Source organism: Tamandua tetradactyla, chromosome 15, assembly GCF_023851605.1.
Source record: "Tamandua tetradactyla isolate mTamTet1 chromosome 15, mTamTet1.pri, whole genome shotgun sequence".
Classification (NCBI taxonomy): domain Eukaryota; kingdom Metazoa; phylum Chordata; class Mammalia; order Pilosa; family Myrmecophagidae; genus Tamandua; species Tamandua tetradactyla.
This window is the reverse complement of record NC_135341.1, coordinates 44,507,807-44,633,042: the sequence shown is the minus strand read 5'-3', so window position 1 is coordinate 44,633,042 and position 125,236 is coordinate 44,507,807. Positions and strand designations below refer to the sequence as shown.

The 125,236-nt window shown below is 45.3% G+C and overlaps 4 protein-coding genes and 1 long non-coding RNA gene across 9 annotated transcripts; 2 read left to right on the top strand and 3 right to left on the bottom strand.

Moving 5' to 3' along the window:
• Positions 1 to 13,908: 13,908 nt before the first annotated feature.
• On the top strand, positions 13,909 to 23,277 carry KLHL40 (kelch like family member 40). The gene is made up of 6 exons (XM_077129652.1): positions 13,909 to 15,140; positions 16,487 to 16,647; positions 17,015 to 17,122; positions 17,315 to 17,500; positions 22,056 to 22,202; positions 22,737 to 23,277. Exons 1-6 carry the CDS (start codon positions 13,971 to 13,973, stop codon positions 22,846 to 22,848), a joined length of 1,884 nt encoding a protein of 627 aa, XP_076985767.1. The 5' UTR covers positions 13,909 to 13,970; the 3' UTR covers positions 22,849 to 23,277.
• Positions 23,278 to 23,504: 227 nt separating this feature from the next.
• Positions 23,505 to 33,039, bottom strand: HHATL (hedgehog acyltransferase like). Of its 2 annotated transcripts, none has more exons than XM_077129653.1 (12): positions 32,808 to 33,039; positions 30,954 to 31,072; positions 30,524 to 30,591; positions 29,851 to 29,964; positions 29,552 to 29,746; positions 28,994 to 29,203; positions 28,353 to 28,524; positions 27,812 to 27,956; positions 27,648 to 27,683; positions 24,540 to 24,741; positions 23,941 to 24,082; positions 23,505 to 23,731 (listed from the first exon to the last, which is right to left on the bottom strand). In XM_077129653.1, exons 2-12 carry the CDS (start codon positions 31,057 to 31,059, stop codon positions 23,610 to 23,612), a joined length of 1,512 nt encoding a protein of 503 aa, XP_076985768.1. In that variant the 5' UTR covers positions 31,060 to 31,072; positions 32,808 to 33,039; the 3' UTR covers positions 23,505 to 23,609. The 2 variants fall into 2 exon arrangements, with proteins under 2 accessions (XP_076985768.1, XP_076985769.1); XM_077129654.1 differs by having other exon boundaries at positions 32,846 to 33,039.
• LOC143657365 (uncharacterized) lies at positions 32,864 to 44,547 on the top strand. The gene is made up of 3 exons (XR_013162826.1): positions 32,864 to 32,959; positions 39,963 to 39,978; positions 41,258 to 44,547. It is a non-coding gene; the product is annotated as an uncharacterized LOC143657365 (long non-coding RNA).
• CCDC13 (coiled-coil domain containing 13) lies at positions 34,695 to 105,013 on the bottom strand. Of its 4 annotated transcripts, none has more exons than XM_077129648.1 (17): positions 104,933 to 105,013; positions 97,478 to 97,704; positions 87,842 to 87,990; positions 73,898 to 74,040; positions 72,043 to 72,132; positions 67,992 to 68,108; positions 66,655 to 66,759; positions 64,671 to 64,832; positions 61,769 to 61,945; positions 60,088 to 60,294; positions 57,749 to 57,888; positions 57,133 to 57,216; positions 54,684 to 54,806; positions 41,768 to 41,922; positions 39,100 to 39,214; positions 38,460 to 38,565; positions 34,695 to 37,788 (listed from the first exon to the last, which is right to left on the bottom strand). In XM_077129648.1, exons 2-17 carry the CDS (start codon positions 97,696 to 97,698, stop codon positions 37,714 to 37,716), a joined length of 2,169 nt encoding a protein of 722 aa, XP_076985763.1. In that variant the 5' UTR covers positions 97,699 to 97,704; positions 104,933 to 105,013; the 3' UTR covers positions 34,695 to 37,713. The 4 variants fall into 4 exon arrangements, with proteins under 4 accessions (XP_076985763.1, XP_076985765.1, XP_076985764.1 ...); XM_077129650.1 differs by lacking the exon at positions 104,933 to 105,013 and adding an exon at positions 96,128 to 96,224 and having other exon boundaries at positions 97,478 to 97,512; XM_077129649.1 differs by having other exon boundaries at positions 34,695 to 38,565.
• Positions 105,014 to 122,704: 17,691 nt separating this feature from the next.
• LOC143657362 (large ribosomal subunit protein bL12m) lies at positions 122,705 to 123,796 on the bottom strand. The gene has a single exon (XM_077129660.1). It carries the CDS (start codon positions 123,678 to 123,680, stop codon positions 123,198 to 123,200), a length of 483 nt encoding a protein of 160 aa, XP_076985775.1. The 5' UTR covers positions 123,681 to 123,796; the 3' UTR covers positions 122,705 to 123,197.
• Positions 123,797 to 125,236: the final 1,440 nt, after the last annotated feature.

Genomic DNA, 125,236 nt, shown 5'->3' with positions numbered 1-125,236 from the left:
GCTATGGAAATGCAGTCCTGCTTGTCTGACAGGAGAAGATAATTGGAAATATTGGTGAGCAGCAATAATCTCTCCTACACCTGGGATTTTAGTTGTCGGAGATCGGGTTGCTAGATAATCCAGCCCATGGAGCTGGTTTCTAAAGTTCCTGGGGGGTCAGTAGTAAGATGGAAGTGCAGTGTCCCCCAAGGTTCTGTCTGGCTAGACAGACAAATCTCCCCCGTCTCCATGGATGCCAGCATTGGGTCTTCTGGGAGGGGGAAAGATGTTGTCATCCATCCTACCTCCCACCATATCTATCCCACTCCAGCCGGAGATAGGGTGTCTGGAAAATCCTGTGGCCAAACCTCTCCCAGTGCAGCTGGGGAGCCCTGGTGTATAAGGCCACGTACTGGGAACACTTCATAGTCTTCTTCACCCCGTAAACTTCTGAGGTGGAAGAGGAGCTGTGGAAACTGAGGCTCACAGAGGTAAAGTACTTTGTGGCCAGAAAGTGATGAAGCCAGGATCAAACCCAGGTCTGTCTGGGTGCCATAGCCATGTTCTTTTCTCCCTGAACAAGGCCGCTTCCCCGTACTTGACTTCTCTGATTCCCCTCAGCAGAGCTGGGCACACTCAGGAACGCACAGGGTGGATGGTGAACCAAGGCCGTTGGTTGCAAACAACAAAGCCTTCTCTAACTAATTTAAGCAGAGACGAATTCATGAGAAGGTGTTAATTAAATCTCCAAGAGAACCAGCAGCTCAGGTCTGGGGTTGCACACCCAAACTACCCCATAGGGCTGCCCCAGGGGAGAGGTGACTGCAATCCCAGCTGGGTACCAATGATACTGAGGGCTGGACACAAGAAGCTCTGTCTCCACTGCCCCCCCAAAGGTAAACACCACCCTAACAAAACACTGGGGGCTCTGTAGTGCCTGCTTCCTGGCTTTTCTCTCATCTGAATCAGAGTCTTGCATGGCTGTGTCTAATTGGCAGATCATGGACACATGCTTGTACCTGGCTGCAAAGGAGGCTGGGAAAGCAAGTTATGTTTTCTACTTGGGGCAGTGGGATTCTACAGCGGGACTCCCAAAGTAGTTTATTCCCCAAACAGGGGAAGGCTGTAAAACATGCTGGTCAGCCCCAAAGTGCAACAAGTACACACCACAATTTGGTTCTTCTCTGCCCAGCAGCAACCATACAGGCTCTTCAAGATTCCAACAAGAACAACAAAATACTCTCCATTAACAACCTTCTTTATTCAAATAAAAATGTATCCATCCTCTACCCAAAAGAGGACAACGTCATTTCTCATCACTGACTGTGTCTAACTCCAAACCCAATACCTGCAGTTGTTGGCTATGCCTCTTCTAGTTTGGCCATGATCCTGATTTGGTATTCTGCAGCTTATAAACTATGTTGTAAATGAAGCCATTACCAACCAGATCCTGGATAAAATAGAAGGGGAAAGGCAGGGGGGAAGAAAATTAGTAAAAACATACACGTGTACCTGGCACAACAAGGAAGAAAACAGGAGTGAAGCTGCCAACTTTCTTCCACCACTGGTCCTGAGGGCAGAGATGGCACTGATGACATCTCCCTTCACTCCCCATGTCACATCCTTAGCCGGCCCCCTAGATGGCCAAGGGAACTTCCCTGGAGGTGTGTTCCAAACCTGCATTCTTTTTTTTTCTTCATAAAAAAAAAAAATTCTTTTTATTGACACATCTTCACACATATACAGTCCATACATAATCAATGTCTCACAAAGTTATGTATTTGTGTTAGTTAGATTCAGTTGTCAACTTGGCCAGGTGAGCATACCTAGTCTTGTTGCTGCGGACACAAGCCAACGGTATGTGAACCTCATCTGTTGCCAATTACATCTGCAGTCGGCTAGGAGGCGTGTCTGCTGCAATGAGTGATGTTTGACTTAATTGGCTGGTGCTTAAATGAGAGATTGCAACGTAGCACTGCTAAGCAGCTCGGCATTCCTCATCTTAGCACTAGCAGCTCAGCCCAGGCCTTTGGAGATGCAGAAAGAAGTCACCCCGGGGAAAGTTGTTGGAACCCAGGGGCCTGGAGAGAAGACCAGCAGAGACCATCTTGTGCCTTCCACGTAAGAAAGAACCTCAGTGGAAAGTTAGCTGCCTTTCCTCTGAAGAACCAACAAAATAAATCCCCTTTTATTAAAAGCCAATCCGTCTCTGGTGTGTTGCATTCCGGCAGCTAGCAAACTAGAACAGTATTCATCACCATGATCATTTTTAGAACATTTACATCACTCCAGAAAAAAAAATAAAAAGAAAAAACTCATACATACCATACCCCTTACTCTTCCTCTCATTGACCACTAGTATTTCCATCTGCCCAATTTATTTTACCCCATATCACCCCTATTTATTTATTTTATCCATATTTTTTTTACTCATCTATCTGCATCATGGATAAAAGAAGCATCAGATACAAGGTTTTCACAATCACACCGTCACACTGTAAAATTTATATCTTTATACAGTCATCTTCAAGAATCAAGGCTACTGGTACACAGCTCAACAGTTTTAGCTACTTCCCTCCAGCCACTCCAATACACCATAAACTAAAAAGGGATAGCTCTATAATGCATAAGAACCTTCAGGATAACCTCTCAACTCTGTTTGAAATCTCTTAGGCATTGAAACTTTATTTTGTCTCATTTCTCTCTTTCTCTTTTGGTCAAGAAGACTTTCTCAACCTTGATGCCAGGTCCTGGCTCATCCTGGGAGTTCTGTCACATGTTACCAGTGATTGGGAATCATGTTCCACGTAGCGAGGAGGACAGTGAGCTCACTTACCGAGTTGGCTGAGAGAGGCCACATCTGAGCAACAAAAGAGGTTCTCTGGGGGTGCCTCTTAGGCATAATTTTAAGTAGGCTTGGCCTATCCTTCGCAGGAATAAGTTTCATAGGGGCAAACCCTAAGATCAAGGGCTCGGCCTATTGATTTGGTTGTCCCACTACTTGTGATAATACCAGAAATTCTCCAAATGGGGAAGTTGAATGTTTCCTCCTTTCTCCCCAGCCCTCTAAGGGCACTTTGCAAATACATTTTTATTCTCTGCCCAGATTACTCTGGTATGTATTGGGACATCACACTAAACTGGACAAACCAACAAAAACTCACGCCCTATTCAAGATTCCATGTACTTATGGTGTTCAATTAAATTGACCAAACAAGTTAAATTAGGTAATGTGCTACCCAAAATATAAATTTTGCAACAAATAAACATCTCTCCCTTTGGTGTCACACAGAAGTTGAAGCTTAACAAAATGGACAATAGCCTCTTCAAACCTGCATTCTTGAAGGACAGGAGCCCCGGGTGGTTTCTAAGAGGGTTTCTTTAGTTGTCTACTCACCTTCTACTTCCAAAATAGGGCAAAAGAATCACCCAAGAGGATCCCGGGCTCTAGTCAAGCTGCTTCCTACCCCCCTGTGCAGCCACAGCCAGCGTTCTCCTTGAAGGCCAGCACCAATCACCCTAACCCATGCATCTTCTTCTTTAGCCTGTTCTTCCTTGGGCACAGAGCCCCCAAACCAAATAAATGGCCCAGTGGCAGTTTCAGCTTCCAAATGAATGGAAACATGATGGAATTCCCTGTGAAAACAGTCATCCTTTCGACAGGAAGATGAAGACTTTGTAATCAGTAGAGTCCAAGACATAAAAGCAAGAAGAAACTTCTATGAATGAGCTATATCGCCCCACACCCCACTCCTGCCTGCCTGGTTCCGGAACCCAGGCACTCTGAGAGAAACCCCACGCATATGGGTCACAGGTTCAGAGGATATACTGTGCCCTATAGGAAGAAATCACAAGGTGGGGTCTCTGAGCTGGTACCATGATTGATTCCTCCATAGACACCCCCCTTTTCACAGCCAGCTGCTTCTGGGTGACAGGTTAGACCATTGCACTCTGTGAACACTCACATGATGTCACACATCATTGTTTTCTATGGAAGCACTTGGAAAAAAAAATTTTTTTTAATTGACGTTTTACTTGGACATAGTTTAAGATGCCAAATATTTCTAGAAGATTTTTTTCTTTCCTTTATTTTATTCATTTTTTTTCTAGAAGATTTTTTTTAAAAAAACAAAAACTTGAAGTCCCTGCCCTCTTCCTCCCATAGGCAGCCAGTTATAACTCAGTTCTTTCTATTGATATTTACCTTGGTGCCTACAGGCAACATGCTCACACTACTGCTTCCAGAGTTTTCCACTTTTAGGCAGTACCTATTCGTCATTCTCCCCATCACTCTTGGTCTCTTCTCCCCTTTTCTCCCAGTATAGTTCTATCATAATTTAGTGTTAGATCAACATTCAATGTATATATTATGACTACGTAAACATTGTTCTCAACCAAATCATATAATAGGATGTGATTTCATTTCCTTTCTTGCACAACCTTTTTACTTTTTTCTCTTTTATTTATTTAGGTTTCTATGGGTTCTCACCGACGCATCCCCACTCTTTGCTTAAATGTAATTCTCCTTCCAATATGTGCAAACACAGCAGACGTTCCATCAGTTTCCTCATGGAGCCATCTCTTGCTCCAACCCCTTCTCACATTTGGTCTGGCTGTATCATCGCAGAGTCTCGCTTCCCCATCCTCCTGAGGATCCCCTTAGCCTGTTACCTAGGTGGCGCGCCTGTTTCCTGCACCCTGCGTCTGCCTTTAACTGGGTTAGCTCCCTCAGTTTGGTGACGCACACCCTCCAGTGACTTCCTGAGGAATGTTTATGGGCCTGTGGAAAGCCATGGCCAGGCCTGACATGATGGATCCCTCCCAGGCTTAGTGACACAGGAGACAACGGGGCTCCCAGGACCACGGGCTGGTGGTTAACGTCACGCAGCTGCAAATGGACTGCACGTGGGTGATGCTTAATCATTATTATATCCTGTGAATGGTGCAGGAGCCCTGTGCACACAGAGTTGAAACTGTCTCCCATGAGGAGATTTGAGAAACTGCTTACCTACATCCCCCAGTCCAGGGCTCCCTGATACACTTTGTGGAGACTGTATCCCTTAGGCTTATTTTAGAAATCTTTAACTTTTAGATGATTTGTGTCCAAATGGACTAATTTTTCCTAAACCTAAAATGTACCTTCTTTTCAGGACCACTTCAAGGAAGAAAATGTCTGGAGTCCTTGATGTTTATTCTACCCTGTGTTAGTTAGGGTTCTCTAGAGAAACAGAATCAACAGGGAACACTCACAAATATAAAAATTTATAAAAGTATCTCACGTGACCATGGGAACGCAGAGTCCAAAATCTGCAGGGCAGACTGTGAGGCCGACAATTCCGATGGAGGGTCTGGACAAACGCCACAGGAGAGGCTTGCCAGCCGAAGCAGGAAGAAAGCCTGTCTCTTCTGAATCCTCCTTAAAAGGCTTCCAGTGATTAGATTGAGCATCACTCATTGCAGAAGACACTCCTCTTCACTGATTACAAATCGAATCAGCTGTGGATGCAGCTGACATGATCATGATTTAATTCTATGCAATGTCCTCATCGCAACAGACAGGCCAGCACTTGCCCAACCAGACAAACAGGTACCACCACTGGCCAAGTTGACACATGAACCTGACCATGACAGTCCACCCCTTGTTAACTTGGCACCTATACATACCACCTTAAACCATACCTAATTTCTAAAGAAAAAACAATAAAACACACGTTTTTTTCTTTCACCTAACAATACTCAACTGTCCTGCACATAACTGGAAACACATTGAATCTCTCCAGAATAGGGTGAAAATCCTTGGGTGATATTCATTCTTAAACTTGATATCTTACAAGTTAAATAGTATAACAGGAACAAAACAGCATTACAGTCCTCGTTTCTGTAACTGATCACATGGCCGTAGTTCATATTTATCACTACCTTCTTCCACTACCCATTCCATGTTCCCTTTACCCTCAGCAAGCACTTCAGCTGGCCGTGGTTCTTTGCTTGGTGGGGTGACCCAAACCTTCATTCCTGAAGTTTCAGAGCCATGGTAGTCCTGCCTGGATTGGGTTGTTGCAGTTTTCCATTGATTTTAATCACAGGGCATGGTAGTACTAAAAGATGCTCTAGGGGATCTCCTATACTCCAAGAAAACTCTTCTTTTACCTCCATTGTGTAGTTGTAGTCCTATTTCCCCCTGATAGTCAGGGTCAATCACCCCAGACAATAATGTAATCCCCTTCTTGGTTTGTTAATCCAGGGGCATGAGCAGCCCAAAGTGACCAGGTGACAGTCTTAGATTCCAGTTCACTGGAATCATTGGTGTTTCTCCTGGTGGAAGCACTCCTCCTTTTGGAACTAAAACCTGTAGACCAGCAGAGCTCAGGGTCACAGGAACAGGAGGCCAAAATTTTCTTCCTATTACTAGAGGTAATAGTGAGTGGTACCACTCCCATTTCTGACTCATGGATCCTGGCTATGGGAGAAAAAGCATCATACAGCGGACGCTGATTCAGAGCATATACAGTTTCCTGGAGAACACTACCCCAGCCCTTCAAGGTATTGCCACCTAGTTAGCACCATAATTGAGTTTTCAAAAGGCCATCCTAGTGGTTAGATTAAGCATCAGTCATTGCAGAAGACACTCTGCTTGGCTGATTACAAATGGAATCAGCTGTGGATGCAGCTGCCATGATCATGATTTAATTCTATGAACTGTCCTCATCGCAACAATCAGACCAGCACTTGCCCAACCAGACAAACAGGTACCACCACTTGGCCAAGTTGACACATGAACCTGACCATGACATACCCTTATCCAGAGATGAGTTTGCCTGAGCAAAGAATTTTGGATTGGAAGTCATTTTCCCTCAAAACTTAAAAGGCATCCCTTTGTCATCAGCTAGCACCATGTTTCTGCCAAGAATCTAATGCCATTTTGATTCCTGATCTTATATGTATGGCCTGTTTCTTCCCTGTTAGGGAAATTTCCAGGGCCTTCACTTGTCTCCAGTATTGTGAACTTTCACAAAGAATATGCTTGTTATGTAGTTTTTGTTGTTGTTTTTCTCATTCCTAGTGCTGGATACTCGGTGAGTCCTTTCAATTGGGGAAAATTTCCTGAATTATGGCTTTGAACATTTCTTTAACCAAGTTTCTCTCAATTCTCTCTTAAGCTCTTCTATTTAGATATTGTACTCTTAGGCTCTAATTTTCTTATCTAGTCTCGCATATTCGTCATCTCTTTCAGCTCTTTCTGTGAGGTTTCCTCAAATTTATCTGCCCACTGTTCTACTGAGTATTAGATTTCCACCATCAGATTTTTTAATTTCCAAAATTTCTTCTTTGTCCTTGGAAAGTTTCTTTTTTACAGTGCTTGCTCTTTATATTCTAATAGCAATATATGTTTAAGGATATTATTAATAGCAATACTTGAAAAGTTTTCTTCCTGCCTTTTTCCCCTTTGTTTCCTCTAATTTCCTTCTTCCTATTTGTCTTTTATGTTAGAGAGTGTCCTTAAATGTTTGGTGAATGTTGATCATTTTTTAGTTGACATTTTTTTGAAATAATTGTAGATTCAGAGTGCATTTGTAAGAAATAAACTAGAGCAACCCGTTATACCCTGGGCTCATTCTCCCAGTGATAACATTTTGCAGAACTATAGTATGCCATCACAGTCAGGATATTTACATTGATACAATCCACCAGCCTTACTTGAATTTCCCAGACTTAAACTTGTATGTGTTTGTGGATTTGGACCATACAATTTTTATCCCATATGTAAGTTTGTGTACCCACCACCACTTTCAGGATGCAGGAATTTCCTTCACCGCAAGGATCCCTCTGTGGTGCTTTGATAACCACACCTTCCTCTCTTCTGGCACCCCCTTCCCTACCCCCACCCCATTTCTTGCCCCTGGTAACCATTCATCTGTCCTCCATTTCAAAATTTTGTCATTTAAAAAATGTTACATGAATGGAATAATACAGTATATACCTTCTTGGGATTGACGTTTTTTACGCAGCATATCCATTGAAGTTGCTGCATATATCAACAGTTCATTCCTTTTCACTGCTGAATAGTATTCCATGGGGTTGCTGTCCCAACAGTTTACCTATTCACCTGTTGAAGGACATCCAGGCTGTTTCCAGTTTAGGACTATTACAAATAAAGCTGCTATGAACAATCATATGCAGGTTCTTGCAGGAACCTAAGTTTTCATGTCTTTGGGATAAAGCCCAAGAACACAATTGCTGAATCATATGGTAAACATATGTTTAGTTTTGGAAGAAACTGCCATAGTGTCTTCCAGAGTGCCTGCAACATTTTACACTCCCTACAGCAATGTATGAGCGTGAGAGTTGAAGTTGTATGGACCTCAGAAAAGATCATGTTCTTAAAGCTAATCCATTCCTGTGGGTGTAAACCTATTATAAGCAGGACCTGCAATTAAATTTGTTTAGGTCATTTCAGTTAAAGCATGCCCCAGGGGGGTCTTAGTCCTCTTACTGGAGTCACTTTAAAAAAAAAAATTAAGATATCTTCACACACCATCCAAAGTATACAATCAATGGCTCACATAGTTGTGTATTCATCACCACGATCATTCTGAGAACATCTGCGTCACTCCAGGAAAAGAAATAAAAAGAAAAAACCCACATATCCCATATCCCCTACCCTTCCTTCTAACTGACCACTAGAATTCCAATCTACCCATTTTTTTAACCCTGATCCTCTCTATTATTTACTTATATTTTGTCCTTACGTATTATATATTTTTTACTCATATGTCAATACCCTGGATAAAGGAAGTGTTAGCCACAAAATTTTTACAATCACACGGTCACATTGTAAAAGCTACAGTTATATAGTCATCTTCAAAAATCAAGGCTACTGGAACACAGTTCAACAGTTTCATATACTTCCCTCCAGCCACTGTAATACACCACAAACTAAAAAAGGATATCTATATAATGCATAAAAATGATGTGGTAGTTAGGTTCAGTTGTCAATTTGGCCAGGTGAGCGTACCTAGTTTTGTTGCTGCGGACATGAGCCAATGGTAATTGAACCTCATCTGTTGCTGATTTACATCTGCAGTAGGCTAGGAGGCGTGCCTGCTGCAATGAAGGACATTTGACTTAATTGGTTGGTGCTTAGATGAGAGACCGCAATGTAGCACAGCCTAAGCAGCTCAGCATTCCTCATCTCAGCACTCGCAGCTCAGCTCAGGCCTTTGGAGATGCAGAAAGAAATCACCCCGGGGAAAGTTGCTGGAACACAGAGGCCTGGAGAGAAGGTCAGCAGAGATCACCCTGTGCCTTCTCACATAAGAAAGAACCTCAGTGGAAAGTTAGCTGCCTTTCCTCTGAAGAACTAACAAAATAAATCCCCTTTTATTAAAAGCCAATCCATTTCTGGTGTGTTGCATTCTGGCAGCTAGCAAACTAGAACAGGATAACCTCTCAACTCTGTTTGAAATCTCTTAGTCACTGAAACTTTATTTTGTCTCATTTCTCTCTTCCCCCTTTTGGACAAGAAGGTTTTCTCAATCCCTTCATGAGAAAACCCTCCCTCATCCCTGGGAGTCATGTCCCACATTGGCAGGGAGATTTACACCCCTGGGAGTCATGTTCCACATGAGGGGGACGACAATGAGTTCACCTGCTGAGTTGACTGAGGAGGGAGTGGCCACATCTGAGCAACAAAGAGGTTCTCTGTGGGTGACTCAGGCATAATTATAAGTAATCTGAGCATCTCCTTTGCAAGAATAAGTTTCTTAGGGGTGAGCCCCAAGATCAAGGGCTCAGCCTATTGAATGGGTTCTCCCCACTGCTTATGAGAATATCAGGAACTCCCCATATGGAGTTGAATATTTCCTCTTTTCTCCCTAGTCCCCCATGGGGACTTTACAAATACTTTTTTATTCTCTGCCCAAATTACTCTGGGATGTATCAGGGCATCACACTAACCTGTACAAACCAACAAGATCTCACACCCCATTCAAGATTCCTTATAATTATGGTGTTTGAATAAATGAACCATACAAGTTAAATTAGATAATGCACCACCAAAAATATAAATTTTGCACCAAATAGACATCTCTTTCTTTGGTCATTGGCCTTTTTAAGAGATGAAATATAGAGAGGCTGAGAAAGAAAACCAAACAAGCTGGGAGAGAAGGGCACACAGAAACCATAGGGAAATCACAGAAACAGAGAGAAAGCCACTGAAGACAGAAGCTGGAAGCAATGAAACCAGGAAGAGAAGGAAAAGACCAGGAGACTGTCACCATGTACCTTGCTATGTGACAGAGGAGTCCTAGATCACCAGTAGCCAGTCTATGGGGAGAAAGTATTGCCTGTTGATGCCTTGATTTGGACATTTTTCATGGCCTCAGAACTGTAAACTTATATTACTAAATCTCCATTGTAAAAGCCAGCACACTTTTGGTATATTGCATTTTGTCAGCTTTCGCAAACTAAAACAATGAGTGATCCAGTTTCTCCACATCCTCACCAGTATATAGTGTTGTCACCTTTTTTAAGTCATTCTGATAGGTCTTTTAGTGATATCACATTGCAGTTTTAATTTGCATTTCCCTGATGGCTCCTGATGTTGAGTTTTGTTTAATGTGTTATTTATCATACATATGTCCTGGTCAGTGAAATACCTATTCTTGCCTTTTGTCCATTTTCTAATTAGATTTTATTTTGAGGTTTGAGTGTTCCTTGTATGTTCTATAGTCCTTTGTCAGATATATGATTTGCAAATATTTTCTCCCAGTCTGTAGCTTGTCTTTTCACCTTCTTCACATGGTCTTTTGCAGAGCAAAAGTTTTTAATTTTGATGAGGTTCGATTGAACAGTTTTTCCTTTTGTGGATTGTGGTAGTTAGACTCAGGTGTCAACTTGGCCAGGTGAAGGTACCTAGTTCTATTGCTGTGGACATGAGCCAATGGCATGTGAACCTCAACTGTGGCTGATTACATCTTCAGTCGGCTAGGAGATGTGCCTGCTGCAATGAATGATGTTTGATTTAATTGGCTGTATGCTTAAATGAGAGCTCAAGGTAGCACAGCCCAAGCAGCTCAGCATACCTCATCTCAGCACTCGCAGCTCAGCTCAGGCCTTTGGAGATGCAGAAAGGAATCACTGCGGGGAAAGTTGTTGGAACCCAGAGGCCTGGAGAGAAGGCCAGCAGAGATCATCCTGTGCCTTCCCGTATAAAAAAGAACCTCAGTTGAAAGTTGGCTGCCTTTCCTCTGAAGAACTATATGTTTTTAATGAAATAAATCCCCTTTTATTAAAAGCCAACCCATCTCTGGTGTGTTGCATTCTGGCAGCTAGCAAAATAGAACATGGATTGTGCTTTAAGTCCAAGAACCCTTGGCCTGGCCCTATACACTGAAGATTGCTTATGTTTTTTCAAAAAGTTTTATAATTATGTTTACAATTTAAATTCATGATCCATTTTGTATAAGTTCTGACATTCAAGTTGAGGTTCTTCTCTTTCTCCTTTTTTGCCTATGGATTTCCAATTTCTCCAGCACCATTTGCTGAAAAAACTACCCTTCCTCTGTTAAATTGCCATTTCTGGGTTTACTATTCTATTCCATTGGATCTATTTATTTATCCCTCTGCCAAAACAATACTGCTTGACTCCTGAAGCTATACAGTGAGGCCTTAACATATTACATAGAAGGATTCCTCCCACTTCATTCTTTTTTGTCATGGCCATATGATCCTCACATCGCAGCCTCACTTCTCTGCCCTCATCTCCTCTGACTCATCTCCTCATGCACTGTTCCACCCTTGCTAGTCTCCTGGCCATTCCTAGAACATGCCAGGAATTCTCCTGCCACACTTTGCTCGAGCTGCCCCTCTGCCTGGAATCCTTCTCCCCCATAGTTTAAACTGCTCAAATGTAACCTTTTCAGGGAGTCCTTCTTGACAATTCCATTTAAAATTGTTACCACCTCCACCTAACACTTTCCATGTCCCCACCCTGCTTTACTTGTTTCCACATCAACACCTGATGTCCTATAAAACTATTTATTTGTGCCCCATCTCTCCCCCTTCTTCAAGGATGTTAGCTTCATGAAGCCAGGAAGTCCTGTCTGATTTGTTCACTGCCGAGTCCCCAGCATTTAGAAGAGTGCATACAATAGGTTCTTGATGAATGAACGAGCAACATATAAATATTCTAGTGGAGTGTCTGGTAGGGAGTGAGCACTATGGAATTCATCATCATATAAAAATACCTCATTGAGTCATTTGATAAAGATAAGTTAATTGTTTAGTCAGTACCTTCTGTCCTGGTCTTTCAAAGTGAGAAAAGATTAATGGACATTTTTGTAAATTCCTGGGACATGGCAAAGTAGGGAGAGAGTCCCACAGTCTTTGGAGGTGCCCAGACCTGTGTCTGATCCTGGCTCAGCCACCTGTCAGCTGTGTGACCTGTACCTGCACTGACAGAGCTTGCTGGCAGTGCCCTGGAGTCTGGGGCCCAGGCAGAGCTGGACTGGAAGCCCAACAACTGCCCTTCCTGAATGAGCCCTTGCCCTTTTGCAAGATGGACAGGACTACCTGCAGGGCCCTCCTAGGTGCTGTGCCCCTCTGGGAGGGTAGATGGTGGCTCCCAGCTCTGCCCAGGTAGGGTGAGTGAGCGATGGTCAGTCCTGCTGCTCCGGAGGGGCAGGAGGTGACACAGGGAGCTGACTCAGTCCTGACCCAGCCCGAGGGCCCCCTTCCCAAACCCACTCCTTTCCCCCTTGGGCTATAAACACATGACTCAGAGGAATGAAGGGAGAGAGCCTACAACAGTCACCTAATGCCCTGGGGGCTAAATTTAACCCACAGCTGCAGCCTCTGGCACTTTGGGTACGAGTTAATCTTGGTGGCCCAGGCTGATAGATGTGTAGGAGGCTGGTGTCAGGAGTCCAGGGCAGGGTGGATAGTGGGACTAGCTATTCTAGGCCCCAACACTGACCCCTCAGATGTAGACAGGACTTGGGGGTCCTGAGGCCAGGCCCAGGACTGACCAAGAGCAACGAGCACGGACAGCTCAAGTCTTGGAATATTAAACTTTAGAGAGTTACTTTTTGAACACGAACATCTAGAATGTTAAAACCAAGGGGGGTTAAAAGTCTAGAATATCAGAATTCTGTGGAAATAATTTTTCTAGTGTGTCTCACACCTTAGAATTTTAAGACCCTGAAACAATGTACTCCCAAGAAAACAACCCCAGAGCTTCTGAACCTTAGCTGAACTAAACAGAGACCCTTAGAGCCTAACTCCTCCAGCTCCTCATTGTGTAGGGGAGGAAACTGAGGCTCAATGGAATGACCTGCCCTGCCCCAGACCCTACAGAAAAGTGGCAACCTTGTTTATCTCAGACACCTTCTTGCTTTCTGGCGCAGTGCAAGGAGGGGCTCAGAGCTGGGGCAGAAAGGGTCAAGTTCTTCCCATTTAAAGATGAGGCCACACCTGCCCCCAAAGGGTGAATAGCATACCCAAGTTGACTCAGCAGGAAAAGAAGGCACACTGTACGTATTCCACTCCACAAGGCCCGAGTGGAAGACACTTGAGAGAGGAAGATGGGCATCCCGGGACGGAAGGCCCAGAGGGCAGGAAGGAAGGGAGATCCCTAAAAAGGGCCCTCTATGCTTCCCTTTCCAAGTGCTGAGGATCCCAGCTTGATCCTATGCCCCATTTAGAAATGAGGCAATGAAGCCCTCATCTTTGAGGGGAGAGCCCAGACACCCCACCCACGTCCCATGAGCCCTGGGGCTTGACTCGAGGCTGTTCCGGGAGGGGGGCCTCTGTCCAGCTGTCTCCTCTGCGTCACCTGTGGGATGTCAGAGGACTCGCCTTACAGGGCTGAGGCCACCTCTATATATAGCCTCAGTAGGACAGCTGCACAGACAAAGCGCGCTGCAGCAGGAGGGCAGGAGAGCACTGACTGGAGTCTCACGGCCTGGTCGCCCCACCGTAGGCCACTCACCATGGCTCTGGGCTTGGAGCAGGCCGAAGAGCAGCGATTGTATCAGCAGACGCTCCTGCAGGAGGGGCTCAAGGACATGCTGGACCACGGCAAGTTCCTCGACTGTGTGGTGCGGACAGGTGAGCGCGAGTTCCCCTGCCACCGCTTGGTGCTGGCTGCCTGCAGCCCCTACTTCCGGGCGCGCTTCCTGGCGGAGCCAGAGAGCGCCGGCGAGCTGCGCCTGGAGGAGGTGTCCCCCGACGTGATGGGCCAGGTGCTGCACTACCTGTACACGTCGGAGATTGCGCTGGATGAGGGGAGCGTGCAGGAGTTGTTCGCCGCGGCGCACCGGTTCCAGATCCCGTCCATCTTCACCATCTGCGTGTCGTTCCTGCAGAAGCGCCTGTGCCTCGCCAACTGCCTGGCGGTCTTCCGCCTGGGACTCATGCTGGACTGCGCGCGCCTCGCGGTGGCCGCCCGCGACTTCATCTGCGCACGCTTCACGCTCGTGGCGCGCGACTCCGACTTCCTCGGACTCTCGGCCGACGAGCTGATCGCCATCATCTCCAGCGACGGCCTCAACGTGGAGAAGGAGGAGGCCGTGTTCGAGGCTGTGATGCGGTGGGCGAGCAGCGGCGACGCCGAGGCGCAGGCGGAGCGCCAGCGCTCGCTCCCCACGGTCTTCGAGAGCGTGCGCTGCCGCCTGCTGCCGCGAGCCTTCCTGGAGAGCCGCGTGGAGCGCCACCCGCTGGTGCGCGCCCAGCCCGAGCTGCTGCGGAAGGTGCAGATGGTGAAGGATGCGCACGAGGGCCGCCTCACCGTGCTGCGTAGGAAGAAGAAAGACAAGGAGAAGGAGAAGGACGCCGCCGGGACCAAGGCGGCGGACAAGGGCAAAACCGAGGCTGAGGCCAAAGAGGAGGCCGAGGAGGAGGCTGAACGCGTCCTACCTGGGATCCTCAATGACACCCTGCGCTTTGGCATGTTCCTGCAGGACCTCATCTTCATGATCAGCGAGGAGGGTGCCGCGGCCTACGACCCTGCTGCCAATGAGTGTTACTGGGCTTCCCTCTCCACCCAGATCCCCAAGAACCATGTCAGCCTTGTGACCAAAGAGAACCAGGTCTTCGTGGCGGGGGGCCTCTTCTACAACGAGGACAACAAGGAGGACCCCATGAGCGCTTACTTCCTGCAGGTGCCTGCGCGAGCCCTGGGACGCGGGGGTGGGCAGCCCGTGCCGGCGTCTGTACGAGGGCAGCTTTGGGGGCCAAGAGGGGCCTATGTCTGCTTTTCAGAGAATAATGCTGGTTTTGGGGTGAGAATGAAGACAAGAGGGCCTGGAAGTTGAGGACAGTTGTATGCAAATGATAACGAGCTACGTAACTTTGTTTTTGTTTTCTGTCTTGGGGGAATGGCAGCCCCAGGATGGTCCAGCATTTGGTAGCCCTGGCCCTGCACATGGGTTGGGGTCAAGCATAATGAAAAGGAGAAGCAGCAGGGCCAGTGCAGGGCTCCTGGGAAGGGTCTCCATGCCCAAGAATGGAGCCTGACACAGAGAATGTGCCAGGCAAAGGGACATCCTGTCTAGTCCTCCCATTATACAAATGGGGAACCTAAGGTCCAGGAAGAACCGGTAAAGTGGGGTGCCCAGTTCAAGTTGAGGTGTGATCATGGTATCCCAGACAGCAGGGATAGTTTCCTGGAGACCTGTCCTGTAGGTTTGAGCCTTGCCATCTGGGCAGAATTTGGATACCTGAAGGGGAGAGTGGTAGTATTTCTCAAGGGAAAATGGTATGAGCAAGAGAGAGAGAGATGGGCAGGAATGGGCCTGGCCTGATTAAGCTCACAGGCCTTACGGTGGGACTGGGGTGGGGGTGGAATCCAATCCCAGCTTCATCCAGTACCAGCCAAGCAGCCTGGGCAGATTATTTTTCTGGGCCTCTGTTTGTAAAATGGGGATAATATTCTTCCTGCCTGATGCAGTTGTTTTGAAGTTTAGATGAAATGTTGTTTGTTTGTAATGCGCTCCGAACAGTGCTCGAGGAGCCACTATTAACTGATTATAAAGCTGTTGAGGTGGACAGGGAGGCAAATTTACCCTGAAGATTTTAAGGGGTGAGTGACAGGGCTGTATTTGGAAGTCTCCTAGTCAGAGGAATAGGGTGGAGGATGTACACAAAAGATAGCCTGTGGCGAGCAGGGGGCAGGGAAGACTCAGTTGTCCTGGAATGGTACTGGGGAAGGGTCCCAGCACTCAGCTCAGTGCCACAGCCCCTCTCCTCGGCTATGCCCCGTGGTGTCCCCATCACAGTGCTATAATGGTGTTCTCCCAGCACCTACCCCATCACATACCCTCCCAGGGTTCTCAGCTGCCCTTAGCCTGGAGGGAGGAGGGGCTCTGCCTCCGGAGCCACCTACAGGCTGTGCTGGCACACCCTGGAGGTCCAGACTTCTCTGTGACCCGGGGTGACTGCCCGGGGACGAGCTGGGGCTGGGGGGCTTGGGGGCAGTGGCTAACTTTCTGGCTGGCCCTGCCGGCAGTTTGACCACCTGGATTCAGAGTGGCTGGGGATGCCGCCGCTGCCCTCGCCGCGCTGCCTCTTCGGCCTGGGAGAGGCTCTCAACTCCATCTACGTGGTCGGTGGCCGAGAGCTCAAGGACGGCGAGCGCAGCCTGGACTCGGTCCTGTGCTACGACCGGCTGTGAGCGCGGGCGGGGCGGGCTGGGGGCGGGGCCAGGGCCGGGCTGGGAAGCGGGTCGAGAGGTTGAGGGCGGAGCTAAGAATCCCGGCTGGGAGCCTGGGGAGCCTGGAGACCCGGGACTGGTTGGGGACCGTAGGGTGGCGGCCTGGGGAGTTAGCAGGCAGAGTCTGGGGGCAGAGGCGTGGTTGGGTAGGGGCGGCGCCATGGCCACGGTTGGGGGGCTGGGCCGAGAACTGAGCAGTCCGAGAAGTTCCTGTAAAGCATCTGGTGCACCTGGAATAGGTGTTGGGTGGGTGGGCGGTTGGAGGGAGAGGGACTGAGCGCGCAGCCTGAGCCGGACGCCCGCCCTCCCTCTCGTCCCCTCCAGGTCGTTCAAATGGGGCGAGTCGGACCCGCTGCCTTATTCTGTGTACGGCCACGCGGTGCTCTCCCATCTGGACCTAGTCTACGTCATTGGCGGCAAAGGCAGCGACAGGTGAGGCTCCGGCCTGGTGTGGGGCCGCAGCAGTGGGGTTTTAGGTAAGAACAGGAGCAGACTCTACCCCCGGCGCCGTCGGGGCTTGGGCTGGATGTTCAGAGAGGCCGGCGGGAGGGACTGGGCCGAGGGAGGGGCGGTTCTGCTCCTACTTCTCTCCACTCCTCCCGGGTCTTCATCCCCACCCGCCAGGAAGTGCCTGAACAAGATGTGCGTCTATGACCCTAAGAAGTTCGAGTGGAAGGAGCTGGCACCGATGCAGACAGCTCGCTCACTCTTTGGGGCCACAGTCCATGACGGACGCATTTTTGTGGCGGCAGGGGTCACCGACACCGGGCTGACCAGTTCAGCGGAGGTATACAGCATCGCGGACAACAAGTGAGGCTCTAATCCCCACCAGGTCCCCTCCTCCACCACCAGAGGCAGAACAGCTAGGGCCCCACTGCAGCCACCCTTGCTGTGTGGCTTTGGGCCTGTGCTGGCCTTTTCCGGGTCTGCCCCGGGGTGGGGGGTGGGGGGCGTCTGGGTTTGGATGTCAGCAAAGCAATAGTCCCTCCCCCCTTTCTGGGAGCAGCAGTGAGGTGGGGTGCGGCTTCCCCCACGAAGTGGGACAAATGTCATGGTGGTCACAGCCTGGTCTGCAGGAGAGAGCTCCCAGGGTGGAGTTGGGGGTACCAGATCTCTCCTTCAGGGACTCATACCTGGGCACTGGACGGGTTCTAGGGATACAGTGACAAGCAAGACAGAAACAAGCAAGACAAGCAAAACAGAGAAAAGGGAGCTAGCTGACGGCCAGTTGGACTCAGCCTGTGAAAAGTTTGAGGATGGATTAAAGAAGTATGGCCCAGGCAAAGAAAAGTCTGTGATAAGGCAATGAGGAGGAAAAAGGCAGGGCCCACTGGAGGAAAGACCACTCTTAAGGTTGGATGGAGTGTGACAGGTAAAAGGAGATGGGTTAGTGGGCACTGGCACTGGAGAGGTTGTGGGCAGGGCAGAGGGTCTTTAGCTTGAGGGCAATGAAATGCCTCCAAAGGGTTAGAAGCTATCATATGGGAGTATTTATTTATTTATTTTATTTGGGGGTGGGGTAATTTTTTTTTGACTTTTAATTTTGAAATACTTTCAAACTTACAGGACAGTTACAAAACTAATACTAACCCCCATCAGAAAAGTCCAACACACTCCAACCCCACCCTGCCCTAGATCCACCAATTTAACATTTTGCCTCATTTGCCATATCATTCTATTGATCCATCTATCTATATCTATCAGTCTATTTTCTGAACCCTTGAGTGTAGGTTGCATACATCATGCTCCTTGAACACAATACTGCATATACATTTCCTAAGAACAAGGATATTCATTTATATAATCACCTTAAGTACAGTTATCAAGTTCAAGCAATTTAACATGGATACAAAGCTATAAACAGAAACCCTATACCCATTAATGCATTAACTTCTCATTCCCCTTGCACCCGCCTCTGGTGACCTGTACTGTAATCTCTATGAGCTTGCATATCCTCCAATATTTTCTTTGTAGTTGCCATGGGGCTTAAATTTAACATCCTAAACCTATAACAATCTCTTTTACTTTGACAACTGATTTAACCCCAATAGTAAACACCCGTCTGTCCCCTCACCTCTATGTAGCTCTTGTCACAATGTAAATGTTTATACATTATGAGTCCAAAAGCACTGATTTGGCATTACATTTTGTATATTTGCCTTTTAGATCATGTAGGAAGTAAAAAGTGGAGTTACAAACCAAAAATACAGCATATTGGCATTTATATTTACCCACATTATTATCCTCATTGGGGAGCTTTTATTTCTTATGTGACTTTGATCTATTGCCTGTTGTCCTCACCTTTCAATCTGGAAATTTCTCCTTAGCGTCTGTTACAGGACCAGTCTAGTGGTGATGAATTCCCTCAGCTTTTGTTTTCTGGGAATGTGTTCATTTATGAAAGATGAATTTGTCAGATGCAGAATTCTTGGTTGGCAGTTTTTTACTTTCGGCACTTTAAATATGTCTTCTGACTACCTTCTTGCCTCCATAGTTTCTGATGAGAAATCAGCACTTTACTCTTAAAGAGGATCCCTTGTATATGAAATGTTGCTTCCCTCTTGAGGCTTTCAGCATTCTCTCTTTATCTTCGACATACAACAGTTTGATTATAATATACCAGAGTATGGGTCTATTTGGGTTTACCCTATTTGGAGTTCATTTAACGTCCTGGATTTGTAACTATGGAGGCAAGAAAGATAGTCAGAAGACATATTTAAAGTGCTGAAAGCAAAAAACTTTCATAAATGAACACATTCCCAGAAAACAAAAGCTGAGGGAATTCATCACCACTATGATGATTCTGGATCTTTCCTTAAATTTGGGAAATTTTCAACTATTATTACACTGATGGTGTCCCACAGACTCCTCAGGGTCTATTCACTTTTCTTCATTCTTTCTTCCTTCTGCTCCTCAGACTGAATGATTTCAATTGTCTTACCTTCTAGTTCACTGGTTTTTTCTTCTGCCAGCTCCAATCTGCTGTTGAATTCCATTAGGGAATTTTATATTTCTCCTCTGTGGTCTTCAGCTCTGTTTAGTTCCTTTTCATAATTTCCTTGTCTGTATTCATATTCTTTTTGTGTTCATGTATAGTTTTCCTGATTCTTTAATTACTTATTCATGTTTTCCTTTAGTTCTTTGAACATACTCAGGACCTTCCCCCCCCCCCCCCCCCCCCCCCCCCCCCAGTTTTTATCTGGTATATATCCCAGGTCTGGTCCTCTTAATTGATTGTTTTTACTGCTTCAATCTTCTTTGCTTGGGCTATTGCTTCCTGTTTCTTTGTATGTTTTGTAGCCTTTTGCTGAAACCTGGACATTTTGGTATTTTAATGTGTTATTGCTGGAATTTAGACTCTGGAGCATCTGTTCTTAAGTATTTATTCAAGCTAGTTTTTATGACAAAGCTTTCCTTGAATGCCAGGATGAGTTTAAAAAGAAAAGTTTTCCCAGTCTTTGCAGATTGATCTGTGCTGCAATCCTTCAGAGAGCCAGCATCTCTTGTCCCAGGCAGCCTGACTTGATGGCTTTCCCAAGCATTCTGAAGAAGAGCTCTATCAGCCACTTTCTAAATGTGACACAAGTTCTGGGACAGGAAATTCCTCAGATCACCACCAGACAGACTGGGTGAGACGTATATTGTCTCTGTATGTGCATGAAGGTTACTCTACTCCTTCTGGATCTGGGACCAGGACTCCTCACTGGGAGTGTGAGCTGGCTCCCATCAAACCATTGAGGGGTGGGGGAAGGGCCAGCCAGGGCACCGCAAGATCCTACTGCTTTTAGGTAACCTTTTCCTTGATTCAGCCCTATTACTGAAGTCTTTAAGCTTTTTTTTAATGGAGCGTTGGGAAGGATGTTTCTGCAAGCTCTTGCTAGTTGGTCAAAGCTAGCAAGGAGGGACAGAGGCCTAAGGCATCTTACCATCGTGATCAGTGTGGGTCTATCCACATAGTGTCTTTCTTTTTTATGAATGGTATGGAATGTACACACAGTGATTTAGATTTACCAGATGGGTTTTACCAAGACCCTGCATGCCAGCTGACATAGAGAAAAGATTAGGGACTTCCCAGGAGGCAGGGAGGCCAGGTGGGTCACTATAGGAAGAGATAATAGTAGCCACTGCAGGGATGGGACAGAGGGAGGGCACTGGAGAAAGTCAGATGAATTTCTCAGACTGTAAAGTGCACCCAGATCTACTGGGGGATCTTGTTAAAATGAAAATTCTGATTCAGCAGGTCTGTGGTGGTCTGTATTTAGCCCCAGGTGTTGTTGCTGCTGCTCAAAGTGAACTGCACTTTGGATAGTGAGAGTTTAGAAGGTAGATGAAATAAGAGTTGTTATTGATTGGGTGTTGGGTAGAGAGAATAAGAGAGAAGAGGATGCTTCTGAGTGGGGGCAGAGAGCCATTTTGGAGCACCTTTGAAGTTAGGTAGGAAAAGGGAGGGTCTAGCCAGGTTTTGGGGTGCTTGAGGGGTGTCCAGGAGTGGCTCACCAAGGCAGCGAGGTCTGCAACCCAGGAGAGAGGGCTGAGCAGGAGGGAGAGCTCTGGGGGTCGACAGCACACTGAGGGGACGAGCTCCCATAGGAGAGAGGTGTAAGTGGGAGAAGCTGAGGTCACCCCGAGGGACAGAGGGACAAGTGTATTATCCAGGAAGGAGTCTGAGAAGGTGTGACTGGGGAGATAGGGGCTGAAGAAGTACTCAGCAGGGGCCTGTACTGTGGACTGGGCCCTGGACTTTGAAGCCCTTTGGCAGCTGAGGACCTCAGTGGGGGCTGATTGCGGGCTGGGGATGAGGCCCGACTGCAGAAGCCAGGATAGGAGCCATGGTTTCAGGTAGTGAAGACAGCTCGAGATTAACTGGGCTTTTCAGGGGAGAAGATAGACGAGGCAGATGTGCACGGGGTGTGTGTGTGTGTGGGGGCTGCGGGAGCTTAATCTGTCAGTGAGGATTGAGAGGTCTGAGTTTGTGGCAACACAGCGGGGGCTACTGGGAACCAGGGTCATGGGTTTGCGAGTGGGAGTTCAGGCAGGACAATGAGAGGATCCATGGTGGACTTCTCTGGGCTGGAAGCATGCAATGACAAGGGGTCAAGAAGGGAGGGAAAGGACAAGAGAATGGGAAAGGAAGTGAAGTCAGGAGGGAAGGGCTTGAGCAACATGACTGGGGTGCTGTGAGGCCCGGGCAGGGGTAGCAGGTCGGCATTCCTGCCAGGAGATGTGCTGGGAGTATGGGAACTTGGGTTGCAGATTTCAGAGGGGTGCAGCTGCTGCTGTGGGTGCTGGGGTGGCAGGGACCATCACTGGACTTGGGGCCCCCAGAGGCCCCCAGGTGATGCCACTCCTCATACCCCCTCCCCAGGTGGGCACCCTTTGAGGCCTTCCCACAGGAGCGTAGCTCACTCAGCCTGGTCAGCCTGGTGGGCACCCTCTATGCCATAGGTGGCTTTGCCACGCTGGAGACCGAGTCTGGTGAGCTGGTCCCTACAGAGCTCAACGACATCTGGAGGTGAGTCCAGACCCCACGAGGTGTGGGAGGACATACGCAAGGCTGATGTCCCACAGCCCAGGCACTGTGCCCGGCACTGAGGTGCTTGGCAGGCTCCCCTGGGAGCAGAGCTTGTCCCTCTTCCTGGGTGCCCTGTGGAGAAGGGCCAGCAAACACACCCTCCCCCACAGCCCCATTTCTCTCCAGTTTATTGGGGAAAGTCTAGGTTTGCACAAATGGAACCACACCCCACTGTGGAGCATCAGCAATTGTGCAGACAGGAGCCAACCCCAGGCTCAGGGCACAGACCCCACGGAAACTTGGAGGAGTGTGGGAATTCTTGAGAGTGTGTGGACTTTCCTGGAGAATGGGGTGGCTGTTCTTTGGATGGGTCTTGGGGGGGGCCCGTTTCCCAAAGCATGGGAACTCTCCAGGGGAAGGCTTTCCTGGGGATGGGCCTGGGGTTAGGGGCACTTCCTGGGAGCTGGGTCCACCTGGATCCAGCTGACCAAGCTGCCCTCCCTCCAAACCCCACTCCTCACCCCCACCTCCCAGGTACAACGAGGATGAGAAGAAGTGGGAGGGAGTCCTGCGGGAGATTGCCTATGCGGCAGGAGCCACCTTCCTACCTGTGCGGCTCAATGTGCTGCGCCTGACCAAGATGTGAGCGGCCCAGGGGCCTCAATGAGGCAGCCCTGCCACCCTGTGGCCCACCCTGGCCTGGTCTTGCAGGGGCTCCAGGGAGGAGGCTGGGAGAGGCCAGAGCTCACCTGGATCCCATCATGATGTCTCAAGGGCCACCTGGGCCAGGGAAGGGAAGTTGCTGCCCACTTGCCGCCTTTGGGGTAAGGAAGAGAAACTCAAGGCCTCTCCAGTGTCTCCATCACTCCCACCGGGTCTTCTTGGTCCATGAGCCAGAACCAGAGGGAGGTGTGACAGGCAGAGCCCTGGCCTGCCCTGCCTGGCTGCGTGTGCTGGGTGAACTTCTCTACAGAACTGCATCTCCTCACCTGGCCCATGGAGAGTGACCCCATCAGGCACACTTGGCCAGGTGGCTGTCTCCTTTAAGAAGAATAAAGTGCCTTCTGAGCAAGCAGCTCAGGGTCTGGAATTAGGTACTTGAAGAGTCGGTGACCACGTGGTTTGAAGATTCAGGGCTACGGTGTTCATCAGTGGGGTAGCCAAGGTTGGTGGTTTCTGCCCTCCACACCCATGTCCTCAAAGAGCTTGACCCCCTCCCTGAGACCTAGAACCTCCAGCTCCTTATCCAGCATGCATGAGGAGCCAGGACACTGCTGAGGAGGGGCCAGGGAACAGCCAAACTGTGGTAGGAAAGTCTTTTATTCCATTGGTCAGGCCCCAGCTGGCCCAGCCTGGGCCTGGGGCCCAGGAACAACCCAGTGAGCTCTTCCCTCTTCCTGCTCCCACCTACTCTGGTTTCTCTTTGTCCTGCTTCTCCTCCTCCAGGGCCAGGGTTCGCTCACGCTCCTTCACCAGCTGGACACCACAGTAGGTGACAAATAGGACGGCCAGTGTGGTCCGGGGGAACCCTGTGGGGGGAGAGGCATCAGTGCCCAGGGGCAGCACCCCTCCTCAGTGACTGTCCTCTTCCGCCCTCCCTTCCCCCTTGACTGACCCTCTCTGCTGAGTCCATAGGGGAAGGGTGGGGTGGAATGAGGTGGGGGTGGGGGACATTTCATAAGCTCATAGTCCTCGAGGGTGATGCAGCCCACATTCTGCATCCACTCCTGTCCCTCACCTGTGAGCAGCAGGCGCCAGGTGACCAGCTCTGTGAACGCAAGGCTGTTCAGACTCACAAGGTTGTACATGATGATGGCCCAGAAGTTCATGGCCCCAAAGAGCGCCCGGACCCTGCGGGACATCTGCTCCGACAGAGAGGCCTGCCCGGTCCACGGAAGCATCAGCAATGAGGCAAGAGGCCCAGAAGAAAGAGGACACGGATGGTCAGTGGCCTTGCCCACATGGCCATTTGAGTCCTGGGATATGCCTGAGGCTCTGGGAATCCCAGGCTAGCTCTCTTTTTGCTAAATATGAGGATACTGAGGTCCAGAGAGAGAGCAGGACCTGACGAACACAGCCAGGCCTCTGTTCCCATGCCCCTCAGTTGTCCTTGTTCAGGCTCTAGTTCATGCTGAGGAAAGTGGCCCAGAGATGGAGAACATGGGCAGAGGGTAGGGAGGGCAACATGCCCACTGGGTGAGCCATTGCCTGGACAACCAGGGTGGTGGTGAAAAAGTTCTGGAGTAGAGGCCAGATGTGGCTGGGTGACTCCGGTGATCAGCAGTGTTGTCCCCTCTGGTGACTCAGCCAACCCAGCCCCAGCCTGTCCCTGCTCACCTCAATGCGTGCTAGGGGCCCCCACTTTGCCATCTTTTGCACCCAGAGCTCAAAGTTGAGGCCAAAGCAGTTAAGGAATGACCACAGGTAGACAATGTCACAAGGCCCCAACCACAGAGTGGTGATGGCAAATGTGGCCACCGTGGCCCCCAGCTCTGGAATGACTGCAGAATGCTCTCCACCAATGTGGTCATAGACGTACCTGAGGGAAGATGGGAAGAGGGGGCATTGGGAGTGTGAGAAAGGGTGACTATGAGATGGGCAGAGGATACACAACAGGGGCAGCCCTCATTAATCCTGTCACCTGAGCACAGTCAAAATTCCTGGCCTCAGGTGATTGCCCCTCCTCCTGTGCCCAGCTTCAAAAAATAGAGGGCTCAGATCTTCAGGTAAGCTCATTCACTCTCCTTTTTGACCTCATCCAGACCTAAGGCTTCAAATAATATCTCTAAGCTGGTAACCTCCAAATCTTCTTCCGCCCAGTCCCTTTCCTGACTTGTATATCTAACTAGGACATCTGCACTTGGATTGCTGTATGACTGGTTCCCTCAAATGCTTCTCCCCCATCTCAGTTAATGGGACCTGCCACCCATCCAGTAGCTCATGTCAGAAGCCTTTGTACCATCTTGGATTCTCAATTTCCCTCAGGACCCACATCCAGTTCCCCCACATCTGTTGGGTCTACTCAGTCCTGACCCTGCTTAGCACTTCCACTATCTCTACCCTAGTCCAAGCAACCATCACCTCTCCATGGACTATTGCAAGAGCCCCTTAAGTGATCTCCTTGCTTCTGCCTTTACCCTTTCCCCACAGTCCATTCTCCAGCCAGAGGCATCTTTTAGTAGTGGATCTCAGATCACACGACTTCCATGTTTAAATCCTACGATAGCTTCCCATTGCAATTAGATTAAACTCAACCTTCTTTCTATGGCCAGAAGATCCCAGGTAGTTTGGCTCCTGCCTCCTTTCCTGACCTCATACCTGCCATTCTCCCTCTCACTCAGTATGCCCTGGCCTTACTGGCCTTACTGGTCTTTCCCTCGACACACAGCTGATTCCTTCCTCAATGGCTTTGCACTTGTTCTTCCTTCTACCTTGAACTCTCTTCCTCAGATCTCCTTGTCACTCAAGTCTGGTAACCCCCAAATCTTCAGAGAAGCCCGCTCAGACCCCACCTAAAGAAGCTTCTACCCTGCAGCTGCCTTCTGTCTCATCACAGTTTTATTTTCTTCATAGCACTTACCATTCTCTAAAATTACCTTATGTGCTTGTTTATCTGTTTATGGTCTGTTCCTCCCCACTAGATTGTAAGTTCCATGAGTTCAGGGTCTTTGTCATGTTCACTGCTGTATCCCCAGTGTCTAGAACAGTGCCTGGCACATAGTAAGTGCTCAATAAATATGTGTTAAATAAATTGAGTTGAAGAACCATTGAGTTACTGGCTTCTGTATTCCTTGATCTTATTTCCAATGGTTTCTTCTCCAGCCCACCTCAGCCACACACTCCCATGGCAACACCCCTGATTTTGTCACCACTTAAAACTTCACTCCTTCCTAATTGCCACTCTTCATCACCCCTTTCTGACCTTCTGGCTCCAGCTCCAGTTCTTCAACTTCATTAATCCACTCCCCCATCTGTGACCCCTCCCATATTCACCACCCTCCGTAACAGGCTTATACCCATGATTTATCATTATAACACTTATCCCTCACTTCTTCTCACCAGCCTAGGAGATCACATCCACCTACTATCTCCTCACCTGCACCCAGGCAGCTAACCACTTTTGGGAAAATTTCACACTGTCCTATAATGGGATCCATAAATTGACTTTCCCCAACCCCACCTGTGCTCTCAATGCCATGGTTTCTCTAGTCAGCTCTTTCTCCCATGCTCTGTAAAGGCTGCTCCACCCCTATCTTCCCTGCAAATGGTGTGGTGAAGCATCCAGACCAGAAAAGGGGGCACATATGTTCTGTCCCTCCAAGCTCCCAATCCTGCATTTCTCAGCTGATGACTTTCCCTCCTACTTCATGTAGAAAGCTGAAGCCTTCTTTCTACAACATGCACCCTCTTTATCCACACAAGCCTTCCTTCCCTCCTCCTCCCTGAAACCAGGCTTCTACATGGCACTGGGTGCCATCACCTCCTCCCTCCTCAGAGACCATAGTCCTCTGTATTGAATACTTCTTCTCAGCATCCCCCATTATTTCCCATACTTAAAACCTCCCACTTCTCCCTTCAGCCGTTCCCCTGACTCTTGCCCTTCAATATCGTCTTTCTCTTGGAGCTGTCCACACACTCCACCTGGCCATACCTCTCCAGCAAAAGGCTGAAAACCTCCATGTCACCAACACTAATACCTAGTCTCCAGCTTCCTTGGCCCTTGACAGCATCTGACCCAGGTGCCCCATTGTTCCTGGTAGATGGTCTTCTCTTGGTTTCCAGGGTGTCTCATGCTCTTGATTCTCCTCCTGCTCCTCTGATCACTCCTTTCAGTCCCTTCTGCTGGTTCTGTCTTCTTCCCCCAACCAGAGTCCATCCAGACTCAATCTTAGCCTTCCCTTCTTTCCTTTTCTCATTCTACTCTCTCCCCTTAGGACTCACCCACTCCCATAGCCTGAAGACCCGCCCCCGCCCCCCCCCCCCCAACACCATGATGCTGAGTTCCAGCAGTCCTCCAGGCTTCTCTGATTCCCAGATGCTCAGACCCTACCACCTTCCTACATTTTCAGATGGATATCTTCCAGATCTCAAATTAGACATTTCTAAAACTGAACCTGTCTCTGGAAACTGCATCTCCCAGACTGCAGATAAAAACCTGAGTCATCTCCCCTCTCCTTCCCAATACCCCCAATCCATGGCCACCCCCTGTCCTTGCTGCCTGCAATGTGTCTCTAAACTCTGATCACTTCTTTCTGCCTCTAGTACTCCGACCCAAGTCCAAACCTCCATGTCTTTCACCTAGACTTCAGCAATGACCTCTGCACTACCTTCCTTGCTTCCTCTGGCCCAAGGGTGATCTTTAGAAATGTGGGTCTATCTTGGCACTGCCCTGCTCAGACACCTAGCAGGAGAGCTGTATGACCTGCCCCACGTCCCCAAACTTACTTGCAGAGCCAGTCATTGATGCCACGATCGAAGTGCCTGTTGAGGGAGTGCAGATGACAGACATGACATGAATTAGCCAGGCCCATGGCTCCCAGGCCTGCGCACGGAGGGAGCCAAGGGAAGGCAGGGATCCCACTGGCATGCTCCCGGGGTCAGGCACTCACGTTTCTGCGAAGACATAGAGTGCTGTGATGCACTTGGGGGGCTGGGGCGGATCCAGGTGGTCCAGGCGTGCCACGGTATTGACGACGCCGAATAGCACGGCGGCCTTCACCCAGTCATACAGCAGGTTAGAGTAGGCTAGGCCCGCTGGGGACAGGACGCCATCACCACTGGGGGCAGCACGCTGGCCCTGTCCTCCCCAGGCCCCCACATCTCTGGGGAGGCACTGAGCCTGGCCTTTCCCCATGGAGACCCCTTCTCTTTTCCTGGGGGAGGTCTTTGGGCCAGGCCCACTTCTACAAAGCATGCCCCACAGAGATAATCTCTCCACCCCTTCCCCCAGGTGTGGAAACCAATCTTGTTACTGCTCCAGCCTCATGGGACAAAACTTCTCCACCCTTGGAGAGGCGCTGTGCCTTCTCTGGGCCTCAGCTTCCCTGGCTGTGATTCTCTGGGGGCACACAGGGACCATCTGCCTGGAGCAGGGTCCCATCTCCCTGCCTGGAGCAGGGTCCCATCTCCCTCCCTGCCCTGAGCACTCACCGAGGGCACTGTCTGGGAGGCGGTTGGTGAACTTTAGGTCACTGGGGATGGTGAGGATATAAAAGAAGTGAAAGAAGATGTCCACGGCCATGATGGCCGCCACGCTGAGTCCCGCTTGGGCCCGGATGTGCCACAGCTCACCCTTGGGCCTCACAGGCTCCACCTGGCTTACCTGGGGGGATGCCAATAGTCTGAGAGAGGAGGCAAGCCCTGCTAGAGGAGCCTGTCTGAGCGAGAGTCCCCACCTACTGAGGATCTGAGGGTGAGGGGAGACATGGCTTCATCCTAGGAGCTTGTCTGAGGGTGGGAACAGACACCTGGGAGTCTTTGGAGGGTTCTCAGCCTGCCAAGGGAGACCAAGTCTAGTCTTGGGAGCTCCACTTGAGCAGGAGTGAAACATCCATACCCTGGAAGTCCTGTCTGAGGGAGGAGTTATGTCCCCTGTCTGAGAGCTCCTTCCTAGGATCTGATGAGGATGGAGGGGAAGGCATGGCTTCATCCTGGAGTTGTGTCTGAGGGAGGGGGCACAGCCTGCCCAGGGAGTCCTGTCTGAGGTAGGAGACCCGACCTTACTGTAGGAGCCCCTTATCTGAGGGCAGAGACCCAGCCCTGCCTTGGGACCCTACTGGGCATCCCTTTACCTGAGTGTGGAAGCGGTCAAAGGTCATGATGGGCCCAAAGAAGAAGAAAGGCAGGTAGAAGTTGTACTTAAGCAGATCAGCTAGGGAATAGCGGCGGTCAGGGTGGGCACAGCTCTCCAGCGCGAAGCTGGTGCAACGCAGCACCGTGAAGCCGCTGCCCCCATGAAACAGCACCTCTTGAAGATCAAAAGTGCCTGTTACAAACCCGCTCTGGATGGAAGAGAATAGGCCGCCAGCTCACCAGGGCGCCCCACCTCTGGCAGCCCACCAACACAGGGGCCTGTCCCTTCCTCTCTTCCAAAGCCAATCAACATTGGCCCTTGAGGGCCAATTTCATTTAAAGTGGTGAGATAGAGCAGGGAATGAGAGGGACACCTCTCTGCTGGGGTGGAGGTGGCCACTTGTGGTCAGGGGGTACTCTGTGGTCAAAGGCTCGGAGGCAAGTGTGAAAGTGAAAGAAATGCTTGGAGACACTTGGGAAGCAAAGGTTCTGGATGGGGTGAGAAGTTTGGGGTCCTATCCCCATACCCTCCACCCTTGCCCTGCCCCAGTGCACACCTGCCAGGATATTAGGGGGTCAAACTTGAAGGAGGCAAGGCTGACCAGGCCAAGGCTGAGACAGAGCCAGGGCTGGCCTAAGAGTGAGGTGATATAGAGGCTCACGCAGTGGCCAAACAGCAGCAGCAGGTACCCAGGGCCCATCGCGCCCGCCACGGCCAGGGCCCCATACACAGCATACATCCAGGAGCGGAGCTGTGGACAGGGATAAGCCTTCAGTTTATGTATCTGTAGAGATGGGGTATAGGACCCCAGGATCTATTTTCCCAACCTTGTGGCTAAGGAGGAGCTTGGCTCACCTGGGGAGCAACCATGGTGCAGAGTTTAGCAAAAAGCACGTGACCGGAGAGGGCGAAGACGATGACGTTGCGGAAGGAGGTGAACCACATCACCCACTCGAAATCAGCCACGTCCTGGGGCAAGCCAGGCAGGTTAAGGTGGAGAATGGTGTAGCTTGGGCTGGCACCTGGGTTGGTCAGGGCCCAGCACCTTCCCAGCTCCCATGTTCTTCTTAATGAATTAGGAGAGAATGGTGGTTGGAGGTCCCTCTGCTCCCCTCTGCAGGTAGTACCCAGGCAGGTAGGTAAAGAGGGACACCATGCAAGCTGCCCTGCCCCTCAAACTCCCCATCTGGTCAGCACATTGCCCAACATTCCACCATTACTGCTTTGTTCCTAGGAAAGGTGTTCCTGGAGGCTCCTGTCAAGCATATCTTGACTTACAGGACCCATTTCCTAAATGAGCAGGGCTGAAGTACTGGGATAGGGAAGAAGAGTCCAGGCTTGAGGTTTCCCCAGGAGGACACAGGAGAGGTCAACAGAGAAACTGAATATGCTGAAGCTCAAGCTAGACATCTCCCCACTGTGGGCCTCAGTTTCACCCTCTGTTACATGAGGACACCTGTACGAGGGATGGGAGGGATGTCCAGGGGTTGGGGAGCCTGTGGCAGGCCTCGGGATTTGGGGGACCTACCATCTTCCGGCCAATGTACTCCCAGCCCGGCCGCACGGACTCCCGGAAGGCCTTCCTGTGGGCCCCATCTGAGAACAGAGGGTGGCCTCAGAGAGAAGGGTCCGTCCGCACACACGCCCCCCTCCAAGGCTGGTTCCCACCCTGGAGTGAACGGGTCAAGTTGGGGTTTGTCCCTGTCTCTCTGCACCTGCTTCCCCTGGATATTGCTGTGTGCCCGAGTGTACCCGAGTGTCTGTCTGGCTCTGTGTGGCTCTGCATGCATGTCTCTGTCAGTGTCTGCATCTTTGTGTCCCTGGGATTGAACCTTGCTTCTGAGGCCTAGAAAGCACTCTGGGTCTGCATCCTGCATGTTTCTGGCCTTGCTGGTTGGAACCCTGAGGCCCCAAGAGAAGAACGGTCCCACCCTCCTGCACCTGGACCCAACTGTTACCTTGTGACGCCTCCAGGAGGCCCCGGCCAGCGTAGGCCAGGGCCCCACTCAGCACCAGGGAGTACAGGCCCAGCTCAGCCACAGGCAATGCTGTCTTGATTCCCATAGTCTGGAAGGGGCTGGGGGAGATAGGTTGGGTGAGGGCCTCTGCCTAACCCCTCCTTATGGTCTCCAACTTATTTAATGGGATCCCATTCTGAGGGAAGACCGCCCCTCCCATCCCTTGGGGACCTCATGCCATCATTCTCCCACTCCTGCATCCCCCAGTCCTCCCAGGCCCTCAACCCCTAGTGCCCTATCCTAGGTGCCATCCTATCTCCTGGCCCTCTCCTTGAAGCCTATTGAAAGCTGTCTTCACTCTTTGCCTGACTTCCTCACCTTCATTTACTCCTTCATATCTTTTGGGTTGGTCCCCACCGTCTACCCAAACCATTCCTGCCAAGGCCTCTGATGGCCTTCATGTGGAGAAACCCCATCTGCATCACCTCAATCACATTCCTGGCCCCTAGGGTCTCCATCCTCTCTGTGACCCTCCCTAGCTCCTCACAAGCCCTTACTCTGACCCCCATTCCCCTCCCGGAGCTGCCTTTCCTCCCCTGAAATCCCATGACCTCCCCATGTCCTGCCCCCAGCACCAAGCCTCCATCCCCCTCATTCAGCCTCTAGCCTCTCACTGACTCTTATACCCAAGATTCTGGGAAGCCCTGGAATCCTAGCCCTTCCATGTCCCTTATCCCTGTGTGTGTCCATGGCCACACCGGCCCACTCTCTCAGTTCTCTGTGCATTTTAGGACTTGGACATGGACCATAGGCTGTGCTATTTGAGGAGGTGCTCTCATGTAGTGTGTGTGGGGCCAGGCAGGACCAGGGGGGCACCAGGGAGGGTGCTGGCCACTGTCCAAGGTGCTGACTGGTATTGTGCCTAGCTGCTCCCTCCTGCCAGGACCTAGCTCATCCCCAGGAATTCCGCCAGGTCAGATTATCCCTGGGCCTCGGCTAGCACCCATGCCCTTCCCACCTGACTCCAGCCTGGCCTGGAGCTTTCCCTAGGGCCCCACGGGTACAAACTATCAGGATTCAGGGCGCAAATTAAAGAGGGGAGCATATTTAGTGCTCCTCTCTGGCTTGGCCCAGAGACAGCTGATGTGGCTGTTTCCCACCCCAAAGTTTCTCCCAGATCTCCCTCACAAGCCTTGCACCCAGCTCTCCCCAGCTCCCCATAGTCAGCATTCTCCCCATCATACAGATGAAGGGTCATGAACCAAAGAGGGACAGAGACCTGTCAAGGTCACAAAGCAAGCTGGAACCGGCTTCTCTTTGCTTCCCTCTTGAGACCGGGTGTTCTCAGTGAGCCCCTCTGAAATTTTGGGTAATACAAGACTGTCCACTGCCACAACCCATACCAGGGGGCTGCTAGGTCTGACTTCTGCAATGCCAGCCTGAGGGCTGAGGCGGCTCCTTATCAGCCAGGTGGGGGTAGGGTGGCTCCGGAGATCGGGTTAATGGAGCAGGAGTTTGAAACCGGAGCATAGTGAAGAGTCCGCGAAATAGCTTTGTCAGCTGCCTCCTACTCTCCACTTTCCAATTTTAGCTCTCCATGGCCGGTGCGGGGTGTCCCCAGCGAGGCCTCTGTGGGCAGGGCCAGAGCTGGCCCCAGCCTGGGCCCTCTTCCCGAGACCCCTGAGAGGAGACCATCCTGTGGACACAGGGATGCCCTGCTCCTATTCCTCCCTGGCTCAGGTGTACCTGGCATAAAGCCCACTTTTGGAGCCTGTGATCTGGAATGAGGGGCCTGGGGTGGGCCCCACAGGTCTCAGGGGCCCCGGAGCCGCTGCATCCCCGGCTGGCACTGACCTTGGAGAGGCTGTGAGGGACCCTGGCACACTGCCCACCTCAGGGCTCCGAGGTCCTGCGTCCGACCGTGCGTCTGTCCGACCAGCTGGGCTCTGGGGCCACAGTGGGGTGTGTCCAGCCCTGGGGTCCCCACCCCCTCAAGGCCACGAGCGGTGAGTGGTGACAGCAGGAGGAGGGGGGTGGAGGAGGAGGGCAGGGAGGAGGTGGCCTTCCAGGAGGAGAGCTGAGTGGAGCGGAGCAGAGCCGAGCGCTGCAGAGCTACTGGCCGCAGGAAGCCGCAAGGAGGACCGGGACTGGGGGTGGGGTGGGGTGGGAGGAAGGGGGGCAGCCAGCAGTGTAGGTTCAGGCAGGGACACCTGAGCCTTACTTCAACCTGCCTCCCCTGGACCCCAGATAGCCTTTACCTCCCTGCCACTGCTAGTAAGGACTCCCCTCTTCCAGGAAGCCTTCCTGGTGGCCCCACTGATCTCTACAGGGCTCATGAGTCCTGTCCCTGCCACAGAGGCACACACACTCACCCACATGCACACATCTTTTTGTCTTGGCTTCATGGGCTCCAGCCCCCACAGTTACATGTAAGTCTCTAAGGGCTCTCTCTAGCAGGCCCATCTACTGCCTGCCCTGATCCTGCTCATCATGCCAGGTGTCCTGGCTGCCCAGGCATCTGTGGCTTGGGGAACACTGGCTTGTCTAGAGGAATTGGAACTTGGATGAGACATGGCTGAGAGGGACACCCATACCCCAACCCTACCCCAAAGGGAGTTGTTGGGGAGAGAGGGGAGAGATACTAGTATCATTTGGCAAGGCTTGAGTGGGTACTTGGAGTGACTGGCATTCTCTCAGTGGCAGGGTGGAGGCAGACAGGAGTGTCTCCCACCAACTGGAACTCCTCTGGAAGGGGACGCTTACTCTGGGAAGGGACAGCTAAAACCTCATTCTTGGCCACCTAATAGGAAGGGATATCCTGAAGAAGTCGGGAGCCTCTATATGTTCCCCTTCGGGGTGAGGTTCCCAGAATCTGGGCATGCTGTATGTATGGTTTTGTGACATACCTGGGGTAGGGGACAGGGGTCTGAAGGGTAGAAGGAGTTATGTGACCACGATCAGTCAAAGCACAGGTCCTGGAGCCCTGGTGGTCACCTGAGGCTCAGGTGAGGATGGGGGGTGAAGAAGCTGCTCCCCCCAACCCATACCTTTCTAGGTAAGGATCTGGGAAGGGGAGAAAGATTCCTCATGCCCTCCTCAATGCATGTAGGCAATGAGCTTCCTCCCAGGCATGCAGGTATATGCTGGTCCAGAGGAAGAAGCAGAGACCCCAGTTCACATTCCACCCAGACTGTCATGGAGACACATCCACACAGGCACACACAAGACAAGCAGCACCTCAAAGAGAGATCTCTGATTCACCCCAGACTCCATCTTATTATTTTAAGTATGATGCATTATTCTAAGTACCGTGGACTAGGGATTGCTTGTTGTTCACTGCTGGGTCCCCAGTGCTTACAGCAGAACTTGGCATGTACTTGTGGGATGCATGAGTATTGTGGAGAGGGCCCCGCACACCCATTTCTCAGAGACAGGCCTGGAGTCTAGAGGCACCATCTCTGGGGGTGGTGTCAGCTGAGAACACATGCAGGGTTGGTTACTAGTCCCCGACCCTGAGAAGCAGTAAACAGTGATCACTGCAAAGTGTGGTGGACAAGTGAGGGCTGCAGTTGGAGATCATAGACACTGGAGGAGGCCAGTGTCAGGGAGAGGTGCTGGAGCTAGGTTGCAAGGCTTCAGGACGGCTTCCTGGAGGCGGTGACACCTGAGCAAAGTCCCAACAGCACAGTCAATGGTTGTCAGAGTAGGGGTAAGTAGTAGTAGCCAGGCATGGTTCTAAGGTTGTGTATGAATCAATTCATTTAATGTCATGACAACCCATAAAGGAGGTATATCCCCAGTTAGAAGAGGGAACATGACAAACAAGGCCAAGCAGTTATGGGTCAACTCCACAAACTTCTGAACCTGAATGCTCTGCAGGTTGAGTCTCCAGCTCACCAACACCCGGCGCTGGCTGAGACCAGCCTGGGCAGGCTTGCCATCCAGTGGGTGCCTTACTCAGGTTCAAAGAAAGCAGCTCCAGGTAGCAGATGGGGTTATTGGGCCCAGAGCTTAAAGCATGGATTCAGTCAACAGCCTTGAGATTCAGCTCTGCCCTTCTGGCAAGATTTGGGCAAACTGCCCCCACTTCTCTGTATCTCAGAACCTCATCTGTAAAATGGGCAACTCCATGGGTTCTTGGGGGATGTAATGAGTAACTCCATGACAAGCACCTGGTTTTGCTGAACTGCTCACAGGGGATTTAGGGTGCCAACAAATCCCCTCACCCCAGAGGCCCAGAGAACCCCCTCACAGCAGTGAGGGAATATATATTTGGGTGACCTCAAGCAGTGGTATCCGCAGGGAGCTTGGCATGTGGGGTTGGAGGGAAAGGTGGAGGGCTGAAGAGGCCCTTTGTACCTGGAGCTGGACAGCCAGAGGCCAGCTCCCTCCTTTATGGAGGGTGGTGGGAGAGGAGAAGGTTGGTATGGCCTGTCTACAAAACAAGGGATAGGAAGCTGTGACTGGGATAAGACCAGCACAAGGGTTTGGGGTCAGTGTCCCACATGCTGCAAGGCCCACTGGGAAGGATGTATCGGAGAGGGGGGCCAATTCTCTCAAGCCTTAAAAACCAAATCCCCTTCATCTTACAATGTTTTTTTTTGCTTGTTCGCTCAAAAAATTCAGGACAAGTACTCTATGTATGTGTTTGTGTGTACAATTGTATTTTGTGTGTTTCTGCATGGAGGCTGTGTATTTTGTGTCATATATCATTTGTGGCCTGTATATATGTGTGTGCTGCATATGTGGTGTATTTATGTGCTGTGCAGTGTTGGAATGTGTGATGTGTAGTATGTGTTTGTGTGTATATGTGTACTGCTGGTGTGTTGTGTTTTGTATATGTGGGGCTCAGAGATCATAGAAGAGATGGTGTGTGGATGCAGCACCTGTGGGAAGGGGGGGTGGGCAGGCAGAGATTTCCTTGTACTAAGGGCTGGCTGTGGGCTCACTGGAGGAGAAGGGGAGGAGAGTCTGGTTCTGGCTGCTGGATGTGGGGGGACCCAGAGCAGCACCCCTGCTGCAAGACACCCTGACCTGGGCTCCTGGGAGCAGGGAAGGGGCCCAGCAGTGATGGGATGTGTTCAGGGCCCGAATTAGCCTGAGCCAGTTCATGACCTTGCCCAGCTCAGCTGTGATGCCGCATGGGGAGGGACAGCAGCCAAGCTACGCCCACGGCTCAACTAGGTCTCACCTGTCAGTGCCGGAACCTGAGTATCCAGGCCTGCTTGGGGTGTGGCCAGGCAGAGTCCTCACCTGAGGCCTCTGGGCCACTCACACTCTTTCCTTGTCCTTACCTTTCCACACCCCAGGGTGCCTCCTTCAACTAACCTTGCCTTCAGGGCAGGAATCTCAAGTGTTCTCATCTGTAAAAGGCAAGCCCAGCTCATCTGCTACCCAACTTATCTGAGTGGTGGGGAGGTCATCCTTAGGGCCCCAGGGCAGATGGTATTGTCCAGAAGGGGCCATGGGCACGACCCCCTACCTGGCCCATCCAGGTGATATCCTTCAGAGCCTCAGCCCTGGGCCCCTTTGTCACATCTCCTTCCCTTCACTTCCTTCTCCCAGGCTTTCCTGGGCCTTGCCCTTGCCCCTGCCTCTACCTTAGGGTGAATAACAGATGGCTCCACTGCCCCTTACCCCTCTCAGATCTGGACAACCATTCCAGGAGCCAGTGAGGAAGGTGGGAGGCTCTGTGGCACCAGGGCCAGTTGCTGCACCCACCACCACCCGCACCATCGTGGTCCTGTTTCCTGGGCTGTTCAGACTGGACCAGGCTTCAGGAGAGCAGGAAGCAAGTCAGATTCACCTCCCGGCCTTGCCCTATTTGGAGTTCCTGGAGATCAGGGGCTGTGTCTATTCACCTCTGCAGCCCTGTGCCTTGGCAGAGTTGCTGCTCAAGTATTTGTTGAAATAACAGCGGTAATGCTAACAGTCAACAATTATTTTGCACTCACTCTGTGCCAGGCACTGCTCTAAGCACTTGCCCCCTTTTAACTCACTGAACCCTGCAGAGGGATTCTGATGAGGGCTGGAGGCAGGCTGGGGAAGCAGAGGGCAGGTGCTAGCAGATGAGATGAAGACGCTTGCCTTGAGCTCCACGTGTGTGCATGTGTACAAGTCCCTATGTGCATCTACATATGTGTGTGGCACAGCACAAGTGACTGCCTTCACTTGGGGGGATGAATCTGCTTCAAGAACATGCATGCTCCCCTGTGCCTGTGGGCATGTCCACATGTATGAACACTCCTCTGGGTGGGAGAGTCTGTGAGCCTGGATGTTGGCCTATATAAGCTTGTGCACCGGTGAACTGAATCTACTACACGTGTGCTTCTGCATCTCTGCGTGGGCCTCTGTGTGGCCAGAATGTCTGTGGTTGAGGTGTGTGGCTCTGGGTGACTGTTCCTGTGGTCACAACTGTAGTTGAGATGGAGTAACACTGCAACACCACAGATGGAGCTGGGGACTTGTGAGGGCCCTTGCACAGCCGTTCCAGCTTATCCCTGTGCTGCGGTGTACTGCACCTTAGCCTGGACCCACTGCCTAAAAATCTTCCTGCCCATAGATCTGGCTCTCTGCCACTGGCACACACCAGCTACAGCATTTTGGGGGCACAGATAAGTGCCTCTTGGAGTCACTGGCTGGGAGTAGAGCTGAACAGCTGTGGAGTGGGCAGTCTGCTCTTCTGGAGAACCCTTGATTTGAAGGCAGGTTGGCCAGGGTTAAATATTAGTATTTCTTCTTTCAGTGAGTCTGGGTTTCTTCATCTGTCAAACAGGGTGAGAATCCCCTGGAATATTGGGTTAGGTTTCCACAGTAGATGCTCACTCACTGGGAGCTGCAGTGATTATGAAAATAATAGTTATTACAAGTTCAAGGACCTCCATCTGAGGGAGAGACCTGAATATTGGGCTAAAAAGGTGGTTAAGAGTTTGGAGAGGTGGTATCTCATGTCTGTGGCGGGTGGGGTGGCCACAGATGGAGCCATAGAGGGTTGAGGGGTGGGGGATGCCCCAAAGAGGGGGGAGGGTGGGGCTGGGTGACCTGGGGAATGCACACAGCCTACAACATTGAGAGCTCTCCAGCGTGTTTAGAGCTGTGTGGGCATGCAGAATCCCCAGCTGGGCCCTAGAGCAAGGTTGATGAGCACATGCTGGGGGCTGCATCTGACTGTTCACGTTGGCTGGGAGTCACAGAGCTTGCTGATGCCAAGTGGGCTGCTGGCCCTCCTCTGTGATAGCCAAGCCCACCCAGGGTCTCCTTTCGAGGCTCTACCAGGGCTTTTCTTTTGCCCTCCTGGCCTGTGACCTTGGCTCTGTTCACCCTTGGGGAGCCTCTTTTTGGAGGAGGAGTTGAGCTGGCTGCTCTGGGCTGGTTCCTGGGGCAGATAGAGCAAGCCCCCAGTCAGAACCTCATTCGTCCTCTTAAAAAGCCTCAGACTGACATGGCCACCACCTAGTGCTTGTCTGCCTTCTGTTGCCGCAGAGCCTGCAGGAAGACTCCTTTCACCTGGCCCAGGGCCTCGTGGTACATGCGGAAGTCCTCCTCCTTTCCCCGCAGGGCACTGTCCAGGGCAGCCTTCAGCATCTCGTTCTCCTCCACCTGGATGGTCAGCCTGGACCACATGGAGACAGGGCTCAGTACTACCCCAAGTTGGCACTGTTTGTGCACAGGCATGGACGTGTACAAGGGCCTCTGGAAATGTGGCTTCCAGCATGCTACTCCACAGGGCCTCACTAGCCAATCCCCTCCTCCCATGGACCCTCGGAGTTCTTTGCTGGGGTTAGCCCACAGCCCTGGGTCTGGCGCCCAGTAGCTTTCATCAAATGTCAGCTGCCCTAAGGCTTAGTATTAAATTGTAGAGGTCTCCCCACCTCCTTTCCCATCACTGCGTATGATTTTAAAAGGTTTAACAAAGTGAGATGAGTGGACTTAGCAACCCATGCTTAATACACATATTCTTGGGGATCACAGGGATACCTGGGGCCTGGCTGGATCCCCTGCCCCCGAAGATGGGTCCCTGGAATGCAGGGCTTGAAGGCCAGCAGGGCACCTTCTGGGCAACCAGAATTTGAAGGTACAAGGGGGAGGGGCCCAGCACCTCCACCCCAACACTTCCACCCTTTCAGGAAGATGAGGTAGGGAGCACCTGGTGGTCAGCTCCTCCAACTGGGATTCCACGGGCACATCGGAAGGCTGGGTGAAGGGCATGTCCTTCCTCTCACTCACATTCGGGTTGTACCTGGTGTTAGAGGTGGGCAGACCTGTGGGGCAGTGGCAACCACTTTCTGTGATGAGGCCATAGACCATTGCTAACACCTTCCATTTCCTGCCCCCCTTGCCCACTTCCCACCCGCCATGCATTTGCTCTTGGTGTTCCCACCGCCTGCATTTCTTTCCCTGCTTTTCTATTTATTGAAACATTATACTCCCTTCAAGGTGCAGGGCAAGGGCTTCCTCCCTCCAGAAGCCCTCTATGATGTCTGCTCTACACTGCCCTGCTCCTGACACTGCCTGCTTTATACAAGGAAGTTCCTTACTTCACTGACTCCATCTTTATACTTTCCAAGTTTCTGGTAATTTGTTTCCAACAAGAACAGCTAGCCAGGACTGAGGTCTGGCTTGCTGTTTGAGCTGGCTGTCACTTCATCTGAGCTCTCGCACCCCTGGATCTCCCTTCCTAACCGGCCTGTGTCTCAGAAACAGGGGGATCTAGAACGACTGGAGCCAGGCCACAGAACACTCAGAGAAGGAGACAAAGCACAATTCGTGGAACTCATATCAGAGAATCAGAAACCCATTGCACAGAAAGAAACCCATTGCACGTGGCTCATAGGGGTGGAATGGTCCAGGGGAACTACAGGAATCAGCCACCCTGGCTTTAAAGTCCTTCTGTGTGGCCTCAGCATCAAGTCCTCTGAGCCTGTTTTGTTTCCTTACCTGTAAGATGAAAATGACAGTTCTTTCTTTTTTTTTTTTTTACATGGGCGGTCACTGGCAAAACAAACCTAGGTCTACGGCATGGCAGGTGAGTACTCTGCCTGCTGAGCCACTGTGACCCTGAAAATGACAGTTCTTGCCTCCAGAGCTTTGTGAGGCCTGAGTTCACATTTGGCCTTGGAGGCCTGTGCGATTAGAGTGCCTTGTCAGCATTCAGTGACTTTCTAACCTGTATCTTCTTCTCCTCCCCCTCATTCTACTCCAGCCTCCCTGCCTTGTTGCTATCTGTTCCCAACCTTGAGCCAAGCTCCAACCACAGTGCCTTTGCACTTGCTTTTCCCTCAGTCTGGTATGCTCTTCCCCCAGTATCTGCATGGAATACCCCCTCCTTCTTCCTCTGTCTCTGCTCAGATGTCAACCTCAAAGTGAGGTCTTTACTGGCTACCCCACGAAAAAGTTTTTTCAGCACCTCCGCCCCTTCCTCTGCTTCAAGCCATAGCATTCTTTCACCACCTGAAATATCATGCCTTTTTCTGGTTTATTTGTTTATTGTCTGTCTCTCCAACTGGAATGGAACTGCCACAAGGGAGTGAATTCCAGAATCTGGTCTCCTCATTTTACCAGGGTGAGCCCTTCCACGTCTCAGCACAGCAGGTGGCAAAAGCCACATGCCTCTCAGGCAACTACCCATCACTGTCCAGGCAAGACTAAAATGGTTTCTTGCCAGAGTTCTGGGAAAATTGCCATAGCTTAGCCCTCCCTGTTAGGAGCCTGGCCACCCTGCAGGAGGTGGGCCTGAGGCTTGAGGACACCATACTCCTGGAGGGCCTATCACTGAGGACCCAGGAATGTCAACAGGGCTGAGTCCCAGGGACCTTTCCCAACCTGGTGACTCAGCAATCCCTGGAAATCCCCCTCAAGTCCCTGGGCCCTGCTGGTGGGAGAGAGCAAGTCCCATCTCTGGCCTGTCCTGAAATATTCTGACTTTGATGGGGCTGAGTGTTGGGAACAAGGGTCTGAGTGATCTCAGTTGAGGAGAGAAGCGGGGAGCACTGGGCAGCAGCACCTACACCCCATAGCCTAGAGAGTAGTGGAGAAATGGCTTCTGGCTCTAGGATTCCATATCTCCAGCTCACTGTAGCCCTGTTGTTCTAGTGACTACACCTTGAGAACCACTGCCATAGAGCAATAGACCTTTTAGTTAAAGATAATATTTCCCAGTTTCCCTCAGCTGCTGGGTATGACTACATGACTAGGGTCTGGCCAACAGGATGAGAATGGAAATGATGAATGCAGAGTTAGGGTCATTCCCTTAAAAGGAAAGGAGGATAAGTTTGTTTCCCTCTCTCCTCTCATTTCTGCTGCAGGTGGGGGAAACTAAAGCAAGCATCTTAGACCAGGAGATGGAAGCTGTGTGTTGAGGAGCCTGAGTCCCCAAAGCCTGTGGAGAGGCCATGTCAGCCGTGTTTATACTCCTGTTTCAGCCACTGCTGCTTCGGTTTCCCCAGCAGACCAACTTTGCCTATGATTAACTTTGAACAAAATCAGCTCAGGACAGGGTTGAGGGCTGGGGGCTGAGGGGAGTGGCAATGGAGTTTGTGGCTAAGGGCAGTCAACAGAGGAACCTCAGGCTAAGGGCTCACAGGTGGGCTGGGCTGGCCACATGGCCCCCTGGAGCTCTCAAGCTCCTGGTTCTGCAGAAGAGGGCATGGGAATTGAATACCCAGCCGTGGGGGCAGGCAGGGCTCCATCCAATGAAGGCTTCTGCTTCCCATATTCCTACTGATGGACTGAACAGTGCTGCTGATTGGATCTCCCATCAGCAGCAAGGCTGCCCCCCCCCCGCCCCCCACTGGGGTCCCTGCCATCGCTCCTACCTGTTTTGCTCCTGGGAGCTGCTCTCTGAGAGGCTGGAGCCCGTCCAGGCTCCAAGCACATCTTTTCCAAATGTTGCTCCAACACCACTGTGCGTTGCCGCTCCTCCTGCAGCTTCCTCTCTGACTCTAGAAGCTTGCCATTGCTCTCATCCACCCTGGCAATTAGAAAGGAGGGACTGACACACTCCCTGGCAGGCAGTGGGCAGTCCCACCCCACCTGCTCAGGGTACTCAGCAGAGTGGGCAAACCTTACATTGGTGATAGTAGGACTTACTTACTCTTCTATTTATATTGCAGTAACTGTGTTACTGGGACTAAGCATTAAAAATCTGATCATTTTCTCCAAGGCTTATACTGACAAAATCAGCAGCCCCTCTTCATCCTTCCTCATTCCCAGTTCCTGCTGTTCAAAAGCAACCACTTAAAACACTTTTAGCTGTTTCTTCAAATATTTATGGCCATATTTCTACAGATGCTTATGCTGCTATTTCTTTTAAGGTCTAAATCTAATTTTCTGACTTCCTGTCATGCAACATGAGAATTTAGTTTTCTTATAGTACTCTACCCCCCACCCACAAGCAGAATCACCTCCCTACTTCCCGTATGTATATTACCATTTTGGGGGGCTGTGTTAATTTTGGGTAGGGTATTAGTTTTCTATTGCTGCTATAACGGATTACCACAAACTAAGCAGTTTAAAACAATTTATTTATTATTTCACATTTCTGTAGGTCAGAAATCTGGCAAGCTTAGCTGGTTTCTCTGCTCTAAGTTCCACAAGGTCAAAGTTAAGATGTTGGCTGACCTGGGCTTTTGCCTGGGGGGGGGGGGGGAGTGGAGGAGAATCTACTTCCTTCCTGGCTCATTCAGATTGATGGCAGAATTTAGTTGCATAAGACTAAGGGTCCTGATTCTTTGCTGGCTGTCAGCTGGGAATCATTTTCAGCTTCTAGAGACCACCTGACCTCCCATGTCTTCACAGCCAACAGCAGCAGGTCCTTCTCACACTTTAATCTCTCTAGTATCTACTGTACTAAGCCCAATTGCAGAAATTTCTCTGCTTTTAAGGGCACAAGTGATTAGATTGGGCCCACCTGGATAATCCAGGATAGTCTCCCTATTTTAAAGCCATAGCCATAATTATACCTATAAAGTCCCTTCTGGCATGCAATGTAAAATATTCATAGGCATAACAGCAGGGAGTAAAGGGCCAAAACCCTGCCTACCACAGGGGGTTGCACTGTTAAAGCAAATATTCAGAGCAAGACTCAGATCAATAGTATACTAATGCTAATAATAGTACTGATAATAATAAAGGAAATTTATTGTTATTATTTTTTTGTTTCCCTGGAGTTAGTGATTGCCTTAAGTTATTTTACACCAAGGTTTTGTTTACTCCCACTAGGACTGGGGCTAACGTCCTTTCTGTGGCTGGGTATGGCATTTCAGACTTTGGTACTATAGGCTCAGCTAGAAGGCCAGGACTCTCTGAGATCTAACACAAACTAAGGGCACACACATGCAAATCATGATGGCAGTCTGGAAATTAATAGTGTTCAAGAAAGTGGTCTTTTCACCGTGGTGAAGGGTCAAAAAAGCTGCTAACAAAATCTTGGCAAGGAAAGTTCAGGGTCTGAGAAAAACACACATGGCCAAGGAATTCAAGCATGTTCTCTGAAACTTTATTTGCAAAAGCAAAATCCCAAAACAACCTAATGACCAATCAATAGCGGAAAGGCAAAACAAATGGTGGCATCTTTGTACCATGGAATATGATAGAGTTTTGCTGTCCTTCCATCCATAACTCTTCCACTTAAAACACTCCCAGCTTCTGTGGTTCTCATCTAGAATGACCCTCACTGTGTCTTGGCTGTGATCTCCTCAGGAAGCCCCAATTCTGAGAGAAGGCCACGCCACTCCATCATTCACTTACTCACTCATCACTCATGAAACATACTGACCATCACACGTGCCAGGCACTGTTCCATGTGCCTGCCCCCATAGAACTTTCTGCCTTGTGGGAGAACGGGGAACATGTATCTAATGTAAGGATGTGGTAGGCACGAAGAAGGAAATGAAGCATGTTAGGAAGGAGATATAGAGTCAGGGGCAATGCTATTTTAAGTGAGGTATTCTGGGAAGGTCTCCCAGGTGACAATGAATAGAGACCTGAATGTCAGAGATACCTTCATGATAGTCATGAAGGTCTAGGGAAGACCATTCCAGGCAGAGAGAATAACAAGTGCAAAGACCTAGAGATGGGAATAAGTGTGGCTTGCTGAGAAGGGGAAGGGGTCTGGAACATAGAGAATGGAGGGCAAGATGTCTAAGAAGAGGTTGGAGAGGAAGGCAGGAGAAAAATCAAGCCTGACTTTGCAGACCTTGGCAAGAGGCCTGTATTTTATTCTAAGGTCCATAGGAACCCACTAGGAGTAACAGGATCTGCTTTGCATTTCAAAGATCTTTCTGGTAGCCACCTGGAGAATAGGGTAAGGGCAAGAATAGAAGTGGGAAGAACAGACAGGCAACTGTTGCTGGCATCAGGTGGGTGAGGAGGGTGTCCTGAGTGGGGCCAGTGGCTATGGAGATGACAAGAAGGGGTCAGGCACAGTGTGGGCTTTGAGGGTGCTGAGAGTTACTGGCTCACCCCCCTTAACCCTGCCTTGCCCTGAATGATATGCAAGGGATAACTCCAGCTCTTAGTATTTGTCCCCCCACCCCAAAACACAGAAAAATGCAACACCAGGCTGCTTGTCCCCAAGCTCCTCTAATCCCTTCTCTACTTCCATGCCTTACCCTACCCCTGCACCACTTTATCCTCCAACCTCAGCTGGGGTGTCACCTTTTCCAAGCCCTTCTACCTCCTGCTCCCCTCCTTATCTGATCCTCACCCCAAAGACCCTCAATCTTCATCCTCAACACACAGCACAAATGATGTTTCCTTGGGCCATGCCCTCCACCCACGGTGTGGCCAAGGCTGAATGTAGCAGGGCATACAAAAGGGTGCCACATATTGAGCCACCCTCTTTTTCATCTTGGGTTAAGGCCTGACCACCATACTTTGGGAAAGGTGACCTTGGCTGTCACAGTATTGCCTCTAAGGCTTTGATTCCAGTCAAATCTACATGTTATCTTGACAACTGTTGAAAGGAAGTGTCTTGGGAAAATATGCTTTAGGGCAATGACCACTGCCTTCCCTGACTCTGCTACCATCTCCTGGATAGCCCCAAGGTGAGGCCCAGCTCCTGGAGCTTCCACTCAGAGCTTCCATTCTGAGGAACACTGCCCCTCTGTCAAAAACCAGGCCAGGACCCATGAGGAATAACCATTGTGTGCATACCTGGTACCTGACACTGTTCTGAAAGCTTTATGGCTATTAGTTCATTTAATTTTCACAACAACCCAAAAGACAGGCACCATCACTAAATCTACTTTACTGCAAGAAGCTGAGGCCCAGAGAGGGGAGATGACTTGCCTGACCTCACACAGCTATAGTGTGGTAGAGCCAGGATTTGAATCAGGCAGTTGATGTCTTGGCCCTACTGGGTCACACACTTTGGGACAGGCTGCAGGCCCAAGGCTGAGCTGAGTAGTGACCCTCCAGGATTGTGTCTATCTTGGTGCAATGTGTTGGCCAACTGCCACCAGTCTGCTAGGAAAAAAAGCGGCCCCTTACTGTCCACTGCCTGCCACATACAACCTGCTGCTACAAAGAACCATAGAGGGTCTGGGGCTGGGAGAACTGGGAATGTAGTGAAAGACAAGCAGGTAACCACAAACGACTGGCCATTTAAGGAGAAAGAGGCTGGAAAATCAGAGCAGGTGGCACTCCTGTTGATGTAGACTTGGCAGAGACAGGAGAAAGAATCTTAAAAATGCTTCAGTATTTTTTCTATAAGATTTGAAAATCATTGTAAAAAAGCTGAGAGTGAGAAAGAGCTCTTAAAAGTAAAAAAAGGAAAAAGAAAAAGTATTTCTGAACATAAAACTATCATCAGAAACACTGAAAAATAAAATGGCCATGGTGATGATAAAATTAGAGATCTTGAAGATAAATTGGAGGAATTATCCCAGAACACAGAGTAAAAATAACTCAAATAAATGGCAACTATTAGTTGCTTCTTGAAAAGACAAGATAAATGGAGGATAGAATTAGAGGCTCTTCTATCAAAATAACAGGAATTTCAGAGAGAGAGAAAAGAAAAGTAGAGAAGCCATATTGAGAAAATAATAAAAGAAATGCTCCCTGAGTTAAAGACAGACCTATTTTTTCGGACCAAAAAAGATCACTGAGTGTCAGGTACTGTGGTAAGACACTGTATAGGCATTATTTTATTTAATCAAGAGGGCACACTGACAGTATTTAAGAAGAGACAGAAAACCTAAATGTTAAAAAAAGATCATCAAAGATCTATCTCTGAGAAAGGCATCAGGTCAAAAAAAACCTTCTCAAGAAAGTTCTACATAACCTCCAAGGAAATTATTATTCTTGTAATCTGAACAGTCCACCACATTGTAAAAAATGGGCAGCTTTCTCTTCCTAAAAATCTATTTTAAAATCTGACTTCACAGTTAATGACAGGGTATATGTGTTAGTTTCCTATTCCTGCGTAACAAATTGGTACAGATTTAGTGATTAAAACAACACAAATTTATTATCTCATAGTTTCTTAGGTCAGAAGTCTGGGCTTGGCTTAACTAGATTCTCTGCTCAGGGTTCCACATGGCTGAAATCAAGGTGATCAGGGTTTCACATGAAAAAAGGAGTTGCTATGTCATCTGAGGGCTGGGTTGCTCTTTCAGGTTACTGGCGGAATTCATTTCCTTGATTGTCAGACTGTGGTTCCTATTTTCTTGCTGGCTATAGATTGGGACATTTTCAGCTACCTGCTCGTGATTTTTTCACAACATGGCATTTGCTCCTTCCAGGCCCACAGGAGAATCTCTGTGCTGCTTCAACTCTCCAAATTCCTGTACCTCTGCTCTTTAGGTTCTGATTTAAAGGGTACATTTGATTAGGTCAGGCCCAACCAGATAATCTCCCTTTTGATGAACTGAAAGTCAACTGTTTGCATTAATTACCTTAATCATACCCACAAAGCCCTTGTTGTCACCTAAGTTAACATAGGGGAAGACTATCTCTGTTCATGCGTTTTGCCCACACTCAGGGGAGGGAAGTATTTAAGGGTGAGGAAATCAAGGGCCCAACTTAGAATTCTGCCTACCACAGTAAAAATAGAAGAAAAAATAAAGAAAATAAGATCCAGTGGTATTTAAGAGAATAACACAACATAGCTCTAGGAATGCAAGGCTTATTTGACACTAGAACTGTAAGATTTAACATTAGAATAAGGGTTAAAGAAGAAATCACGTGATCCTTTCAACAGATGCTGAAGAAGCGTTTGGTAAAATCATTTGCCATGTCTGACTAAAAAAAAAAACCTCAAAGTAAAATGGGAAGGGATGGAAAATCTGATTTTAAAAGACATAATAAAAACGTTTGATTTTAAAAGACATAATAAAGTCTTTTAAAATCAGAAACCAATAACCCATCATTAGAGGAATGGTAAATAAATCTTTATGGATTTGCACAATAAAATACTATATAACCATAAAAATAATATGTACTGACACAAACAGAATGTATGTGATAGACTGTTAAATGAAATAAGTATCAGAGGAATATGAATAATATATTACCTAATTTAAATATTTATAACAAATAAAAATAGATAAATACTAATGCTAATATAATTCAGCTGATGAATTGGAAACAAAGAGGAGTATGCAGCAAATGACTAGGTTATTTGTGGGGCAGGGGCTTTCATTTTTCTGTTATATATTTCAGTATATATGCATTTTGTTTAACGTTGTGTTCCAATTGTAATAGAGGAAATAATAAAAGAAAACAGCAGCAAACACCATGTAAAATGGTAAAGCATTTTATGAATTCCTAAAAATTTAGAAACAACCAAACTCTTGATTTGTCCTGTTCTACTCCCAAATGCCTTCCCAATCTCAATAAATGTCATCATCACTCATGTAGCTAGCTGCTCAATAAAAAAAACCTTGGAGTCATTTTGCTTCCTCTTTCTTAATTTTCAACTTCCTAACCATCAGCAGGCCCTATAGCTTTTCCTCCAAAGCCAGCTCCTTCTCACTCCTTCACTAGTGGCTGGTCCAAGGCTGCCTCTCCCGCCTGGCCTTTCCAGATATCTGTCTTCCTACAAAACTTCTCAGATCCTCTGATATTTAGATTATCCTCTTTTGACCAGCCTTCATCCTCACCAATTTTTTCTTCTTCAATTATTAACTGGTTTCACGTTGCTAGATCCTCATTTGTCAATGGCTTTGAGTGTGATTCTAACAGTTCTCCAACATCATCTACATTGAACTTGTGAAATTCCAAATATTTTGAAAGCTGTCTTACTTCTAAATTGATTTTCTTCTAAATTGATTTTCACTGGGTTTCAAGAGTCTCACCAACTTGACCTAATGCCAGTGTAATCTTGATTATTAATTTGTCAGGTCATTAGTGAATGTTTTTATATTAAAACGTTTGCTCTCCTGGGGACAAACTGTGCTGAATGCTCATAAGGAATACTCAGATAATGAGGCTCCACATACCCAAGAATTAACACATATGATACGAGATTTTTATGAAGACATACATACTATTTTATCCATAATATATAAAGTGTTTTTATAAATCAAGAAAAATGTAAACAACTTGCTAAAAATGTGTCATGGTATAGACAGACAGCTAACAGAAAAGAACATGTAAAAGGCTATGAACATATGAAAAATCTCCTCATCCTCTATTTTGGTCATAGAAAAGCAGATAAAAACAATAACATACAAGTTTTTCTGTTTAGTTTGGCAAAGACGTTAAAGATTGATAAAATTTCGTATTGGTGAGGTTTTGAGAAAATGGTCAATAGTTCAAATTATTGGTAGAAATCTAACTTGATTCATTTTAAAAGGGCAATTTGCCATCACCTGTAAACATTTTAAATGTGAAAATTATTTGATTTAGCAATTCCATTTTTAGGAATTCATGATACAGAAATACTCCCACAAGGCATAAAAATGTGTTAAGTATGACTCCATTTTTATAATGTATGTGATACATATGTCTCTCTGTGTGTCTCTGTGTGTGTATGTATGATTGGATGTGTAAAACATTTTGGATAACAGTTTTTCTCTGAGGAATAAGGAAGTGGGGGTGAGGAAAGGAAGGTTTTTGCAATAAGTATTACGTTTCCAACAGAAAAACTAATAAAACTTCCAATAGTGTAAGGTGGGGGTTTTACTGACAATGTGAGGGCAGAGGACATACATTTGGGCTCCTAAAAGGCAGCAAGCTGAAAGTGAGTTTTCTGCATAAACCCAGAAGCCTCATAAGAGTGCCTCGTCTGTGGTAAGAGGACTAAGAAAATACCATCTGCAAGTCCAGGGAAGGGTAAGGAAGCTTATGATCTACCAGGGTCTTAATTGCGGGAGAAATTAAGAGAAATTGAAATACAAGGCCAACTTAAGAGAAATTGAAATACAAGGCCAACACTCATGTGTTCAGGAAATCCTAAGCCAATAAATTAGCATAAAGTATAGATCAGAGACCACTGAAATGCCAAAGGTGCCACAGAAACAAAAGCAGAAACACCTCGTAGTAGCACTTTCATAACCTGAGCCCCTTAAGACTCCCACAAGAAAAAAAAATCCACTGACAAGGTCACAAAAACAACCCCAAAATATAAACCACACAGGGAGATAATTTACCACACAGGCAAGTCAACAGATATTACTTAGGATTATAACTAATGAAGATAGAACAATTTTAAAGGGACTAAGTATATTTAAAAATATTAAAAAATAAAGGCAAGAAATCTTAATGAAAAAACAAATGCCCTAAGAAAGAGAACAGGAAGAGTTACATGCAAAAAAGAACAACTAGAAATGAGAAATATGGTTATTAAAATTGGTTTTCATAGCAGATGAAGTGCAACTCAAGAGATTTAGTGAGCTGGAAGACAGATTTGAAGAAATTGCCAAGAATTTGGCCTGAAATATTAAGAGGGGTCAAAAATGGTGGAGAAAATTGAGCTGTGTTCTAGTAGTCTTGAGTCTTGAAGACAATTGTACGACGATATAACTTTCACAATGTGACTGATTGTGAAAACCTTGTGTATGATGATCCTTTTATCCAGGGTATGGACAGATGATTTAAAAAATGGATAAAAAAATAAACAATAGGAGGGATGAGGGGTAAAATAAATTGGGTAGATATAAATACTAGTGGTCAGTGAGAGGGAGGGGTAATTGGTATGGGATGTATGACTTTTTTCTTTTATCTTTTTATTTCTTTTTCTGGAGTGATGCAAATGTTCTAAAAATGATCATGGTGATGAATACACAACTATGTGATGATATTGTAAGCCACTGATTGTATACCATGTATGGACTGCACATGTGTAAAGATTTGTCAATAAAACTATTTTATTAAAAAATAAGCATTCATTAAAAAAAAGCAGTGGAGAAGAGAATAACATATGTCGACTAGGAGTTTTAGATGAAAAGAACTGAGAGAATGGAGGAGAGGCAATACATGAAATTTCATACATGAAATGCCTGATTATTTTCCAGAATTGAAGTCCTTGGTTTGAAAGAACACACCCATTTCTGAACAAGAAAAAAAATTTTTAAATCTATTCTTAGACACATCATAGTGATATTTTAAAATATCAAAGACAAAAAGACTATCTGAAAAAATATCTAGAGAAAGGACATTGTTGACAAAGGAATGACAAACTGATAGATTTCTTTTGAGCAACAGTTGGATGTTAAAGACAATGGAAAAATACCTTCAAAATGCTGAAAAAATATATACCCATTTATCTAGAATTTAAAAAGAAAGGCAGAATAAAGACATTTAAAAATAGTTTACCATTTACATGCCTTCACTGAACTAAAGGACGCACTTCAGTAAGAAGGAAACTGAACCCAAAAGAAGGGTTGAGGTGTAAGAAGCAATAATGAGCAAAAAAATTTTTAAACACTGTAATAGTTTGGAGGCTGTATATAATAACCCAGAAAGGATCATGTTCTTTTCATTTATTCCTGTTGGTGTAGACCTATGTGGGTGGGATCTTTTGACTAGGTTATTTCAGTTGAGATATGATCCACCCAATTCAAGATGGTCTTAACCCTTTTACTGGAATCCTTTAGAAGAGGATAAAATGTACAGAAGCTAAGAGTCGAAATAAGAGAAGTTCAGAGAGAAACACCCAGAGAAATTTAGAGCGAAAGTCACAGACAGAGAAGCCAGAAGCTGAAACAATGAGACCTGGGAGAGAAGGACAAGCATGTGAGCCATGTGCCAGGCTATCTGACAGAGGAGCCCAAGTTCGCCAGTAACCAGTCTTCAGAGAAGGAATTGTCTTGATGTTTTAATTTGGACGTTTTTCATGGCCTAACAACTGTAAGCTTGTAAATTCAAAAATCCTCATCGAAAAGCCAACACATTTCAGGTATGTTGCATTTCATCAGCTTTAACAAATCAAAACAAACACGGTACAGATAAGTATGGACTAGTTTGTAAAAGATGAATTTGGAGAGTTTAATTTCAGGGAGGGTTTTTTTTTTAAAAAGATTGTGGAATATAAAGATTAGAAAACAATAACATTGAAGACACAAGTGGGAAAATCAGAGTTAAAACTTGAATTCAAAATGTATTCTATTGCTCAGGAGGATAAAAAAGAGACTCATTAACTTTAGACCTGCTAACCTGAATTTTATGTTAAAAGTTAAGGGTAAGCAGGCGGGCCACAGTGGCTCAGCAGGCAGAGAGTTCTCGCCTGCCATGCCAGAGAATTGGGTTCGATTCCCGGTGCCTGCCCATAAAAAAAAAAAAAAAGTTAAGGGTAAGCACTAAAAGGCTGGAGGTAGAATGTATAACAACCAAACTAGTACAGAAAAAGAAGGGAAATAAAGAAAACTGGATCAATACATTATAAGGGAGACGAATAGAGACAAAGGAGCAAAGAAAAATCATGACAAATAGAAAACAGTTAAGTTGATCAAATATTTCCAAATATTCCAATAAATGCAAATAGATTAAACTCTACTGTTAAAATATGGAAATTTCTAGATCGAATATTTAGCCAGCTATATGTATTTTTTGTGTGTGTAAGAGGCATACTTAGTGACTTTTGCCATGACAGACTAATCAGACCAGCTCTTCCTATCGTCAAGAACTAGAAAAATGGATAAAATATAAGAAATAATGATTTGTCAGACATGGATAACAGGAACTCAGGACTGTGATCCTTGAGAAAAGAGAAACAAATGACATGAGCTCTACAACTGTCCTGGCTTTCTGCCTGAGGTACTTTCTGGCTACAGTACAGGAAGGAAGAATCCCAAGCAAAGCATAGTGGTCTCAGCCAGTTAAGGAGAAGAGTTGGAGAATGGGAAGTCTGAGGCTGTTGGAATTTGTGGGGCAAGTATAAGAGAGGAGGAAGCTACACAGAGAAAGTCTTCCCTATGTGCAATACAGAGATAGATTCTCCAGATAAAGAAAGGAGTAGATATCAGTGAACTCTGAGAAAGGAAGGTCTTTCACTTTGTGTGGAAGCTTGGCATGGAGTGAGAAATACAGATAGGTTTGGAGTGTGTGCGTATGGTAAAGGGAGTCTGAGTGCAGTGCAAAGACCTTCCTTGTTAGAGCCCAGGGAGGTAGTAATATCCAAGAGTGGAAAGGGCATGTGTCTTAGCTGATGGCAGCCTCACAGAGCTTCCCCATACTACAGAATGATAAAGAGCAGGAGTGAACCCAAGGATCCAAAAAGGGCATGGATGGGTATCAGCTGAAAGAGCCAAACCATTTCATGTGTATGAACGAGAACAAGCGCCTCCTTAAATTTTATGTCCTTGGCACTGTGCTTGCCTTATCCTAATCTCAACCTTGTGTGGAGAGGTCTGGAAGATGATACCAAACAGGAAAGAGAGGCACTCCAGCTGAGCTTCTGGCTACATGGGACTGTAAGAATGACTCTAGCCAACATTATGTGGGGCAGAAAACTTACCCAGTCAATCCACAGAAACATGAGCAAGACTAAGCCATTGTGTTTGAGCCGACTAAGTTTGGCATGGTTTGTTATACAACAATTGATAACAGAATCACTTTGGCTCACAAAATCCCCCCAAAGTCTGGGGCAACTCAAGGGCAATCATAGAGAAAGACTGAATTGAGTCTGTTTCTGCTCTTTAATAGACTGGAGGCTTGTACTAGCCATTAAAGTTCAATTATAGAGAAAGAATTAATGTAACTTTTCTCACAAACCTGAGTATGTCTGAAATTCATCCCCTCTCTATGTATTACTAGGATGAGAAAAAATTAAAGCTGACTACTTCACACTGCTTAGTGAACATCTATTGGTTTTGCCTTCCCAGTACCCCTAACTCCCTTTTTTGTAATGGTACTCCATTTTTCTCTTTGGGAAACTCGTCCTCCTCCATTTTGTGAGCACCTGGATGTACTTACCCATCCTGCATCTTGAGGTGGACACGTGAGCAACACAGGGCCAGCTAGACTTTCTCTCCAAAGTTCGCTGCACAGGAACTGAAAGCCATTGGGTCTGCATCATTCTAGTGGGCCAGGAGACCACCTGATGGGTCCTGCTACTAAAACCCCTGGACCCTCTTGGGCTCCTCTCCTGCCCTGCACCTTGAAATCTGTCAGCTACCCAGCACTTTCAAAAAATTCCCTTTCACTTAATTTAGTCAGAATTGGTTTCTGTTGTCTGCCACAAAAGAGCCCTGACTGATACATATGACCCGTTAGGGCAGAAACTCAGTGTGGAGGTCATATGGTTTGGCCATGTGTTGGCCTGAGCACCCACTATTCTTGCCAAAAGGGTCACTTGAGTGAGGAGCACTGATTTAGCTGAGTTAAAATCTGTCAACAACTCTTTGGAGAAACCCATGCTGCCACATGCTTCCCTGCCCCTGTATGCAGAGAAGGCTCAGCTCCCGCACCTATCAGCAGCTTCTGTCCTTCGTAATTGCAGATGTAACCCTAAGCCTGTGTCTTCTTTCCACCAAACCCTCCAACAGAGCCAAGTACCATGCCAGGCACATCAGAGATTTAAATTTCTGGTGGATTGATTTGGCTGATTTAACTACTCTAGACAGATTCCCATAGGCCATGCAACGGTCCATTTAGATATTGTGGCAGTTTGATGTGCTTAGTTTTTCAAGCTAATTCATTCCTGTGGGTATAAGCCCATTGTTAGTACGACCTTTTGATGAAGCTACTTCAGTTTAGGTGTGACCCACCTCATTTAGGATGGGTCTTAATCCTCTTACTGGAATCCTTTATAAATGGGATGAATACAGAGAGATGAAAAAGCCACAGAAGCAAGAAACTGAAAGCAACAAAACCCAGAGGAGAAGGGAGAGACCAGCATATGCCGCCATCTGCCTTGCCATGTGGCAGAGGAGCCAAGGATTACTGACAGCTGATCTTTGGAAAGAAAGCAGTGCCTTGATGATATTTTGATTTGGACATTTTCTTGGCCTCAATCTTTAAATTAATAAATTCCCATTATTTAAGCAGAATCATTTCACAGTATTTGCATTAAGCAGCCTAGGAAACTAAAACACATGTACAATAAGTTAGGGCTGTCCCTGGCGGGAAAACCATAGTGCTTCAAAGCTGTGGAACACTTGGGTGGGTATATGAGTCATGGCTGAGAACACCCTGGACAAATACTGTGGGAACTCAGCTCTCAGGCGATGGGGGCCCAGACATGGATAGGGCCTGGCCCCTGACCAAGGGGGATTCCCTCATACCAGGCTGTCCATTCCCCATCCCATGCATGCCCCTGAGAGAGTGTCCCTGGTCCATATGCTTTACCGTTTCTGCAGGACAGTCACAAACTCGGTGAGCCGGTCACGCTCCACCTCAGCAGCCTGCCAGAGGGCCTTGAATTCTGTTACCTGGGCCTGCCAGCCCTTTTGCTCTGGGGAGTCTGAGAACCTGAGGACCAGGATGGGGACAGAGAGCAGAGGTCATCTGAGGGGTGACCTGAAGCTACACACTTACCAGGAGTCCTGTGATGGTGAGAGGGCCTGGAGGGACATTTAAGAGTGCTCTGAGACAGCCCCTTCTGGCTCTCATCTGGCCAACTTCTTTGTACTCCACATGTCCTGGCCTTGTTGAAGTCCATCAGGCCTTGCTTAGCTGTCTCCAAAGCCAGATACTACCAGGGCTGGGGCTCCGCTGACACCTCTGTTTATCTGATCCTCCTAGAATTAGTCTGGCTACTATGGAAGCTGGCTTTTGGGGACCTGGGGATGCCTCTGGGGTCTTATCACCATGCCCAGTGCCAGGTTGGCCCAGTCTCTACTTCCCTGCTACCCTCCCCTCCCCCAGTCTTCCTGCATCTCCTGGCTTGGCCCCAAGGCTGAGTCTACTTCCATGGAGGCTAGACACCTTGGCTTTGTGACTTGGCCTGGTTTTTCCAGCCTTGACTCACCACTGCCCTTCACTGCTCCCCTCTCACTCCAGGCCTGCCTCCCAGTCCCCTACCTGACCCCAACTCCCTAGAGTCCATGTGTGAGTCTCAAGCTCCTCTTTGCTTTGCCCACTGCCTTTCCCAGTGATACCTTGGATAACCCAGGCTTGCTTTTCTAGCATGGCAGGGCACAAGAAGGCACACAGAGGGGGCAGGATACTGAGCCCTGGGCTGGGGCCTGTGAGCCCTCGGTTCTTGGCCTAGTCCTGAGGCTGACCTGACCTGGGTCTTGGGAAGGTGTTGTCTGTTCTCTGGGCCCCAGTTCTTCCTCTGAACTTTTTGGTTGAGGTAGGCTCTGAGGACTGCAAGACCCCTTTCTGTTCTGACTCGTAAGTATGTTCTAAAACCTTACTACTCAAAGTGTGGTCTCTGAATCAGTGACTTTGGCATCACCTTGAAGCTTGCCAGAAAAATGAAAAATCTCAGACTTTATTCTAGACCTGCTGAGTCAGAACTTACATTTTAACAAGACCCCAAGGTGATTTGAGCACACATTTGTGTGCTGTTTGAAAAACCCTGCTACAGGCTCCCTCTGTGATTCTCAAATGTGGGGGCAAAAGAAGCAGGAGGGATGGACTGATTTCCCTACTCTGTCCAAACTCCAGGAACCTCACTGGAACCACCTGAAGGGACTGGGTTAAAACCATGCCAGTCCTCATAGGCATACTGTTTGCAACCACTCTTGCCCTGTTATTGACAGAAGGGGACTATAAGCAACATGAGGGCAGGGCCCACAAATGGTTGAGTTCAGTAAACCTTTATGTTCAGGAGAAGAAACAAGTTTGAACCAGCAGTCTGGGCAGCCCAGGAGCACATTGGCTTATGCCATCTCTGTGGAGTATAAAGGTCACAGTCACATAGGCCTGGAGGGTTCTTGAGGGTTCTCTTGCCCCTCTTTCTGCTCCCACCACTGGAGAATGGTTTCTCGTATGACTAAAACCTGAGAGGGCAAAGCTTAGCCTGTTCATTCTCACTGGAGGTGTGATGAGGCCTCCCCACCCTCAGGAGTGTGGCATGTGCCTAGGTGGCTCAGAGATGATCCACTCTCCCCAAGTGTCCTCATGACCCTAGGCTGACGGGTGGCAAGGTACAGGGCTGGCTTTGGCTCTATGATCCTGTGTTACCAAATGTCACTCCTTGGGAGATAGCAGGCAAGAGAGAGGACCGACTGACCCAGAGTTATACAGCTAGTCAAATGCAGGACTGGAGTCACTCAGAGGCCTTGCCTGGAACCTGAGCTGACCTGCCTCTAGGGACTGAGAGTAGAAGCATGGCTCCAGTGGACAGTGGGCAGGGCTTGAGACAGGGTTCAGAGGCAGGATAAAGTCACCCTTTGTCTATGCACTGGCAAGAGGAACAAAGGGCCCATTTAAACGCCAAGGCTTGATTCTATCAACAAAGAGGTGACCAGAGCACTGAGGGGATATTAGTGGCTTAAAGTGAGAGCCCAGATGATATGTAAATCTGCTCCTAGAGACTGAATCTCAGTGGGCAAGAAAAGGCAAGGGAAGATGTTGGAAGCCAGGTCCTGAAAGATTCCATGAGTTCACTTTCTGGTAGCAGGAAGAATCACTAGACAGGGAGTCAGAAGGCCAAAATTCTAGTCCTGAAGACTGTTTGCTTTATCACTTTGGATAAGACACTGGACCTGTCAATCTTCCATGTTTCTTTGGAAGAGTACCTGGACTTTGCCTGGCCTTAGTTTCCCTCCTTTTAATGAGACGGCAGTGCTGGTTGAGCAATCAAGAATGGGAAGGACTCTGAGTCCCAGGATGCTGAATTCCATACCTGGGTGTGGCCCCGTGGGGACTGGGCAGGGAGGGCCTTGTGAGAGCAGATTCCACAAGCGTGTGGCCCAAGCTGGTCACTGACCTGTGCAAAGGCAGAAGAGGCCCATCACCACAGGAAAGCTGGCTGGGCCCTGCTGGCCTCACCTCTTTGTGTGCTCAGCTGGGTGGGGAGCAGGGGCCAGCAGGGTTCAGGGGAGCCTGAGGAAGTGGCCAGTGCTGGCCCTTGAAGCAGCCCTGGCTGGGCAGTCCTGTGGATTTACAGTCCTTCTTTCCTGAACGCCCATTTGCTCAGAATAAGACAAAACCAGGAGACATCAAAGCCTTGAACAATCAAACACAGGTCTGAGACTCCCAGGAGCAGATGTGCTTGGAAGCCAGCTCGGAGCAGATATTAAAGGAAGCTACAAACAGTGCACTCTTGAAGTAATATCTGGGCCTAAGCAGCTCCTTCCTGCAGATATAGAGCTAATGTAATATTGGAATATTAGAAGAGCAATGCACAATCATCTTAAAATTGCTCCCAGGGTTTCGCATCTGAAGTAGCAGGAAACAACTTTCCTTCTGAATAATTAATATTCACTTTCCAACCCCTCTGTCCTGTATTTTTTTCTTACCGAGAAGATCCAAGTCTGCCAATGTGATCGCCTGCTGAATCCGGGCACTTGGTCAGGCCCGGCTCCTTCAGGAACTTGGCATAGGTGGGGTTCACCTCAGGCCCACCGGACCCTTCGCCCACTCCTTTATTCTGAAGACACTGCAGGGAACAGACATGAGTCCAATTCTCAGGGCTTTGGCTCAGAGGTCTGGAGAAGGCAGGAGGGGCCTTGGCTTGATTTTGGGCTTTCAGGAGGTATGAAAGAGGCTTCTTTTCAGGGCAGAAAAGCAAGGCCTGTCTGGTGAAGGCACTGCTTGCATGATAATGACATCTAATAATGACTCTCTTCAGAAAAAGAGCTACATGGTGTGAGGACAGTGACTGGGTCAGGAAGCTGTTCTACATTTAGGTCCCAAAGGGAGAAGCTTGGCCCCTGAGATGGGGCAGGTTAGAGACCCATGTCTCCAAGTAGGGCCATCTCTTTAGGCAGCCCCACTGCCTAAACACTTACCTGTTGATGAATGCCAGGTATGATTTGAGGCCAGCTGCCTTCCTCAGCTGGAGGCACCTGGACCTTCCAGACACTGGGAGAGAGGTTGGCAGGTCCTCAGAAGGACTGGCAGCCTTGAGGGGAGGCTGGGCATCCCAGGCCACCTCCCTGAACCTTACCCCCTCCCTCTTCTGGATATCTGGTGGAGCCTGGCTGAAAAAGGAACATTAGAGGACCCCAGCAGGAGGTTGGGCCACCACCAATGGGAGGACAATTGATGTGAGCCCCAAACAATCTGGCATCTCCTTCAGCCCCACCCATTCTGAATGACCCACAGACAGTGCCAACTTGTCTGCTTGGCCCCTAACTGGATGACAAACCCAGACGTAAGAATTGGCTCTCTCTTGTGTGCCTGGAGCAAGGAGAGTGGTGAGGTGAAGATGTTAGAATGTTTCTGCGTTGCTTCTTCAGACTTTGCTCTCCAGTGATCCAGGATAGGAAGAGGGGCAAGGACCACAGGGGATGCCTCTGTTCAGTGCTATATACTCTGTCCCCCTGGGACAGGCCATCCCCATACCCCTAGGGTCTCCCTCAGCCTTGGGGTATCAGGAATTCCTACCACAGCCAATCCTGCAGCCTCAGAAGGCCTCAGAAGATAGATAGCTATAGGACAAACCAGGTTGGTCAGCCAATCCCAGCCTGAGGCTGGGACTAAGGGAGTCCAGGCTCTGCACCTCTGACTGGAATATGGATACCTGAAAAGGGTAGGGGTGCTCTGCAACTGCCTTTGGTTATTTCAGTCAGTCTTGCAGTGGGCCAGAGGCCCTGCATGGCTGTCAAAGAATCCTTCTCCCCTAAAGCCACCATCTCTCAAACTGTACCCCTGCTGAACACTACCACCACTACCATAGGAAGGAGCCACAGAGAGCCAAAGGTACTGGAGTCTTAGCAGCCCCAGCTGGGCCCTCAAAGCATCTGCCAAGGTAAAGCATCTTCAGACGCTCATGCATTAGGCAAGCATTTATTGAGCATCCACTATGTTTTTGGTCCTGTGTACCTGAGGTACCATGATCTGTGACCCCTCGAAGGGAGGGAGTTCAGGGGAGAAGAGAGGAAAATGGCTACTCAGTGTGGTAACAGTTTGCTTGAGGAAACCCAGAGAGTTGTGAGAGAGCCCAAGAGGATCACGTAACACAGAACGGGGACCCTGGGCTTCCTGGAGGAGTTCATGACTAGGTAAGATCTAAGGGCTGAGGGGCAGCTGACCAGGCAAAGGCAGCAGAGGAGGAAGGAGAAGGTGTGTCTTCAGGCACATGCACAGGCCTGGGGTGAGGATATAGCGAGCCCATGTGAAGAGCTAAATGACATCCATGTGGCAAGAGAGTAGGGTAAGGGTGAACAGATGATGCCCCAGGGGTGGCAGCAAGTGCTAGTCATGTAGTGTCCTGGAAGCTGGATGAAGAAATTTGGTTTTCCTTCTGCCATCCTGATGCCTGGAGTGTGAAGGTAATAGCTGGAGCTCTAGTCATCATTATCTTGGATAGTGAGAATGAGGGTCACAGCAGGGAATGGGAGAGGGTGAGCTGGAAGGAGTCTGGATCCTTAGGGACTTGGTAAGGCAGAGGGTGATGAGGAGCCATGGACAGGTTTAAAGCATAGCAGGGGCACAATCAGGTTGGTGCTTTAGAAAGGAGTGTGCACAATGGGTGGGAGGAACCAGATGGAGGTGGGTTGACAGAGTAGAGCAAGGTAGAACATGGTACAGCCTGAGCTAAGATAGGTAGAAAGAAGTGGAAGGAACTGAGATTCTTCTGGAGGGTGATGGGCTGGCAAATGGATGCCAGAGGTCAAGTCAACACCCCACTCACCCGCACGCTGAGTTGCCCAATCTCTGACTCTAGCCGCCGCACTTTGGCTTCCCGCTCAGCCACCATGGCCCGCAGTTGGGTGATGAGGCTGCTGCTCTGCTGAGCCTCACTGTTGAGCTGCTGGTCCAGGCAGTGCTGGGAAACTCGAGTCTTTTCCTCCTGCAGACTCAGGCTGCCCAGAATCTCCTGTAGCTGCTTTAACTGGTTCTAGGGGTCAAGTGAGGGGGCAGGGAGGGGCCAGTCATGGACTCCCGGCAGGGAAGAACAAGGGCAGGTTGCCTCTCCCCACCCATTCCCAGCTCCCACTGGAAGCTAACAACGGGAACCTCTTCCTTTGCCAGCCCTCAGGGGTCTAGGGTGGGAGGTGGGGGTGAGTTCACTAGGCAGTGAGCACCACGCTCAGGCCTGCCCTTCTCCTGACCTCAACTTTCTTCTCCCTGAAAAGGGGGTCAAGAGGGACATCAAAAGGGCTCTCAAAGGCAGCTCAACTGGTAGAGGAGATAAAAATTTCCATAAAAAGAAACTCACTCTGCTAGGAAACCACCACTGGAGATAGTACTTGAACCCCTCGCCAGGAATCCTTCCTGACGTCCAATACCCTGGAGATGCCTTTAACTTAGAGGCTTCCTGCCTGGAGGCCAAAAAGGAGGAGCCTTGGCAGGAATTTGGTCCAGGTTGGGGCCATTGTCCTCAACTCACAGTTGTGAAAATGAGGCTCAGAGAACCTAAGGGCATAAAATGAATGGCAGGGCTGGGGCTGATTTGGAGTGCTCATCACACCACCTTCAGTGACAAAGATAGATGGGCATGCATTGACCTTGGAGGATACCCAGCCCCTCATCTTTATATTTTAAATTGGGAGCTGAATTTCAGAGGGGGATGCAACTGTCCTGGGGTCACATAGTGAGGTATGGCAGAGCACAACTTAGATTTCAGGTCATTTGTGTCCCACCCAGTGCTCTGCCTTGTGCTATTATTCTGGACCAACGCAGGGGCATGAGCCAGGCATGACACCTCAGGGTTCTGCAGGCACAACTTGGAAATTAAATATCAAAACCCTGCGATGCCTCAAGTCCCAGAGAGAAAAGTCCCGGCTTTAGAGTTAGGAAAGCAGTGTGACCTTGCAATAGAAGAGGGGCTTTACATCAGATAAACCTAGTTTGAACCCAGTTCAAACTGTGTGGCCTCGGATGAATCTTCTAACTTATTTGAGTCTGTTTCTCCATTTGTGAAATAAGATTATAATATATGACCCTAGAGGTTGTCTTGGGGATAAAATGTTAGAAATTGTACTCCCAGAGGGGAGGTTACTGCTATCACAAAGACAATAATAAATAGTGCTGCCAGCTCAGTTGTTCCTTCCATTCCTTGCTGCAAATTAACCTAGGGTGTCATCCCATCCTCTTCTTTCTCCTTTGGGGTCTGTGGGCCCAGTGGCTCATGCCTGGCACAGTTGGCATCATGGCCTTTATACACCCTCGAACAACTCCTGTCGCTGGGGCAGGGTCTTGGTGCTGGGGCCCTTCTGGATGCGATGGGCATCTAGGTTGTACATGAAGCATTTTGGGGTGAGTGAGGGCTCACCTAGCAGGGCTGGGTTACAGGTTTCTGGGTGAGATGGGGGTCTATTTTTTGAGAGATGAGGCCCTCGTTCCTATCCTGCTTGAGATCTAGGTCATACCATGAGGGCATCGATGAGCTCATCGTCGTGCCTGCCTTTCTCCACCAGAGTCCCCATTTGACCCCTGAGGGTCTTCACTTCACTTGATAGCACCTTGTTCCGAGATCTCAGGCCCTCAAATTTCTTTTTCAGCTCCTCAAGCTCTCTCTGGAGGGTGTCCCGCTCGCTCGCGAGTTTCTGGAATCAGAAAGCATGAGGAAGGGTTGCAGGGCTGAGAGGGACCTTGGCCACATTGGGTCCCTTGCTCTCAGGCCCTGATGAAGCCAAGAGAGGGAATGGGATATGTTAAAACCCACAGAGCAAATCAGGAGACTGCACCCTGACTCTCAGGACTCAGGATGTCAGGTGGGCCTGTAGCATCCCTCTCTCTCCTAGCACAGGACAGCCAACACTCCTACCTCAGAGCCAAGGACACAGGCTTCCAGGCAGCCACTCCTGCTCTGCTGGAGTTGGGACATGAGAGGAAACCCACTGACCACCACTGGCCATATCTTCTGGAGAGCATAGTTGTTTCCACCCCTCTAACCCTCCCTGAGCTAGAGAAAAAAGAAAAGCCGCAATTTAGCCAACCACAAAGTCTTGGGTTCAAGTTGAAGTGTCTTATCCCACCAAGAGCTAGAATGGGAAGGGAGGTTCAACTGCCACTCCATTCTCACTTCCTCCATGCACATCCAGCAGATCACCCCAGATTGTGCCTCACTTTGGTCACCTAAAAACTGGACACTCACATCTGCACACACCTTTGGGAGTCTTATTCATTCCTTCATTCACCTCTTCATTTTCAATTACTACCTGAGGGTCTATGTATTTGACATTGTTATAGGTGCTGGAGATATATATATAGAGAGAGATAGATAGATCAAAGGCCCTGGGGTAGAACCAGTGTGGCTAGTGCAGTGAGCACTAGGGACAAGGTTAGAGGGGCATAGACCATATTAGGTAAACCCTCAGCGCCAAGATCAAGATACTATGGAGGGGTTGGAGCAGTGAGTGCTATAATCTGTCTTATGCTTTGGTAGGCCATAATTGTTTGAAAAGTGCTTTCAGTTCCTTGAGGAAGTGAATTATAGAAATGCAACATAATAAAACATGATGAATTTATAGGAGTGCAAGCAAATAAAAGCTTGCCAGTTCATTTGGGAAGGGAGTCACCATTTACATGTTGCTCTGATGTCCATACACTCCAGGGTCTAGTGGGAGGCAGCCTGATGGAGGAAATGTATGCAGGAAATTCTGCCCTTTTACCCACAACTGTGGCTTATGGTTGGTTCAATGATTCCAATATATTCTGTTCTGTATGTGTGAGGAGCTAGATGCATCTCAAACCCAGCATCTACAAATTTCAACTCCCCATCTTTCTTTGAAACGTCTCCCCTTCCAGTCGCCCCTATCTACCTGCTATACTTGCAGGAAGTCCTATATAATTCTTCCTACTCCTCAGGCTCCCAGTCCCCTCAATGTCCCAATGTCTGCCCTTTCTCTACAATCCTACAATCTTTGTGCAGGACCTTGGTCATGTCTCAAGTGGATTACTGCTTCTGCTTCCCATACCTACTCCAACCTATTCTCCACACACCTGACCATGCTACCTTTCCAAAATCCATGTCCAACCAGATCCCATTCACAACTTAAAGCCCTTTAGTGGCTCTCTACTGCCTTCAAGTTAAAAGTTAAAATCCCTTGTAGGCACAGAAGTTCCAATTTGGCCGGGCCCCATCTGCCTCTCCAGTATCACTGTGATCTTCATCACATCAAATGGTCCAACAGTGTAGGGACCATGCACTGTGGTGATGGTCACACAGTCCCAGTGTGCTTAGTTCCGAGTTAACAATGTCAAATACACAGTAGACCCTCAGGTAGTATTTGAAAATGAAGAGGTGAATGAAGGAATGAATAAGACTCCCAAAGGTGTGTGCAGATGTGAGTCTCCAGTTTTTAGGTGACCCAAGTGAGGCACAATCTGGGGTGATCTGCTGGATATGCATGGATGTGCATGACTTACAAATGAAAGTCATGAGATGGAAAGGTAAGCCCACACCATTAGGAAGCCCATTGTCAGGGCCACTGAAGTGAATCTGGTGTTTGGCCTGCCAGCAACTCCTCCAGCTTTTTCCTCTACTTTTACTTGAGGAAACCACCATTGCCCACTTTCAGTCCATGTTTAGGGGAGGCTGACTCATCTGTCAGACCTAGAGGTAAGTATCTGAAGCTGTGACAATCAAAGCATCCCATATCTTTTGATTGGCTCAGGGATGGGTACATGACCCGAGCTAGGTCAATGGGACTCAATGCTGAGACTTTGTTAGACTACTGGGAAAGAAAAGCCCATTGTCTGTAAGGACTAGTTTGGAGGATATAAGATGGTACTACCAGGAGTCGCTATGAGAGAGTGCAAAGCCAAACTAGGGGGAAAGTGCACTAAGACCAAGTCCCCAAATCCCTGGATCCCTCTGTGCCTATAACTAATCACCTCTGGGCTACTCATTTTCATGGGCCAATAAAAGTTGCTTAAGACTGGTAGAGTTAGGTTGCTGACATTCCTGATACAACCAGTGAGTGCAGATACCAGCCTGGATACCTCTTTCATCGGCCTGGAGCTCTCCCTCTTTAAAGCCCCAACTAACCCTATCACACCTCTGGGACCATGACCCTCTCTTTCTCCTCTTAACAATGGAAGTTTCAAGTCCAATATCTCCAAAACAGCAAAGAATGGGACCACCCAAAGTCTACTAAGAAACTATGAAATGGGCTTAGGGTTAGGCCCAGCCAGGTAGCTCAAGTTGGATCAACGGGACTTGAGGACCACGTACAGTGGTGACGCAAGGCCCTGAGCCCTCATAGGGACAGACATGATCTCTCAGTCTCTCATGTCCATCTAACCTTCACACAGGGCATGCAGTACCTCCCAGCCTTCCTGTTTTTCCCTTTCCAGGCTGCGGATCCTCAACAGGTTTTTCTCCTGTGCTGACAGCTTCTTTTGGTCCAGATGGACAGATAGCTCATCACTGGCTGTTCCTGCAGACCGGCTCCGGGTCTGTCCCAATTGCTTCTCAAGCTCTCGAACCTGAAGGCAGTAAAACATATCCTTCAACAGTAGATCTGTGGGCACACTCAGAGAGGCTGCTTAGAGCTCTGTGGGGAGACCTCACAAGACTGAGTATCAAGCCACTGTTCTGCATGGCTGTGGAAATTCCATATGAGAGGGACTAGGATGGGGAGGGATCTGAGTTGACATCTTATGCAAAATAGGGACAGACATCAGAGAGGTATCACTTAGATAAGAGAACTTCAAATAAATGAGAAAAATCACCCCATCTCTAAAGGACTGTTTGAGGCCAAGAAGCAGACATATGACCCCAGGAACCTGGGAGAAAAAGGGTGGTGGATCTCAGTACAAAAAAGTATTCTCTAATAGCTAGAAATCTGGGTGGGCTCTCCAGGTGCCCATGGGTTCCTGGCCACTTTGGGGAAATTCTGCAGAGGGAGGGCAGGGTTCAGGGGTTGAGAGACTGGCTCAAAGCCTCACTGGCTGTGTGACTGTGCTCAAGTCATTTAATTTCTCTGAATTCAGTTCCCTCATCTGTAAAATGCGCCTCAGGATTTACCTTGCATAAGGCTGTTATGAGGATTCAGTATCCCAAACTTAATTGTGCCTGGGAATCCTTCAAGCTGTTTCTTAAAATGACAAATCTCCGGCCCCACTCCAGACCAACACATCAGTGCTCCAGGGGATTAGGGTCTGGGAATTTGCATTTTAAGCAGGTACTACAGTTGATTTTAGGATTAGGCAATTTTGAGAAACCCTAGATGGCCCCAGGCAAAGCCCCCAGCACACTGCCAGGCATACACAGGCTCTTGGCATATGGCAGGTAGATCTCAGCCCACAGTGTGAGGCCTTCCTCAGACTGGGCTTGAAGTGGGTAACAATTAAGTGTCCTTCTAACCCTGGTTTCCATGTTGGCATAACTAAATGACAGAGCAAAGTTTGTTAAACCTGGGTCAGGAAAGTAGGAAAAATTCACCAACGACTTGGGCAAAGGGCAGATTCATTGATTTGAAAGCACATATCAGCGCCCTCGTGTGGCTTTGCATGGTAATTCCAGCTAAGCATTAACAATCATTTATATAACCTAACAACAACAACAATAATAATAATGAATAATGAGCTGCCTGGCTGGGGCCTAACCCTAAGCCCATTTCATGCTTATTATGGCCAGGCACTTTTTTAGGTACTTTGAATAATATAATAAATTTTATTTCATTAAACCTCACAACAACCCTATAAAGAAGGGATTATTGTTTCCATTTTATAGGTGAGACCACAGAGGCCCAGAGAGATTATGTAATTTGCCCAAGGTCACACAGCTAGTGAACAGCAAAGCGGAGATTTGAATCACAGCAGTCTAGCTCCAGAGCCTTTCCTCTTAACCTCTAAGTATGCTCTAAAATATTTATAAAGTAATAAGGAAGATGAAGCTGAGTTTCTATTGGGTAATTAAAACTTTCAAAAGGTTACAAACATCTGGACAAAACCGTTTGGAAAAAGCCTACAGTTACAACAGTCACGCAAATTTACATGAACTAGGAAAAATACGTTTGGAATAAAACAAATCAAATCAAAGGCATTGGCATTTGCTGAGTGCTTAAAGCAGTACCTAGCACGTGGTAAATGTTATGTAAGTGCTTGCTCATTAAATAACAAATTAAAATCAGGCTGGTCAGGGGGAGGGGAAATAAAACAACAGCCCCACAAGTATGCTCTGCGTTACTTAAAGGCCTTTTTAGGGTTCTATGTGCTTAAGTCCCTAACACTTGTCAGCACGGGTCTTTCTAGGGTTTTTAAAGTCCTTTGTTTTGGGCCAGGAGAAGTCCGCTGACTCACTCACCTTGCTCTGCAGAATGAGAATTTGTTGAGCCCGACCTCGCCAGGTTCCGGGGGAGGACAGGAGCTGCTGGATATTTATGTCTTCCCCAACCTCACTGGCCAAGACCTGAAATAAGGCAGGGCCTTCTGTGAGGTCAAGGATGCCTTCCCACTCCCAAACCCCTAATGCAATGTGGGTGTGTGGGGCTCCCCAGACAGCCTGGTCTCCACCCATACAACCTCAGAGCATGGCCTTCTAAGGCCTGTTTCCCCCAACCCAGAGCAGCCATCCCCAGGGAAGCTGTGAACCTATTGTCCCCAGCACTTCCTGGATGATTCTTAGAGTAGCCCTGGAACTGCTGACAATGGCCAGAGGGGGGCCCTTGCCTTTGACATCTTTTGGGATGAGCGAACCACAGAGTTTCCTTAACCTGTTTACCTGTCACCTAGAATCCAGATAATTCTAGATGGTTTCAAGGGATAGATTGTTTGTATATTAAACAGGGTCTTGCCCTCCATCAAAGCCACCAACAAGTGACCATCTCTGAATGTGACAAGGAGGAGGGCTAAGGCATCTCAGTCGGGGATGTTGTGATTCTAGAAGGACCCTCTTTGTGGCTGTCAAAGGACCCTGTTCAAGCCCCACCTCAAGCTTTTAGGTGAAATAATCAGCTCCAGCTTATGACTTGGGCTCCTCCGAAGCCTGTCACAGAAATCTAATCCAGTGTACCAAGTCTCTGGGGCTTGTTTCCACAATAGAACACTGTTTTGGAAAACTTGGCTGGTCTGAGTGGTTCCAGCAGGGAAGACAAATGCCCGAGAATTCACTATGTGAATAAAAATAAATAACAAACAGGCTGGGCCTGTGTCCCAAGTCTGACTATTCTTCTTTGAATGGGGCCTTTAATAAACAAACAATCTATTCATTTTCTGATATTATAGAGAGCAGAGTTCAGGAGGTAGGTCTTGTCAGGCTTCCAAATCCAAGGTGACTTATTAAGGATATCCAAGATCTACTGGGACATGGGTGGCACAGGAAAGGTTTAAAGAACTCTCACTGGGTGGACTGTGCTGTCCTTTTGGGTCCAGAGCAGGTGAGAGTGTCACAGGGCATGTGTGGAAGGCCCTTCAGGCAGTCAGCGACCCCACCCACCCAGGTGGTCTGTACCTAGAGGTAGTGGGAATGAGATCACCAGATCTGGAGCTGAAGCCAGAGCCAGAGCCAGAGCAAGCAGCATAATGCTCATGGGGCCAAATGCTCATGGCTCCTTACACAACCCACTGTCCCGCTGTGCCCTTCTCAAGCCCAGCCCCAGCCAATGAGAAGATCCGAGCCCTGGCTCTGAAATACCTTCTTACCTTTTGGGCCACCCTGAGCTCCTGCTTCACGGTCTGGATCTGGTTGCGGAGGTCGCTCATCTTCAGGTTTGTGGCTGCCAGCCTGTCCTGCAGGACCTTCACCTCTGGGGCGTCTGGCTGGTGGGAGGGATATGAATAGTAGTAATAATCATAATCCCATTTATCTAAAATGTGCTAGACACTGTGCTAAGGGTTTGACATGGACCAACTCATTTAATCCTCCCCATGAGGTAGTTCTCATATCCACCATTTTATAGGAACTGGTGGAGGCTAAGTCCCTTTGGGTTAGGGTATCTGGTTGGTAAAAGTGGTTTGTGGATTTGAACCCTGGCAGTCCAACTCTAGGAACTGAGTTTTGTGCTCCGAGCATTGCATATACACATGCATAGGTGGTCACAGAGGTGGAACATTGTGGGGGAGGCTTGCAAGCTTCATATCTCCACGTGAAGGTTGCACACACACCACAGACACTTCCTAGTTTCGTACTTGTTCTCCTGTGCTCAGAGACAGTTAATCTGTCTATGCTCCCAGTCAAGAGGCAACTCTAGGTTGGCAGCAGGGCCATGGCCGTCCTAACTTGGGCTTCTGCCTCCTGGGAATCATCAGGCTGGGCCTTGGTCTTTGACAGCCCTGGCAGATTGGCCATGGCCTCCCTTTCTTGGACATGCACCCATAAAAAACAATAAGAATGTACTCTAATCCCCATTTAACACTTTTCCCCACTATAATACTCCATCTCAGTGGCTGAAAGAACTGCAAAAACCATGAAAATTGTCTGCTGAACGCTTAGCAATATATATATTTTTGAATAATATTGATTTAAACCATTTGGATGCTATTTTTTCCTCAATTACTCTGTGTTTGGTGGAGGTTCCTGAGCATAGACTCAGAGTTTGGCTTTAAAAGGACCTCCAAGGTCAGCCCATTCAAACCCCTTCCATAACTAATAAAGTAAGGCCTGGAGAAGAGAAATAAGTTGCCCATGGGGACCTGGTCAGTCATTGGTTATAGAAGAGGGACCACTTCAGGTCCTTCCCCTGCCCTGGCTGATTCTCCCATTATCATTTGTTACTCATCCTGGGCATCATAGCAGCGGGAGTGGCAGCTGGTGGGCTGAACATCCCTCCAGGCAGTGACCCTGACACTGTCCAGAGCTGCCCTTACCCACCCTGTAGGATGGACCACTGGGAAGCAGGGTGGGCACTGCAGTGGCTTTCTGATCTTTCTTCAGCAGTCACAAACAAAATCTCATGGGATGCCAGTGAGAAGGCCAGACCCAAGGAGACCCCAGGGGCTCTGAGAAACCTGGCTGAAAACCACTACTTGAGGAAACTAGACCAGGACACATGGTCCAAAAACTCCAGCCTCACCTGGTTTCCTCAGCTATGGAATGAATATGAAAATACTTTTCTGTCCTGCTTCCAGACAGTACTACCATGAGGCTAAAGAAGATAACCAATGGGAATGGACTTTGTAAACTGGGAATTTATATAACTTATAAAACACAAGCGTTTCTCTAAAAAAAAAAAAAAAAAAGCTAAAACAGTTTATTTTGTGTTCTTCTGTCTGCCTGCTTGCTGTTGGGTGCCTGTCTTCTTCTTCTCCCCTGCCAGTGTGCCACTTCAAACGTGCCCTGAGTTAGGAAACAACACCTCCAGCCTGTCAGATCTGCAGTGTGGGAGTCCCATTGTCTCTGATGAGCTGTGGAAGCCAGGAAGGAGCTGTGGGAGTCCATGAGCTTCCTAAGCAACATCTCTTTGGCCTGATCGGAGTATGGAAAAGGCACAGTCCTTTAATTGGATTCTACCTGAATCTAGAACCCAGACAGGTGATGACCTCTCTTCAAGCCTTGATTTCCTCATCTGTAAAATAGGGGTATACAATACGAGTCTCCAGGGTACCTGTGAGGGTTGATAAGATAATGCATGTAAAGGGGACTTCAAAGCTGCGTCATGTCTGGGGTTGGATTCTGACAGAGGAAGATGTGGGGGTACCTAGCCTGGCTTGGGTGTGCAGCTGAAAAAGGGGGCTGAGGGCAGACAGTGTTCTGGAGATGGCTGGGGCTCACATCTGCCAGTCCCCAGTCCTCCCTGGGCAACCAGGCCTATCCTACATCCTGGCCATTTCAGGGCTATTTCTGCCCACAGTGAAATTCCCCAGGCTTCATACCCATACCTGGGATGGGTATGCCCCTCCCCTGCCCCAGGCCGTTTCCTCTGAGGGAAAAACTGAAGTGCAGTCCACAGGGGGCAGACAATGCCAGTGCTGCTCCCCACAGCCTCCGGCAGCCCCGCTGAGGGGAGGGCATTCAACCCCACTCCAATGTGCTTTGGAGCTAGGACCAGAATGTGGATTCGGCCTGCGGTCCTCTGGAGTGTGGGTCTGGATTGGGCCACCTGGAACAGTCTAATGAAGGGGACCATTGTTTTTGTTCTCCCTCTGATCAGAAGATGCCAGAGAAAATACATGGTGCTGATGAAGTGAGACCTGCAGCCCAGGACCCATCTCCCATCAGAACCCTCCTAGACATCCTTGTCATAGAATGAGGTTGAAACTCCTGTTCCAGCTGTCATTCAAGTTCTCCCTCTATAGGTAATACCACCTCAACTTTCTCCATTTTGTGGGCCCTGGGCTGAGCTGACACCACATTAAGCAAACTGGATAGGAAAATTTTCTGCTTCCCAACCTCTATGCCTTTGCATGTACTGTTCCCTCTGGAAGGCCTTTCCCCATCTTCCTTCTCCAATAAGGCCCACCTTAAGGAACCCCTTTTTCATCCCACCTTCCTGCTACCTCAGGTGGAAGATGTGATCTCTTTGTTGAACTCAGAGGCCTGGAGCTCTCTCTCTGAAGGCCCTGTCCACATCCTTCCCCAATAGGGAAGCTCATCATGCCTCTTGGACTGGGAAGCCCTGTCTTTGGACTGTGAAAGAGGCCCTGTCTTTGATTCCCTGATTCAGAAAATCACATCAGGCTCAACCAAGTGACTGGACAAGCAATTTCCTGACCAGTGCAACCTCAGCCAAGGACATGGACATGCTCAATGGTCTGGAATATACCAGGGGCAGCTTAGCAGTGTCCCTGTGAGTGAGGATAGGGCCTAAAGAACATTCAGTACAGCTTCTGCCCAGGGCAGGACCGCCTCTGCTGCCTCCTCCCCAGTGATACTGGTTTACACAAGCTTGCCTTAAGGAAGTATATTAATCCCTGGAACTCTGAGGGGCCCACCACTGTGCACCAAGGACCAACTTCTCATCAGAACAGACATGAGGCATCCTGACCCTGAGGTGGAGGCAACAGAGAAGATGGAGTTGGGGAAGGAGCACAAAACTAGGAGTCCTAAGGCTTGTTTCTCTGTGGCTTTCCCAAGAAAATGTCTGAGAAGGCCTCCTGGGATGTTCTTGAGATTCTAAAGCTGGCAAATCACTGTGTCAGCATCCTTTCATGGAACTGCAATTCCCATCTCCTGGATTTCACTGGTAGCTCACTGGTTTAGCAAACTGAAGCTGGCAAGTAAGTCCCAATTCCTAATAGTCAGTTTTACCCTGTAGATTTTGAGCTCCACAAAGGGAAGATTCCTCACAATATAAACCGCCCCATAAAGAATAGGACATAAAGAATTGGGCAGTAGTGAGCTCCCTGCTCCTGGGGTAAGGTAGGGACGGAATGTCTGTCTGGTGAGGATGCTGTAAAGGAGATGGCCGGGTGGAGAATGGGAGACCAGCTGAACCAGGGCTTCTCTCCTGGACCTGAGCTTCTAGGATTCTTAGCTCCCTCCAATTCTTCCCTATATGGGAGAATTAGAGGTGGACAATTCCTGGCCTCTCTGGGAACATCCTTGGCCTCAGGCCAGTGGCTGAGTTATTGGTCCCTGATACTCTGCTCTGAGGATGCTGCAATGGTGGGTAAAGAGCACCCATGCTCAGGGCACCCCCAGTGGCAATGGAATGGGGGTAGACCCAGGGAAGAGGCACCTACACTCCCATGGAGGAGGGGAGACCCAGGCTGATGGCTGCCTCACAGACTCCCCAGCACAGAAGAGAATTCATACCAAGGTTTTGTCTCTCATCTGGGCTCTCAGTGGCTTGGCTCCTGCATCGGTAGCCCCCTGGGCTGGCAGCCTGCCCAAGGCCATCTGCAGCTGAAAAAGCAAATCCTTACACTTAGTATTTAATTCTGATTGGCAAATGCGCAGTCTGAGTGAAATGCACTGGTGCTGCTGGGTGTGCGGTGACCGGTCAGTGGTTTGTCCTCTCAGCTCACTTTAGGCTCATTAATGGATAAATTCTTCTTTACATACTGCTCAGCAATAGGAGAGATTTTAATTGGTTGTCTTTCTGCCCCACTCCTCAATCACATGGTAAGAACAGCCCTAGGAGTCATTAACAGCTTATGCTAGTGCCTTGGAGATAATAAGTATTAACACCGCAGCCAGAGCCTGTCTCCTGGAGTTCTAACAACAGCCCTGCGTAGCAGAGAATAAAGGAATTATGATGAATTCATAAAAGAATAACTATCGCGTCTGATGAAGGGGCAGGGCACATGAAGTCCTTGTCATGGACCTCATGTCACAAGGTTCATGGCCACAACGTTCATGGCCTCATGGCCAAGACCATAATGTACAGTCAACAGACTTTTTAATGGTCTTCAAATTGTTCTTCACACAAAGACCATGCCTTGCCTGATGAGGCATGGCCTGACCTCATCTTGTTCCACTAATTACTGCATGGGTCTTTCAGGCCTTCTTCTCCACTCAGGGCCTTGGCACCTGCTGACCCTCCATGTGGAAGTCCTCCCCACCTTCCATATTTGGCCCCTTCTCCTCCTCCAGGTGCCCACTTTGCACCCCTTCTCTGAGAGGTCCTCCTGATCACCCTGAGCAGCTGCCATCCTGCCTCTGCTCCCTATCAATGCGCTCTCCTTGTCCTCTGTCACTGTTTATAACTAAGTAATAGATCGGTGCTGGTCTGTCTCCAGCGAGGGCAGGGACCATCTCTAATTTGCTCCCTACAGTACCCTCAGGGCCTGTCACAGAGCCTGAGATAATGATCAAAAAATATGTCATAGAATAAAGAAGCTCTAATTCAATACCAAGTAAAATGACTAAAGTGGATTTTGGAGGTCAGCAGAATTGGATTTGGAATCCGTTGCCATCACTTACTGACTGTGACTTGGGATAGACTGTCAGCCTTTGCAGCCTCAGCTCCTTCAGCTGTATAAGGAGAGGCTGTGTAGGTTCCCCTTACTCAGATTCCATTCCAATTCCTATGGCACCACAAACTTGAGTTGTGCTCTTGCCTGACTGGAGAGACTTGTGGTCAGCTGCAGGAGGGCAGGGGTAGCAGAAAGGAGATGGACAACAGTGAGACAGGCAGAATGCTCCTGCCTCTAGCTTCAAATTAGCAAGGATCTCTGTTAATTTATTTAAATAACTTTATTTATACTAGCAAGGATCCTGCTACTTTATTTAACAAGCACTCATCCATTGCTTACTACGTGCCAGGCACTGTCCTAAATATTTTATAATATTAGGTCATTTAATCTTCATAAAACCTTAGGCTGAGTATATATTACTGCATGTGGCAGATAAGGAAACTGAGGCACAGAGAGTTTATCACTTGTTCCAAGTCACAAAGCAAGTCAGTGATGGAGCTGAGATTCACACCCAAGCAGTCAGGCTCCAGGTTTGTGTTCTTAACCTTCAGAGAAGGCCTGTGTCCCCCTTGCTTCCTGATACACCTCCCCTCTCTCTGGACAACACAAAGACTAAGGAACTTATTGCAAACACTGACCCACAAGCCCTTCAGAAGGACCCCAAGCATCTAAATGTGGCTCCCTTTCTGGAGGAGTGGCCCAGGGTCCTGGGAGTCCCCTCCAGAGGCAGGAATGACCAAGGAGCCTCTCACTTCCCGCTCCAGCTCCTGGACACGATTGGTCAGCTGCTTCACTCTGGTTTTAGCACCCTCTGACTCCGCCATCAGCACCCGGTTCTTTTTGGACAGCTCGACGATTTTGGTGGCGACTACATCCCCAGCCATACCAGCTGTCCCTAAAATGAAGGACAAAGTAAGACCCATTAAAAATGCAGGCCTACTGATATTCTCACAAACAGTGAGGACAACAAAATCAATAGGCCAAACCCTCAATCTTGGGGTTTATTCATATGAAACTTATCCCTGCAAAGGATAGGCTAAGCCTACTTAAAATTAGGCCTATGAGTCACCCCCAGAGAACCTCTTTTGTTGCTCAGATGTGGCCTATTTCTCAACCTACATGGCAAGCAAACTCACTGCCCTCCCCCTCTCTACATGGGACATGACTTCCAGGGGTGTAAACCTCCCTGGCAACGTGGGACAGAAATCCTAGAATGAGCTGGGACTCAGCATCAAGGAATTGATAAAACCTTCTTGACTGAAAGGGAAAAGAGAGAAATGAGACAAAATAAAGTGTCAATGGATGAGAGATTTCAAACAGAGTTAAGAGGTTATCCTGGAGGTTATTCTTACACATTAAATAGATATCACCTTTTTAGTTAAGGTGTAACAGGCTGGAGGGAACTGCCTGAAAATGTAGAGCTGTGTTCCAGTAGCCATGTTTCTTGAAGATGATTGTATAATGCTACAGCTTTTGCAACGTGACTGTGTGATTGTGAAAACCTTGTGTCTGATGCTTCTTTTATTTACCTTATGGACAGATGAGTAAAACATATAGATTAAAATAAATAAATAATGGGGGAACAAATGTTAAAACAAATTTAGTAGATTGAAAAAAAAAGTATTGGCAAAGTCCCTCCCTTGAGGGATGGGAGAAAAAAATATGGAACTATTACCATCAAGGAATCCCCTGATACTGTGTCAAACATTAGGGAGATCCAAATCAATAGGCCAAGCCCTTGATCTTGAGCCTTATTCTTGTGAAGCTTATGTAGGTGGTGGAAAGCTTAGCCTACCTATAGGTATGCCTAAGAGTTACATCTGGAGGACCTCTTTTATTGCTCCGATGTAGCCTTTCTCTCTCTTTAAGCCCAACTCTATAAGTGAAATCATTGCCCTTCCCCGTACATGGGACACAACATCTAGGGGTGAAAGTTTCCTTGGCAGTGTGGGAGATGACTCCCAGGGCTGTGTCCTGCCCTGGCTCCATGGGATCAACAACTCCGTCCTGACCAAAAGGGGGAAAAGAAGTGTAACTAATGAAGTATCAGAGGCTACTTTGGAGGTCGCTCATATGAAAGCTTCAGTTAGACATTGTTACCTATCATAACTTGCCAAACCCTAACCAAAACCATTCCTACCAATCCTACAGAACACTTACGGCAATATATAAGATTCTACAAAGGTTCCATGTACTAGGGTAACTTTACAGAAACCTACAACCTCCAAATGAGTCCATGGACAAGTCCTGAAACCTAGAGGGCCCAGCCTCTCCAGAACATCAACTATTTCCATTTTCCTACCCAATAATAATGACAGCCCCTTCCACCATGAAAAAGATAGAATGGCCATAGCCCAAATACCCCTAAAGAGTGTAACAGAAAGATCAAAGGTGATGGTGGAGTTATACAGAGAAGGTAGGCTTTAACAAATGGGTATGAGTGCTGAATCAGTATATTGATATTTCTTTTAGTCTCCAGTACCTTAGAGCAGCTAGAAGTAAAAACCTAAAATTGTGGAATTGTAACCCATACCAAATTCTGAAATATGTTCTACAACTAATTGTTGCAATATAATTTGACATTCATTGTGTTTTTGTATATATGTTATTTTTCACAAAAAAGAAAAAAGTGAAGGAAGAGTATGATAGAGAAGATAAGATTTAACAAATGAATATGACTGCTGAATCAATATATTGATATTCTTTCTTGGTCTCCAGTGTCTTGGAGCAGCTAGAAGAAAAAATGAAAAATCGTGGAACTGTAGCCCATACCAAACTTTAAAGTCTGTTGTATTACTACTTGTTAAAATATACTTGGAAATTTATTGCTTTTTTGTATATATGTTGTTTTTCACAATTAAAAAAAAATGCTAAAAAATGCGGGCCTGCATGTCAAACTTATGCCACAGCACCAACAGCACTTTAAAAAGTTTTAGCTTTTAAAAGCTAAAACTCCTTGGTATGAACACTCAAAGGGCTCAGGTGAGTCACTACACATCTAGAAGCCCTGAGACCCAGCTCCAATGAGTAGAAATGCAGCCATTTGAAGCATAAGTGTGTTCTAGCCTTTAAATCATGAAAGAAAATTGTAAAGTCAGAAAGCAGAATTTTAGCTCTGTGGTAGACAGGTTCATTGCTCCAATTCTTATGCCATCCCCAGTGCTAGAATTATACATCCACACCCTATGCCCTCTAATTTCGCCTCTGGGATTAGGGTATCGTCTTCTTGATCCTTCTGTGCCTGCCTAACTCTGACTTGGGCTCAGTTACGTGGTTTGCTTTAGAAGTTTGAAAAGTACTTGTGCAGTTCAGCTTGCCCTTTTCTCTCATGCCATCTTCACAAGAAGAACCTGCCCAGGCCAGTTGGCTGGTCCCAGGAAGAGGACGAGAAACACGTAGAACACCCTAGCCAAGACTGATCTAGACCAGCCAATCCCCAGTCAACCCCCAGATGTTTGAGCTACATAAACGCTTATTTCTGTATGCTGCCAACATCACGTGTTATGCAGAATTTTGTGGTCACTAATCAATACAAATGCAGGAACTCATTTAACAAATATTTGTTGAGTTTCTATCAAGCACTCTAGGTATTCGGGACTCAGTGGTGAATAAAAAAGACTCATGGGATTTACATCCTAGTGGGGAAAACAGATAACAAAAAACCAAAAAATTTGATATACATTTTAATATCTGGGAGGGTTAAGTACCATGAAATACACTGAAGCTTGGCAAGGAGGTGGAAAGTGATGTGGTGATGCTGTTTTAGACGGAGTGGGCAGGAAAGGTCTCTCAGAGGAGGTAATGTGTGAACAGAGACTTGAATGAATGAAGCGAGGGATCAAACAATGAAGAGGATTGACCTCAACTGGGAAGAGTCTTTTAAGCAAGGGAAATAGCAAGTGCAAAAGTCCTGAGACAGGAAGGCACAGTGTGTCTGCAGAACCTCAAGGAAGCTAGGGTAGCTGGAATGCAGCGGGCAAGGGACAGAGACTGAGGAAGTGGTGGCTGGAGGGCAGTAATGGGGAAAGTCACCTGGTATGGGTGCTTTACAGTGGCTGGCAGGGGAGGTAGCCCAGCTTGGCCACTGACTGACAGTCTTTTGCATTCTCTGGAATGCTGTTTCCCCATCTGTGCAATGATAGGTTTGGTAGATGGTCTGCAAGTTCCCTGAATGCTTCTGAACTCCAATAGTGGGTAACTGGCAGGGAGTCATCTCAGACTTACTTTTCAACATGATCTTTGGATGTATCTTAGGACAAGACTGAGAGTGACAGCTAGCAGACGATAAAACAAAGGCACATGACAATTTCCAAATAAACTCAGCCCAGACTTGCTGCTTCTGGCCTTGGTTAGGCAGCAAGTGAGGCAACAAGGAGTGGCTGCTCTTGGCAATTTTGCATCTGCTGAAGAGAATAAGGGACACATCAAGAGAAAGAGCTCAGAACAGACCTGGAGTCCTGGGGTATCTAGAGGGAGATGGGCATTATTTAGCATAGAGATGGCAAAATTGACTCCTTGCTCCTTTTATAGATGGTGTAGGAGGAAAGAAAGATGATTGGGAATTATCATCCATTGAGCAGTTAAAGAAAAGAAAATTTAGCAGAGGTTCTGGTTCTGATTAAGAAGGAATAAGCACACTCCACCCTGTCTCTCCCACTGAATGCAACTAAAAACCCTGGAATGCATGAAGCAGCCATCTGAGGGCTCTGAAACTGGCAGGCAGATTAGGGAAGGAAACCAGAATAGAAGTAAAAATGGTTCAGTGATGAATATTCTTGTTTTTTTTCCCCTCCCAGGACTCAAAAGCAGTATGAATCTTGGAACTGGTCATAGGAACAAACAGAAAGAAGTCCAAGAGAAGCCCTCTCTAGTCTGAAGAGCAGGAAGCAGGCCCAGAGAGAGTAGAAGAAATCCCTTTTTTCCCTTTATTTTCTCAATCCTGTCCCAAGGCAAGATCCACTCTTGAAACTGCAACCTTGTGATAGCGGTAGCAGCAGCAACTGGACAAGCACAGAAATGCTAAATATCTGGGTAACTACAGTAGATTATTTTTCTCTTCTTAAAGTCTTTAAAATATTCACAGTGCTTGAAAGCAAATCTTATAATCTTATAATGTCTGGTTGGATGTTCAATATATGTAGATGTAGTACGTGTAAAAATTGCAATATATAGGAGGGAGGGTAAAGGGACCTATATGTGGTAAAGTTTCCATATTCTCCTTGAAGTGATAAAATATTAATTCTAAAAATACTGCAAAAAGTTGAGTATGCATTTTGTAATAACTAGGGCAAAAAGGTTCAAAGAAATATAGTAACAAAAAAAAACCTAGAGCAATAACGAAAAGCTATATAAAATATAGTAAAAAATCCAAATGAAATACTAAAATATATATGCAAACAATCTAAAATAAGACAAGAAAGGGAAAACAGAGAAAACCACAAAGCAAAAAATAAAATAGTAGACACCAATATCCAAACATATTAATAATTACATTAAATGTAAATGGTCTAAACCCACCAATTAAAATAAAGTGATTATCAGAATGGATTAAGTAAACAAACATGAAACCGAACTATACAAGAATATATGTAGTTTATACATATTATGTATATAATACACATAGGTTAAAAGAAAAAGAATGGGAAAAGATAAGACCATGAAAACACTAATCAGGAGAAAGCTGGAGGGGCTATACTAATCTCAGATAAAGCAGACTCCAGAGCAAGGAAAATTACCAGAGATAAAAAGGGACATTGCATAATGATAAAAGGGTGAATTCAACAAAATATATTTAAATCTAAATATTTATACACCTAACAACAAAGCCATAAAACAAATGAAGCAAAATCTGATAGAACTGAAAGGAGAACTAGATAAATCCACAATTATAGTTGGAGACTTCAGCACTCCTTTCTTAGCAATCAATGGAAGAAGTAGTCAGAAAATCAGCAAAGACAAATAAGAACTGACTAATGATAGCAACCAACTAAATCTAATTGAAGTTTATAGAAAACCTTGTACAAAAAACCCCAGCAGAATATACATTCTTTCCAAGGGTACATAGAGCATTCACCAGGATAGACCATATCCTGAGGATCATAAACCTTAACAGAAAATAACTGATACAATACAAAGTATGTTCTCTGACCACAGTGGAGAAATCAATAACAAAATGGTACTGGGAAAAATCTAGAAGTACTTAGAAATTAAACAACACAAATCTAAATAATCCATGGTCAAAAAGGAAGTTTCAGGAAGTAGTTAGAAAATATTTTTAACTGAACAAAATAGAAAATAAACATATCAAAATTTGTGTGATGGAGCTAAAACAGTCTCAGAGGGAATATTACAGCATTTTATTAGAAAAGAACAAAGATCTGAAATCAATAATCTAAAGTTCCACTTTAAGACTCAGATAAAGAAAAAAAGAACAATTTCAGTGATAAAAGAGGAGATATCACAATTGATATCACAAAATAGGAATAAGGGAATACTTTGAACAACTCTCTGCACAAAAACAGGACAACTTAGAGAAATGCACCTATTCCTTTAAAGTCACAACTACCAAAATTCATCTCAAAAGAATGAGATAACTGACAATTCCTATATCTATTAAAGAAATGGCATATGTAGTGCAAACTCTCTTGAAAAAGAAATCTCCAAGATCAGATGGTTTGACTGGAGAATTTTACCAACATTTTAAAGAAGAAATAACACCAGTCTATACAATCTCTTGCAGAAAACAGAAGAGGAGAGAACATTTCCTAAATTTATTATGAGGCCAGCATTATCATGATGTCAAACCAGACAAAGACAGTTTAAGAAAAGAAAACTACAGACCAATGTCTCTTGTGAAAATGGATGTAAAAGTCCTCAATGTGATCAAATTCAAGAAAATATATTTGAAAAAGAATAAAACATTGTGATAGTTAGGTTCAGGTGTCACCTTGGATAGGTGATGATGCCCTGTTATTCTGTTTCTGTGGACATAAATTATCAGTATGTGAAATTCATCTATGACCGGTTACATTTGTGGTAGGCTAAGAAGAGTGCCTTTCACAACGACTGAAGTTTAATTAGCTGGAAGCTTAAAAGAGAGAGGTCAGAAGAAAGTTCAACACAGCACAGTCTAAGCAGCTCAGCATACCTCATCTCAGAACAAGCAGCTTGGCTCAGATGTTTGGAGATGCAGAAAGGAATTGCCCAGGGAAAGACACTGGAACCAAGAAGTCAGTAGAGAAGGCCAGCAGTAATCGCAGTGTACCTTCCCATGTGGCAGAGAAACTCGGATGAAAGCTAGGTGCCTTTCCTCTGAAGAACTATAAACTTGTAATGAAATAAATCCCCTTTTTAAAAGTCGATCCATCTCTGGTGTGTTGCATTCTGGCAGCTTTAGTAAACTAAAACAAACATCATGAGCATGTAGAGTTTATGCCAAGAATGCAAGGCTGGTTCAACATTTGAAAATAATTCAGTATAATCTACCACATTAATAGGGTAAAAAAAAAAAGCGAAATGATCATATCAATTGATGCAGAAAAACGTTGGATAAATTCAATATCTGTTCATTATAAAAACTCTCAGAATGAGGAATAGAAGAGTATTTCCTTAATTTGTTAAAGGACATCTACAAAATCCTATAGCTAATATCATACTAAGTGGTGAGAGGTTGAATGCCTTCCCTGTCAGACTGGGAATAGGACAAGGAGGTTCAAGCTCACTGCTCTAATTCAAAATTGCACTGGAAGTCCCAGCCAGTGCGATAATGCAAGAGAAATAAAATAAAGGTATATGAATCGGAAAGGACAAAGTAAAGCTGTCTTTATTCACCAACAACATAATCATATGTATATGTATATAATTTCAAATAACCTACAAAAAACCCCAAACCCTCCTAGAACCACTAATGAATTTGTTAGGTTACAGGATACAAGATCAACTTATAAAAATCAATTCATACTATTTCTATACACTAACAATCAAAAACCAACATTCAAAATAGCTCCAAAAGCCTGAAATTTGTAGGTATAATGCTAGCAAAACATATGCAAAATTTGTATGCTGAAAGTTACAAAATGATATGAAAGAAATCAAACACGTACATAAATAGAGACATATGACATACTATGTTCATAGATTGGAAGAATCCACATAGTTGAGATATCAGTTATAACTAAATAAATTTATAGATTTAATGTAACTCCAAATAAAATCTAGTTGTACTTTTTTGTAGCTATCGATAAGCTAACTAATATTTATATGGAAAAGTATGTGTTAGAAGAAAAGTTAGGAGTAAATTTTTGTGGCTTTGGATTAGGCAAAGACTTCTTAGCTATTACACCAAATGCATGACCATGAAAGAAAAAAAAAAAGAATCAATAGACAAACTACTGCCTGGGAAAAGTGTATGCAAATTACATATCTGCCTTGTATAAAGAATCTATAAAGAATTCTCAAAACTCAATAATAAGAGAACAAAGAACACAATCACAAAATGGACAAAAGATTTGAACAGCACTCCATCTAAGAAAATACACATATGATAACTAAACAAATGAAAAGATATTCAATATCATTATTTAACAGGGAAATGAAAATTAAAATCACAATGAGATATCACTACATAACTGCTAGAAAGTCTAAAAAATTTGTTTTAATTATAATATCAAGTTAGCTGGAAGATACAGAGAAACTGGAATTCTCATATATTCCTGTTGGGAATGCAAAAAGGCACAGCTGTTCTATTTGGGAGTTTCTTATAAAGTTAAATATATACTTACCACATGATCCCCAAATCCAACTCTGAGATATTTATCTTAGAGAAATGAAAATTCATGTTCACCCCAAAAAACTGTATTTAGAAGTTTATAGCAGCTTTAACTTGAAATAACCCTAATGTCCATCCACAGGTGAACAAATAAACAAATAGAATAGAGTTTATTCAACAATAAAAAAGGGATTAACTACTGATATGCATAACAACATGGATGAACCTCGAAGATTTTAGGCTAAGTGAAAGAAGCTAGAATCAAAAGATTAGATATTGTATGATTCCATTCATATGATATTTTGGAAAAAACTTTCATCCACTTTTTAGTGTGTTGAACAGTGTATCTCTCTCCAAAGTATATGTCTACCCAGAACCTCAGAATATGATTTTATTTGGAATAAGGGTTTTTGCAGATGTAATTAAGGTAAGGATCAAAAGACAAGGCTATCCTGGATTGGGTGGGCCCTAAATTCAATGACAAGTGTACTTACAAGAGGCAGAAATGGAGACACACAAAGACAACAGAGAAGGCCATGTAGAGACAGAGGCAGAGACTGGAGCAATTTATCTTTAAGCTAAGGAACACCAAGGATTATCAGTAACCACCAGAAGCTAGGAAAGAGGCATGGAACAGATTCTCCTTCAGAGTTGTCAAAAAGAATCAATGCTGCTGACACCTTTATTTTGGACTTCTGGCCTCTAGAACTGTTGTTTTAAGCCGCCAAGTATGTGGAAATTTGTTATAGAAGTCCTAGGAAATTTTACAACCTCTGACCCCATAACCTATTCCTGGTGGTTTTTCCCATGGAAATAATTCAAAAGAAGAAAGAAGACATGTACATGAAGTTGTTCCCTTCAGTATTATAAATAGTGGTAGAAATCAGCAATGGGCTGTCTAAATGTCTGATACGAACAATATAGTTCAATATCTTTATAGAGTAGCATACACAGCAGCCATCAAAATTATAATTACAAAGACAATACTGCAACATGAAAATTATATCACATCATGTGAACTGACAAATGCAGAGTACAACATCACTCCAGGCAAAGAAGGCAGAGAGAGTTAAATGGGATTTCAGATTGCTTCTGTTGACACCTAAGCAACTAAATTTGAAAATTGACAAAAACAAGGCAGAAAAAAAAAGCAGTCACAAAACAAGGAAAGGGGCAAAACACAAAGCCAGAGTCTTTAAAATGTGATGGCCAACCAATAAATGAAAGATTCATTAACAGAATGATTCAATGCGAATCCTAAATACGCTGCACACATGCCAGAAGCCATATTGTTGGCAAGTTCTTCAGAATTGTAACAATCACCTCCAAATCTGTTTATTGCCTGTCTTCTCCAACAGGTATGTTAACTCCATGTGAGAAGGTCTGGAGGTTTTGCTCATTAGGTATTCAGTAAGTGAATGAATTAGGTATTAAATTGAATGAATGAGTGTTCTAGCTTGTTAGCTGCTGGAATGCAATATACCAGAAACAGAATGGCTTTTAAAAGGGGGAATTTAATAAGTTGCTACTTTACAGTTCTAAGGCCAAGAAAATATCCCAGTTAAAGCAAGTCTATAGAAATGTCCAATCTAAGGCATCCAGGGAAAGATACCTTGATTCAAGAAGGCTGATGAAGTTCAGGGTTTCTCTCTCAAGTAGAAGGGCACATGGCAAACACAGAGTTTTTCTCTCACCTGGAAAGGCACATGTTGAACACAGTCAGGGTTCCTCTCTCATCTGGAAGGGCACATGTTGAGCACAGCATCATCTGCTAGCTTCTTCTCCTGGTTTCCTGTTTCATGAAGCTCCCCAGGAGGCATGTTCCTTCTTCATCTCCAAAGTCGCTGGTTGGTGGACTCTGCTCCTTGTGGCTATGTCATTCTCTGCTTTTTCAGAAATCTCTCCTTCTCCAAAATGTATACTCTTTTATAGGACTTCAGAAACTAATCAAGATCCACCCAAATGGGTGGAGACATGTTGTCACCTAATCCAGCTTAACAATCACTCTTGATTCAATCACATCTTCAGGGAGATGATCTAATTACAGATTCAAACATACAGTATTGAATAGGGCTTATTCTGCCTTTACGAAATGGGATTTTGATTAAAACTTGGCTTTTCTAGGGGACATACATCCTTTCAAACCAGCACATACCACCCTCTGGACCCTAAAAATGACACGTTTTCCCCATATGCAAAATACATTAATTTCATAATAATATTAGAAATCCTTAGACCACTTCAGTAGCAATACACATGAAATACAAAGTTAGAAACGTACAAACTCCTATCACAGTTACAGGCATAGTCTGTTCTAAGACAAAATTATTCCCTGTCTCTGGACCTATAAAAACTCAAAACAAGTTATTTGCTGCCAACATACAAAGGATGAACAGTCATAGGATACATATACACATTTCCATATGTAGGAAAGAATACAGGGGTCACTGGACCCATAAAGTTTCGAAAACCCGCAGGGCAAAGTCCATTAGATTTCAAAGTCTGAGAGTCATTTATCTTCAGGGCTTCTGAAAGCAGCAGTTCCACCCTTTCCAAGGGCCTATGCAGCGGCTTGCCCCTCTCCAAATGTAAACTTGGGGGACAATGAGGAGACCACATTTTTCTTGGCTCCACCCTCTCCAAGCATCGGGGCTGCATCCGGGCTCTCTGCCATCTTCGGGCACCCACTCAACCCTTCCATGTGATGGTAGCCAGGCTCTCCCCAACCCCTAAGGAATGTGCTTCACTCTCTCCAAGGCCTGAGGTGGCATGACTCTTTCACTGCAATAAGGTGGAAAGCCCATTCTCTGCCTTTGGGGCAAACTCACCCTCTCCACAGGCTTGGGTGGGTCTGCTCTCCTGGCCTGAGGCTTCTTGACTTCAGACCTCAGACTCCATGGTTTTGCCTCTGAAGTTATTTTTCCTCCAAGTCTCTTCTCTGTCGCTCTCAGTCCCCACTGGCAGTGGTTCTCTTTATACAGATCCTACAACATTCTCATTGTCTTTCTATGCAGTAGCCTTGGATCATGCCCATCAGACATAAGGAGTTTCCACAAATCCTTCCTTGATAACTCCACGTCCAATCCTGACTTTCTATGGAATGACTGGCTGGTTCCACATTTCGTTAAATCCTCACATGAGGCACTATTCTCTGCGGTCTCCCTTCCTGGAAGCCCAGAATTTGCAAGGACATCAATTTCTGGTTTCTTTGTACTAAAGAGTTCAGTTTTCAGCTTATCTCTCTCTTGTCGCATTTTACTACAACCTGTGAGGAGAAACCAGGCTGCACTTTGGACATTTAATTTGGAGATCTCTTCTGCTAAATATCCAAGTTCATGGCCTTTAAAATTTGCCCTCCAGCCAAAGCCACTAGTCAATTTTGCCAGATTATCCGTCATTTTCAAACAAGGATCACCTTCCTTCCAGTTTGCAGTAACATGTGCCTCATTTCTGTCTAAGGTCTCGTCAGAGGTATCTTTAGAGTTCACATTTCTACTAACAGTCTATTCAAAGCATTCTAGGCCTTCTCTATCAAGGTTCTCACAACTCTTCCAGATTCTTCCCGTTATCCATTTAAAAAGCCGTTCCAACATGTTTGGTATTTGCAAACCACAGCAGCATCACCCCACTCTCTGGTACCAAAATCTGTTCTAGTTTGCTAGCTGCTGGAATGCAATATACCAGAAACAGAATGGCTTTTAAAAAGCGGAATTGAATAAGTTGCTACTTTACAGTTCTAAGGCCAAGAAAACGTCCTAATTACAACAAGCCTATAGAAATGTCCAATCAAAGGCATCCAGGGAATGATACCTTGGTTCAAGGAGGCCGAAGAAGTTCAAGGTTTCTGTCTCAGCTAAGAAGGCACATGGTGAGCATGGCATCATCTGCTAGCTTCTTCTCCTGGCTTCCTGTTTCATGAAGCTCCTCAGGAGGCATGTTCCTTCTTCATCTCCAAAGGTCACTGGTTGGTAGACTCTGCTTCTCGTGGCTATGTCATTCTCTGCTCTCTCAGAAATCTCTCCTTCTCCAAAATGTTTCCTCTTTTATAGGACTTCAGAAACTAATCAAGACCCACCCAAATGAGTGGAGACATGTCATCACCTAATCCAATTTAACAATCACTCTTAAATCAATCAAATTTTCAGGGAGATGATCTAACCACAGATTCAAACATACAGTATTGAATAGGGATTATCCTGCCTTTATGAAATGGAATTTTGATTAAAACATGGCTTTTCTACGGGACACACATCCTTTCAAACCAGTACAATGAGTAAATTAATGAAAATACAAAAAATCTGAGAATCAAAATGACGTCAGATCTTTCATCAGTCACATGTGGAAGTTACAAGGCAAGAGGGCAAATTTAATAAAAAACCATTAATCAACTATGATGTTAATAAGGATAATTTCAGGTATATGAGGACTCAAAAAATGTACCTGTCAGACACATTTGCTTATGAAGTTCTAGAGGGTATTCTAACTGCAAAATGAGGGTGAAAACTGAACAAGAGAAAGACATAGGATCATGGGACCCCATCCTATCTGGACACTGTTGGCAGAATCCAGAATGAAAGTATAGCCCAAGAAAAACTGATCCATCAGCTGTCAGCAGCCTATTACTTGTGGCCTGGTTTAAAAACATGAGCTAAGTCAGTCAGACACATCTCTCCAGAACGTGAAATTGGGAATTAGAAATGGTGATTCCAGAACGAACAATGGACTTAAGAGATCTTGAAGGGAAAGGGAAATTGGGGCTGTCAATCAGATGAGGACATGAGTGAGTCCACTAAGTTCACAGAGACAGCAAGAGATAGAGGACAATAGGACAGCCTTAGGAGGAGGGAGTCACCCCAGGTCTCCTGGGCTGGGGATGTATCCCCAGCTTGTCCTGGGACCTGTCAGCTTCTCTAGAGCAATGTAAGAGTATGAGCTGCCCCTTCCACATCTGGATCTTGGGCCAGGTTAAGTGTATTTCTCTTTCACACAACACAAAGTGTACTTTCTGTTTTAGATAGAAAAGGCAAGAAAATGGAGGGTGATGAATTAAGTTACCAAGGGCCTTTGGTCCTTGGAGCTTTGTTCTTTGGGTGGACCTAGCTTCAAAGGCATTTACTTTCAAAGGCAAGGAGACATACTCTGGCAGATGCCCTGTAAGGCCTGTAGTTCTCTGTCACTGGTGACACTGACTTTCTGTGCTATTAGTCAGCGACCTTGGACTTGTACAATGGGAGTACATGGAGCAAAGCACAATCAGGACCAAGGTCTAGCTTATGACTAAAGCCAACATTCAACCCATACCTACAGGACCAAGGTCATCCTCAGATCCTCAAAGTCAAGGTCTCCACCCACAGAACCACAGTCTAGTCCAGACCTGCAGGGCCAAGGTTCACCCTAGACTTTACTGAGGTTGGCTAGATCTCAGGAAGTCTTGGAATAGCCGACTTCCCTATATTGTCCACCTCTCTGGAGTAGCAACAGAGGTATCACAGAGTAAATGCCCATTTCTACGAAGGCTTTACGTCTATGATACAAGGTCTAAGCCAAAGCACCAAGGTGAAATACTCTGTCAACCTACCCAATATACTGGTGAGCATAATGGAGAACCTTTGTCACAAGCCCCAGCTAGGTCACCAACACTGCCTGGATATGCTTGCTGGCTGTCCCTGAATCCCTGCTGTTCTTTGTGCTCCCATTTCCTGGCATGCTGGCTTCCCGGAGCCTACTTTCTTCTTCTGTCCTCACTTCCCTCACTTCCAGGACTCATCTGGAGAAGTCGGACACAACTGACCCTTGGCATTTTCTGTTGGGCACCTTCCCTCTGGAGTCTGCTGTTTGGCCTGCCTGACAGACTCCATGCAACTGGGCCAACTCATCTGGGCACCTGGGCAGGAAAATTGGTCAAGCTGTTAAGACAAAGTTGAGCTACCTGTGAAGGCAAATCTGTCCTCTTCTATTTTCTTTTTGAGGTGTTTGATTTCAAAGTCTCTTTCTTTCAGCAGCTTATATAATCTTCCGTTTTCATCAACTGTTTCCCTGAGTTGCTCTCGAAGCTGTTCAATCTCGTCTTCAAGCACCCTACAAGGCAAAGGCAGAATTACTGCACTTTCTTGGAGTCACAGAACGACCTGGCAGGGATCAGACCTTCCACTGCCCAGGTTCACTGTACCTGGGTTGGAAACCAGGTGGTAATAAAAACTGACCTGTACAAAATCGGAAGGAGAAATTAAGGAAATCTCAATGAGATTTTTTTTTTTTTTTGGCATGGGCAGGCTCTGGGAATCGAACCCAGGTCTCTGGCAGGGCAGGCAAGAATTCTGTCACTGAGCCAACATTGCCCACCCACAATGAGCAGATTTTTTTTTGTGTGGCAATGAACAAATGGTAACTTATTTTGTAAAAATAAGTTGGACAAATTCTACCCTTTACCCTTTTAACTCCTTTTACTCTCAATGATTATCCATTCTTACTTTTCTCATAAAATTTATTTATTTATTAAATATAACAACATACAAACACAAACATTCTTACCATATGTTCTAGTTTGCTAGCTGCTAGAATGCAGCACACCAGAGACAGATTGGCTTTTAATAAAAGGGGATTTATTTTGTTAGTTCTTCAGAGGAAAGGCAGCTAACTTTCATCTGAGGTTCTTTCTTATGTGGGAAGGTTCAGGGTAATCTCTGCTGGCCTTCTCTCCAGGCCTCTGGGTTCCAACAACTTTCCCCAGGGTGATTCCTTTCTGCGACTCCAAAGGCCTGGGCTGAGCTGTGAGTGCTGAGATGAGGTATGTTGAGCCGCTTGGGCTGTGCTACCTTGAGTCTCTCATTTAAGTACCAGCCAATTAACTCAAACATCATTCATTGCAGCAGGCACGCCTACTAGCCGACTACAGATGTAATTAGCAACAGATGAGGTTCATGTACCATTAGTTCATGTCTGCAGCAACAAAACTAGGTGCCTTCACCTGGCCAAGTTGACAAATGAATCTAACTACCTCACCATATGATCATTTCATTCTTGATATATAATCAGTAACTCACAATATCATCACATAGTTGCATATTCATCATCATGATCATTTCTTAGAACATTTGTATCAATCTAGAAAAAGAAATAAAAAGAAAACAGAGGTGCTTCAGTCAACGCCCAGATAATTTGAGAATGCAGAAAGAGTAGTGTCTGGCCGTTCGCAAGGTAGCCACGATGGACTGAAGATGGTGACGGTGGTCATAGCTCTGAATCATGATTCTACTAATTAAAATCAAACTGTTGTCAGACTTCCGGGTCAAGATGGCGGCTTAACAACGTGCGCATTTTAGTTCGTCCTCCAGAACAACTACTAGATAACCAGAAACAGTACAGAACAGCTCCTGAGGCTACGTCAGTGACCAGACACACAGCATATCCCAGTCTGGACCAGTTGGACCAGCACCCCCCAGAACCATGAGTTCCAAAGCTGTGGTGGCCAGCGCCCCTCCCCCACAGGCCACTTCCCGAGGGGAAAGGAAAGGACTTTACCAGCAGCAGGAACTGGGCACAATCAAACGCCAATTATGGAATTAATTAACAAATTCTGACTACCAAAAATAGGCCCCTAGCTTAGGTGAACCTGATCAAAGCGGACTGGGCACAATCAAACGCCAATTGTGGAATTAATTAACAAATTCTGACTACCAAAAACAAGCCCCCAGCTTAGGTGAACCTGATCAAAGCAGAGGTTGCTCATTTTTGCCCCGGCACCAAGGGGGCAGGACTGACAGAAAAAGGGGAAAAAAAAAGAAAGAAACAGAGGTTTTTGTGGCTGTGTATCTACCAAGGCTTGACTGCCTCTGGATACAGTGGCAGGACATTTCAGGCTGCAACTGCCCATAGGCAGAAGTGAGCTCTTTTGGGGGCTTACTGGAGCCTGTGCGTTCCTCAGGGGAGGGGTGAAGCCCCACCCAGGTGGAATCCCTCCATCAAGGAATTCAGACACCAGGGCTTGGTAATTTGAAGCCATTAAAACCAGCCTACCACCTCTCCTCTGTCTCTACCACGCCCCCAGCAGGGAGAGTCTGCCAAAGTTAAAGGTACCGCATCATCTTATGCTGGTGGGACCTGCAGTCAGACAAGCGCCACATACTGGGCAAGATAAAAAAAAAACAGAGGCCAGAGACTTCACAGGAAAGTCTTTCAACCTGCTGGGTCTCACCCTCTGGGAAAACCGATGTAGGTGACTCTTTCCTCCTGATAGGAGGCCAGTTTGGCCTGGGAAAATCTGGCTGGGGTCTATAATATCTAAGTAGACCCCCCTAAGTGTGTATCGGGGGAAGGCACCACACAAGCAGGGCAAGAAAAAAGAAAACGAGAACTGAAAAATTCTCCTCTGTTAAACAAAACTTAAGCTAAAGGTCCAGATAAAGCTGAACGGAATGTCAAAGAACAGATAGATAACAAATTCATCCAGCAAGAAAACCCTAGATAAAAGAAGTGAAAGCAATCTCCAGAATAAACTAATTAAAGTAATTAAATGCCTAGATGCCAGCAAAAAATAACAAATCACACTAAGAAAATTGAAGATATGGCCCAGTCAAAGAAACAAACCAACAATTCAAATGACATACAGGAGCTGAAACAATTAATTCAGAATGTACGAACAGACATGGAAAACCTCATCAAAAACCAAATAAATACATTGAGGGAGGATATAAAGAAGGCAAGGAAAGAACAAAAAGAAGAAACTGAAAGTCTGAAAAAATAAATCACAGAACTTATGGGAATGAAAGACACAGTAGAAGAGATGAAAAAAACAATGGAAACCTACAATGGTAGATTTCGAGAGACAGAACATAGGATTTCTGAACAGGAGGACAGAACATCTGAAATCTGACAAGAAACAGAAACTATAGGGGAAAAAAAATGGAAAAATATGAGCAGGGACTCAGGGAACTGAAAGACAATATGAAGTGCATGAATATACATGTTGTGGGTGTCCCAGAAGGAGAAGAGAAGGGAAAAGGAGGAGAAAAACTAATGGAGGAAATTATTACTGAAAATTTCCCAACTCTAATGAAAGACTTAAAATTACAGATCCAAGAAGTGCAGTGTACCCCAAAGAGAATAGATCCAAAAAGACATACTCCAAGACATTTAATAATCAGAATGTCAGAGGTCAGAGAGAAAGGGAGAATCTTGAAAGGAGCAAGAGAAAAGCAATCCATCACATACAAGGGAAGCCCAATAAGACTATGTGCATATCTCTCAGCAGAAACCATGGAGGCAAGAAGACAGTGGGATAATATATTTTAATTATTAAAAGAGAAAAACTGCCAACCAAGAATTCTATATCCAGCAAAATTGTCCTTCAAAAATGAGGGAGAAATTAAAACATTTTCAGACAAAAAATCACTGAGAGAATTTGTGACCAAGAGACCAGCTCTGCAAGAAATACTAAAGGGAACACTAGAGACAGATATGAAGACAGAAGAGAGAGGTGTGGAGAAGAGTGTAGAAAGGAAGACTATGAGTAAAAGTAAAAAGAAGGAAAATTAGATATGACATATAAAATCCAGGAGGCAAAACAGTAGAAGAAAGTACTACCCATGCAGTAATAACACTGAATGTTAATGGATTAAACTGTCCAAACAAAAGATATAGTCTGGCAGAATGGATTGAAAAACAGGATCTATATGCTGTCTCTACTCAAAGGACATAAGCCAAGGACACAAATGGACATTTACACACTAATGTTTATAGCAGCATTATTAACAATTACCAAGAGATGGAAACAGCCAAAATGTCCATCAACAGATAGGTGGCTAAACAAACTGTGACATTTACATAAGATGGAATATTATGCAGCTGTAAGACAGAATAAAGTTATGAAGTATGTAACAACATGAATGGACCTTAAGGACATTATGCTGAGTGTGATTAGCCAGAAACAAAAAGACAAATACTGTATGGTCTCACTGATATGAACCAACATTAGTGAATAAACTTGGAATATTTCCTTGGTAACAGAGACCATCAGGAGATAGAAATAGGGTAAGATATTGGGTAATTGGAGCTGAAGGGATACAGACTGTGCAACAGGATTGAATATAAAAACTGAGAAATGGACAGCACAATATTACCTAACTGTAATACAATTATGTTAAAACATTGAATGAAGCTGCATATGAGAATGATAGAGGGAGGAGGGCTGGGGGCATAAATGAAATCACAAAGAAAGACAGATGATAAAGACAGAGATGGTGTAATCTAGGAATGCCTAGAATATATAACGATAGTGACTAAATGTACAAATTAAAAAAAGGTTTTTGCATGAGGAAGAACAAAAGAATGTCATTACTTGAAGATGATTTTTTAATGATACAGCTTTTGCGATGTGACTGTGTGAATGTGAAAACCTTGTATCTGATGCTCCTTTTATCTACCTTATTGACAGATAAGTAAAACATATGGATTAAAAATAAATAAATAATAGAGGGAACAAATGTTAAAATAAATTTAGTAGATTGAAATGCTAGTGATCAATAAAAGGAAGGGTAAGGGGTATGGATATATGAATTTTTTTTCTGTTTTCTTTTGTTTTTCACATGGACAAGCACTAGGAGTCAAACCCAGGTCAAAATAGATGGTACTTAATAGTTTAAAATTTCAACTAATGTGTGAGACTAAAGCAAAAAATGTTTATTTGGTACAAATCTATACTTTGACTAGTGTATCTCCTAATATAACTTATGTAGATAGTTGATTGAACACCTTAAGTACCTGGAACTTTGTATAGGACATGAGATTTTGTTGGTTTGTCCAGATGATACCATGATGAATCCCAGAGTGATTTGATCAGTGAGTGGAAAAGTATTTGCAAAGTCCCCTTCGGGGAATGTTGAGAACGGGGGAAAACTCAACTTCCCCAAGTTGAATTCTTGATATTCTCACAAGCAGTGTGGACAACGAAAGCTATAGGCTGAGCCCCCAGTCTTGGGGTTTGTTCATATGAAACTTAACCCCACAGGGGATAGGTCAAGCCTACTTAAAATGAAGCCTAAGAGTCACCCCCAAGAGAACCTCTTTTGTTGCTCAGATGTGGCCTGTCTCTCCAGCCAACACAGCAAGCAGACTCACCACCCTCCCCCTGTCTATGTGGGACATGACTACCAGGGGTGTGGATCTTCCTGGCAGCGTGGGACAGAAATCCCAGAATGAGCTGAGACCCAGCATCAAGGGATTGAGAAAACCTTCTCGACCAAAAGGGGGAAGAGGAAAATGAGACAAAGTGTCAATGGCTGAGAGATTCCAAACAGAGTCGAGAGGTATGGTATGTAAAATTTTTTTTCTTTGTTTGTTATATTTTTCTGTTGTCTTTTTATTTCTTTTTCTGAATTGATGCTAATGTTCTGGGAAATGATCATGAGATGAATATGAAACTATGTGATGATATTGTGAATTGCTGAGTGTATGTGTTGGGAATGTTTGTGTTTCTTGTAATTTTTTTTTTAATTAATAAAAAAAAAGTACAAAAAGCAAAAAAAAATTAAAAAAAAAAAAAAAGAAAGAAAACAGAGGGTGGGCCATGGTGGCTCAGCAGGCAGAGTTCTTGTCATGCCGGAGACCTGGGTTTGACTCCTAGTGCTTGTCCATGTGAAAAACAAAAGAAAACAGAAAAAAAATTCATATATCCATACCCCTTACCCTTCCTTTTATTGATCACTAGCATTTCAATCTACTAAATTTATTTTAACATTTGTTCCCTCTATTATTTATTTATTTTTAATCCATATGTTTTACTTATCTGTCAATAAGGTAGATAAAAGGAGCATCAGATACAAGGTTTTCACATTCACACAGTCACATCGCAAAAGCTGTATCATTAAAAAATCATCTTCAAGAAACAGGGCTACTGGAACACAGCTCTGCATTTGGGCTGTTCCCTCTAGCCTCTCCATTACACCCTAAATAAAAAGGTGATATCTATATAATGTGTAAGAATAACCTCCAGGATAACCTCTTGACTCTGTTTGGAATCTCTCAGCCATTGACACTTTATTTTGTCTCATTTCACTCTTGCCCATTCTGGTCAAGAAGGTTTTATCAATCCCTTGATGCTGAGTCTCAGCTCATTCTAGGATTTCTGTTCCACGTTGCCAGGAAGGTCCACACGCCTGGGAGTCATGTCCCATGTAGAGAGGGGGAGGGCAGTGAGTTTGCTTGTCCTGTTGGCTGAGAGAAAGAAAGACCACATCTGAGCAACAAAAGAGGTTTTCTGGGGGTGACTCTTAGGCCTAATTTTAAGTAGGCTTACCCTATCTTTTGTGGGGTTAAGTTTCATATGAATAAACCCCAAGATTGAGGGCTCAGCCTATTGCTTTGGTTGTTCACTGCTTGTGAGAATATCAAGAATTCTCCACTTGAGGAAGTTGAATTTTCTCCCTTTCTTGCCATTCCCCCAAGGGGACTTTGCAAACACTTTTTCATTCACTGTTCAAATCACTCAATGAGTAGATTTTTTTTTCTGCTCATACATTTAAAAAAGTTTTTTTTTAAATATCAGAAAACACCAAACAAACGCAAACATTCGTAACTTCTGATCATTCCGTTCTACATATATAATCAGTAATTCACAATATCATCACATAGCTGCATATTCATCATTATAATCATTTCTTGGAACATTTGCATCTATTCAGAAAAGAAATTTTAAAATTCATACATACCATAACTCCCACCCTTCCTCCTCACCAATCACCAACTTTTTACTCTAAATTTATTTTAACATTTGTTCCCCTATTATTCATCTTCATTCCATATGTTTTACTCGTCTGTTGATAAGGTAGATAAAAGGAGCATCAGACACAAGTTTTTCACAATCACACAGTCACACTGTGAAAGCTATATCATTATTCAATCATCTTCAAGAAGCATGGCTACTGGAATACAGCTTCTCATTTTCAGGCAGTTCCCTCCAGCCTCTCCATTACATCTTGACTAACAAGGTGATATCTACTTAATGCATAAGAATAACCTCCAGGATAACCTCTCGACTCTGTTTGGAATCTCTCAGCCATTGACTCTTTATTTTGTCTCATTTCACTCTTCCCCCTTTTGGTCGAGAAGGTTTTCTCAATCCCTGATGCTGAGTCTCAGCTCAATGAGCAGATTTTAATACAATATTTCAGAACTAAGTGATTAAACTTACACATGCACACACAAAAGTAAAAGAAGATTTGAATAACATTGTTTAGTAACTGGATTCAAAAGAGAATGATATAAAACTCCCAATCAGATAATTCATATTCCTTTTAAGCATCCATGGAACATGCATAAAAACCTATTATAGTCCAGTCTACAAAGGCAGTCTTGTAAATTCCAAGTAATAGACACCATGCAACATTTTCTGTATTGGCAACTGACTAAAGGTAGAAGTCAATACTAACAATATAGCAAAAACTAAAACAAAACAAAAAAGAAAACCCATCATATGTCTGACACTAAAAAATCACTTCAAAATTATTTATGGGTTAAGAAAAAAATCATAATATGCATTACTAATTTATAATACTTCAGCAGAAGCATATATATATCAAAACTTGTGTGATACAGCTAAAGTCATACTTAGAAGAAAAGTAATAGTCTTAAACATGTGTGTGTTTAAGACTATAAACATCAAATCAGAATTTTCTAAGCCTCTAATTGTGGCTAGGCCTCTAGGTCTCAGGTAAACCTAGCAGTAAATCAGAAGAGGTGATTAATTTTGCCTATTACAAGTTATCATGCAAGGTTCTTCCCAGAAATTTAAAACATGAGAAATACATGCTTCTTGTAATCACTCCAACTGTTAGGTACAGTATAGGTTCCCATAGAGACAACTAGACAGGAAGTAAATAATTTATAGAAGTAATAGTACCAAAGTAATAGTAATTACAATTATAACTATTATTATTGTTATTTTATTACTATTCCACCAATGACTCAAGTCTCCACCAATGACTCAAGTCTCCACCAATTCCAGATCACTGATTTGGGGAAGCTCATTTGGAAACAGCTGTGTTAACATAGAGCTAATATTTAGGAGCAATAAAGTGCCAGTTTGAAAGTATTATGTACCCTAGAAAAACCATGTTTTAATCCTGATCCAATCTTGTGGGAACAGCCATTTATTTTAATCCCCATTCAGCACTGTAGTTTGGAAACTTGATTACATTATATCCATGGAGATGTGACTCACACAACTGTGGGTTTTATCTTTGATTAGATGGAGATGTGACTTCACCCATTCTAGGTAGGTCTTGATTAGCTTACTGGGATTCTTTAAAGGAGGAAACCTGTTGGAGAGAGTCAGGAAAGAGAGAAATGTAAGAGCCTACACAGAGAGCTGACAGAAGCTTCACAGCAGAGATGACACAGATGTGGACATGTGGAGAACAGAGACACAGATATGTGGAGATGCTTGGAGCCCAGTAGATGATGCCATGAGATGTTAAGCAAACCAGAGCTTGGAGAGAGCCAAGGGAAGCCAAGAGATGAAAGCCAGCCCTGGGGAAGTAAAGTGAGAAATGCTCATAGGAACAGAGGCTGAACAGAGGTGTTTCTGACCCACTGGCCTTTCTTTAGTCAAGGTAACCTCTTATTGTTGTCTTAATTTGGACACGTTCACTTCCTTAGACTGTGAACTTTTAACATTAAATTCCCCTTTTAAAAGCCATTCCAGTTCTGGTATATCACATTCTGGCAGCTTGCAAACTAAAACACATAATGATTTTTTTCAATTATAGAGAAATCCTAATTTTTTTTCTAATTAGCTTTTTTTTATTCAGCAGAACATTCTGAAAATTGGGAAACTATAAAAAGAATTTTGGATAGAGAAAATAGATTCTGGGCAAAACAGGAAGGAAAGGACAGTTCAAGAACTGTTGTGATGGGGTGTATGGGTGGTTCAGTGATAGAACGTACACCTTCCATATGGGAGACCTGGGTTCAATTCCTGGACCATGTACACCCTCCACAAAAAAAAAGAACTGTTGTGATTTTTTCAGAGAAATGACCAGCAGAGGATTTTGTAGCAATACAGACCCTTACTTCTAATAACCGGTATGAATCCATATGTATCTGTGTATAATAGTAAAATTGAGAGCAAATCAAGATTCCTTCCAACTTTTTTTCACAACTGTAAAAAAAAAAAAGCATGGAACCCATCAATTTCGGGAAAGAGAAATTGGTACAGGAGGACATTCCTAGATGAGATTTGGAGCAATGATCATCTATGAACTATTAGTCACTCAAATGTCTCCTTGGAAATCCAAACACAGTTTTCATGAGACAGATTGCAAAGGAAATTCAAGTGAACAAACAACACTTTAATGAGTTTCAAATTTCCATTTAACTTCAAATGCTTTATAAAATATACTTTACATTAAATTATGTCCACAGGAGCATGTCCTTTCCACCAATAATGGAGTCTTCAATAATAAGCTCTGTGTTGAAACTACTCTCAACTTATAAACACACATTCATCTGCAGTCATTTTAATCTCACAGTCCCCACCTTACTGCATGCTTCCAAGCAGTTTGAATTTTACCTTTGCTCAAAGCTGTTTTTCGAGTTTTGCTCCCCCGTGTGGAAGAGGCTGAGGTTGTCTGAGATCTCCAAAGGTTCTTTCTGGCCATCGACTCTACTTTTGAGGCTCAGTTCCTTCTCTTTCCTTTTCTCCATCTGCTTCTGTAACCTTTTGTGCTGCATCTCCTGCAGTGCCTTGAACTGGAGTTTCAAGGTGTTCTGAGAGCTTTCATCCTCTGCCATCTTGCCCTAGGAGCAAGAAAGGAAGCTGGAGCTGCAGCAAACTGCAAAGTATGCATTTCCCAATCCCAAGGGCACTCAGCAAAGTCAGTTCTGTCTATAGCCCCCAACTGTATAGCCCCCCAACTAAGAATTTCCTGCTTAATATTGCATGTGTGTCTATGTGGAAGCTCAGAAGTCCCAGTTTTAACTCTAATCATCTGACAGCCAAAGTTGAACTAAGTATCCTCCTCCAGCCCTAAAAGTGCCACTATATTGCAAGTGGCTTCAGAATGCTCCCAGTCACTGATTCAACACTTGACTCTTCCCTATTGCTTAAGTCAGTGACTCTTGACCCTGGCTGGACATTAGACCCCCATAGGAACACTTGAAAAATAACAATGCCTGTACCCATCCCCAGGCCAATTAAATCTCAATTTCTAGAATAGGGCTGGGACCTCATTAATTTTTTTTCAGTCAGTTGTCCCTCAAAATAATCACTATTCTGAACTCTACCACTGAAGATGAGTTTTGTCCATTTTCTTTTTAATCAGCTCTATTGAAGTATAATTTACATATAATAAAATACACCATCTATATGTGTACACATGAGTTTTGACAAAAGTATCTACCAGTGTAAACCACCACTTTCAACATGATACAGAACATTTCCATCACCCCAGAAAGTTCCCTAGTTGTCCTTTACAGTCAATCTCCATACCAATTCCATTCCTAAGCAACCTCTGAACTGGTTTTGTTTGGTACACTTTGGACTTTTCTAGAATTTCATGCAACAGAGATCATACAGTACATTGTCTTTTGTGTTTGGCTTCTTTCACTTAGCCCTACATTTTTGAGATTCATCCATGCTGTTACACATATGTTTTCATTTCTCCTAGGTAAATCCATAGAAATGGAAATGCTGGGTTATATGCTAAGTGTATATTTAACTTTATAAGAAACTGTTAGTCTTTTCCAGAGTGGCTCTACCATTTTCCATTCCCACCAACAGTGTGAGTTCCATTTGCTCCACATCCTTGCCAACACTTGGTATGGTCAGTCTAAATTTAGCTATTCTAATGAGATTCTAATGGGTATCTCATTGCGGTTTCAATTTGCATTTTCCTGATGACTATGTTGAGCATCTTTTCACTTGTTTATTGGACATTTGTGAAGTGTTTGTTCACAATTTTTGCCCATTTTAAAAATTGGGTTTTCTTCTTATTGGGTGGTTAGAGTTCTTTATACATTCCAGATATTTTTGAACTTCACATAAATGAACTCACAAAGTATGGATACTGGAATTCTTTACTGTTCTCTTAATGATTCTAAAGAACAGCCAGTGTTAAGCACCCCTGCCTTAAACCAACATCAAGTCACACCATCCACCTGCTATCCAATTAGTCATAAATCCCATTGATTTTTCCATAAATGTTCTCTAATTTGTCCCCATAGCTCCACCCCCCTGAATACCATTATCATTATCACGTTCATGCCTACCTCAGGGCTTCTGCACTTACTGTTCACCCTTCCTTAATGCTCTTCCCCCAGATATATACCTCCATTGCTTCCTCATTTCCTATAGGTCTCAGCTCAAATGTCACCTTATCAGCAAGGCCTTCCTGACCATCCTATTATAGAAAGCATGCCTGCCCTTACTCCTCATCTCCTTTCCTTGTTTTATCTTTCTCCATAGCACTTAATTTAGCTTCACTTGATGTATTATATATTAAATTATTTATTGCCTCTCTCCCTCCCTGCCAGCTCCACAATTGCAGCAATCTGTGTTGCTCATTGCTATATCCTCAGTGCCTCTAACAAGGACTGGTATGTAACAGCCACAAAATGAATATTTGGTGATGAATGATAGTTGATTCTGTCCTCAGGAATGCTCAACCAAGTTCCTATTGCCCTTACTGCCCCCCCACCCCCATCCTCCCCCTCATCCATATGTCTAGCCTGCATTGGCTGAGGGACTAATTTCTTCAAAGTAGAGCTCTGAGCCTGGCAGTCCCTGTTCTAAAAAGCTTCAGCAGATGCTCATTAGCCATGAAACCAAGTCCTAGGAATTAAAGGTTTTTGGGGATTTAGCCTCAGTCTCTCCTTCCAGCCTCTTCTCCCCCTGTTCTCATAAATACCAAATTCCAGTTTATCATGTCAACTTGCTCTTCTGTCCCTGCACCTCCCTGCTCCCCAAGGTTCAAATATTTTTTTTTTTAATACATGAGCAGACACCAGGAATTGAACCTGGGTCTCCAGCATGGCAGGCAAGAACTCTGCCACCCACTGAGCAACCGTCGCAGTGCCCACCAAGGTTCAAATCTTGCTCATCTCCCTGGCCCAGCACAAACATCATGTTCTCTCCTGAAATCCAGGAAGAATACTTTTCTGCTTGAACACCCTCACTGCCCACTCCTCTGTACCTTTCCACGGTACTAATTTCCATCCTGCCCACAGGGGTGGTCCTGGAGCTTGTACCTGGTGGTTTTTAAACCATGCTTTGATATCAGAATTCCCAGGAAAAAGATGTAAAAATACTAATGCCTAGGCCTCATCCCTAGGGACTCCAAATTAATTGGTCTGTAGTAGAGACCAGGCTGTTTAAGTGCTGCTGAGGCGGTTGCAATGTGCAGAAGACTGAGCCCATGGTCTGACCGAAGGCAGAAGCCTGTGTCATCTTGGGAGTCCTCACCAGACAGCTGTGCCCAATAAGAGGTAAAGGATTAATTCACTAAATGTAGATTGTCCAAACCCTGCATATTCCAAAGAAAGGACTGGCCTGTGACCTGCTTCTGGGAGGTAACCTGTAAGCCCTTGGTATAACCTGCTAAGAGTGCTTTCGTTTACCTGGGGGCCCCACCAGATAGTCTAAGCTAATAAGTGACTTATTTATCGTGGAGGCCTTGGGCCTCACCAGATAATCTATTTAACAGTATGATTTATGGTTTTGGGCCTTGGGCCATGTGATATCAGCTTGACCTGTGGAGGGGCTAGAAGGCTAAGTGACTAGTCAGCTATTCCTGTATGAGTGACCCTTGATAAAAACCTTGGATACCAAGGCTAAGGTGAGATTCCCTGGTTGACCATACTCTGCAAGTTGCTGCATATCATATTGTTGCTCATGTAAGTAGTTGCATATTTTGGTTTGCTAAAGCTGCCAGCCTGCAATATTCTAGAAGTGGAATGGTCTTAAAAAAAGGACTTTATTATGTTACAAGTTTACAGTTCTAAGGCCATAAAAATGTCCAAAATAAGGCATCTAGGAAAAGATACCTTGATCCAAGAAGGGCCAATGTCTGTCATTACTAGTGTATAGAAATGGATGGCACATGTTTGGCATCTGGGGGTCCTTGTTTCTGGTTCCATTGCTTCCAATTTCTCGTGTCAGTGATTTTCTCTCTAAGCATCTGTGAGCCTTCATTTAGCTTCTCTGGGATACAACTCTGAGTTCTGGCTTGCTTAGCATCTCATGGAAAGGCACATGGCAATGTCTGCTGGGCTTCAAATGTCCCTGTCTAGGAATCTGCTCTCTCTCTGTTGGCACTCCAGGTATCTCCCAAGCATCTCTGTCAGTTCTGAGATTTCTCCAAAATGTTTCACCTTTTATGGGTCTCCAGTAAACTAATCAAAGGATAGGAATAGAAGGGAACTTCCTCAACATGGTAAAGAGAATATATGAAAAACCCACAGCTAACATCATTCTCAATGGGGAAAAACGGAAAGCTTTCCCCCTAAGATAAGGAACAAGACAAGGATGTCCACTGTCACCACTGTTATTCAACATTGTGTTGGAAGTTCTATCTAGAGCAATTAGACAAGAAAAAGAAATTCAAGGCATCAAAAACTGAAAAGGAAGACGTAAAACTCTGTTTGCAGATGATATGATACTATATGTCGAAAACCCTGAAAAATTCCACAGCAAAACTACTAGGGCTAATAAATGAGTACACCAAAGTGGCAGATTACAAGATCAACACTCAAAAATCTGTAGTGTTTCTATACACTAGTAATGAGCAATCTGAGCAGGAAATCAAGAAAAAAATTCCATTTCCAACTGCAACCAAAAGATAAAATATTTAGGAATAAATTTAACTAAGCATACAAAAGACCTATACAAAGACAACTACAAAAAATTGCTAAAAGAAATCACAGAAGACCTAAATAAATGGAAGGGCATATCAAGTTCATGGACTGGAAGACTAAGTCTAGTTAAGATGTTAATTCTACCTAAATTGATTTATAGATTCAATGCAACACCAATTAAAATCCCCAAAACTTACTTTCCAGAAATAGAAAAAGCAATAACCAAATTTATCTGGAAGGGCAGGGTGCCCCAAATAACTAAAAATATCCTGAGAAAGAAAAATGAAGTCGGAGGTCTCACACTATCTGACTTTAAGTCATATTATGAAGCTACAGAGGTCAAAACAGCATGGTACTGTATAAAGATAGATATACTGACCAATGGAATAGAATAGTGTTCAGATATGGACCCTCTCATCTATGGAAAATTGATCTTTGATAAGGCAGTCAAACCAACTCACCTGTGACAAAACAGTCTCTTCAATAAATGGTGCTTGGAGAACTGGATATCCATATGCAAAACAATGAAAGAGGATCCATATCTCACACCCTACACAAAAATTAACTTAAAGTGGAACAAAGCTCTAAACATTAGAGCTAAGACATAAACTTTTAGAAGAAAAAGTAGGGAAATATCTTATAAAACTTGTAATAGAAGGCAGTTTCCTAGATTTTACACCCAAAGCATGAGCGTTAAAGAAAGAAATAGATAAATGGGAACTCCTCAAAATTAAACACTTTTGTGCATCAAAGAACTTTGTCAGGAACGTTAAAAGACAGCCTACACAATGGGAGACAGTATTTGGAAACAACATATCAGATAAGGGTCTAGTATCTAGAATATATAAAGAGATTGTTCAATTCAACAACCAAAGACAAACAACCCAATGAAAATATGGGCAAAAGACATGAACAGACACTTCTCAGAAGAGGAAATACAAATGGCTAAAAGGCACATGAAAAGATGCTCAACTTCCCTGGCTGTTAGGGAAATGCAAATCAAACCACAATGAGATATCATCTCACACCCACCAGAATGGCCATTATCAATAAAACAGAAAACAACAGTGCTGGAGAGATGTGGAGAAAGAAGCACACTTATCCACTGTTGGTGGGAATGCATAATGGTACAACCACTGTAGAAGGCAGTTTGGCAGTTCCTCAGGAAGCTAAGTATAGAATTGCCATATGACCTGGCAATATCATTGCTAGGTATCTATTCAGAGGATATGAGGGCAAGGACACAAATGGACATTTGCACACCAATGTTTATAGCAGCATTATTTACAATTGCTAAGAGATGGAAACAACCCAAATGCCCATCAACAGAAGAGTGGCTAAACAAGCTGTGGCATATACATACGATGGAATATTATGCAGCCGTAAGACAGAATAAAGTCATGAAGCATGTAAAAATGTGGATGGACCTTGAGGACATTATGCTGAGTGAGATTAGCCAGAAACAAAAGGACAAATACTGTATGATCTCACTGATACGAACTAACATTAATGAATGAACTTGGAGAATTTCAGTTAAGAGCAGAGGTCACCAGGAGAAAGAAATAGGGTATAGATTGGGTAATTGGAACTGAAGGGATACAGATTGTGCAACAGGACTGATTGTAAAAATTCAGAAATGGAGAGCACAATATTACCTGACTGTAGCACAACAATGTAAGTACACTGAATGAAGCTGAACGTGAGAATGATAGAGCAAAGAGGGCTAGGGCGTATATGAAACCAGAAGGAAAGGCAGATGATAAAGACTGAGATGGTATAACCTTGGAATGCCTAGAGTGTACAATGACAGTGACTAAATGTACACATTAAAAAATGTTTTTGCGTGAGGAAGAACAAAGGAATGTCAATATTGCAGGATGTTGAAAATAGATGGCCATTCACACTCAAAAACCATCTTTTCAGAGCAACTTAATATCTGTCTTTCTCACTAGTATATACCTATCTGAAGGCAACATTTTAATCTATTTTGTTCACAGCTCTGTTACAGCCCATGTAACACATGTAATAGTGGTTGGCATACAGTAGGTGTTCAGTAAATATCTGTGGAACAAATGAATGAATTCAGGCCCTCCTTACATCCAACCATCCTTGGTAACCAGCTGCTTATCTGTGACCAGCCTATCCACAAGTAATTGCAACAAACACTTAAATAGGGATAATCTCTTAAAATCACTCAACAATTGTGCCTTCTATATGTGGTGCCCTGGTCAAGGCCTGGGTCTTGTTACCTGCTTTGGACTTAAGTAGTGGAAACTGTGGTGCAGAGAACCTCAAAAATTAAGGTTAAGCCTGCATGGGAGGAACAATCTGTTCTGGAACAACTTAGAGCAGTCGGGTGGGAAGCCTGACTCCCGTTCAGGAAACAGGTAGGCAAAGGAACCCCTCTGCGGCTGTTGATAGCAACCTCCTGAGAAGTGGGCAGAGGAGACAAGACCACTAAGGAAGGGCTGAGGCCTCATCCCTGAAGATGCCACTGCTGCCCCCACCAAACTGCCATTTTCTCCCCCGCCCCCACCCCTTTAAAAAAAAATGTTCTCCGAGTATTTCCAGTAATAGTCTGGGGTCACGGGGATAGGGGGACATGCCCCTGAGATGCCTAGCTTGGCGCCCTGAATACTGCCACACAGACTGCCTACCAGAATGGGGTTGGTGTGGGATGTTTGGCTATGCCAGGGTAGCGTTCGGCCCGAAGGGTATCTTTTCCTTTTAGTCTTCGGGACTGTGGGTACTAGCCCGAGGGACAGAGCGGGAGGAATGAACGTCGCCAGGTCGGGTTGTTCCACTTAGTCCCTCAGCGTGGTGCTAGTGAGCTCTGTGGCAGAGGCCAGACTAGAGCGCTGGCCAGGTAAACTTGGGTTCAAGTCCTGACCCTATACCCTTCTATGTACTTTGGGAAGACGTACCCACACTCTGCACCTCACTAATCCTATGCGGTGAGGGAAATAAGTATCTGCCTCAGGGAGGGGCGGTTTGTGTGTGCATATTCACAGGACAAAGGGAGAAGAGTACTTGCTCGGCGCCCGGTATGTGCTAAGCTCCGGCCAGTGGCAGCACCCTCTGACTAGCGTGTGTGCTTCGGCTCTGGCCCAGGCCTCTTGACGGCTGCGGGCGCCCTCGGCTCCCCACCTGCCCTTCTACCCTTCACAGCACTTACAGTGGTCGCTCAGCTCCTCACTTCCAGGGCCATCCGGGCTTCCAGAAGCCGGTACGCGCTGCCCTGGCAACAGTCACCAAGGCAACCAGCCCCGTCCGCGTGACGCCATCACGTCTACGGAGGCCGAAGGGACTCCCTGAGGCCTGGAAGTGAGTGCCCCCGGGAGCAAGCTGAGGTGAGATAGAAATCCGCGCAGTTGGCTCGTGGGATGTCGTGTCATTTGTTCTGAGCCTTTTGAAGTTGTCCCACAAGTCTGTTGCCAGAGCATTAAACAAACAATTTCTGTGGACAAAGCGTTCTGCAAAAAGATGTATATTCCGCTGTTCTGTAGGGGAGTGGGAAGGTGAAATTTAATGTAGTTTTCCAAAATGCGGGGGGAAATTTATGTTGTAAAGGTAGTTGAAAAAAGCAGGACATGAAACAGTAATTGATAAAGTTGTGTTTTTTAAAACTAGGCACAGAGGGTGCACGGGTGGTTCAGTGGTAGAATGCTCGCCTTCCATGCGGGAGAACGGGTTCGATTTCCGACTGCACGGGGAAAAAAAAAACTAGGCACAGAAATAAGACTGTGAGGAAATACATCAAAGTATTAAAAGAAAAAGTGTCGTATTTGAGTAGTGGGATTTCAGGTGCTGTATTTCTATTTTTGCACTTTGCAGGATTTTAAAAATAATGAACACAATTTATGTTCATAGAGGACAACCCTTAGATTTTTTTTTTTTAAAGGCGTTTCTCAAGTTAAGTCACTGCTATATTTCAGGTTCTGTCTAGGCTCTTGTTTGGGTGGATGGTATATTTCTAGGAAAGCTTCTGCTGCCAGTGTGTGGAAATGAAGAAAAGGATATTGAAGAGAAAAGAAAACCATTGAACAAAAGTACATAGAAGCTGACAGGGCTGTCAGCATCCTGGAGTGTGGTGAGCAAATATTCTTCCATGCCATTATAATTTGATAAATGGTGGCTGTCTTATGGTTGTTTCTCTTATTTCCTCACAAGGAATTCACCCCATAGACCTGCCTGAAGATGTGACACCAGATTTGCCATCAGCACTGCAGGTATAAACCCAAAAATTTATCATAAAGGAAGGAGGCCCTTTGGTCTCCAATTGCCTGCCTGGTAAGCTCAGCCTATGCTTAACCCTCTGACTGTGACAGTGGGTTCTTCTTGGTAAGAACCTCTCATGTCTCTTTCCTGGAAAGTATTCCCTTAATAAAATCAAGCACAAATTCTTCTATGAAGAACTCAGGCAAGATTCTCAGTTAGACAAGTTATATGTCAAATAAACAAATTTATTCATTCCTCAATATGTGTTCATGGGTTGCTTACTAAGTGCCAAATATAGTAGCAGATGCTAGGGACATAAAAATATTCCTGCCTTCAAGGAACTTCCATTGTCTTCCAGCGGAGACTGGTTACAGTATCAGGCAATTGCAATTTGATAATAAATGCCACTGTAAGGATAAGTACAGGGTCAAAGAACAAGTAAGAGTGGATGGATCAGGAAGCATCCTTAAGGAATTGATGTTTAAATTAACACTTCAGGGACCCCTCAGATTCCATCAGTGAAAGGGAGTTAGGGGAAGTGTGTTTGCATTTGAGGTGGCACTCACATATGCAAAACCCTGGAGAAGAAAAGGAACGGTGAATTTGGGGGAAGGCAAAGCCAAGAAGCTGGACTTTAACCTGAGTACAGAAAGGAGCTACTGAAGGTTTAGATGGGGAAGGGACATGAGTAGACTTTTGAAAGCAAGACTGTTTGTAGATGAGAAAGGACAGGTGGGAGGAGTGGAGTTGAAAGTGATCCCTGTGAGAAATTTGACAGCCTGAACCATGACATCCCTGAAAAAATTGAAATTGATGGGGGAGAAGGACATATAGAAAGAAGCAAAAGGGGATAACTTCAGAACTATTTGTTTGGGCGACTGGGTTAACAATGATGCCATTGACCGTGATTATGAATCCAGAATGATCAGGATTAGAGGGGGGTATTAGTTCAACATTGGGCACATTATGGTTGTAGCACCTAAGGGGCATTCAAGAGAAGAGGTCCAGTATATGGCTGGATGAAAAGGTATAGAATCAGGAAGATTTTGACTGTTGATAGACATCTGGGATTCATTAGCCTTGGGAAGACAAGGCATTTTAGGAAAGAATCTAAGGACTGTCAAAGAAGGAAGGACCCACAAAGGAGCCCGAGGAGCAGGCAAAGAGGTAGGAGAACATGGTGTGCCAAAACCAAAGGAATAAGTAGCTTAAAGAATCAGTACAGTCCAGAAGGGCCAAAAATTAATTTATGCCAAGACATTCAGGAATCATTTGGACTCCAGCATTCATGCTCCTAACCATTATGCTATACTTTTAGAATGACCATCCATGTGGATATTAAGGCCACAAACATATTCATGTGGTCAGTAAACACTAGTTGTATTCTACAATTCCAGGAATTGGAATGGAGAGGAAAATGAGGGTAAGAGACCTGTAAATCTACAGGTAAAAGCAATGAGACAGGATAAAGAGTAGGATTCAGGTAGATACAAGCCTCAGAGGCGCAGGAACATTTATGTGGTGTGTTTGGGGAAAGAAGGGAAGTATCATCCGCTTGCTCCTGATATCAAGGGGATGTGTGTCATGGGATAATGAACAGCCAAGTTTGCTTAAAGGGCTTCTGAGAAAAGTGTTCCCAGAAGGAAGCCACTTTCCTTTAAGACAGGAACAACATGCTGTGACAAGGTTAAGAAGGCAGGAGAATTTCAGAACAGGCACTCTAGAGAGTTTGGAGAGTGGGGAAACATTTTGCCCCAGCCATTCAAGGATTGTTTTGGATGAGGATATTATTTTTACAAGTAATTAGTTATTACAAAGTCAGGGATGAAAATTTTCTTCTTGATTAGTTGCCTTTCCACTGCTACCATTTAAGGGTCTCCTGTCAATTTTTCTGCCCATTTATACAATCTTTCAAAAATCTTCTGTAGTTTATTTCTATAAATTTGAGATTTTATCAGCCAAGAAGCAAGTGAATCTAGGTCGCTGTGAACTTCCTCTTGCATATTATACAATTCTTGTTAATCTCAGGCTACTTCCTGTTTTAAGTACCTTGCTGATGCGCTGCTCTTTGTGTGTTTTAATGTGAAAGTTTTATTGAGATAATTGTAGATTCACATACAGTTGTAAGAAACAAGACAGAAAGATTCCCTGTACACTTTATCCAGTATCCTCCAATGGCAACATTTTGCAAAACTATAGTACAATATCACAGCCAGGATACTGACGTTGATACAGTCCATTACTCTTACTCAGATTATCCCAATTTTATTTGCCCTCATATGTGTGTATATTTAATTCAATACAATTTTGGAACATGTGCAGGTTCATGTATCCACCACCAGTCAGATACAGAACAGTTCCATCACAGGGATCCCTCTGTTATGCTTTCATGACTACGTCCACCTGCCTATTGTACCCTTCTCTGTCCCTTCCCCCCCCCAACCCAGTACCAAATCCGTGGTAATCATCCATTTGTAAAATTTTGTCATTTCAAAATGTTTTATAATGGAATCATAGAGTGAGTAACCCTTTGCAATTGGCTTTTTTCTTACTCAGCATAATTTGCTGGAGATTCATTCAAGTTGTTTTGTGTAGCAATAGTTTGTTCTTTTTTATTGCCAAGTAATATTGCATTGTATGGATGTACCAGTTTGTTAACCACTCGCCCATTGTAACCATTCACTGGAACCATTTGGGCTGTTTCCAGTTAGAGGCTGTTTTAATTTGCTAACTGCCAGAATGCAATATACCAGAAATGGAATGGCTTTTAAAAAGGGGAATTTAATAAATTGCAAGTTTACAGTTCTAAGGCCAAGAAAATGTCCCAATTAAAACAAGTCTATAGAAATGTCCAATCTAAGGCATCCAGGGAAAGATACCTTGGTTCAAGAAGGCCGATGAAGTTCAGAGTTTCTCTCTTAAGTGAGAAGGCACATAGCGAATACGGTCAGGGTTTCTCTCTCATCTGGAAACGTTGGAGGTGAACATGGCATCATCTGCTAGCTTTCTCTCCTGGCTTCTTGTTTCATGATGCTCTCTGGGAGGTGTTTCCCTTCTTCATCTCCAAAAATTGCTGGCTGTTGGACCCTCTGCTTCTCGTGGCTATGTCATTCTCTGCTCTCTCAGAATCTCCCACTTTCTCCAAAATGTTTCCTTTTTTATAGGATGCCAGTAAACCAATCAGTGCCCAACCGAATGGGTGGAGACACATCTCCACCTAATCCAGCTTAACAACCACTCTTGATTGAGTCACATCTCCAGGGAGATGATCTAATTACAGTTTCAAGCATACAGTACTGAATAGGGATTAGAAGAAATGGCTGCCTTTACAAAATAGGATTAGGATTAAAACGTGGCTTTTCTAGGGTACACACAGCCCTTCAGACTGGCACAGAAGCTATTATGAATAAAGCTGTTATGAACATTTGTGTACAGGTTTTTGTGTGAACATAAATTTTCATTTTGCTGGGATAAATGCATGAGAGTACAATTGCTGAATCACATGGTAATTACATGTTTTTTTTTTAACTTTTTAAAATTGTATAATATAACAAATACAAAGCAAAGAAAGAAAAAAAAAAAAAACAATAGTTTTCAAAGCATTCTTCAACTAGTAGTTGTAGGACAGATCCCACCATCCTCTCAGATTTTTCCTTCTAGCTGCCCCAGAATATAGGAGGCTAGAAGGAGTAAATATTTTTTTATCATCACAATCCACTTTTTTCTTTTTTGTGAAAAATAACATATATACAAAAAAGCGATACATTTCAAAGTACAGCACAATTAGTTGAACAGATTTCAGAATTTGGTGTGGTTACAATTGCACAATTTTAGGCTTTTACTTTTAGCTACTCTAAGATATTGGAGACTAAAAGAGGTATCAATTTAATGATTCAGCAATCATACCCATTTGTTAAACCCTACCTTCGCTGTATAACTCCACCATCACCTTTGATCTTTCTGTCCCAGTCTTTAGGGGTGCTGGGGCTATGTCCATTCTAACTTTTTCATGTAGGAAGGGGCTGTCAATAATATGGGGTGGGGAGATGGAACTGGTTGATATTCTGGAGAGGCTGGGCCCTCTAGTTTCAGGACATATCTGATCCAGGGACCCATCTGGAGGTTGTAGTTTTCTGTAGTTACCCTAGTGCATGGAACCTTTGTAGAATCTTATATATTGCCGTTAGGTGTTTGTCATGGTCAGGTTCATGTGTCAGCTTGGCCAAGTGGTGGTACCTGTTGGGTTGGGCAAGTGCTGGCCTGTCTGTTGCAATGAGGACATTTTATAGAATTAAATCATGAACTGTCAGCTGCATCCACAGCTGATTCCATTTGTAATCAGCCAAAGGGGAGTGTTTTCTGTAATGAGTGATGCTTAATCTAATCACTGGAAGCCTTTTAATGAGAATTCAGAAGAGACAGGCTCTCTTCCTGCTTCGGCTGGAGAGCCTCTCCTGTGGAGTTCATCCAGACCCTCCATCAGAATCATTGACTTCACAGCCTGCCCTGCGGATTTTGGACTCTGCATTCCCACAGTCATGTGAGACACTTATAAATTTTATATTTGCGAGTGTTCCCTGTTGATTCTGTTTCCCTAGAGAACCCTGACTAATACATCTTGGTACCAGGAGTGGTTCTTAAGAAACAGAATCTTAAAAATGGGTTTTTATGAATGGTTTTCTACTCTGACTGGACTCAAAGGCACTAGAAACTCTGATTCCCATAATCAGAGTGACACTCCCAATCCATGGAGTGAGATGGCAAAAGAGATAGTCAAAATATCACCATTCGATTCTCCTAATCCTTCGCTTGCACAAAGCCAGGATCTGGGGGATAATGTTTTTGACACCTTTACAGAGTTTTGTAGAAATAAGAGGTATAGAGATGTTGGCTGGTTGTTGTTAGATACACTGGATACATTAAGGAGTGGAAGGGATGGGCTTAAGGCTTCAAACAAGAAGCTTAAGCGCCGTCTGACAGATGTAAACGTTTCTATGAGTATCCTGAAGGAAAATCTTATTTCCTATAGCTGTAGACTTGAGATCTCTGAAAATCAGACTCAGAATCTTATTGTTAGAGTAGCAACTTTACAACTGAAAACTGAAATCTCAATGTTGCATGGTGTCTGCCCTGAAAAATGGGATGGTGACATATGGATTGATAATGATGTTGGGGGTGAGGTTGAAACCCTAGGTCATGCTGAGTCTTAGATAACCCGGTAATAGTTTGCCCTGAGGACATAATTGCCCCACCTCCAGCCTGCCTTGAGGAATTGGCCACCCAACCTCCTCCTGAAGGGATTAACCCTAGAGTGATTAATCCTGTTTCACCAGATGAAACTGCAAATGAAGGCCCTGAAGCACATGGCTTGGAAGAAATTTCTAATTCTTTTCATGACCCACCCTCACCACCCCTCATTTCTTCCAGACCTATAACTAGACTAAAGTCCCAACAGGCCCCTAAAAGTGAGGTACAAAGTATCACACATGAGGAGATAGGTTATACTCCAAAAGAACTGTGTGAGTTTTCCAATTTATATAGACAGAAATCAGGGGACTGTGTGTGGCAATGGATTTTAAGGGTGTGGGATAATGGTGGGAAGGGAATGGTGGTGGGAAGAATATGAGGTTGGATCAGGCTGAATTTATTGATATGGGCCCACTAAGCAGAGATTCTGCATTCAATGTTATAGCTCGAGGGGTTAGAAAAGGTATTAACAGTTTGTTTGGATGGTTGGTTGAAACATGGATCAAAAGGTGGCCAACATTACCTGAGGCTGAAATGCCAGAACTGCCCTGGTATAATGTAGATGAGGGGATCCAGAGGCTTAGAGAGATTGGAATGTTAGAGTAGATTTATCATGCAAAGCCTGCTCTTACACCCCAGGAATGTCCGGAGGATGCCCCTTTTACCAGAACAGTGAGAAATAAATTTGTGAGACTAGCACCATCATCCCTGAAGAGCTCTGTGGTTGCACGTCTCTGTAGGTCAGATATTACTGAAGGAACTGCCGTTACTGAGCTGGAATCCTTAAATACAGTGGGGGTGATGGGATCCCGAGTTGGCAGAAGCCAGGTGGCAGCACTTAATCACCAAAGACAAGGTAGATGTTGTATTATAATAGACAGCAAACTCAAAGCAGGCATCAAAATTATGACTCGCAGAGATTTGGTTGGTAAATCATGGGGTACCTGGAAATGCAATAGAAGGGCAGTCTACTAAATTCTTGTTCAAACTGTATAAACAAAAGAGTTCTAGGTCAAGTGAACAGAAGTCTAACCTGAATTACAAAAACACAGAGTCATGGCCCCTTAATCAATTTCCAGACTTGAAACAGTTTACAGACCCAGAACTCTTTGAATGAAGGGGAGGCCAGGTCCCTCTGGGGGAGAACCCTGTTACACTGCCACAAATTTATACTGTTAATCTTCCTCCAAGCCTTCTCCAAGGAGACCAATGGCCTTTTACCAGAGTATCTGTGCACTGGGGAAAATGAAATGATCAGATATTTCGGGGATTATTAGATACTGGTTCAGAAGTGACATTAATTCCAGGGGACCCAAAACGTCACTCTGGTTGACCAGTCAGGGTGGAGGCTTATGGAAGCCAGGTGATCAATGGAGTTTTAGCTCAGGTCTGTCTCACAGTGGGTCCAGTGGGCCCCTGGACCCATTCTGTAGTTATTTCCCCAGTTCCAGAATGTGTAATTGGTATAGACATATACCATTGGGCCGGAGTAGCACACCCAAATGAGGAATATGTTGTCACCAAAATCCAAAAAGACCAATTAGCCATTGTGCCTTTTTTTTTGGTTGTAAGAGGGGCCAGATGCTACAACTTATCCTTCACCTTAGAAGGGATAGCTGGACATGCCCAACACCACTGGAGACCTAGAAATTTCACTGGGGTGAAATTTCCGGCAGAATCCCCACATTGGCTCTGTAATTTGTTCAGTGAGGGCTATTATGGTGGGAAAGACCAAGTGGAAGCCACTAGAAATGCCCCAACTGAGCAAAATCAAAATAGTAAATCAGAAGCAATACCGGATTCCTGGAGGGGTTGCAGAGATTACTGCCACTCTTAAGGACTTGAAGGATGCAGGGGTGGTGATTTCCACCACATCCCCATTCAACTCTTCTATTTGGCCTGTGCAGAAAATAGATGGATCTTGGAGGATGACAGTGGATTATCGTAAGCTCAACCAGGTGGTAACTCCAATTGCAGCTGCTGTTCCAGATGTGATATCATTGTTTGAGCAAATCAATACATCCCCTGGTACCTGGTATGCAGCTATTGATCTGGCAAATGCTTTTTTCTCAATAGCTATTAGTAAGGACCACAGAAACAGTTTGCTTACAGCTGGCAAGGTCAGCAATATACTTTCACTGTCCTACCTCAGGGGTATATCAACTCTCCAGCCCTATGTCATAATCTTGTCCGCAGGGACCTTGATTGTTTCTCCCTTCCACAAGACATCACCATGGTCCATTATATTGATGATATCATGTTGATTGGACCAAGTAAGCAAGAAGTAGCAACTGTAGACTTACTGGTAAGGCATTTGTGTGTCAGAGAATGGGAGATAAATCCAACAGAAATACAGGGGCCTTCCACCTCAGTGAAATTTCTAGGTGTCCAGTGGTGTGGGGCATGTCGAGCTATCACTTCTAAGGTGAAGGATAAATTGCTGCATCTCTCCCCTCTTAAAACCAAAAAAGAAGGCACAATGCCTAATTGGTCTTTTGGATTTTGGCAACAACATATTCCTCATTTGGGTGTGCTACTCCAGCCCATTTATCGAGTGACCAGAAAAGCTGCTAATTTTGAGTGGGGACCTGAACAAGAGGAGGCTCTGCGACAGGTCCAAGCTGCTGTACAAGCTGCTTTGCCACTTGGGCTGTATGATCCAGGAGATCCAATGGTGCTGGAAGTGTCAGTGGCAAATAGAGATGCTGTCTGGAGCCTTTGGCAGGCCCCTATAGGAGAATCACAATGCAGACCATTAGGATTTTGGAGCAAAGCTTTACCATTGCTACAGATAACTACTCTCCTTTTGAGAAACAGCTTTTGGCCTGCTACTGGGCCTTAGTAGAAACTGAATGCTTAACCATGGGCCACCAAGTTACCATGAGACCTGAGTTGCCTATCATGAGCTGGGTGTTGTCTGACCCATCAAGCCATAAAGTTGGGTGTGCGCAGCAGCACTCTATTGTAAAATGGAAATGGTATATACAAGATAGGGCCAGAGCGGTTCCTGAAGGCACAAGTAAGTTACGTGAGGAAGTGGCCCAAATTCCCATGGTCTCCACTCCTGCCACATTACCTTCTCTTTCCCAGACCAGAGCTATGGCCTCTTGGGGAGTTCCTTACAGTGAATTGACTAAGGAAGAGAAAACTCGGGCCTGGTTTACAGATGGTTCAGCACGATATGCAGGTACCACCCAAAAGTGGACAGCTGCAGCATTACAACCCCTTTCTGGAGTGTCCTTGAAGGACAGTGTTTGAGGGGAAATCCTCCCATTGCACAGAACTTCGAGCAGCGCACCTGGTTGTTCATTTTGCTTGGAAGGAGAACTGGCCAGAAGTGCATTTGTATACTGACATGGGCTGTTGCTAATGGTTTGGCTGGATGGTCAGGGACTTGGAAAGACCATAATTGGGAAATTGGTGACAAAGAGGTCTGGGGAAGAAGTATGTGGATAGACCTTTCTGAGTGGGCTAAAAACATGAACATATTTGTATCCCATGTGAATGCACACCAGAGAGTGACTTCAGCAGAGGAAGGTTTTAATAATCCAGTGGATAAGCTAACTCGTTCTGTGGATACCAGTCAGCCTCTTTCCCCAGAAACTCCTGTCATTGCCCAATGGGCTCATGAACAAAATGGTCATGGTGGTAGGAATGGAGGTTATGCATGGGCTCAGCGACATGGGCTTCCACTCACCAAGACTGAGTTGGCTACAGCCACTGGTGAGTGCCCAATCTGCCAGTAGCAGAGACCCACACTCAGCCTCTATTATGGCACCATTCCCCAAAGTGACCAGCCAGCTACATGGTGGCAGGTTGATTACATTGGACCACTTCCTTCATGGAAGGGGATGTGATTTGTTCTAACTGGAATAGACACATACTCTGGTTATGGACTTGCTTTCCCTGCACACAGTGCTTCTGCCAAAACTACCATCCGTGGACTTACAGAATGCCTTATTCATCGTCATGGTATTCCACATAGCATTGCTTCTGATCAAGGAACACACTTCATAGCAAATGAAGTACAGGAATGGGCACATGCTATGGAATTCTCTGGTCTTACCATGTTCTCCATCATCCAGGAACAGCTGGATTGATACAACAGTGGAATCACCTTTTGAAAACTCAATTATGGTGCCAAGTAGGTGACAATACCTTGAAAGGCTGGGGTAATGTTCTCCAGGTAGCTGTATATGCTCTGAATCAGCATGCACTATATGGTGTTGTTTCTCCCATAGCCAGGATCCATGGGTCCAGGAACCAAGGGGTGGAAATGGGAGTGGTACCACTCACTATTACCCCTAGTGATCCACTAGGAAATTTTTGCTTCCTGTCCCTGTGACTCTGAACTCTGCTTGTCTACAGGTTTTAGTTCCAAAACGGGGAGTGCTTCCACCAGGAGAAACAACAGTGATTCCATTGAACTGGAATCTAAGACTGCCACCTGGTCACCTTGGGTTACTTATGCCACTGGATCAACAAGCTAAGAAGAGGATTACATTACTGGCTGGGATGGTTGATCCTGACTATCATGAGGAAGTAGGACTGCAACTACATAATGGAGGTAAAGAAGAGTTTTCTTGGAATATAGCAGATCCCCTAGGGCATCTTTTAGTACTACCATGCCCTGTGATTAAAATCAATGGAAAACTGCAACAACCCAATCCAGGCAGGACTACCATTGGCTCTGAAACTTCAGGAATGAATGTTTGGATCACCCCACCAGGCAAAGAACCATGGCCAGCTGAAGTGCTTGCTGAGGGTAAAGAGAACATGGAATGGGTAGTGGAAGAAGGTAGTGATAAATATGAATTTCGACCACATGATCAGTTACACAAACGAGGACTGTAATGCTGTTTTGTTCATGTTATACTATTTAAGTTGTAAGATATCAAGTTTAATAATGAATACTACCCAAGGATTTGCACCCTATTCTGGAGAGATTTAATGTGTTTCCAGTTATATGCAGGACAGTTGAGTATTGTTACTTTAAAGAAAAATGTGTGTTTTATTGTTTTTTATTTAGAAATTAGGTATGGTTTAAGGTGGTATGTATAGCTGCCAAGTTGACAAGGGATGCACTGTCATGGTCAGGTTCATGTGTCAACTTGGCCAAGTGGTGGTACCTGTTTGTCTGGTTGGGCAAGTGCAGGCCTGTCTGTTGCGATGAGGACATTTTATAGAATTAAATCATGATCATGTCAGCTGCATCACAGCTGATTCCATTTGTAATCAGCCAAAGGGGAGTGTCTTCTACAATGAGTGATGTTTAATCTAATCACTGGAAGCCTTTTCAGGAGGATTCAAAAGAGACAGGCTCTCTTCCTGCTTTGGCTGGTGAGCCTCTCCTGTGGAGTTCGTCCAGACCCTCCATTGGAATCATCGGCTTCACAGCCTGCCCTGTGGATTTTGAACTCTGCATTTCCTGTGTTCGTGTGAGATACTTTTATAACTTTTATACTTGCGAGTATTCCCTATTGATTCTGTTTCTCTAAAGAACCCTAACTAATACAGTGTTCTTTAGGATTGGCTGGAATGATTTTGGTTGGGGTTTGGCAAGTTATGATAGGTAACAGTGTCTAACTGAAGCTTGCATAAGAGTGACCTCCAGAGTAGCCACTCAACTCTATTTGAACTCTCTCAGCCACTGATACTTTACTAGTTACACTTTCCCCCCTTTTGGTCAGGATAGAATTATAGATCCCACAGTGCCAGGGCTGAACTCATCCCTGGGAGTCATCTCCCATTCTGCCAGGGACTTTCACCCCTGGATGTCATGTCCCATATAGGGGGGAAGGCAATGAGTTGGGCTTAGAGAGAGTGAGGGCCATATCTGAGCAACAAAAGAGTACCAGAAGTAACTCCTAGGTATGCCTTTAGGTAGGCCAAGCTTCTCTGCTACCTACATATGGTTCACAAGAGTAAATCTCAAAATCAAGGGCTTGGCATATTGGTTTGGGTATCCCTAATATTTGGCATGGTATCAGAGAATTCCCTGATGATAAAGTATAATAGTTCCATATTTTTTCTCCCATCCCTCAAGTGACTTTGTCAATACTTTTTTGATTATCTGCTTAATATATTCTAGGATGTATACAGGCATTATATTAAGCTATATAGGATTAAAATCTCATTCTTATTCTGGGCTCCTTTTGTTTTAATTGCTCAAATGAGCTATCCAGACAGGTTGACTTAGATTATGTGCACAGATAATTTAGGTTCCACACAAAATAAACCTTTCTTCCTTTGGTCTCAAAGAGCAGGTACAGTTCTAAAGTATAGACAATGTCTTCCTTACCCCTGTGTTCTGAATTACCTTAATCCTTACATGATCAGCTTCATTCTTTTCTCTAAATACCAGGTTATGAATATATAAAACAGCCTCTCAAAATCCAGAAATAATAATTACCACTCTGGACTAAATGTGTCTGCTATAAGAGCTTAGAATCTAAGTCCCTGTTTTCTTATGAGCATTTTCTAAAGGAGACCATACAATAATTGCTCTTTCATTTCTGGCTTATTTTGCCTCACCAAATGTCCCACAGGTTCGTTGAAATCGTTGCATGCCTCACGACTTTGTTCCTTTTTGTAGCAGCACAATATTTGATCATGTATATACACCAGTGATTGCCAATCTATCTCTCAGTCAGTACAACCTTCAGCCACCTGCATTCATTAGGCATCTCTTGTATGATGCACAAAGTCCATAGTCCATAACTCTGAATTTTAGATAATTTCATTGTTCCCAAGAGAAAGATAATCAATAAACACAACCTCACCAAATGGTAAATCTAAACCCTCCCTCCATTATTTACCCCCGCTGTTGCTGTGGTACTGCTGATGTTTTCCTGTTAAACATAGCCCATAGCATGCAATACCAGTTTTCCCCCTGTACCCTGGACTTAAACACTCTTTGTACATGAATCATACCTTCCTTATCCATGAGCAGGGAACGTCATTCCACCTCTTTAGATCGTCTTTGATTTCTTTTAGCAATGTTATGTAGTTTTTCTGTGTACAAGTCTTTTATGTCCCTGTTAAGTTCATTCCTAAGTATTTGATTCTTTTAGTTGCTATTTTGAATGGAATTTTTTCCTTAACTGATTCCTCAGTTAGGTCATTGCTTATGTATAGAAACGTTGCTGATTTTTCCACATTAATTTTTTATCCCGCCACCCTGCTGAATTTGTTTATTAGCTCGAGTAACTTTGTTATAGAATTCTCAAGATTTTGCAAGTAAAGTATCATGTCATCTGCTAATAATGAAACTTTACTTCTTCTTTCCAATTGAGATGCCTATTGTTCTTTGTCTTGCCTGATTGCTCTAGCTAGAACTTCTAGTACAATGTTGAATAATAGTGTTGAGAGAGGGCATCCTTGTCTCATTCCTGATCTTAGGGGGAAAGCTTTCAGTCTCTTTCCATTGAGTTTGATGCTGGCTGTCAGTCTTTCATATATGCCCTTTATCATATTGAGGAAGGTACCTTTGATATCTATCTTTTGAAGTGTTTTTATCAGAAAAGGATGTTGAATTTTGTCTAGTGCTTTTTTAGCATCAATTGACATGATTATGTGATTTTTCCCTTTCAATTTGTTAATGTGCTGTATTACTTGATTTTCTTGTGTTGAACCATCCTTGCATTCCTGGTATAAACCCAACTTGGTTGTCATGTATCATTCTTTTAATGTGTTGTTGGATTCGATTTGCTAGTGTTTTGTTGAGATTTTTTGCACCTGTGCTCATTAGGGTGATTGGCCTGTAGTTTTCTTTTCTTATAGCATCTTTACCCAGTTTTGGTATCAAAATGAGATTAGCTTCATATCCAGGCATTACATTAAGCTAAAAAAAATTAGGTTCATAAAATGAGTTAGATAGTGTTCCTTTTTCCTCAGTTTTTTGGAACTGTTCTTCTTAGAATGTTTGATAAAATTCCCCTGTGAAGCCATCTGGCCCTGGGTTTTTCTTTGTAAGAAGATTTTTGATTACTGATTGAATTTCTTTTCTTGTGATTGGTTTGCTGAGATCTTCTATTTCTTCCTGAGCCAGTACACCTTATGTGTTTCCAGGAATTTGTCCATTTCATTGAAATTGTCTAGTTTGTTGGCATATAGGTGTTCATGGTATCCTCTTATGATTTCTTTTATTTCTTCAGGGTCTTTGGTAACACATCCCTTTCATTTCTGATTTTGTTTATTTGTATCCTCTCTCTTCCTTGTCATTATTGCTAGTGACCCATCAATTTTGCTGATTTTCTCAAAGAATCAACTTTTGGTTTTACAGATTCTTTCTCCCATTCATTTAGCTCTGCTTTAATCTTTGCTATTTCTCTTCTTCTGTTTGCTTTGGGGTTAGTTTGCTGTTCTTTCTCAAGTTCCTCCAGGTGAGCAATTAAGTCCTCGATTTTTGCTTTTTCTTGTTTTTCAACATAGGTATTTAGGGCAATAAATTTCCCTCTCTGCATAGCCTTTGCCACATCCCATAAGTTATGATATGTTGTGTTCTCATTGTCATTTGTCTCCAGATAACTACTGATTTCTCTTGCAGTTTCTTCTTTGACCCACTGGTTGTTTAAGTCTGTATTATTTAATCTCCATATATTTATGAAAGTTCTCATTCTTTGGTGGTTATTCATATCCAACTTCATTCCATTTTGATCAGAGAAAGTGTTTTGAATAATTTTCAGTGTTTTTAAATTAATAAGGACCTGTTTTGTGCCCTAGTATATGATCTATCATGGAGAATGTTCTGTGAGCACTAGAGAAGAATGTATATCCTTGTGTTTTGGCATGTATAGACCTATATATGTCTGTTAGGTCTAATTCATTTATCAAGTTGTTTAACTTCTCTGTTTCCTTGTTGATCTTCTGTCTGGTTGTTCTATATATAGAGGAGAGTGGCGTTCTGAAGTCTTCTACTGTTATTGTTGAAATGTCTATTGCTCCCTTCAGTTTTGCCTATATCTGTCTCGTGTACTTTGGAACTCCTTGATTGGGAACATAAACATTGATGATTGTTATTTCTTCTTGGTGAATTGTCCATTTTATTAATATATAGTGTCCTTCTTTGTCTCTTATGATGTCTTTACATTTAAAGTCTATTTCTCTGATATTAGTAGAGCTAATTCTGCTTTCTTTTGGTTACAACTTACATGAACATCTTTTTCCATCCTTTCACTTTCAAAGTATTTGTATTCTTGTGTCTAAGATGAGTCTCTTATAAGCAGCATATAGCTGGATTATATTTATTAATCCATTCTGCCGATCTCTATCTTTTAATTGGTAAGTTTAGTCCATTAACATTCAAAGTTATTTCTGAAAACGCGTTTCTTGAATCCACTATCTTATCTTTTGGATTTTATATGTCAGTTCTATATATTCTTTTCCCTCTTTCTCTTTTTATCCTTTAAGTTACCCTTACTGGTACTTGCCAATTCTGTGCCCTCCTCCAGAACTTCCTTTCCTGTCTTTTTTTTTTTTTCAACTGGCAGAACTCCCTTTAGTATTTCTTGTAGGGCTGGTCTCTTGTTGACATACTCTTCCAGTGTTTGTTTGTCTGTGAAAATTTTAATCTCTCCCTCAGTTTTGAATGACAGTTTGACTGGGTACAGAATTCTTGGCTGGAAGTCTTTCTCTTTCAGGATCTTAAATATATCATACCACTGCCTTCTCACCTCCTTAGTGCCAGCTGAGTAGTCTGAACTCAGTCTTATGTGAGTATCCTCGTATATAGTAGATTTTCTCTTGCTGCTTTCAGGATTTTCTGCTTCTCTTCAACATTTAACAGACTGATTAGTATGTGTTTTGGGGAAGGCCTGTTTGGGTTTATTCTATTTGGAGTTTGTTGAGCTTCTTTGACTTGCATATTTATGTCCTTTATAAGGGTTGGGAAGTTTTCCCCCATTATATCCTCAATTACTCTTCCTAGCCCTTTACTCTTCTCTTTTCCTTCTGGGACACCAGTGATTCATATATTTGTGTGCTTTGTTATGTCCATCATTTCCCTGAGATCCAATTCAAATTTTTCCGTCTTTTTTGCTATTTATTGTTTTGAGTGTTTGAAATCATTTGTCCTGCCTTTTAGTTCACTTATTCTTTTTTCTGTCTCTTCAAATTTGCTGTTGTGTCTCTAGTATACTTTTTATTTAGTCTTCAGAATCTTTAATCTCTGTGATATCTGCTATTTTTCTATTTATTCTTTCAAATTACTCTTTGTGCTCTTCTAGTGTCTTCTTGATCTCCTTTATGTCGTTAGCCATCCCATTGATTTTAATTTAGTAGAGTTATATGAACATCTTTGATTAATTGTTCCAATGTCTGCCTCCTCTGGTGTTTTAATTTGTATCATTAGGCTGGGCTATAGTCTGCATCATGATATGTTTAGTGATCTTCTGTTGTCTTTGCAGCATATAAATATCTTGATTGGTTTACTTTGGAAGTTGATTTCCTTCAGTAATCTAGAGCCTTGTATTTGTGGGATGGATGTGGAGCAGGATGCAGGGTGTGGGGTGGGGCACAACAGTGTGGTGATGTGTTGCAGTGCAGGTATAGGTGCAGGTTGGGGTGCTACGCTGGTGAGCATGGGTACCCAGTGTTGGGGAGGATATGGCTGTGCTTGTGCAAGGATCTGGGGGGTGGGGCCGTGGTATACACTGTTCCAAGGCATGTGGCCCTTTGTGCACATGCGCAGAGCTCAGAGCAGCAGGTCAGCATTGTGCCCATGTGGGCTGGGAGTGGATGTGACCTGGCTGCACAGGTCAGTGCTTGCCCAGAACTGGCAGGCGTGACTGGGTTTCATGCTCATGCGCAGATCTGGAAGGGCTGTAAACTGATGTACACATATGCAGAGCTGGGGTGGGGGGACGAGGGTAGGCTGGAGGTTGCATGACTGTATGGGCTGGGTGTATAGAGGTAAGCACCTGCAGCCTATGAGCTGGCAACTGTCTGCAGGGGGCAGGGACTGGGAGGCAGGTCTCAGCAGGGGTGGGGCAAGACTGCATTTTTGCTGGAGAGGTGGGTTGGGCTGGGGCAGATGTGTGTATGCTTGGAGTGGGGTTGTGGGGCAGGTACACGTGCAAGGGGTTGGTGGCTCGGGGGCGCTTGGAATGTGGGGTGGGGGTGGGTGGGTGATGGGGTTCATGTGCAAGGAGTGTGGGGTGAGTCGTCACAGGGCTGTGATGGTGAGGCTAGCACATTCAAGGGCCGCAGGTTGGCTTACTTTCTAGTCCCAGTCTCCCCATCCATGCACTCTTAAGGGCTTGTGGCTTCTGCGTTAGGCTGTTTGCACCAGTTGGACAGTCTCCAGTTTTCTGCTTCTCAGTTCCTCAGCTTTTGCAACCAGGGTCACCCTATATGGTGCAGAAGACTCTCCCCGGTCACCCTGGAAACGCCGACTCAGTCACCCTCCCATCCCTTTTCTAGCTGTTCCTTGAAGCAGGGTTGAGCTCAAGCTATTTTATTCTGCCATCTGCCCGGAACTGCATGTTTAGTTTTTTTGTTTTTTTTTTTCCAATTCCTAGACTTAGATCTGGTATTAAAACCCTATCACAGATAATGGCCCCTGGATAGGACGGGTGCCCTAACCAGAACCCACTGGCCAGCCATTCCCCACCATATAGATGCCACCTGCTGTGAGACTCAGGGGAGTGGCCACCAGCACATAGGAAGGCCCAGCCACACCTCTCCTAAGCCTCAGCCCCGTACTGTTCTCACAGATACTAGGAGACATGTTCCATAACTGTGGTACGGTTCTAGAGTCCACCTCTGTTGCTTTCCTGAAAGGTGGCAGCTGCCCCCTGTCCCAAACTCAGGAGGCCATCCCCACCCATCCCCAGAGTCTGCCACATGGCGCCAGTAGTTCTCGCCTGGCAGCATGACTGCCGAGCCTGTGTGCCCAGGGGAGCAGATGGGCAGCAGTGTGGGCGGGGCTGTGCCTGGGCCCCAGGCCCCTCCCCACAAGTCCTCAGAGCCCGGGGCTACTCCAGAACCACGGTGCCGCCCACCGCCTCCAGGGCCGCCTTGATCTTTTCAGCCTCAGCTTTGGCAACATTGGCCTTGATTTCCTGGGGCAAGGACTCCACAAGCTTCTTCGCCTGGACCAGGTTGATGCCCTGGACGTAGTTCTTGATTTCCTTGATCAGCTTCACTTTGTCCACAGGTTTTGCCTCTGTCAGGCGGATGGTGAAGTGTGTCCGTTCTTTCTGCTTGGGGATATCTTCCTCTGCCACCTCGGGTACAGCTGCGGCAGCTCCAGGCATCAGAGCACCCACTGGCATGAGGCCAACATCCTGGATCTTCAATGTTTTCTTCAGGAGCTCGTTGAGGTCTGAGATCTCCAGGAGCGTGAGTCCAGCGATGTCCTGAACCAACTGCTGGATCTTGTGGGGGTAGACCTTGGAGGCATTATCTAGCGGGGCACCGGCGAGGGCCTCACCCCTCCGGTGGCTGCTGCTCCTCATGTGACGTGAAGCACTGACACCTGGCACCTGTTGCCTGACGAGGCGGAGCACGGCGCAGCGAAGCCCGAGACACGGGCCCCCCAGGGGGCGAGCGGCCACTGCATGTTTAGTTTTATAAGAAACTGACAAACTGTTTTCTAGAGTAGCTGTACCATTTTATATTCCTCTAATTGATTTTCTCCACATCCTTGCCAGCATTTGGTGGTGTCATTATTTTTTTTGTTAGCCATTCTTTATAGGTGTGTAGTGATATCTCTGTGGTTTTAATTTGTATGGTGGGTAATGTACATTTTTCATGTGCTTGTTTGCCATCTGTCTATACTCTTTGATATGTCTGTTCACATCTTTCCCCCATTTTCTAAATGTTGAATTCTAAAAATTCTTTATATAGTCTAGATACTAATTTTTTTTAGGATATGTAGTTTGCAAATATTTATTCAATCTATAGCTTGTCTTTATATCCTTTTCACATGGGCTTTCATAGAACAAGTTTTTAATTTTTATGAGTTCAGTTTTATCAGTTTTTCCTTTAGGTTGTAACCTTGGTGTCAAGTCTATCCCTAGATGATGAAGATTGTTTTTTCAAAAAGTTTTACATTTGACATTTAAGTCCGTGATTAATTTAAAAATGCTGTTTTTTTTTCCTCCCATGGATATCCAATTACTCCAGCACCATTTATTGAAAAAGCTATCCTTCCTCCTTTGAACTGCCTTTGTGTCTTTGTCACAAATCAGTTGGCTGCACTTGTGTGGGTCTACCTGCTCAGTTTCTAATACCTAAGTCAGGTTCTTCCCACAGTTCTACATGGCTCCAATTATTTATTTATTTAATACTCTGTATTGTTTTATTCCTGGGGTGAACAAGATAGTTTTTTTTTTTTACTTTTTAAATTGTGAAATATATATATACAAAAAACAAATTTTCAAGGCCATTTTAACAAGTACTTATACAACAGATTTTAAAGCTTAGTATGGGTTACAGTTCCACAATTTTTTGTTTTTTCTTCTTTCTGTTCCAAGACATTGGAGACCGGCAGAAATATCAATATGATTCAGCAGTCACACTCATCTGCCAAGTCCTATCTTCTCTGTTTATATTCCTCCTTCTCTTTAAATAACACATATACATGAAAGCAATAAATTTCAAAGCACATCGCAACAATTAGTTGTAGAACAGATTTCAGCATTTGGTATGGTTACAATTCCACAATTTTAGGTTTTTATTTTAGCTGTTCTAAGGTACTGGAGGCTCAAAGAAATATCAGTATAATGATTCAGCACTCAGTTGTTAAAACCTGACCTTCTCTGTATAACTCCACGATCATCTTTGATCTTTTTCCCACTCTTTAGGGGTATTTGGGCTATGCCCATTCTAACTTTTTCATGTTGGGAAGGAGCTGTAGATAATATGGGATAGGGGGATGGAACTAGTTGATGTCCTGGAGAGGCTGGGCCCTCTAGGTTTCAGGACTTACCTGGTCCAGGGACCCATCTGGAGGTTGTAGCTTTTGGAAAGTTACCCTAGTGCGTGGAACCTTTGTAGAATCTTATATAAT

Coding starts and splice junctions, on each gene's coding strand:
- LOC143657362 (XM_077129660.1), bottom strand. CDS start 123,680: ATGAGGAGCAGCAGCCACCGGAGGGGTGAGGCCCTCGCCGGTGCCCCG.
- KLHL40 (XM_077129652.1), top strand. CDS start 13,971: ATGGCTCTGGGCTTGGAGCAGGCCGAAGAGCAGCGATTGTATCAGCAG. Junction 17,501..22,055: donor TACAGCATCGCGGACAACAA/GTGAGGCTCTAA, acceptor CCCCCTCCCCAG/GTGGGCACCCTTTGAGGCCT. Junction 22,203..22,736: donor GAGCTCAACGACATCTGGAG/GTGAGTCCAGAC, acceptor CCCACCTCCCAG/GTACAACGAGGATGAGAAGA.
- HHATL (XM_077129653.1), bottom strand. CDS start 31,059: ATGGGAATCAAGACAGCATTGCCTGTGGCTGAGCTGGGCCTGTACTCC. Junction 27,684..27,811: donor CTCTATGTCTTCGCAGAAAC/GTGAGTGCCTGA, acceptor CTCCCTCAACAG/GCACTTCGATCGTGGCATCA. Junction 24,742..27,647: donor ATCAATGACTGGCTCTGCAA/GTAAGTTTGGGG, acceptor ATCTTCCCTCAG/GTACGTCTATGACCACATTG.
- CCDC13 (XM_077129648.1), bottom strand. CDS start 97,698: ATGGCAGAGGATGAAAGCTCTCAGAACACCTTGAAACTCCAGTTCAAG. Junction 87,991..97,477: donor AAAAACAGCTTTGAGCAAAG/GTAAAATTCAAA, acceptor TTTGCCTTGTAG/GGTGCTTGAAGACGAGATTG. Junction 38,566..39,099: donor TTGGAGGAGCTGACCACCAG/GTGCTCCCTACC, acceptor CATGTGGTCCAG/GCTGACCATCCAGGTGGAGG.